Below are 101608 nucleotides of genomic sequence, written 5' to 3'. Positions count from 1 at the left end.
TTTCACATTCCTTATTGCACTAGACCTACTTAATTCACTCATTTTTACAATAAAACACAATATAAAACAGTAATAGTCAACTACAACACCAAAGGTATGATGCAAACAACGACGGAACAGCAATAAACAGAACGACCGAACCGTATGACTTGGAAATAAACATACGCTTAGAAACAGCTGTCGTATAGCGCCGGTCTTTGAGCAAAGACGTGCTCCATAGAGTATAACGAGTTCCGCATTTCTTCTAGTTTAATACTATATAAAATAGTTCGTGATATTCCGTAATATATAGCCACTAGCGTGGTTTAAAGAGATCGCGTTTCTGACATCGCGCTCCGCGAGGTCAGCACTGGAAACAGGTACGCTAACATCGCGCTACGCGATGTCAGCACCTGGAGGGTTAAGACAAGCTAAATTTTCAACTAAACCTACCAAACAGTTAGAATCAACTAGTAGGTATTCAGGAGCTATCTCTTGCTAAGCTTAGTTCTACCTCTTCGTCGATTGTAGAATCAGAAAATTGGAGATCACATTTTTTAATATTGGCATATTTATTTAAATCTCTTGAGCAACCTGGTCTGCTAGGAGAAAAGTTTTTAACTTGAGAGTTGTTGGATGTAGAAGTTGTAGTAGTTCTAGATTCACTTATGTTTTCTGCTAATATTTCCCAATGATTCTGGATTACAGATTGAGCTTTCCTTCTTCTTGATTGTTTCAGTGATTTAGCTTTTAGCTTAACTGGAGGTATGATAATGTGAAGATTTAAAATAAAAACAATTACTTTAGGCTAGGCTTATAGTAATAACACATAAGCTATGAATAACACTGCCTAAAATGTTTCAATACCATGAACAACACTACATTCTTACAAAGTTTTGATATTGACACAACTTTAACAAGTGATTCAAACTGCACAACTTTAACAAGTGATTCAAACTGCACATAAACTGTAAACAATTATTGTGAACATGAATTTGTAATAATTGTTGTGTGGTAGAAACACATATGTAAACATAATCTACAATCTACTGCTGACAGATAATACTGAATACAAGTTTATGTTCTGAATATTAGAATAGAAAGAGCTGTTAGAATACTTCAAATAGTTCTCAGAGATTTTCTTATTCACATTTCATATTGATACTATATTCTTGTAAAGTATTATTTTAGAAATAATATTATTGAAAAATAACATGTTTAAGACCCAATTACCTAAAATATAATATGAAAACAAAACAAAAATATTATTACACATACTTTTTAAATTGCGCCAAAAAATCAATTGCAGTACTGCTTTTACTTTTTTTCTTTAAGAAAATAACTTAGTAGGACCATGTTTTTGACATTTTTGTGTGTACAGTTACAGAACATAAAAAATATAAATTTAGGAAAAAAACATTTTTTGGCTGTTTTGAGCATGGCTCCCCCTTAGTGTTTTGTAAAAATCTCTGTCTCTTTTTTTAACATCAGTATACTGTTTCCAGGAAGTATGATCATTAGACATTCCAAGGGCATCAATTCCGCAGACAAAATAATGAAATGTCGCTCAAAATAGACCATGAGCTCATTCTAGCATTAGAATGAGTCATTACATATTCTGGTTCTTCATTATCAAAGTCGTTTTCACCATTCTTTATTACCGTTGAAGAATAAACTGCTGATACAGTTTCTATGTTGGTCATTGTACCAAATGCTATTGTTGGTTTAAAGCCAATCATTTAAATCTTCCAAATTTAACAATTATCAATCTCTCATATGGACTTATTACAACATTGATTATTTGCTATCTTATTGTACACATTATTCTGAATGCCAACCAAATGTGTGGTACCAGATAAGCAAATTACATTTAAAATTGAACAAAAATTGTTTATGTTTATTTTTTGTTTATGTTCAAAGAAATTTGACTACCTCAAATGTATAAAACCAATATCCGGACACCCAGAAATCTGATTGATGAGGTCTGGATAAACAAGGTTGTACTGTACATTAAAGGTTGAAAATTACTGTTTGATAAATTTACTAAAATCATAGTTTTTTTTTAAGTAATTGGTTTTTTGTCAAAAGTGTCCTTAACGTATTTGCATAACTAGTAATTATGGGAATGTGACTTGGATTATAATTTATTATTTATGTGGAATCAAAATAAACCAATGAATGTAACAATTTTTTAATGAAATGATTTCCCCCAAAATTATATACACATTTTTTCAGTTGTGTTAACTTGTTTATGGCTCCAGCCCAAACAATATTGGGATTTTGACAAAATTCCAGATATATTTTTAATTATTTGTGTTATTAAATAACTCAATCCATATGATGACATTGGTGGAAGCAGCCAAACCACCTTAACACGTTCGCTGCGGACAGTAACTGTGGTTACCACAGAGCCTTAGTTCTGAAATGAGGTCAGTGTGCGGCCAGCACTCGAGCTATCACAACAATGTATTTCTCGCTCCTCGGGAGGTACTTTTCCCGCATTTTTATGCACTTCGTTTTCACATTAGACATTTTCATTATTTTTAACGATTTTTTAAGTTTTTATAGTAGTAAGTGGTTGTGCAATGCATCTTCCCCCGGGACCAAGTGGTGTACAATAACCAAGTTCAAAGTGTACTTTCAATAGAGCCCAGTATTGAGTTTAAACGACGAGGATGACAACATAGACTATGTGGAGTACCAGACGGACTCGGAAGTTGAGGATCCTGATTACAAGACTAACCCACGCCAATGGAGCGCTCACAACTGGATTAGAGTACATTTTTATAGGCTTATGTACTACAATATTTTTTGTATCATTTCAAGTAAACATTTAAATATATTTTGTTATAAGTACTCACCACATAATTGTAAGTACAGTGGAGTCCCGCTAATCCGAACACGTGTAATCCGAACGTCGGTTAATCCGAACAGGTCCAGGAGGAATTATTTATAACAATAATGAACAGTTATAGGAACTAATTACATAAAAAATGAAAATGGGTGCATCATTTCGTACATAAACAAAGAAAACTTTAATTAAATAGACATACAGCATTTTATTAAGACAAATTGTGTACGGTACAGTACATAAATAATGAAGTTAAATACAGTACCAAATTGAAACTTATAGGTTAAGTATGAGTTAAATTACTGTATTAAGAAGTGAAATCAAACAAAAATTGGACGTACAGTACTGATATTATTATTGAGTACAATATTAATTGTTAAAAGACATAAATTCAGTTATTGTCTTCTGTCGCATTGAAGAGAGTCTATTGGATGACGTGTAGTTTTGTATAACTATTGAACGCGTGGACCCGTACAATATCCAGTACGCTCACATTGCTTAACAATAGAACTCTCACACTAAATACGGTAAATGTGCTTAGTATTCGCAAACACGTATATTTGTCAAGAAATACAATGCAACAGTCAGAAAACATGTTTTAATAAACAATGTTGATAATTCTATAACAAAATAGACCCATCTCAAGTTTAAAACCGTATTTTTCTGTAATTCTGGCTAATCCGAACAATCATATAATCCGAATAGGGCTCGGTCCCAATTAGGTCGGATTAACGGGACTCTACTGTAATAACTGAATTTGAGTGATTTAGCGAAGATTTATATAAACTTTTCACATTTTTATAAACTTTTACATTAATTTTGGTTTTCACATTTACGTATAAACATTGTTTATGTGCGTCTAAAATGAATAAAATACAATTTATGTAGCTACAATGTATTCATCTGGAATATTGCCACTGCCATAAAAGGGTGTTCCCTAGTGCAAGCGGTAACTAGAGTTACCAGCTGGCAAGGAAGACAGTCCTCAGGAGCTAGTGGTAACCACAGTTACCGCACTCCCAAAATGGTAGAGAGTGATAACTTTTGTGATTTATGAGTAATTTTCATATACAGGGCGTTTCAAAAAGGACTTTACAACTTTGAAAATTCATATAAAATTTATTAAACAAGGTACAGAGCTGGTTTTGGTGTTGTTTTAAAGGAAAACAGTTCAAGTTTTGACTCGCGTAGTCCGCTAGTACCTAATCGCGCTGCACAAGCGCTAGTGACAGTTACGTTAAACATGGCTGCCTTCACTGGACCGGACCGTGCTAGTTGTGTGTTTTAGTTTGAAGAATCGAAGTCTGCGACAACAGTTCAGCGTAATTTTCGTACCAAGTACGCTAAAGATCCTCCTAGTAGGCCTACAATTTATGAGTTGCATAGTTGTTTTGTAGAAACAGAGTGCTCAGTGAAACATAAAAAATCCTCAGGTCGTCCAAGCACATCTGACGAAGACGTTGAGCAAGTGATAGACATTGTTTTGTAAATAGCCCTACGAAATCGACCCGGCGTGCATCTTGTGAGCTGCAAGTACCACATACAATGGTTTGGCGTGTGTTAAGAAAACATTTTTGTGCATTGAACAAGAGGAAAGTGTACGGCCCCTTTTTTTTTCAAGAGAGAACCATCAATGGGATGGTGTACCTTGATATGTTGCAACAATTTTTAATACCACAGATCGATGAGGATGACCGAGAACGAAATGTTTTATTTATGCAAGATGGCGCACCACCACACTATCTGACTGACGTCCAGGATTTTCTAAATGACCGCTTCCCAGGTCAATGGATTGGCCGTGATGCGCCCCGCTAGATTTTTTCTTCTGGGGTTTCATAAAAGATATGGTGTACATACCTCCTTTGCTGGCCACTCTACCTGAACTTAGAGCAAGAATATACGCTGCTGCTGAGCAAGTTACACCTGAAATGCTAGTGCGAGACTGGGAAGAAATCGACTACCGATGGGATGTCTGCAGAATAACCAACGGAAGCCACATAGAACATCTTTAGTTCAAGGTAAAAAAACTTGAAGATTTTTCCTTTAAAATAACACCAAGACCAGCTCTGTACCTTGTTTAATAAAATTTATATGAATTTTCAAAGTTGTAAAGTCCTTTTTGAAACGCCCTGTATTTCTATCATATTTCATCCAAAAATAAGTTAAAATATATCTAAAAAATTTCAGCATATAGGGAACTCTATATAGGGATTTTTAGCAGCGAACGTGTTAAATAAAAAACTGAACATAGTAACTGACATAAGAATGCACTCCTAAACAACCTCTTTATTTAGACAATGGAACATTCGCAAAGGGAAAAACCTATAACGTGCGACCACAAACCGCTCTTCTCCTCTAACAATATTTCACCAAAATATTAATAGAATTAACAATAAAATTTAAATAATTAATCATTTTTTACATAGCTACAAACATTTAACTATGTAGTGCTTAGTAGTGCTCACAGAACATGGACTCAAGAGTGATTCTATAATGTGTGCACAACTTGCTAATTACACACTAGTCAGTGTATTCGGCAGGGAAAGACATCTTAAAGGATGCGTTGCCATCTACAAACGAAGTGAGTTACCGACTGAGGTACTAAGTCTAGACATAGAAAGTCTCAGTACAGAAGTGATATGTGAAGTCTCTCCAGTAAAAATAACACTTGACAAAAGAGAAAACCAGGTGGTTGGTAGATGAATGCAGACGTATTGTGACCTGTATTCTGTAGTTTATTTTTAATGATTAGTGTTGTGTATGGTTTTTTTTAGTAAGTGCATGTTTGAGAGTTAGTGAAGTTGACGCACAACATGGTGGTTGTGATTCCTGACTTAGGCGTAGCACAACGCTTTGGTATGATTTGTTTATTTTAACCTAGTTTGTAATTATGTATTAGGTTAGTTATTTACCTGAAGAAGAGATCAGATTGCAGATCTGGAAATGTAGTGTTACTGATTTTTTGTTTCACTAACCGATGGCAAGTGTCCAGAAAAATCCTGTCTCCTTCACAATCCTTCCATCGTCAAAAATAAACTTCAAATAAAGAACATGTATTTTATCAGGCAAAGATGAAGACAAGTAGAAAAGAAAGCTTTTTCACTTAAAAAACAATATGATCAGAAGTTAAAAACACTTAGATATAAATGCAGATCATGTAAATAAGTCTGACAACAAAACCAAAGCAATATGGGATGTAATAAATGGCGAGAGAAAATCAACCAACAAACATTGTACAGAGATACCTTCTATCAAAGTAAGAGAAGAAAAGATAAAGGAATCTATTCAAATTGCTACACTATTTAATAACTTTTTTCAACAATAGCTGAAGAAACTTTAAAAAGCACTCAGACTTTTACACAAGTGAGACTTTTATTCAACCAACAAATACCATGATGGTTCTGAATTTTTTTCCTTGGTCAACATCAAAAGATATAAAACAATGGTTCTATTAAATCCAAAACCTCAACTGGTCTAGATGAGATTCCTTCAAAATTGATAAAACATTGTAAAAATGTGCGAATACTTCACTCCAAAAAGGCCAATTTCCATAAAAAATTAATATTGCCAAAGTCATTCCTCTCTATAAAAAGGGTAAAAAAGACGACCTAAAAAATGACAGGCCAATTTCTTTCTTGTCATCCGTTTCTAAAATCATCGAGAAACTAGTGCTGTTTTCGCTCTTGAAACATGTAGAAACAAATAATCTATTTACAGAAAGCCACCATGGTTTTAGAAAGGAAAAGTCAACCACTACAGCAATTGTTGAATTGGTGGAATATATTTTAGACAACTTGCGGGAGAGCAATATCACTATAAGCATCTTAATAGACCTTAGTAAGGCCTTCGATTATCTCAGCCATGACCTTATATTAGCCAAACTGGAGTCACTTGGTATTCAAGTTTAAAATTATTCTAAGCAAATGGCTAAAAGAAAAGTGTTTTTACAGCATTGATGAGTACCTGGTCTGTGATATTAGTGACTTAAGATTTTAATTAATATTAAGTATTTATTATTCTATTTATTATTTTGTTATTTGTGTTTAGTTGTTGTTTTTTAATTAATATTAAGTATTTATTATTCTATTTATTACCTTGTTATTTGTGTGTATTTGTTGATCTTTTGTTTTAATCTTGTTATGTTGATGTTGTTGATTTATCTTTGTTAAATAATTGTTGTAGTGTATATCTGCTTGTTGACAGTTTTTTATGAGTCCATGTTATAAGATAGAGAGTTGTTGTAAGAGTATGAAAGATTTTTAAGTTGTAATAATTGTAAAAATTTGACAATGTCTATTGCACCATTGTTGCCTAATGACAATAAAGATCTGAATCTGAAGGCACAGTATTAAAATAGTTCAATAGTCACTTCAATAGCCGAAGTCAACTGGTTGAAATAAAACAATCTGATAGAGGGATGTCAAGTAACACGAGTTCTGACCTCCTACCGGTGACAAGGGGTGTACCTCAGGGGTCTGTTCTGGGGCCGGTTTTATTTGCTTTATTTACAAATGAACTTTCAACTTTTATTAATCAATTCAGTCATGCAATATTGTATGCTGATAACACAGTACTTCTCTCTGCAAATAAATGCTTGGAACTGTTAAAAATTAATGCTTACATTGGCATCAATGTAGCCCTTGAGTACTGCAACAACAAACTTGTTTTCAATAAACAAAAAAAACCAAACAGATGTCATTTGGTAGGAAGAAAAAGGATGTATCTGACATTCCTGAACTACAGTCGGTGACAGAATTTAAGTATCTGGTAGTTATTATTGATGAAGATCTTTCTTGGCAAAGTCATTAATACACTTTGCAACAAGTTAAGCAGTGCTTCGTTTGCAATTAGAAGAACAAAAGCAATCAGTACTGTAGAAACAACTAGAACAGTATATTATGCCCTTTTTGGAAGCCATATCAGGGATGGATTACTGTTTGGGGTGCCTCAGCAAATAAGAATTTAGAATGTGTTCTGATACTTCAGAAGAAAGCAATAAGAATAATGGCTAACTTAAATGGGACACAAACCTGCAGAGAGGTTTTCAAGGAATGGAGACTAATGACAGTTATGATTTATATGTACTAGAAGCCACAGTCTTAGCCACCTCAAAAGACCTTTAGTGAAATGTTGATCAACATACCTACAACACAAGATATGCAGAGAGAACTTCAGCCTCCCAACTCACACAAAGAAGCTGTTTGAGAAGAAACCTTATGCTGGTGCCAAGTTTTTCAATCAACTACCAGAAGACATCAAGAGTAACGACCCGAAGGTGCTGAAACATAGACTGCTGAACTGTTTCCTGGACAGACCATCCTACGCCATCAATGAGTTCCTCTGGGAAACACTGGAACGTTAATTTAATTTAATGTTTGTAATCATGACTATTTTTTATTGATTATTTTAACACCATTTCAAATCTTCATGATTTCGAAATAAAGATTTTCTCTCTCTCATCCCAGATTGTCAAAAATCATGTGTCCATTAAGTTTCCTAGTTTTTCAAATAGTATAAATTAGAATCAAAATCAAAATGGTAACCCATATCAAGAATTACGTGCATTGGTAAATAAAAACAATTTATTGATCAAAATTAATATTTAGCATTGAGTATAAAGACAATTAGTGTCACAATTAGAGTTGTTTACACACAAATAGAATATCAGCTAATTAGATCATTCTTGCAAGGAATGCTGTTGTTTCTTCAGAAACTGAAAGTCACCATATAGGGTTAGCTGACACGGGGTTAAAATTGATTGACATGTCTAATGGTTGGTTTTAATGAGTGTGAAGCTAAGAAAAATATAATTTGAGGAAAAAGTATTTGATAGATTTAACTCTTATGATACCCTCCTATTTCGAGCTCCAGCAAAACTAGTGTGGCTGATAATCGAACCAGGTTGTGTACTTATACAGAGCAAATTGGCTCCCTGCTCCTCGACTACCATTTTATGTGCAGACATATTCCATTATTAACACACACGTCTAGGTAAACTGACTGTCCCTTGAGTAAATAACATTTCCAAAAGATAAAATAAACACAGAAGTAAAAAGAAAAAATATAAAGGATTAGTGCTTGGTATGGGAATGTGAGGTTAATCCATAAATTTTATTGAAATTAAAATAGGCTAGAGAATTGACAGGAATGTTTATGCACAATTTTCTGAATATTTTGTCTTGGAATAACAAGAGACCCTTTCATTGGAGGAATGATCAAAGCGGAAGAGGAAATTTCCTTTGTTATCATTCTGTCAAAGTAATGGATACCAATTATAAGGGAGTAAGGGGAGCGTTGAGATCTGACTAAGCTAGTTTAACCCTCCAAGCCAGGTCACAAGTTTGGGTTACTCTAAAACCATGTTAATCAGATTTTTTTATGAACTCTTTATTTGGTGATTTCAACCACTCAATGATATTGTTTTGTTTTTACAGCTGTGACCGTACCTCCACTCACTCATCATTTTTACATATTTCTGAATAATCATATCCAATATGTCCTGTCCTCCTTACAAAAATGTCTCAACTGAAATAATTATGACAACACTAGCACTAACTTTTCTTTCTGCACTTCTGTGTTACTTGGCACATAGTTTCATAAGCATTCTTAGTGCTTCAGTTATATGTACAGTAGACTCCGTCTGGTTAGGTCCCAGTTGGTTCGGCTGCCAGATAAACCGGTCGTCTTCTTGGAAATAATAAACCGCCCACAGGACAGTTTCCCATGGCAGAAATCAAGAGCATTCTACTTGTCAAGATGTAAACAAATCACCTCTGTTCAGTTGAGGATTGATTTTGTTTGTTACGTGTCTAATATGTTTCGTGTTAAGTGACCGCAGGAAAACATGTATTTGAAAATGAGTAATAAACGTAAACATACAACAGAGAGAATGCAGGATAGACTTAATATTTTACAGCGCCTAGATAAGAGTGAATAAGTACAAAGCATTTGTAGGGAGTTCAATGTGGGTTAAAATACTGTTAATGACTGGCGTCATAACAGACAATCAATTGAGCCATCAATCCATGTTCAATGTTCTACAGATCTGGTTGAGAATGATATTGTGGAATTGGTTTCACACAATGATGATAAGCTTGAGAATGAGATTCTCAATGACGATAACATACTCAAAGAGTCTAGACTCAAGAAAAAGAATCTGAAGAGGAAGACGATGTTAGCAAAGAAGGAAACGGCCAGAAAGCCATGAAGAGGGAATGGTAGTGCTGGAGTTCGCAATGACCTATATTGAGCAACAGGCCGTTGCATCAGCTGTCGAAGTAATGTTTATGAAAAAGTGACATGATTATGCCTTTAAAAAACCAGGGGATAAGAAGCGGAAGAAAATAACAAATTGCTTAAGTATTGGTTGATTTACTTACCCTGTTAAGTTAACTGGCCATGTTAATTATTCATTTATACCAGTTTTAAGAGCCAACAATGTGTGTTGATATATTTCATAAATTAATTTCTTAAGTTCAAGATTCATGATGAGTTTTATTTATTACATATTTAATTTATTCTTGTTGTCTTGGAATGCCATGACAGTACAACAACACTACTGTTTGGGTGAGTCTGCTGTACTTGAGTATTAAAGACATCTTAGAGTTCATATTTGGTTCTGATTTAACTCTATAGATTATTAAAAAATACTGCCAGTTTGTCCGGCTTTTTAAAATCTGGTTGAGGATCTGGCTAGAGTGAGTCTACTGTGTGGGGATGCAAGTTATATGGAATATCTCCCTTTTCCCAAACAAGTGAGCAATTTGAAAATCCTTAAATGTTTGAATTTAAACATAAACCTGTTTTTTTGTTAATTTTAACTAAATATTCTTTCATAATCTCTAATCAAAATATTTGTAATTGTTTTATTAAATTTTAGACATTTTCATAAAATACTCAAACTTATGTTATAACATACTCTAACATAAGCCATTAAGAAAATTAAATTCAATAAACCAAACATTTCATTTCATTATTATTTAAATAGCTACACAATATTATGATATATTATATTTATTATTTTAGAACTTTCATTTCAGTTTCTAGGAATAATATTTAAAAATACTGAGTTATGTGAAAAGCTATGGTCTAAACTTGGAAATTTGGAACAAGAACAAAGAAACCATAATGAAAAGGCATGGATTTGGATTTTGCTAAAAGTTGTAAAGTTTGTGAAATGAAGTACAGTTCTTACTTTAGCTCTGTCTTGTGCAGGTAGTACAAACATGGTTTAATAATTCCATGAAAAATAAAATGTATGTGTTTTCTTTAGATGAATATTATTTTTTTCACATAACCTCCTCTTGAATTTATATACTTCTTCCAACACTGTGCCAGTTTGTTAATCCCATCCAAGAAGTAGGATTGGCCAATTCTGTAAAATAGGCACTGATTTCTACATCTTCATTTGAATAAAATCTCTTCCCATCTAGCCACTTTTCCATGTCAGGAACAGATAGTAATCTGAGGAAGTGAAATCCCAAGACTACAGGGGATGTAGAAGAGTTGTAAACTTACACTACATTATATATTATTATTATAGAAAAGAACCTTTTTGTGGATCAGTCTTTTTTTTATTTAATTTTCAATTAGTTCTACTAAGATTATTCCTTGACAATCTCAACAAACCGTTTCCATAACCCTACATTCTGAAGAACGGTCTGTATGTTTTTTGGTGGACATTCTCCTCTGAAAAGGACAACCAACAATCGGCCAATATAAAAACTAGTAGTCTTTTAGAATAACAAAATGTAACAACAATAATAAATCTATATGTTGTGATGTATAACACAAAATAACCTAGACTAGACATCAAAATAAATTATGTGAGCTCATATAAGTGTGTACTAGCATATATATGATGTAAGCTATTGAATTATGAATATGTGTTGTAATAAATGAGTTTGAAGTTGTAATCTATAGATACAATCAGTCAGGACCTCTACATATCAGTTAAATTTGGATTATGAAAAATAAATATTATCATTATATTTTTGAATTCTAAATTATTCAGAGAAACTTTTCCAATTTTTCTCTTCATTTAAATTTCCTTATACTTCAACGAATATTTTACATAAAGAATTAGCCGAATTGGTCCAGCCATTATTGAGATAAGTGCTTAGCAATAACACATTTTGCAATTCATTTTTATTTATAAGATAAAATTTGTAAATACGTACAGTTTCGTATAAACACTTATAAATCATGTAATTATTCCTCGTAAAAAGTATATAGGCAATAAATATAATGTTATCTTATAGCTGAGAATCTAAGCTTTTGATAAATAAAATTTTTTTGACCGATCAGTTTTACCTAATTCTATGAAAGTTGAGATACTGAATGAAGTACTGGATCAATATGATGATTAGCACCAATTTACACCTAAAGTTTGTATGGTTTATTAAAGTTGATCACTAACATAATTATATTTGAATTATAAGTACTTGTTTTTGATAGTATAATATAGAATAAATATATTAGTTCATATTTAAATTGATGAAGGTTTAATATACCACTTTAAGTAGATTCTATTCTATACTTAGCAGAGGGAATCAAAGATACTTTAAAAATTTCTAAAAAAAGACTGAAGAGATCGAAATTTATCTTGGCAAAAACCTCTGATAGAAGTCACACAAAAGTAGTGGGTGAAATAAGTTACAACTCAGCAGATAAAAACTAACACTAAAACCATTTAATACATAATAATATAAAGATCATGGTTGGCAGTCAATAAATAAAATATCTTACATAGACTTTTGTTATATAAACAATAAAATTAGTCATATACAGTATATTACAAGAGCCGGCCAACATTTGCGTGGTTTGACTGCACCCACTGAGTCAACACTGTGCAAACATCAACCGACTGAACATGGTGTAAACCATAACATACTATATTATAATCTTTGGTTTTAAATTCTAATGTCATGTAATATAATCTTTGACTAAAACAAATATCAATCGTAAAATATGAAGTTGGGATGAAAAGCTCATTGTTTAAAACACTTGTAAATATGTCATTAGGCACTGAAATTTCAAGTTCTCAAAACATTTATCTGTCACATCACAGACGGTCACTTCTGAAGTGGTTGTGGTCTGTGTCGTTACGGGTTCGAGTCGGAGCTGGGCCGAGCAGTTGTGACGAGATCTGCCTGGTGATATTCTGGGAAACTGCAGCATAGAAAAGGAATTTATGTAAAAACTATTTCTAATATACACAACTGAGCATAGAACAGATGTCAATGAGGTGAAATTACAAGTTTACATAAATTGGAAGATTCTTATGAAAAATGTTGAACCAAATAATGGAACATTTTTGTGTTTGAATATTTTACTAACGTTGGGAAACTGCAGCATAGAAAAGGAATTTATGTAAAAACTATTTCTAATATACACAAATGAGCATAGAACAGATGTCAATGAGGTGAAATTACAAGTTTACATAAATTAGAAGATTCTTATGAAAAATGTTGAACCAAATAATGGAACATTTTTGTGTTTGAATATTTTACTAACGTTGAATTTGGAGTAACACTGCTAACATCCCATTAATTATAGATAGTATTAAGACCTACTTTCTCAGGAGGTATTCTTAGAGCTTTGCTAAACGCTGTAAAATAATTTCAGTATAACTTTAACCTAGCTTGAGTGCCAACATATGAAACACTCCACGTAGATTCCTCACGGACCTTATGAAATTATGATTTTAGTAATATGTGTGTGCTTGCTGTGCTCATGTCTGATGGTCGTGTCGCATTGGTCGTGCGTCTGCAGATCAAGTGGTTACTAAGTACATCAGGCACACCACTGATAAAAGAACCATCCCTCAATCTTATGGCTCAACAAGACTCGGTATACTGGAAAACTAAAAGGGCTGGTGATATGGTAGTCATGGACCAATATCAACGACTTTGGAACAGAGTAAAGCAAAGTCTTTACAACTCCAGACTTAGATACATAAACAAATTATTTGCCGACAAAACACATCGGTCTTTGAACAATATTGTGGCGCAATATAAGTAAATTGGATTTTGGTAAGTAGTATTTATCCCCACCAATTAGCATCCCTTTAAATGAATTGAATTATTATTTTCTGAGCCATCATCACAAAAACAAAAGCGAAGCAATGCAAAATTATTTATTTCACCTCACAGAACAGTTTCGTACAGAGCATATCCCACAATTTCAGTTTAAGTCAGTATTACAGATAGACACTTTTGAAGCTATTCACTGAATACGATCAAATGATTCAATCAATCTGGTTTCCGTCTTAATCACAGTACAGAGACCATGTCCTATTATTAGCCAAACTAAAACTTTTGGGTTTTTCTGAGTTTGTTACTTCTTAGGTGAGATCTTATCTTGTTGGTAGACGGCAGTGTGTCCAGGCTGAGGGTGCCATATCTGATTAGAAAACTGTTCTCTGTGGTGTACCACAAGGATCTTTTCCTGAACTATTACTAATTTGCTTTATATGTGAACAACATAAGTATTGTACTGACTTTTACTAGGTTTTACTTATATGCAGACGACTTTTAAATCTACGCTCATTGTAAGGCAAGTGAATTGAACGTAACCATTGATAGTATCAATGAAGACATCAAGCAAGTAATGAAATGGGCAGAAACTCATGAACTTCAACTTAACTCAGACAAAACAAAACCTATAATATTTGCTCACTTCTACTACTGAACACAATAATTGACATTAACAACATACAGAAAATAACAGTGAATGGAATATCGATACCGTACTGCAGTAGTGTTAGAAGTTTGGGACTTACTATTAACTCCACATTGGACTGGTTTAAGCATGTAACAGGTACGTGTAAAAGTCTTTTTCGCAATAAACTCATTGAATAAAATGCAATGTTTTTTACCGTTACATATTAAATTGTTACTTGTGTTGTGAAGATACTTGTATTTTCATACTTTAACTACTGCAACTCCATAATTAATTACATGACTGTGACTTGAGCAACAAACTCTAGAGAATCCAAATTATTGCATTTGATTTTTTTTTTTATTTGCGAAAATGACCATATTACCTCTTACTTCATTCGCATATCAATATTAAAATTAAATGATTTGAGAAGCATTCTAATTTTGAATGTGTTATATTTTATTCTTAAAATTGGGTCTCCATAATATTTCATCAACGATTTCAAATTTATTTGTAACGATGGAAGCGCAATACCCGCAATGGATGTCTATGCTGCGGATTCCATGGCATAGAACAGCAATATTTAATAAATCCTTCACTGTTACCACATGCAGAACTTGGAATTCCCTTCCAGAGAGCATTAAAGAACTGGAAATCCTGCTCAGTTCAATTCAGCTTTGAAAAACTCTTCTTGGACTGGGTGTAAGCGGGCGGAATGAATGACTGAGTATATGTTATTATGCAAAGTAATATTAGTTATAATTTTTATTTTTATTTTTAAATAATTTTAAAATATTATAAACAGATTTAAGTTCATAAAGTTTTGTACTGGAGTTATCTATTTGTCTAATAGTTTTATTTTGTGGAGGTTAAATGTAAGAAAGGGCTGTGTGGCCCTAATTTCACCTCTGTACTCATGTACCTGTATAAATAAAGAAACGGTGACTTATGATGAATTATGACACAGTAAAGATTAAAAAATTTCAAAATATTTACCTTTATCTTGGGTATCAGAGAGATAATTTTTAAATGTGGACTAAAATAGAATTGTAAGTTTTTAAACTAAAGTAACCAGCATTCATAGATCACAAGAATTTGTCATGTCTCATGTAGTAAGAATTATCTAGAAAATCAAAATCACTTGATTTGGAAAATAAATTTCACGTATAGTAAACCAAGAGGCCAATGTATGAATAGAACTGGATCAGAAGGCATATCATAGAACAGGTGTTTTATTCCCCCAAACAATCCTCAGTATCCTTTATATATAGAAAACAGAGAACTCTATTGAAGAAACTTCATTCAAATCTCAAAAGATTAAATCGGTACTGCCTGATTCTTGGCTCAAACAAGATGTTAGAAGTCTTGTCTTTGAAACACAGTTTGAGAGGATCCCAGGAAAATGGGGAACGTATCTCTATAAGTAAATTGATAAATTTGAGTCACTTCACATAATAATTTATGTGAGAATGCTAATTTCAACCAAAATTTAAGTAGTTAGCCAAGAACTGTGTAGAAAGTGTAATGTTATAATTAATGGGTGGAATAGGAATGAAGTGATACAAGTATTTTTTATATTTTATGAATGAGAGAATTCCCTGAGTGTTGGGTAAACTAAAATTAACTTCTTATATTAATTATTCAAGAAGTCTAGTAAAAGTAAAATATAGTAATGTAAAATAAAACAGGTAGGTATAATCTGAGAAAAAGGATACAGTTATATGTATTGTGATTCAAAAGAATGAACGTTTCATCCTAAGAAATAAATTTGACTTGGCAAGGCAGAGCCAAGGGCAGCAATTCTCCTAAGGCTGAAAATGAACTTTCCTCCCATGATACTCATACAATTTTTCTTCAACCTATAATTTAGTTCAAGCTGTTCCATTTTACTTCTATGGATTAATCTTTGTCTAGAGGAAAAAATACCTTTTATCCGTCTCAGACAGTGGAAAGTACAATTTCATGCTGTATAATTTGTAAATAAAGATAAGAATACCACTTCATACACCGGCTATATACTTTTAAAAAACACACACAGTACGATGAAGATAACTAGCTTTACAGAACCCACAAAAATAAAAAAGATTAAACCTTGCTTAACATCATCAAGACTTAATACAAGGTGGTTTTCATGTTAAAGTTAATGTTATGACTAAATAAAAAATAAGGCATATTTTCACTAGAGACTATCTGACTAACTAACTACCTAACTATCTTTTCTTAGTAAATCTGAATAAAAAAATTACATGAAAATGTTCCATTGAATGTATTTTTAAGATTAATGATTTTTTAATGTTAACTGTTAAAATACTCACACATATTGACTGTTTATATTTAGTCTTTTTTCTTGGCATCGGCCTTCTCCTCCTTGGCACCGCCACGACCCAGAACCTTGGCCAGGGAGTCCCAGATCCCACCCATGAACAGAGCACAAAACAGGTTCTCAAACGGAACAAATGGATCATGGATGCCCAACAGGATTGAGGACAACTGAAACATGGGATTATCATTAATACTTGAGGAATATAACCAAAGTTTTTTTTGTGAGTAAAGTAGTAGTTACTAACAAGAATTAAAATAATGAATCAAGAACATGACAATTAGTTATCAAACAATTTTTTAAAACGCATCTATCTATTAATTGATATGAACTAATAATTTAGGGCTCAAACAAAATAGTGAGTTATTCTATCAAGTTAAATTGTCTAAACATAAATTTTCCTTAAGGTAAAAATGGTAACTGACAATTAACACAGAATGAATTCAGAAATTTGATTATAACTAAAAAAATATTCAAGTTATTTATTCCAAGTTCATTGTCATCATTGGCTTCATAAGGAAGATTGTATTCAATTACAGTGGGTGTTTTTGTGATAGCAGTTTTGCCTGCTACTCTTTCTTTTTTTAATGACAGATTTAACTGAACTAGTTTCTTTTTTTCATACAAAGAATAGACACAAACTGCTTTCTTTAACCTTATTCTGTCCATTTCCTAAAGACTACTAATCTTCATGGGGAACTTAAGAAGAAGTAAGTTCGTAACAATAATGCACCACCATTTAACTCGATGTTCCTTGTATAAAAATGAAGTTTATGCAAAATGTGATGACTTAGACAGATAGGCAGATAAAAATTAATGAGGATAGACCATTAAGCTCAGGTTAACTTTTCAATTAATAACCCTCTTTGAGAAGTGATCTAGTTAAACGTGTTTACGATCTCTTTACAGGAATTATATTTAAATTAGAAAATTTAGGCAATTGTGTAGTCAGGCTCAATGTGAGTTTAAACCATTGATTAATGAATATGTTGTGTAATGAATACAATAAACTATTATACCTTCAGGAATTGATACTTTTTTAATTATATTTATGACTGGAGGAAATCATATTTTTATAATCATAATTTTAGAAAACAACATATTTGTTAATAAAGTTATTATATAAGAAATTAGTTGTTTAAAAATAAAACACATGTGCATTCCTTGTCTTTGCATACATCTCGTAAAACATCGTATGCTTATCTTCAACCATTTTACTTTGTACCAAATTATAAGATAATAATACATTCTGCGACAAATGCTTAGCTTCATCGTTTGATCCATTTATATAGATTTTTTCTAATTTTCCTGCCTTTACATTTATAGATAGATAATTTATTCTAACCTGACTGATTTCAATTGAGGTAGTGTAGTTTTCTTTTATGTTATCACAGAAAACATATTTTCATTATTATTTTACATTATCAAAAAAAGAATGCAAACTTTAAAGTATGTAGCTCAGGTCATGTAAATCGCCCTTGTTGTCAAACGTTAAAGTTCATTCAATTCACTGTAATTTTCTATTTAACGATGTTTTTAGTGGTTGAGTTATTTGAAACATATTAGTATAATAACATTGTATACATATATCTTCATCAGAATGTAACTAAATAAGTGTACTCAGCTTAACACAAGCAAGACTCAGTGAGATTAGCCTTGTTGAAAAACTATTTTTTGGTTATGATGGTGTTGAGAATGGAGACATCGTGCATCCACGTGCATGTGATGTCTTTTTTTAGAATAAACAAAAATCTCTTATGAATGTGTTTCTTTTTAATTTAAAAACAATAAATGTTATATATTAATCTCCCAGAGGGAGTAACAAATTTTTAATTCCAAAATATAAAAAATTAATATTTCTTTTGTAACATTTTAAACATAGTGGAAATGTTAAGTCGTATTTTTCAAAATAAAAAGTATGTCACACCCTTCGATCATATTTCATATACTTACTGTAAAAATTTGAAATCCTAATCATCAGATGTTTTCCATTGGGTCTGACTATAAAATGACCCAAAATGACTACTTCAAATGTCTATAATTTCTCGTGAAGTGACCCAAAAACTGTTTTGTTCTTTTTCTGGCTTCAGGAAGGGTATCTTGAAGTATTGTGAATCTTATATTTTTACAATTTTACTCAACCCAAAGTATTAAGTATTTGTAAACTTCACTGTATCAGTCAAATTTATTTAAAAAGTAAATTTTTAACAATCACATTGAGATTTCAGTATAGTTGTTGACACTGTGCTTTATGTTCCTTTACTGACATGAATGCATATGGTGTAATAATCATAACAATGGTTATTTGTGTAATTAAGGCTTCAAATCAGGTTATTTTCAAAAGCTAATAGTCTAAAAAAATCATGCAACTTGAAATTGAATTTACTTATAAAATGATTCCTATATTAAGTTCTAAGTATAACTAACTAAAAAATAACAGCTTTACCAAAATTAAATCCACTAAGGCAGAATGAAGTGGCAATTAAGTGACAGTTTGGATTGTTAGTTATCTAGTATTTATAGTAATTAATGTCAAGAGAAGTGAGGGATTACCTTGAAGTAAACAAAGAAGATAACAATGCCAAAGTAGACCAAAGCGTGTGGTGCAGAAATGAAGTCTGTCTTCTTATCAAGCACAAAGATTATAGAGGCCACAATGCAGGCTTTTGTTGGACTGAAAACATATTTGATCTTAAAAAGTAGTAAAATCATGTCTAAGGTTAATCTACATAACCAAAATGTATCTAAATATATATATATATATATATATATATATATATATATATATATATATATATATATATATATATATATATATACAGTATCATACATATAAAATAAAATAATTCTAGGCCAAGCCCAATTTGAATCATGGAATTTTTGATTATTGTCAACATTTTTAACATTTACTTATTTCTAGCATTTTAATTTTTTAAATTTAGATGGACAAAATGATTTAAATTTTTTATTGTAAGATTTGTTTGTTTAATATTTCATTGAGAATAAAAATGTGTAATATATGAATCAATGTCAAATATATTAAATATATTGCTCATTATTGTATATTACTATTATTTAATAATATGTTACTGTAGTATGTTCATTAACTGATTGAATAGATAGCTAACAAGACACTCCATTATTCACCAAGAGGCATTTTAAATTAATTGTTCGATGATGTATTTTATCAAAACACAATATAATCATTATTTACAATAACAGTTGAGTTAACTTACAAGCTTGGTTGCATAAACTCCATAGCAGTCGGAGTCCAAACGCCTCTGATGAGCCTCTCTATGAGTTTTGTGAATCCGGCACCGTTACCTGCAAAAGAGGAATGGAACTTTTTACTGTTTTTTATATTCACTAATGATTGTTGAGTATATTTCTATGTTTATTAACAATATAAACAACACATAGTCACCAACATACTCTTGCCACAAAAAACATGACTTAGAGACCGTCACTTAATTACGTAATGTTAAAAACGGACTTTACAGAACACCCCTCCTTGTAATGGTAACAACAGCCTCCCCCTCCCACCCCTCTGATTAATTATATAATGCTGCCACCAACACCCCACCTAATTTATATTATTCTAAAAATTGTAATATAATAAGGACTACTTTAAACTCCTAAAACTTGATTTATTAATATAAATCTAGCATTTCACAACTGTAGAACATAAGATATTTGAACATAGAACATAGACTGTTAACAGAAGGTTAGGCCACTTTGGGTACCAATATTCGTAAAAAATCCCACTAGGAAACTTAAAAAGATTTTAACAATCAAACAAAACAAACAAAATTCATACACATACCATGAAATAAGATCTAGGAGCAAAACATAGAGCCACAATTGGCTGTCTTTAACCTTCTCTCTCCTGACTATTGCCTTCCTGTCTCATTGTTTCAGATGACACTCAATGATACCACAGGAAGTGCCAAAATTGTTTTTCTTGTTAGTGTTCCACTTTTTCCTGTATTGATGAGATGTGTGTCTGGGCTTTTGACTTCTGTGTAGTGACAATGCTGAGTCATTCTTTTTTACCAAGTTGCATATTTGGATTTATGTTAGAGACAATGTTTTGCAAAGGTTTTATTTTTGCTAGTGAGTGAGTGAGTCAGTGAAGGAGACAGTTTCTCCTAAGTTTTTATCAAACACTGTCAATGTTACTCAAATATCAATAATGCCTACTCAGTAAAAAATGCTTGACACAAATATATTTACAAACTGCTTTACCATTTAAGGAGGTGTCTAGATGAATAAACGACTTCTTTCTGTTTGCTTTTACGGGAGGAAAATATAATTCAAACTTTAAAATTTTTGAGAAGCAGGCATATTTTGTAAGCGAATTCAAGTAATTAACTGTTAAGGTTTAATAGTTACGTAATGATATGTCAAAACCCCATACCCTCACTCATAACAGTATGTAACACTGCCGAATATTCCCCTCCCCCTGGAGCATTAGTAATTTAGGGGTAGCTCCTTATTAACATCTTTATTGCAGCTTTACTAGGTGACCTTGACTACTCGTCAGTACGATATACAGCAGAACGAGGTGCACACACTAGTGCATCTGCCTCAGTCATTGTGTTAGTGGATAAACTGAGTAAACTGTGTTCTGTTTCCACTTAGCTGTAAATAAATCTTACATTTTCATTTCAGATCTACCCAAATCAATTATCTTGTAGATATTCAGCGACATTACATTTCAGCACCGTGCAATTTCCAGTACAGAAGTGCAGAAGTAACGTACAGAGTTTAAAAATTTATATATATATATATACTGCAATGGAACAATAATGTTCCATTGCATGCCAACGAAAATATAAATAGGTTTAATTTGAGAAGGAGTGGAATTGCTCATTATCTTGTTTTAAAATCAACATTTCCTTTAGGTTTGAACATTCGTTTATTTCTAAAATTATTTTTTCACTCTTTAGTATTTCTGATGAAACATCAGCTGTGAGGTATTTTCTACTGTTTATTATTCTATTTCAGTTCTCTTTCTTGTTTATATTTAGTTAGTTCAATTATTTAATTTTGTAAATATTTATACACTATTTATTGTTATCTGAAGAAGTATGCTAAAGACATACAAACATTCATAAAGAGTTTACCAATATTATTTAATTTTTGAATCCCATAGAGTGCGCTGAAATCAATCCGGCGGCTGTCTATTTGATGCCGTAGAAATACATTGATTTAATTTTAAATACTTTGAATCTGACTCGGTGCATAAGTTTAAAGAACTCTATCGCTGCACTCTGTGCCATTGCAGTATGGACGTAATTGGAGTTAACGTGAGTACAAGTGATTAACGATGAGTACAGTTCTAACCTCATTGTGCGACATGTCCATGACATCTGAACTGGATCACGTTTCTCTCGCCTTCACAAATTCGGGGATACTTCTGCAACAGACCTTGACAATATCTCATGACGCGTTGTGGCGCAATCGGTTCGTTAGGGAGTGGGAGTGATGAGTTGAAGGTTACGAGTTCGAATCCAACCTCAGTACATACACTTTTTGCAGAACTTAAATGAGATCTATATTTATTTTAAATCGTTTGTTTTAGTTATTTATTTTCCTGGAGGGGAGAAACATTTTTTATGAGTAATTGCGGTTATTGCATATATAGTAATCATACATTTATAATATTTAATAACTCTTGTACTATTCATTATTCTTCATAATTAAAGTTATAATGAATTTCACAGTCACTCAAACTAGACAAGGCAAGCAGTGTATAGTTTACGGTGACAACAAATTAGGGAGAAGAGAACCTTAAAGGATGGAAGTATTACATGGCAATGTTTGGGAAAAACATGCGGAGCAGCAGTTAAAACTGATGCCGACAAATTAAATCTAATTGTGACGAATGATAAACATTCAGGAAGCCACCCTGTAACTTACCGTACATTTCAAACGCCTTCACCATCATCAAAAGTAGTAGGTGTTAGATCACAAGTATCAAACACCTGTCAGAATGATAATTTTCCTGTATCACCCTTACTCTCTCAATCTTTGTTTAAACCAAAAATGATCGACGGAGCCTCCCAAACGGATGATGATCATTTAAAATCAAAGGATGAGCTATTGGCACGAATAAGGCAGCTTGAATACCAGCAAAGTTGCCTCGTTGATCATGTTCAATCACTCAACAAAGAGCTTGAGGACAGAGTGTCTGCACGTGCCTTAAGAAATCTGAGAAAATCTCAACTTCGGTTCAGACTGCTGTAGTAGCAACAACTTCAGCAGCTGTTCAAACTGATGCAACCGAGGACGAGGAGGAACAAATGGATCATATGAGCATGTATTTGAACAATAAGATAGAAACAGATTTAAAAGCAATTTCAGCTAATGACAGTTACCAAATATATACCGAGGACAAAATTAGTCTTTACTAAGAAAGTGAAAGCGAAAAGGAAAAATAAAAAGATAAAACGTGGTAAACAGACTTCATTATTGAACCCAGACGATGACAAATCGCCCCCCAAAAAAATACTTTCAACTTGAAGATAGTGACATACAGTTGTATTTTGAGAACATACTCTCCCTCCACCTGGTGTTCTCCTCCTGAGCCCGGCTCATAGTCACCTAACCAGGCTAACGGAAACCGACAATCTGTCACAATTAAAAAGTGACCTGAAAATTCAAGACTATGAATGGGTGGTTTCTCCGGTGAATAATGGATGCGGTTATGAAACGGGTTACACATTGGACTTTGCTTCTGTACCAGCGTAGTGTGAACACCTTTTATCACCTGGACTCTATCGCGGGAATGAATGCGGCTCACGCAGTGGAGCTTGCCAACAGGCTAAGTTCCTCGGGCAGCCCTGTCCCTGCTGTAGAGAAATCGGGTGTCTGCAACAGAAGTTCAGCGTGGAATGTGGTGTATTTGTTCTACAAAACATTAAGACTTTATTTTCCTCGATTGAGCAAAATGTTCCTTTCTCTGGTACGCTGTTTCAGAAAAGCTTTTCTGTTATGCAAATATATAATGAAATTCTCAACCTTAAATCAAATCTAAAATCTGTTTTAAATAACACAAACTCTGAAATTATTGTAAATAGTAGTTTAAGTAATCGTGGAATACTCAATGATAAGAATGTTCACTCAATATCACATGTTAACAATAATAGTAACGTAGATAAGGAAGTAATTAATGATAAGAGTAAAACTGATAGTCATCGGAGATAGCCACTGTAAAGAGCTACAACCTACTTTGCAAAAACTTTTACCCGAGTTAATGGTACAGGAGTACTGTTATCCTGGTAGGAGTATATTTTATGTGTTAAGCCAACTACAAACTGTTTTACTAAATTTAAATTGACAGAGACACGTTGTAATTGTAGGTGGCACAAATGACACTAGTCATAATCATTGTGTATCTGTAACAAATCTGTTGTCTGTTATAAAAAACCTATGTAAAGCAACAGTGATTGTGACAGAGGTCCCAACTTTTGTACAACATTTCCTATCCATAGATTAAACGAAATTATGCTTACCAATAAGTTTTTACTAAATTTCTGTATGTATTCTGACACTAAGTATTTTCTTTTAAATCACTCTTTGAACAGAAGCCATTTTGTAAGGAATGGTATGCATATGAATAGTCAGGGAAAGAGTGTGATCTGTTCAAAGATTGCGGGGGTGGTTGCAAAACAGTGGTAAATGTAACAAATTTTTACAGATTACACCCACGCCTCAGCCTACAGGGTATTACAATAATGTCTCTAAACTTAGTGTCTCACATTTAAACTAAAGGTTAACGACAAAGAAGCGATATCTGCTTGTAAATATGACGTTGATACAAATTTAGGCAACTGTTATAGTAGTAAAGGTGATGATAACTCCATATGTCAGACTGCTACTTCCAACAATTTTGACTGATGATATACAAATCATCCATCTCAATGCTCAAAGTGTTAATAACAAAGTTGACATCATTAATGTATTTTTTAAACCAACATCAACCTGATTTCTTTTGCATATCTGAAACTTGGCAAAATGAACTCAATAGTCATTGTGTTTATTTTAATGGCTATTTCTCAATCATCTGCAACTACTCGGAAGTCCCATATACATGGCGGTGTTGCGATATTTTCTAAGAATTTTTACGACACAAAAACACTACAAAACATAAATGAGCTCTCATCTGAAATGGACATTGAGTGTACAGGAAATCTCCATTTCGAAAATTAAAATGAATTTAATAGTAATTTACAGGCCACCTAATGGAAATTTTTGATGTCTTCTTAACCATTCTAAATGAATATTTTTTCTTTCGCTCATAAGACATCGTAACACACACCGCAATATGTGGGGACTTCAATATAAATTTTTTAGATAAGACTTGTAACAAAAGACAAAACTTAGTTGACTTACTAGATTTAAACTATTATAACACTGTTATAAAGGAACCCACTAGAATAACTTCTCATAGTGCTACACTAATTGACAATATAATTACCAACTTGCCAGTACAAAATATTATTAAGTCACATGTTATAAGGACAGTTTTTTTCTGACCATGATGCTCAAGTTATACATTTTGGTTAACTCCAGTAAAAAATTAGTACCCGAAACCGCAACAATAAGTAAGCGATAATTTTTCTGACAACAACTGGAAATATTTTGAAAACACTTTTAAACTCAGAAAACTTGGAATGATGTATATAACTGTAGTTTAACGAACGAAAAATTTGAAATGTTTACTAATACATTTAATTATTTCTATAACTTAGCCTTTCCAGTGGTTAGTAAAAAGGTTAATCTTAGGAAAAAAAACTAGCTTGAACTGGATAACTAGAGAAGTAAGAGAGGCTAATCTTAATCTTAAACTATCTTAAGTCACTTCCTAGGGAATTTAGTACCTGAGAATGTTGTTGAGGATGCTAGGAGTAAGTATAATGGTCTTGTAAAGAATACAAAAGCTAAGTTTTACGATGAACAAATTATGACCTCAGACAATAAGTCTAAAGCTATGTGGAATGTTGTTAATGACACAGTACCTATGAGATGTAAAGCAAAAAAATAAATTTAAATATGAACTTTTTGTAAATGGATCGAAAATAATTGATGGCAGCTTGTTAGCGAGCACTTTTAATAGTTATTTTTCAGTAGTAGCCGCGGACATGGTGACCAGCATTCCACACCCATCCGAGCCTGCGGTGCTTGTACCCCCCAGCCCGGTTGGGCAGCATGTTCATCAGTGAGGTGTCAGTCTCTGAGGTGTGGGGATGTTGTGAGGCGGCTGAGGAGCACGCGTTCAACTGGGATGGATGGTATCCGTGTTGGTATTATAAAAAGGTGTTTTTCCGTTCATTTCTATTGTTTTCCACTCATTTGGTAAACTCCAGCTTAAACCCATGGCATTTTTCCATCTGTATATAAAATAAGCAAACTCATACCGATATTTAAATCAGGCTCTAAATATCAGATAGAAAATTACAGACCAATCAGTATCCTATCGGCATTTTAAAAAATCATTGAAACTATTATGTGTAATAAACTTATCCAATTCTTTCAGCAACAAAATATGTTTAGTCCGCACCAACACGGTTTCCTCAAAGGTAAATCTACGTCTTCTGCAATTTTTAATTTCATTAATTCCATTATAACTTCTCTTGACCACAAGCTGTACTCGATAGGCATCTTCTGCGATCTCAGCAGGGCGTTTGACTGTGTCAGGCATGACGTTCTGCTGAGTAAACTTGAGGCATATGGCATTCGAGGTGTTGCGCTTCAATTATTTGCCTCCTATTTAAAAAGACAGAAAACAAGTCGTAGAAATATCCACAAATACAGGTATTCACCATTCAAATGAGGGAGTCATTAAGTGCGGCGTACCACAGGGCTCTATTTTTGGGACCAATACTGTTTGTCATCTACATAAATGATCTTCCCAAAAACATCAACCATAGTAAGAATTATCATGTACGCCGACGACTGGCACTTTACAAACATCAGAGTCTACTGCGTCAGCAGCAGTTGATGCTGCCAACAATAGCCTCGCTCAAGCTTCTGAATGGTTTTTCAAAAAATGGGCTTGTTCTCAATCCAATCAAGACAGGCTTTATACGTTTCACACAATACTTAAAGCACCCAATAGTCACATATTCACCAGGCAGTGGACTCACCTACAACAACAAACTCATTGCAACATTTTTCTGCCACAAAATTTCTTGGGTTGCATTTGGACGCCCATCTCAACTGGGAATCTCATGTAGATGTCATCTGCAAAAGGCTCCGCCCAGTCTGCTATGCTCTCGGCCGCCTTGCCTCAGGTATGCAGCATCCGAGTCCTTCTCGCTGTATATTTCTCCTATGTTGAATCTATTTTAAGGTATAGAATTATTTTTTGGGGTATGTCAAGTAACAAAAATTTTCAAAGAGTTTTCAAAATTCAAAAATGGTGTATAAGAGCAATGTTGAAAATGACCAGAAGGGAGTCTTGTCAGTTGGTGTTTAGAGAATTAAAACATAATGACGTTGGCTGGTCTGGTGGGGTATGAGTGCTGCATGTTTGTTAGAAATAATCCCACTCTGTTTTACTGCTGCACGGCTTTGCCACTCGTATTCAACGAGGGGGGCGCGCAGCGACTGACAGTGCGGCAACATTCGACTGCATTTTTTCAAAAAGGGCCACAGTACATATGTACTGTAGTATATAACAGGCTGCCATCAAACATAAAAAAAGAAACAGGTGCTTATACTTTTAAAAGACTTTTAAGAGAGTACTTTGTAACAAAAGGCTTTTATAAGAAGGACTTTATACAAGACATGTAAACTGTATTTTCCTTGTTATATATTTATTCTTACTTTGATGTGTTCAATTGTATTGCAATTTGAACGAATAAAATATTATTATTATTATTATTATTATTATTATTTGGTTTTTTATTTTTATTTCTGCATGAAGAGAATACACATGTGCTACCATTACACCACGGGCTCTGTGGTGTAATGGTAGCACATTCAACCGGCAAGTGAGAGATCCAGGTTCGAGTCCTGGCGGAGCAAGTACTTTTTGTGATTCAATGTTTATTGAAATTAAATTAGGCTATTGCCACTTATACAAATGGCAAATGGCATGTTTATTGTGTTTTGGCAGTGTGTGTGTGTGTGTGTGTGTGTGTGTGTGTGTGCGCGCGCGTGCGCGCAGCGCGTTTGTGTATGTGTGTGTGTGCAATTTATATTATTGTTTACATTTATAACAAATATATCAATATTTTGATACAGTATTGGTTTGACAAAAACATTGATTTAAAAAAATCAATTGATCAGAAAAGTATGTCTTGATTTTATATTTTTATACATGATCTTTAGGCTTATCAAGTCAGTTAGTTATAACATCAGGAAAATTATCTTGTGTACCTACCCTTCAGAGTTCCGATGAGGATCATAATGATGTAAGCGTTAGGATAGAGTTTGGCTGCATGAGTAACTCCGTCATATACTTTCTTACACCTGCAATGAGGAACATTTTAGTTTTTTTAGTTCCAAAGGTGATATATATAAGTTTAAGTAAAAATGAAGTAGGTATTAATTTCCTTCATCTTAGAATAAATCACACAAATTTTGTTCTTGAGCAGCAGGAACATCGTATTTCTGTAAATAGTGAGTAAATAAACTATTGATCCAGTATTTAAGGGTAGAAAAATTCAAAGGTCAGAAGCTTCCTAAAATTTGTTAAAAGAAAATTGTTCAAAAATCTTCTATATATTATTGAATAAAACTGTTTGAACCCCCCAAAAATAAAGTTCAAATGATAATTTATAACACCTTTTTTGCAACATTCTAAAATTACATATTCTAAACAGGATACTTAAACCTATTCTATAAACATTTAGTCTTAATTAAGTCACAATTTTCTGAGTTATTAGTTTTCAAAGTTGCAGTTTGGTTGAAAGTGCCAAAAACCTGTACCTTTTTCATTCTCACCAACACAAAAACTGAACGTTATTGTTTTTTTAAATAATTTGCTTTGTATGCTAACTCAGAAATAAATATGCTAAATTTTAATATAGTTCTCATTATTGTAGCCCTAGTTTTTTAACATTCAAACTTGGGTATCTATATATTTTGATCGAAGAGTAGTGTAAAACTTACCTTTTCAGCCCTACACACACGCACGCACGCACGCACGCACGCACGCACGCACGCACGCACGCACGCACACACACACACACACACACACACACACACACACACACACACACATACACTTAACACACACACATCCATTAACTATAAATTTGATTTCATATATTCCTTTTGGTCGAGTCATTAAAAAAACTGACTGATCTTAGATCTAAGCTGCTATGTTTCAAAATATTAGTTTGAGTAACTCAATTAAGAACAGCAAAGATCACTCTACCAGCTATTTTCATTTGCCTTGGCTAAAATATTGACTGGTGTAGCCAAACCTATAGTTTGTTTTTCTAAAGAAGATCCCTGATGGAACCGAGTCCCGGCGGCCTCTCTCACACACTAAACATTTCACTTCATATGTCTACCACCTATATTACCTAGAAAATAAGTTTTTACTAATTGGGTAGTATTCACCCAAAGATAAGAAGAACAAAGATAAAAAAAGAGAGTACAGAAATATAATTTTATTTGAAAACAATTTACCGGCGAGATCTCATATTGAAAACAGTGACAACACCGGTAGAGCCGTTTGGCACCGTTACTGATTATTCAGGTTGGAATAAGAGTAATAAAAGTACCAAAGGATTGGACTACAATGGTTTGGTTGTTTCTGAACCAGATTATATAGTTTCAAGGTTTAATGAACATTTTATAAATGTATGCAACGATGTGAACACCCAGGGTATAATGCCATCTGTGCCTTCTCTCTCTGGAATTACTACATGTTTCTCTAGTATTTTTCTCACCCCAGTATCCTTTGAGGCTAGGAGTGTAATCGCAGGTCTAAAAGCTAGTTCCGCTTGTGATGTATTTTAAATTTCCCCATCAGTCGTCAGGACAGTTGCTGATCCGCTCTCTTATCCTTTATCACTTCTTTTCAATAACTCAATCCCCCAAGGTATATTTCCTTCAAATTTAAAATGTGCCACAGTTATTCCAATCTTTAAAAAAGTGATAGATCTTCAATTAAACAGTATAGATCAATTTCAATAATTCCTACGCTAAGCAAAATATTTTAGCATTTAATTCACAATAGACTTACTGAACTTTTCCAGGAAAACCTTTCATTATTACCTATCCAATTGGTTTTCTTAAAAACAGTTCAACCACTCATGCAATCAATGAATTTTTAAGACTACACTCTCATCTCTTGATGCAGGCAGAAGCACTGCTGGAATTTTTTGTGATCTTGCCCGTGCTTTTGATACTGTCAATCATCAGTATCTTTTGGAGAGAATGGAGCTTCATGGTGTCTGAGGTATGCTTCTTGAGTGGCTTCATTCTTATCTTTCAGGTCGTTCTCAATATGTTGAAATTGCCAATAAAATCGGTAAGGGTAAATCTAGTTGTTTGCTTGTAACGGTAGGTGTTCCCCAATGTTCTATACTTGACCCTCTTTTATTTATTGTGTACGTAAATGACCTGAACAAATCGATCAAGGGCCACTTAGTTAAATACGCTGACGACACTAGTGTCATCATCCAAGCAGAATCAACTGATATCCTCGCAACCAATCTCTCTTTAACTTTAAAAAGTCTCAGCTCATGATTTTCTTCAAATGATTTATTTTTAAACACTGAAACCAGAATCATACATTTCAGACCCAAAAGTAATAGGAGTGGTAAGACGATCTTTGTGGATAGTAATCCTGTTCAGGAATCTACATCTGTGTTTTTTAGGAATTTATATGAACTCTAACTTGGATTGGTCAAAACATATTAATCATGTATGTCAAAAAGTAAGTGCCTGTATATATTCATTGAGGTATTTGTCCACATTTGTAAGTAGGAAGACGCTTAGATTATTTCATTTTGGATATTTTGTGCCTATTCTGACGTATGGGCTGATCTTTTGGGGAACGGCCCCAGTTAACTCTGTTGGGAGAGTTTTTAAATTGAAAAAAAAAAAAACTGTTCGAGTGATGTGTGGCCTGGGTTGTTGTGACAGTTGTCGGGCAGTGTTCAGTAATGAAAACCTTTTGACTTTGCCTTCACAGTTTATATTTTATGTCTCAATTTATACATTCAAAAACCTGCAATATTTCTCTACAAATAACCATCTGTATTCCACCAGAAACAGAGATACACTCATCATTCCACACCACCACAGCAACATCTTCACACGATCCATGTCATATGTTGGTGCCAAAATATTCAATGCTCTGTCTGGCGCATAGGGTGAAAACTTCTTCAACTGAGGCAACCTTTAAAAAGGATTTAAAGCAGTGCTTGATAAAACATGCATTTTACTCTGTGGACCTCCTTAGCCTGGGCCATTAACAGATGCGTGATTGTCTATCACTTTTAGTTTTAATGACATTGTTTGTATACTAGCAATTAATATTTTAGGTTATGGTATTTATAACCTGGACAGTGGCTGCTAAACAGGCCTTTTTACAATATAAACGAATTTTTAAATTGGACAAACATTTCCCCTTAGATTATAAAAAGTTATTAATATGATAGTAATTTACTGACAATATTGTTGTTGCTGTTTACAAATGTTATACATTTGTTTTTAAAATTTGGTTTTGTTTGGTTTGTTTATTTGTTTTGTATCTGTATGTTTTGTTACTGTATGTATACCATTTCTATTCTTTATGACTGTGAAATAAAGATTCTCTCCCTCCCCCCTCTCACCCCTCACCACTTTCTCTTTTCCCCCCTCTCTCTACCTCCCTCTCTCTCCCCCCCTCCCCCATCACTCTCTCTCTTTCTCTCTCTCTCTCATAACATATAATACTACTATATAATACATAGTTCTGATATTATATGGTAAAAACTATCAATGACTATGTTCTATGCATGTATATGTCTTTGAACAATAAATATTTTGATTTGATTCGCCCCTGAATTTGAGTAAAAGAAAAATATTGTTTGTGTTATTGTGAATTATGGTAACCAAACATGAAGAAAAACACGGTTTTCTGTTCAAAATTTAAATTTTCTCCACTTTAACTCATCATTATTCCAAAAGTGATGACAGTAACCATTTTAGGATCCAATATTTCAAAGATTTCCCAGGGGAGTGTAGGTATAATACAGTTTTTTTATCTCAAAATAACAACTAATAGCCAAATTCGTAAGGGTTTACAAAAAAATTTATTAAGCCTTTAATTATTAACTTAGAACTCTCAATTTTTGATATGTCGTTCTTCAAGAGACATACAAGTGCTGTATAAGAATGTTTTTACGTCATTACTTTTGGTTACAATAATTCACAATAACACAAAATAATATTTTTACTAAAATACAACAGTGAATACTACCCAATCAGTAAAAAATTATTTTCGAGGTAATATAGGTACATATTTTAGAATGGTAGACGTTTGAAGTGATATGTTTAGTGTATGAGAGAGATCGCCGGGGCCCGGCTCCATCGGGGATCTTCTTTAAAAAAAAGTAACAAAGGTGTTTTTTTCCGAGATTGATAATAAATTATGAGAACCCAGTCACAACTACAACAATCCATTGCTTTAAGAAACAGGGAAAATGCCATTAGACCAAAAACATACGATAAAACCCCATTAATTCAACAAAAATTAAATCTTAAAGTTGACATATTTACCTATAAATTTCTTTCATGGCTGAGAATGCAAGTTTCACTGGTAGAAATTTTGCAGCTTTATATCCAATGTCAAAAGGTGTGTAGAAGACTATGTACCTGAAACAAGAAAGCACAGTGTTATTGTGAGTTTATAAGCTTCATGCGTTTATAAATTGAGTGATTAAGCTCCTTAAAATTTCTACTCTAAACCATTCATTGTATGCTTGTCCATGTATAGTTTCTATATACATATATAGTTTCTGTATTTATCAATTATATTTTATAGTACAACATTAAAATAATAATTATAATGGGTAGACTTACATCGCTAATGTAGTCCTTCATAAATGGTACACTGTTTACATTGCGTAAAAACTAGAGACGAGTCGCGCATCTGTCACGAAGAGGGACGGAAGTACTGAAGCGAGTTTTTTATGGTATGAACGTTATCGTCTTTGACTAGTATTGGTAGACGGAAACATTGGCTCGGTAGTTAATAACAGGAAATGTCGTGACAAATGTGATATTTAACTTAAAATTTGTACAGTCTATGTGTATTGTAGCAAGTATATTTGGTGATGAGAGCTGATCGGTAATAACTTGCAAATTAGCTGTCACTAGACCCCGTTATTGTGTTCGAAACCCCACAGATAGATAACAAACACAATTAAAAAGTACCTTAGTTTTGTAAACAATATTTGCTTGTTGTTTAAATGTTTTATATTTGTGTACATGCATCGCCACGACGAGTCAGCTGCGTATACTCACTTGCCAAGGCATATATAATAACCAAATCAACGCAGTGATAGCGACATTGAGTATGACCAACAAAAATTTCTGAAAGGCTATACAAAAATTACATTATAAAGTGAATGTGTGTATAAAAAAAAAAACATTTTCTCGTCAATCAACACCAAGAATAAATAATACTAAGTTCATAATACTTAATTAACGTTATACACTTCGTTTTATGCAATTTTTGCCTATTTTCGACTTAAAAACCATTGAAAATATTAAATCCTGGAATCCACTGAACAGGGTCACTTTTCAGTCCTAAATGGACTACTACATCTAAGTCCCCTTTCAGATAGATTTTTGCATGTAAAATCAGCATATTTTTGCAAGTTAACAACAGTTAAAAAATCAAGAAATACAATTCTTATTGTGATTAAATTTTAGTATTGTAAACAAAATAAGATTACTATACCATGCTTTCTTGCATGTAACGTATTTAATATTAGCGTACCGTGGGGGGGGGGGGGGTGGGGGGGGGGGGGGGTGGGGGGGGGGGGGGGTGGGGGGGGGGGGGGGTGGGGGGGGGGGGGGGTGGGGGGGGGGGGGGGTGGGGGCACTTGTTTTGTGCCAAAATCCGGAACAGTCGACTGATTATAATTTTCCAATACATTGTTACATGTTTTATTGGAAGGAAGGGGGTTTGCCACGGCACAGAAATAGAAACTAACCAAGGATTAACTCTACTACATCTAGTGGAGGAAAAACCCTCAGATGAAGACTTTGCAACTTATGAGAATCTTCATTCACAATTTCATGATCACACGTCACGTATAATACGATGTTTGGAGACTAATAAGAATTCTTGATTTCTAGAAGCTGTCAAACTATGTATTGATTTTGACACTCCTTGGAGAACCTGATATAAAAGGCAAAACAGAATTCATTAAACATACAAAAGGGAAATCGGCTTAAGATAAGAGACAAATCAACGTTAATAATAATTAATAAAATAATTATACTAAAAACTTGTTGTAAAAGAGTGGTGATCCAGTGGAAATAATCAGCCTAGTATCTTCAATAATAAGGACCCGGGCACGATACGAGGCGGGAGTACGGTGAGGTCGTTCAGAAGCAGTCACTCAAAGCGTCACAAGAGCGGCGAGGGTGGTCACGATACAAGCGGCCGCGAGTGTGTTGCAATATGCCTTTCGAGTTACCCTAGTAAACCTAGTTACTATCTTCTGTGTTTGTTATCGGGAAAATTCAATGTTTGAAAAGGCGTGTATCTCGGGCTTGACAAAGCGTGGGTATACAAACGGATGGAGAGCGGAGTTCATCACCAAATTAACAGGTAGAAGAAGGGTTTATGTGAGTAGTACCACCATCTCATGAGAAAACAGTTGAAAAGAAACCGAAAACCAGAACAGTTTGTTTTTCCAGTACACTCGGGATGAATGGGCGTTATCGGATCGTTTGCGACTTTTACATTCTACAAATAGACTGAAGGGCAGACTGGAGTAAAGAAAAAGAATCAGGTTAATAAAAAAAAAAAATTGAGTAATCACTAAGCTTTCTTCAAAGGCAACAATGGTCCTTTATTCTTAAGTTTTGCCGGAGGGCTCACGTGGTTTCTTAGCGCGCTCCTCTGCCATCCTGAATAGAACCTGAAAACCCGTGGAAAGAAGCGTGGACTCATCTGAGCGGTGATATGTCGAGGCGTCGGTACAAAAAGTAATCGGGCTATAATGGGGTTTGGTGGTGCCATTCGACGCTACAAGCGGCGCCGCGTTCACATGTAGCGCTCACCGCTCAAGTCTAATCTTGACACCCCTCTTCCACATTTGCACGACAAACATATGGGGCCTGGACTTGCGCAAAGCGTTGGCAGAGCGGGTGTGCCGCTCTGACGCTCGGCGCTCACCGCATCGTATCGTGCCCGGGGCCTTGAATCATAATACAGATCTAGTTACTAGATGTAGTGAAGCTTTCCGTGTTACCTGATCTGCTCTTCCTCTGCATCAAAGGAAGTTCATTGAATTGATCACTGCGCCTTCAGGATTACTGTATTTATATTAAGAACCTGATATTTCCTTAGAAATCATGTTCGTTAACCCTGAGACCGTTCCTGTGTGATACCTCTTGATAGAAATATCCTACCTATATACTTGAAACATAGTACAAGAAAACACTATTGATTTTGGTTATTTTGGAATAAAACAAAATCAAAGGACAGTAAATTTGTTACTAAAATAATTTTTTATTCTATTGCAGTTTTTATTTCCCACTTCCGAAATATTAAATTCCACTTATTGGGTTAGAGTAATCCTTATCAGACCTATCGATTTTTTTATTTATCATTACGTTGAAGTTTTTATTTTCCACTTGTAAAATAGTTGAATCTCCAGACAGTTTTCTGTATATTTTTGCACTAGCCTTAATACCAGGGCTTGTATTCAGACGTCTGAGTTATACTACCATCCGACTCGATCTGACGACATGCTCCAGTCGCGGTCAATCACAAAGCCTCAGCCTTTGTTCTCGTTGTAGTAGAAATGTCACCCCGAGTCCTGATGCCCTTTGTGGAATGCGGTTGCCAAAGTAGTGCTGCACTAAACCCCCATTATGTGCGATGGACAAATGGTTTCTCTCCAAGCCTGTGCCCTACCTTGATGCCAGCAACAATGTAAAGGTGTTACAAGTAACCCGTTCTTCCATGAATCCTATTGTAGAGCTGGAAGTTCTCCCCTCAGATGAGGCAAAGCTAGAAGCTATATCAACATTGGTGAGTTGGCATCTATCTAGTCTCATTAAGTTCACCCTTTCTATTTCACGTTTCACCTGTCCTTTCAATCTTAGGTGTAACTGTTTTCCATTATAATTTATTTCCGCTCTCAATACACTAACACTCTTACATATCTAAATAGTTTTTGATACTCTCCCTTTTTGCCTTCGCCAAAATCTGCACAAATGGTGATAAATTTCTTTTTCAGGGAAAATTTCTACATTGATTTGAGGAAAAAACCAGGTTGTGTGTTGATACAGTTACTGCCTCTACCATTTTGTAGACGGTTACAAATTCCACAAACAGCATAGTTTTTTTGACAATTTTCTATGAATTGATCAACAATATCTTGGATTGGAGCTAGTTTATCCAATATCTTTCTATCATCATTTGTGTTAATGTCATTGAATCTCAAAGCAACAGAACATATTAGAAGATTTTTGATGTTTGAAGCAGAAATTTAAACTCCCAAAAAAAGTGTTGTAGTCAGTATATATATATTTATTTTTTTTATATTGAATGTCAAATCATTAATGCAAATTAAAACCATAAAGAGCCCATACAGAGCCTTGGGGAATGCCAAACTCTATTTCAACTTCCAATGACCACCAACCCTAAACACAAACCCTCTGCCTACGATTTTCAAAGGTTCAATTTAATTTAGTTTCAAAGTGATGCCTTATACTTTGAAATAAGCAACTGCGGTTCATACAATCAAAGACCTTGCTGAGATCACAAAATATGCAAAATAATGGCCACAGCAATCACTCTTAAGAACATCCAACAACATTTTGACAATTTTATCTATAACATCCACAGTACTTTTACACTTTAAAAAAAATGTAACATATTCATTAATGATATGTAATATCTAACACCACTTACCACACCTGAAAGTCCTGTGCATCCTGATTGCTCTGAGCTGGCTTGCGGCTACTCAACAGTCCAGAAAGATCAACAAGAAATGCTTCATCATAAATAGATCTCTCATCCCAGATTTTAAACAATCTCAAGATCTTATTCTTGACTTTATCATCTCTGCAACAAATTAACATGTGATATTTTTATTACTTTGATGACTAACAATTTGAGAATGGGAACACTTTTAAGCTTGAAAATCATTAATATTCACCCCACAACATTTATGGTTGTTTAAAAAGTAACATTTCATTTATTTTTTTTCTTTTAACAATATTTTATGAACCCTGCCATATCTATAATGTAGCTTTCATTACCTTAAATTATTTGTTATAATACAATTTTTTAGTAAGAAACACACACATATATATATATATATAATATAAAATAATAATTTTTACATGAAAATTTGTAACTACCAATTTTATTGACATGGGCATTGTATGTATATGAGAATTATCAACCATCAATTTCATTGTCAGTTTATATATTTACTTTTCAGTCATACCTTAATAATGTTATAATACAAATTAAAGTAAAATATGCACCAAATAATTGAAATTAACTTTAGCATAATGCGCACCTGAATGTAAATTATCAACTACATCTATGCTCACCATGCATTTCTTCGGTACTGGGCTGACCATGCTCTACTTTGTAAGCAAAGGTAATTTTTACTTCATATTGAAGTATCTTTTGAGTTCCATTATTTGAGGAAAAGCACCTAATCATATATCTATTTTTATTTTGTAAAGTGTACACTAAACATAATATCAACAAAATCTTGCAGTTGGTTTCCACTATTTATTTCCGCAATTAGTCATAGATAAAGAGCTGTGGATGCCACTGGTAGTATTTTCTAAATGAATAATATGGATAGCAATCATGAGTTGTACAGTGAACACTACATAGACTTTTCAGATAAGTTAATGTGCAGAACCTCTGTTAGTGTTATTTACGTGAATAAATCGATACAGTGGAGTATCGAAGGACTCGACACAACATAATGAAAGCAGTAGTGTACAGACAGACTGATTGCACTTTTAATTTTTGAAGCTAAAATCAATAGAGTTCTTCCTTGAAACAATAGAAACCTCTCTACCAAGTTTTCAGAATCTAAGACCTTTACATCTAAGACAAAAAATTAAAAAATTTAATCAAAAACAAAAGAAATTCAACAAACCAAAATCAAAATTCAACAATAGTGGAGTATACAAATAAAATTGCAATGATTGTCAATCCCACTATATTGGACAAACCGGCCGATCCTTCAAAATTAGAAAAACAATTTCAATTTTGGTAAAAACGGGATGGTCTCTTTGGCATGGAAAATCTGAAAAGCCTTGTATCTAAAAGAATGACAGGTGAATTAAACGTATAATATTTTAAAAACCGAAAAGAAATTACAATTATCCCTTACCTGACCATGGTGGTGGCTTTCTGCAAAGCGGTGCCCCAACTCTCCACAAAGTCAAAGCCTTTCCTCTTGGAATACTGAATGGACATCATTAGCCAAGTGGAAATAGCGTCAGTCGTTGTTCAATCTTAACTGTAAGTAAAAAGTTATTGTTTGACTCCAACTATTCATGATTATTTTTTCAATAGATTCAGTTTGGTTACTCCATATTTTTTAACACATTCCTAAAAGTTTATACCGTTATAGAAAGATGTATTCATAGCCTCCCAAAAAATTTTAAGTGAACTGATGTATTACTAACGAGATAAATATTAGTCCTAAGACTAGCAATGAGATTGACTCTGCTGTAGTAAAAATTAAACAAGCCATACAAGTTTGTTTTATTTAATTGGCTTTTATGTTTTGTTTTTAACATTATATGCACTATTGCACACTTAGGTATTTTGCTCCATCTAATAGATAATCCATAACTTGATGAAACTTGTTAAAAAGGACAAGGCAAATATGTTTATGTAGTAACAATCCTGTTCATTATTATTCAAAATTAAATACAGTTGTTTTAGTGGCTGCATTGTATCTAGCAACAGGATTATTTATAATCAAAATAGTATAAAGATGCTGATTTAACTATCGATTGTAGTTGCATACAAGAAAATGTTTATTATTTTATAAGAAATTTTGGTCTCATATATAATCTATATATTTACAGTGACCTGATAAACGGAACTAAGAGTATATAGGTTTAAGTTAAACAAATTATTTCCTAAACTTATGAATTTGAGAAAACTGCACAATTTATTTTTATCATCAGTTTGGAATAAAGTTAACTACCATGTAAATTTCTGAACTTGAAATTAATAGATCAAACAATAGATGTCAAAATTTACCTTCCTACAAGAATGTTTACAAGAGTAAAAATGCAGCCCAGTTCATCAATTTCAAATATTCAGCTCAAAATTCAGAACAAATTGATCACTGACACATCAGAAGTGACAATGGAATCCAATGAATTTTTCTCATCTATTGTGTTACCTAATCCGAATTTCAAAGGCCCTACCCGAAGCGAAGTATCATCGATGGGACCGGTCTCATCATGGTACTGTCTCCTGTGGGTGAGGACAGGTGGTCTGTGTGGTACACGGAATCAAACCAAAACTATCATGTAACATTGCCGCCATCTCTGTGTGGCTGCTCAAACTTTACTTTAAGCAAATTTTGATTCCACTCACAAATTTTGATCAACCTGTCTTTCGCACAAGGCACTTTTTTTCCTTCCCTATTGAAAATAGCAAAAAGCCATGCCCAGTTAAAAAAAAACTATCCTTGCCTCACATGCAACTATCCTGCCATTTCAATCCTTTCAGTCATGAGCACAGTATTTGAAAAGATATTTCTGACAAGAACAGTTTCCTTGACCGTTTTGAAATCCTTTGTTCTGAACAATTTGATTTCAGAAAAAAACAAATCAATTATAACTGATAGTAATAATAATTGCAGTTGTTATGTTTAAAAATATCCAAGACCTGCAACCAACTTTCAATTTTAGGAGGTTAGTGTAGAAAAATATTTGTGAAAATTAATAAATTAAAGAATATTAAGTGTTTAGATATGTATGGTATCACTTCTCTTATTACAAAAGTTTCTGTCCTGTTATATAAGTGAGGTTTAAACACATCTTTTTAAAGATTGTTACATAATATACAAAATTACAAAATTGATACAAAATTGGAGATTAACCATAGATCTATATCTACATATATAGAACAAATATCTCAACATTTTTAAAGTCTTTCTATATTTTCAGATAATCAATATGGTTTTTGGCCTAAAATGAATACATGTGATGCTGTGGTTAATTTAGTAGATAATACTGTTTATGATTTGGAAAAAGGTTTATGAGTTAGTTTTAGATCGTATGACATGTCAAAGGCATAATGTTCATATGACATGTTTTAAAAATGAAACTTTCTTACTATGGGTTTGAACCTGGTTCTGTAAAACTTGTTGATTCATATATTTTCAGATTGCATTCTTGGACCCATTCTTTTTAACATTTATATTAATGACTTGCCAGTAAACATTGAGAATATGGGTGTCAAGGGTTTTCTCTTTGCTGATGACTTTGGGCTTAAAGTTAGTGGTAGTAGTAAGGATTTCACTAACTAGAGATTATACGTTGGTTCAAAATTATTAAGCGACCGGTGCTGCCAATAATTTATTTCTAAATGACAATAAAATTTGTTATTTACCTTTCAGTTATAATAGAAATTCCCACAACTCTAAGAGCAATTATGAATCAAAGTTTTTGAGTATGTGGTTGGATTCTAGGCTGGCATGGTGTACACATGTTGAATCAGTTACAAAGAGGTTAACTAAAGGACTATATATGTTGAGGGAGACTTGAAGCTGTTGTAAGCAGGAGTGCATTGCTCATTGTATATTATGCTCAGATCCAAAGTTTGCTGACTTATAGTATCGTTCTCTAGGGTTCAAGTTCTTCTTGCCCACAAATTTTTATCTCACAAAAAAAGCTATTATAATTATTTATGGTGAAAGAAGTCAAACATCTTGCAAACTACTGTTTGTACAGCTTTAGTGTATTAACTTTGTATTCCCTGTGTCTACTGCATTTGAATTTCTATGTTCATAAAAATGCTGAACAATTTTAGAATTAATGCTGATTTTCACTGTTATAATACAAGAAATAAAATCTCACTGAGAATAAAACAATATAGTTATACTACTTCAAAAAATTTTTTTACATATATTGCAACTAAACTTTATATTTCAGAGCCTAATGATATTAAACTTGAAGAATTGAAACTCATCGGTAGCCTAATAAAATAAATCACAGTGCATAAAGCCAAGATGTATTGTACATAAATATGTAGTGTACATTGTATACTTTCTAATGGTATATGAATCTTGCTTGAGCCGTTATTTTGTCCATTCATTGTAACATTGTTTAATATGTCAATAAAATTCTGATTTTGAACTCATCAATCCTGATGGGGAAAATGGTTCAGTATGCTGATACAACTCTGCTCATTAGAGCCAAAACAAAACATGAGTTATAAATCAAATTCATTTTTAGCCCTGAATTCATGTATTCAGCATTTTTCAGAATTAATCCCGAGGGTCAACAGTTTAAAATAAACTTTTGCCTCCCGCAACAAGAACCCAAGAACCTTGTAGCCGTAATGGTGGATGATATTCCACTAAAGTAAACTGATTCCACCAAGTTCCTAGAGATATATTTGTTCTAAGGTTTCTTCAGACATTTAAGACTTACGAAACCTTTCAAAATTCTGCTCTATGGATATACTAAGAAGGCCTAATTTGTCCTTGTATATCCTAATCTGACATACGGCTTGAGGTTATGGGGCAGCTGTTCTAAATACTAATTCAAAAGGGTATTTAAAAGTCAAACGAAAGCTATAGGAATCATTTCAAAATTGAATTTCAGAAATTCTTGTAATGATGCCTTCAGGGAGCTTAGATTGCTGACTTTGCCCTGCCTGTATATCTTTGAGGTGGAAATTGTACTGCCGATTAAAGTGTGACATAGCCCAAGGCGGGAATGTTCACCAATACGGGACTAGAGGCAGGGACAATTTTTCACTTAAACCAACACAAAATAGCAAAATTTGAATGTTTTTCCAATCTGATCAATAGACTCCCTGAGGCAATAAATAATTGAATGACCCTAAACATGTCAAAGCTCGGCTATGACACCTCTTGGTGTCTAGGATGTTTTAATCTGTTGAAGAGTTTATAATGAGCCACTGGGATGAAATTTAAAACTATTATGGTCAATGATCTGTTTCTGATATAAAGTGTATTAGGAATTACTGACAAGAATGAATGCCATTTGAGTGAATGAAACAAAATGTTCTGTGAGTGGAATGGGCAGTAATTCTTAAAAATTTTATGCAATGACTTCTGTATACAAAAACACAAAATACCATGCAGAAAGCTATGGTTAGTTAACAACAAAAGGAGATGATTACGTTCATTGTTGCACCGCATACATTTCTAGAAATTTTGATTACCAAGAACAATTATGGAATGATGAACATAATGTAGGATTATGCCAAAAACAAAATTTGAATTTAAACATTGATATGTTATACGGAACCAGGAATTGCATCTGGAAACAGTTTCACTTCTAGCCCACTTCTTTTTTCGATACTCCATCCATGTTCTCATAGGAAACAGGTTTAACTAGATGTGAAAAAAATAGCTTTGATTCTGTAAGCGGAAATTTTTTACGTCCCCCCCCCCGATTGTTCTAACAATAGGACCTAAAAAAAATATAAGGTTGTTCCCAACTTCCTGTCTCAGGATACTCATGCGACGGCAAAAAAAAAGTAGTGATATTAACATTGAGTATGTGATCTGGTATGTTGCTTAGTTTAATGTCTCGTTTTGACAATTTGGCGACAAATACAACAAGTTGGTTGAAACTTGTACATTTTTGGATCCCCGTTAACAAACTTTTAGCATTCACAAAGGAATAAACCTAAAGACTTTTTAAAAAACACACATAATACAATTCAATAACAGAGGAAAATCAATGTACAGAATCATAACTTTTTAAGAAGATTCAGGAAAGACAAATGTTTCTATTCATACCCCAACACCCATACCTCATGAAGGCGACCCCTTTTCAATTGATAAATATGCACATGATCCCTTTATAATCCAAATCAAAGTGAATTGGTCAGGGAGTAATTTTAAATTTAAGTACCACCAAAGCATACCTTGTGAAAGAATTTTTTTCTAAAGCGGGAAGTGGTCCAGTGAACAACGAAGAATAAAACTGAAACCTTCAGGGTAAAGGACCTCATTTATTTAAATTTGAATATAGCCAATTTTTGTAATTTACTAGTTGGGGGGGGGGGTGGGGGGGGGGGGGGGTGGGGGGGGGGGGGGGTGGGGGGGGGGGGGGGTGGGGGGGGGGGGGGGTGGGGGGGGGGGGGGGTGGGGGGGAAACAGGCGATTGCTCATTTTTATTTTAAGTATATGTTGTGTTTTGTGTTGTTGTACATAAATAGATTCTCTATATATCTATACATCTTTTACTTACATGGAATATATTCTGGAAGCTCATTTTATTACTATTTCTATACTTAAAAGGAGAATCTTTGCAAATTACTTTGAAGTAGCTTGGTATTCTTAGGCTTGCTCTCCCCCCCCCCCTCCAAAATAAAGGATAAATCAATTAAGTAGAGTTCAGATGAAAGTGTTTGATAAAGTATCAGGTGGACTGGCCCTGCATATCGGCGAAATCATTTTCTCGTACCGAAAGTTCGTCCACCACAGACCTCTGACCAGCAGTGCTAGACTACAGTCTGTCCCAAAGTAGCGCAGTGTTGGTATTTATTTGTTACCTATGTTTATTCCTTATTGGATATATGTGTTTTCCAAACATCACAGAAAGGAAAGTTATTAGGTATACACGATGTTTCACCGACACATCGAAAGGCACAGAGATAAAAACTAAGAAGCTTAAAATAGGTGATAGCTTTAAATTGTCACAGAATTTTTCACTTATCGCTAGCGACAAAATGCTAGAGCACCACAGATTTGTGGCATTTCTTGCAAATACAGCTGATAACGATAAACCTTCACGATTGAACTCGGGTTAAATATAGTATTACAGTTGTTTATTTGGTTTGAAAATAGACAAGAGAATCAGAATTTTTTTACGAGGAAAAAACCTGGAATTTGAAAAGAGATTTGTGTTGGCCACCCTGTATATTTCACTCTTGTTTTGTAAAAAACTGATGTAAGATTCTTTAATTTTTTTCTCTCAGTGGAACTATACTAATTAATGTTGTACAAATATGTTGCAGCCTGCCTCTCTTATTTCAAAGATAAGAAACTGTAAAAGCCTAGAGGATGACACAGATTATAAACGCAAGATTGTAAATGACAGTCACCTCTCTTTGAATGACGCGGATGCTCTTCATTCTTTCTTGAAAGGTACGTAATTACAAATAAATATGTTCTGAAATTTTAGGACATAATCTGCTTCCCAATTTCTGACAACATAATCAGTCAAATAAAATTGACATATGTGCTATCTAATGGGACATGAGTAACTAAAATTATGAACTCGTCTAAGTAATTTTTCTTGTGGTCATGACAAAGAAATTCATCTTGCTAAAACATCATTAATAAAACTTATATCACATCTCATTAACTCCTCTTTTATTTCACATTATTACATGAAAATTTAAAATATCAAAATTTGTCTAACATTTCAAAAAAGAAATTACTGTAATGTGAATATTTTGTTATCTTTTTTTTTCTCTAGAGAGAAAGAGGCATTTTTGCCTAATTTTACATATAGCAGGACAGTTTAGCCAAATATATGTTCTGCTGATTCTTCTGCTTCTCTGCAGAGTCTGCATTCATCAGCCTGACTTAGACCCACCTTCATTAGATGTTTCCTAAGAGGACCATGTCCTGATAACATAACAGTCATATTTCCTCCTTACTTTGTTCTAGGAGAGCTTACCAACCTTTACCATAAGGGGAGAACATTTTAGATTGTCTTAGTCCAGAGGCCCTTCTTCAGTTCAAGGATCTAATCCTCTTTTCCCAATTTTTTACTGGAGCTTTACTCTTGGAGAAAGCTACTCCACAGCCTGGTCCTGGTCCTACCATAAGGGTTTCTGTACCTATTTTGGTGAAGGAATCTGTTTTTTCGTTTCGCTTAATACCTTTGTGACCTGGCACCCAATGGAGTGTAACTTTGTTCCTCTTTGCCAGTTCTGCTAGTTCATTCTTATGTTTCCCATAGTGCTTAGAGTCAAAGGAGCAGGCATCAAATACCTTTGATGCTACCTGACTATCTGAAAGTATTAAGTATTCTGCTCCTTTTGGCCTCATTTGTATGAGTCTTCTGGTGCATGCTATGACTTCCCCTTGGAAGACCGTGGCATGTTTTCCCAGGGACACTCCTAAATTTATTCCTGGTCCATATATACCAATACATGCATGATCTATCTGTTTAATTCTTTTGGACACCTTTAGTAGGGTGGGCCTCCTTATTACTCAATTTCTCCCATATCTTCAATATAGACTAGAAATGGTTTTTCGAAGGAATATTTCTTAACAATACTCTCTGATTGTTATCACTATGTAGGTTATCATTTCAGCCTCAGGATATTCCTGCATTGTTATCATGTGTCTTTCTGAGGAAGTTGGCTTAATCGCTTGTTTACTCAGAAACTTCATTGCACTTAATGTGGCTGTCTTCTTCACCTCCTGCCCCAAACGAGTGTACCCCAGGACCGCTTCAAGTGCCAAAGTTGGACAGGAGCTCATTGCCCCAGTGATGCTTACACAAGCTAACCTTTGAAGACTCTGTAGCCTCCTGGCAGCTGTTTTTTTTGTTCTACTTTCAGCCTTCTAAAGTGGAGCCATCAGAGTATGTTCTTTAAGCATGCCTTTCTTTGTTTTTTGAGCCACGAGTGTTGCTTCTTTAGGATTGGATTCAAGGCCAATTCCCTGGCTTTTTTTGGAAATGCCCATGTCTGTGAAACCATGCCATTCTTAACTGGCAGTGCCACACAGTTTTGGGACTTCCGGGACTGGCCTTCCATTTTGTGTTCCCTAACCTTTGAGTGGTCATCTTTCAGTATGGCATCCTCTTCAGGAGTATTGACTCCTTACTGAGTTGGGGATCTAGGACTTCTACTAGGAGACTGTTTCATTAGTTTATTCTGATTGTTGATGATAGCAAGAGTGTTGATGATAGCAAGAGTGAGGTACACCCATTACTAGTCCCTTTGTTTTTCATGGACTTTCATCCTCATTTTGAGGGCTGCTACATTGCTCTGGTTTGGTTTTTTTGTTTTTCATTGTTTTTACTTTTTGTGTTCCCACAAGTAGCAGAGATCTAAAAGTCACCCCAAGCATTGGCCGGTTCTACCTGGAGAGGGCTATTTTAAACTGAAGGTTGCCAGGTATCCAGAGTTCGCATATTATATATCAACTCTCTCTTTACCATGCAGTCCTCGGCATACGCTGATCCACCTTGGTTTGGAAAGCAAAGAAAATTAAATTAGTTTAAGAAAAGAATAATATAAGTCAGTTTTTTGGGAGAAGATTTTCCCAAAAAGTTGAGGGTAGACAGAAACGAACACGAGTGCATGATATATGATAGAAAAAAGTCAGTCTATTCAGCTCAGCCTGATCGGAAATTGCTAGAAGACAAGAAGTAGATCAGGCAGTTCCCAGCTGCATGCACACGGAAGTACAGCACTAGATAATGAGAGAAGGTGGCTGTGATTGTGTGGATGCATGGACATGTATTGGCACTTTACCACTTTGCACCCCTTTGTTGTTGTTACTCTCTATCTTAACCCTCTCATTCCAATGTCTGGGTAACTGGCCGTTTTAAAGAACATGTATGAAATATTCCACCTTGGTTTGGAAAGCAAAGAAAATTAAATTAGTTTAAGAAAAGAATAATATAAGTCAGTTTTTTGGGAGAAGATTTTCCCAAAAAGTTGAGGGTAGACAGAAACGAACACGAGTGCATGATATATGATAGAAAAAAGTCAGTCTATTCAGCTCAGCCTGATCGGAAATTGCTAGAAGACAAGAAGTAGATCAGGCAGTTCCCAGCTGCATGCACACGGAAGTACAGCACTAGATAATGAGAGAAGGTGGCTGTGATTGTGTGGATGCATGGACATGTATTGGCACTTTACCACTTTGCACCCCTTTGTTGTTGTTACTCTCTATCTTAACCCTCTCATTCCAATGTCTGGGTAACTGGCCGTTTTAAAGAACATGTATGAAATAGAAACCAATATTAAGAAGTATAAATGTTGTGACCAATAAGTTACAGCAGATCTAACATAAACATCATAATGTCTAAGTATAGAATATATTAAGAAGATAATACTACTAAGGAATCGTTTTTCCTAAATTCAGGGTGGCCACCTTACTGTGAAAATAAAGAATTTAATGTATTGGAAACAATTGGGATTAAGCTGGAAATCACCATGTACAACCTTGAAAATCTAAAAAATAATATTTCTGCCTATAGGAATAGGAACTTATTAAATTGAGGAATAATTTGAACAGCTTCTCTAATTGGGAGTTGATTACTCCCAAACATCATAGTTTACGCCACGTGATCCGTGAAACTGCAAATGAAGATGGACGACGTTTTGGTAATGATATTGCCAAATTGTTTACTGAATACAACAACACATGTTTGTTACAATTTTTGGTGTAATTGACAATGTATTAAAACTATACAGATTAATCCTATATTGTCTCTACTACTGGAGTTTGTCTTCATTTATCTACCCTTAAGTTACAAAAGTCTGTTGAATGATTGTTTGGGTTTAATGTGTAATTGGTAGATCCTCACACATGTTCCGATTGATTTTCAGATTACACCAGTATAAACAATCAAAGAATGAAGTTATATTTGAATAACCCTGCTATGTCAAAATCTCGATTGAACTAATATTGGTACCAGTTTTATAGACGTAACTTTTATTTAGAGTACTAATCAATGAGGTAGTCGAGTCACAAGCCAGGACTCTGTGATTCTAACCCTTTTTGTTTTCAACAAAGGCCCAGTGTCTCATTTGACTGTAGCAAACTGTCTTTTGGGTAGGTGGTTGAAAAGGGATGCAAGAGAGTGACAGTGATAGAGGAAGTAGACAGAGAAATAGAGCAGTTATGCAAAGTTGGTGAATACTGCCTGTAGCAAACATGGAGGTGTTACGGTTAGAGCTTGTGTCTATCATACTATATCTTGATAATGTATTATTATATTTTCAGTTTTAATTTTCTACATTATTTTATAGATTTATAATAGGAATTATATAAGATTTGTAATTGAGTTTTAATTTTACATTTGTAATAACAACTTAGTTTGCATGTTTTCCTCCTGTAAACTAAATACATTTAGATGAACATGAGTACGCTTTTAATGTTATAGCTAGCATTCGTGAGTACTGATTTCAGAAAGAGTGTACTTTCAAATTATTTTTCGTCTTTCAATCTGCAAAGAGGGTGTTGTAAAAATATTAAGTTTCATAACTTTCTTAGTTGCTACATTAAAACTTTATTCCAAACATTTCATAAAAATTGTGCAAACCTTTTATTTTTCAGTTTTTTTTTTAGTTTGTATATATTGATACTTTCTTAGTGCTCTATTCTGCAACCTAGTGTTAACCATCTCATTTTTCCGGGTCAAACAAGTAGCCAAAGTTGTTAAAAAATGTATCAAACAAACGATTTCAGACTTTGCAAATAGTAGTAATAGTTTAACTGATCTATAAAGTGTTTTCAGCTCTATTGTAATGATTTTACTTATAGATTTAACATGACTAGAAAAAGTGGTAAAAAAAAAACTGCCCATAACAAGGGGCCTGCCATCTAGAGAGACAAACACAACAAACACATATTCTCTCTCTGAATCAAAGTTGGACACAACTCTGCACAACTTCGGCTCTTTCCAAAGAGTTGTTAACATAACAACTGCAAATCATCTGCATTTGAGTGAAGAGAACAGAACTTCTTGTAATCTTTCAAATTTTCACTGCCAGGAAACTGCCTTGAGCCTTGAGAAATGCAAACATATCTAGGTAACGTTGGGGACAGATGCTTGTCCACCTTTTTTTGACGAATCCTCCCAATCAAATACAATGAAAAATGTTTTTTAACTATCAAAATAATAGGTGTACTTTAGTTATAAAGAGAATACTTCCTGCTATTGTAATTTATTTTGGTATATGGTATTCCAATCCAGTAGGATGTTAAGAGCATACATAATACACATGTGTAAAATTTCAACTTTTAGAGACAGTGGGAAATTTTAAAATCTAATATAGTTCTTCTAAGAATTGCACTCTATTTCATCTCTGAGGGGTTATACATAATGGAAAATGTTTATTTTGTCTCTTTAGAGCAAAAGCGACGTGATTTTCTAATTTCATTGTTCCAGGCCATCAAGGTGGTTGTTAGTAGCTTTTAGTTATTGTTGTGTTTCTTTCTACATTCATATCGCGCACGTGTGTGAGTGTATGTGTGTTTATAAGATTTTAAAGTGGAAGTTGCAAGTTGGGATATTTACGCTACAGGACACAAGTGCTGAAATGTCATTATCTGTGTATATATATATGTGTATATAAATACTGTTTTATAGTTTATTGTTTTAAAGTTTTATTCTTCTGGTTGTTTGTTTGTATATAGTAAAGAGGTTAAGTTATAAGGCTAAAATTACTGAAGTGGGGACTATTACATTTTAAGGTACTTTTAATTCAGATAAGCATGACATTTTGAACTGTGGAATACAAGGCATTTGAAGAAAAGAGAAATGTAATATATTTCTACAAATTTAGTTTTTATAACCATTTCAGATTCATGTAAAACAAAAATAAAAAACTGTTAACAATTGACTTACTTATTGGGCTTAAGATCGCCATCAATACACTGTTCTAAAGAACTAGGCTACAAGCATCATATAATTATATAGAAGGGAGTAGCACTTATTAGGTCTATAACCAATTTGGGTTTATTTAATTTTTTAAGTATAATTGCATTATATTACATCCAAAATGTCTTTTTTAAATCTAAAATATGCCTAAGGGCTCATATAAAATGGAAAATTCAAATGTGAGACACCATGTACTTAAGAGACGAAAGTAAATCATAATGTTACAAATTTCATTTTCTTCTTGTACAAAGAATAATAGTTTACATAGTTACATGGTCCTCACAATCCCCTGAAAATAAAAAAATTCCTAAACTTGATGTGGAACTTAACCCTTTCAACGCCGATATAAATTTAGTAATTTTTTAGATTACGCTCATTTAATGTGGAAAAATAAAAATAAAAATTCCTTAAAGCTAACTTTTTTATTCATTCCTAATGACTAATAGTCACACAAAAAAAAATAAATTTTACAATAATGTAATACTTGCATTAAAATAATCACATTTTTTCATAATAATGGAATATTTCAATCAAAATCAAATTTAGGTTACAGAGTAATCAAATGTATGTGATGAAAAATATGAAAACTATGTACAAGGATAAGAAAACAAATAAAGTGTAATATGCTGATCTTGATTAGTTTTATAAGTTCTGATAATAATAGATTTAGGCAGTTGTACGGTAAACTTCAAAACAAAAATCGGGATGAAGCCATGGGGTTTCGGAAGATGACTTGCAGCCATAATTGCACAACAGAAAAGAAACAATAAAAACTATTATAACACCTAAAACATGGTAACAATAACTTTTTACAACTGTTTGTATAAAGAATGACAACGCAAGAACACTTCCCAAAGGCACAATGCGTGCTCCACTGACAGTCGATAATGGCGGATAGTATCGTCATCGGCGTACAGACGGGAGTGGGAGAACAGCTGCCAGCAACAAAACAATTTACTGTTTACCTACTGCGGCCAGCTGACAGCTGCAACTGGATTATTTGGTCAAGCCAGTACATTAATTTGTATTGTGGCTTATGTATTGAACTTATAAACTTCAAAAACAGTCATAAAATGTATTTTAATCGATCGGCGGATTATTTCGTCTTTGGCGTTATAAGACCAACAAACATCGCGGATTATTCCGTCTACGGCGTGCTAAGGGTTAATGATCAAAAGGGATTTAAGGTTCTTGAAATTGATAGAATAAGATATGTTAACACTCATTTTGTTTATTTTTAAAACTTTAACATGATATTATTATGTAATCGGAAAAATAATAAAAAAAGTACAATGGCCCAAACATTAGAACAGAATTACAAAATGCTTCAATATGAATCTCTTGATTAAAAACATCAACTGTAGATAAATTGATTAATGCCTAGAGGTTAAACATTAGCTTTGGTCCACGAATTTATGTAGCAGAAAACAGATTTTTATGTATTTTAGCAACTATTGCAAAGCAGAAAAGCAATTTTAGTAAAAGACTTTAAATGAACTAACATTGAAAGTATTGAATATAAAAGCTTGAAAGTATTGGGAATTGAATTGCTAAAGTCCATGACACCAATAGTGTTAATTAATATCCTTAACAGTTTAACTAATTAGGTATTGTTGCAGACCGGAGGCATGGGGCAGACTTAGAACAAGAACTGGATGAAGGAGTGGACAAAATGATGGCTTACATATCAGCCCTACAGGCAGAAATCAAAGATAGGACTTCTCTCATAGAGATGCTGGACCTCAGTGATGCCTTCTATGAAAATCAGCGTGGGGAGGCCAAGATTGTGTGTAATGTGAGTCAAACATTCTCAATAAATTCCCTCAACCTACCAGGGTCAGTTATTTCACTATTTTATCTATATTGTTGGATTGATTTCAAAGGATCTTATTTGAATAATTAGGCAAGTACATAAAAAATATGTACCCTCATAGCTTTCTGGCTATATAGGGGATACCCTATAGAGGGACATGTACTATCATTGAATTCAATCTGGGCTATATAGAAATTAAGTTTCATGCAACATTTCAAATCTGTATATATAATTATACATATTTATCAAACACTTTTCGAGGCTACATCTCTAATATTTCAAATCTGTTACTTTATTCATTCTTGAAGTATCCTTATGAATAATGCTCATGGTTTTGCTAATGCTCAGCCCAATCCCATGGATGAATATTGGTATCATTGAACTCGATCTTGACCTTAGTAGTCAGAGACAGTTAGAGTGATTTTGAGTTCTATTCCCAAACAGTTGTTTATGCTTAATACTTTGGAATCATAATTCCTGGTCACTATTTTATGTCTACGATATTTTAGTAGAAAGGTAAATTCAACCTTTTGATGTGCAAGCTCTTTCGATATATCTATCACTCTGTCATGTTTTCAAGGAACATAACTCCCTCCAGAAAAGAACCCATGGTAACCTTACTCCTTTTCCCTGAGAACTTCTCTGGCATTTCCAGATTATCTTCTGGGTGAATTAAACCTCCTGATGTAACTTGTTCTGCTGTTAAATATTACTGTCTGTGGTCCCGTACTCTTCATGTAATCAAAACATCTTTTTCCAACCCCTTGTTAATTTATTCTCCTTGTCTCTTTATTTTCCTGATATGCAGTCTCTCTATAATAAAGTAAACTTCTAACTCTTGCATAAACCAGTTAGTTTAATCCCCAAATACACCAAAACTCCTCAGTTAACCTTACCCACTGATTATCTCTTCTCATGGTTATCTTGTAATCAAACACGTAAAAAACTAAAACAGGTCCAAGGGTACTGAAAATGTGAAACATTGACAATTGAGTAATTTGTAGTCAAACCCATGGAAACATTTAGAAAAGTTAATACACACTGTAGTGTACTTAACTCACTCTGGCTAGCCTTATCTCCGGATTCAACCTATCACATAATTCCTATTATTCCAGAATTTGACTCACACCTAAATACCTCCAGTGCGCTGTGAATGCAAGTTAAATGTATAACTGACTTAACTGGCTGGTCCTAAATTCTGCTTATACTGTACTATTCAAATTTTAAAATTTTTTTACAGTTTTAATTTTTCAATGTATTTTTATTAATACGTTTTTTTCTATCTCGTGCTGTTTTTTAAATGTACTCATAATTGTGTTAAATAACTACTTTTATGTACATAGGCTATAAATTAAATAACATACAGGCTTGTGCACCTTATAGTGTTAAAAATTCCACTATATATTATTCTTTTTTCTTCTGAGATATTCTTAGTATTTGCGTGATGATTTCTGTACACATGGTAACATGAGCATGAAGTAAAATATTGATTATGATTATGTTTTTAAGATGATAAATCAAAGAATAAATTATTGTAAAAATAAAGTGAACCACATTACTTCTTAAAGGACATTTTAAAAATGTAGTCTTTTTGAGCTTAGTGATTGCATTGATCTTTTTGGATTACAGTTTTATTTGCATTAAGTTTACTTATACACTGCCAATCATCATATTTTAAATCATTAAATTTATAACAAAAATATCATTGTTACAGGCTTACAGAAATTTTAGTAAGCGAGTAGAGAACCTCAAAAAGAAGCTAGATGAGCTGACCAATGATCTGCCGAGCCCTGTCCCCTCACCGGATATAAACGCACCTTCGCCATCTCCGGAGTCTGATATAGATCTCCCTGATGACAACTTGGCTGGTGAGTAACCTTTTAAACTGTGGTGTATTTTTTTGGTGATGTTTGCTGAGAGTACTAGGGTATTTATAATGGAATTTATACCGTATCCAGGGTATCCATAAACTACTCTATCAAACTTCACCATTTGATTTGTCTGGTGAAACTAAGTACGAAATCTCATATAAATCTTGCTTACTTTACCGTCTGTCTGTTTGTGGATTTTAGGAAAAAGTTATATATCTTTAAATTGAGTCAATGTCTAAAGTTCGAACTTTGCAGATTGTTTAGTATAAATAACACTTATTTGAAAAAAAGTTTCAGAAAAATGTCATATCAGCTTTCAAAATGGTGACCATACAACATTCTCAAACTGTACAAATTAAAAATGAGAGATCTAATGACAAAATCTTAAAATAATACAATATAGATTAGTTTTAGATGAAAATTTTTATACAAACTTTTTTTACCACGACAAATAATAAACGGATAGTAAAGGTTTTACTGAGCATCATCCACCTCCCTCTTTATCCTTTAAGGTCTCATTAAAAATCTCACCAATTGTCCCAAGGTCGTATTTATTTTTTGCTATGTTACTGCTTTTTTGCATTATACAAATTAAATGTTTTAAAGGTGTTGTAATATTATTTATTTTTTGTTTTTACAAAGAAAAGTTAATAATTCCAAAAGAGCCTATACATTCGTTTTTATTTACAGTATTTGTTTACTCAATTTCTACATTATTTTACCACTTTAATCATATTCAATTCTAAACACATTTCATATTGCTGCACTAGCTTCTTTAACCCACTGGCCTACTTTGACAAAATGTTTCCGTCACACAATGATATGTACCACAAATCCTCAACAGAGCACATGTGATGGAATCAGTTTAATGTAATCATAAATGATAAGAGATTCATACAGCCATCATAATCAGGATAGCTGCATGGTCTAACTCGCTAGTCGTGGATGTGTGGGTAGACCTTGGAGTCACGGGTTCATTTCCCCCACCTCATTGTAAAGACTTGTCTGGTGTACACTTTGAGTGGTCTGTTGGCTTGGGTGGATCATTGTATTCTTGTATAAATGTAACAGACCCATATCACTCGTTGTGGTTTTTTGTCTTCACTACTAACACATTTGATTTGTGTTGTTTTGTTTGCAAGGCATTTTATTGAATGATGACCATACTAATCTCTTTTAAGAGTACAAAAATGATTTAAAGCATAATATCACCAAATTAAAAACCCCCTGCTAAAACTAGCGCATCAGAAGGTTAAACCCTATTCATAGAGTCCACTGCTAGGGGATTGAACCAAAATGAAAACAGCAGTCTTTAATTCCTCACTATTTTCAAACTATTAAATGCAATACAGATTTGACGGAGAGTTGTCAAAAAGTTATCATTGAAAATATTAAATCTTCTTGGTTAAGGCAGATGTATTTTTGTATTACCCATGTCGTCAAATTCGGGTTGCACCTCTAATATTTATGAGTATTTCACAGTTCACATTAGCTGTAATTGGTGACCTAAACTTCATGAAATCATCTAGTAGTGCCCTTTTCTCCCAAAAAAACTGTAGGTATAATTTTTTACTCAAGTACGAAGATAGCTTAAATTTGATTTGTTTGATTTGACAAGTCAAATTGAAACACTATATCGTGTTTCAATTCTGCGTTCTTGTACGATATCTAAGTCTTATCGCCTGTAATAATGTGGGGGAAATTATATATATCTTGTCAATAGCAATCCTAAACATTTATCCACTGGTGGTGGAAACTCTTGTTAGGAATAATGTAACTTACATTCATCATCTGGCAATCAACTACTGAACTAAAACAATAATTGTAGTAGCTCCATGAATAGCCAGTAGATAATCAGAAGTAATATTGAAATATAAAACTGCCCTTACTTTAGGAACATATTTCTTATATTTAGTTATGTTTTAGTGTTATTTTCTATTTAATCAGGTAAATTTGTAAGAAAGCACCTTTACTTTTGTTAATGATAAGGTGAAGGATTTCATTTTTTAGTTAAAGAGTGTATGAGATGTAAATGTGAGGCTAGAACTCCTTGAAAAAGACCCAATGAATGTGTCTGATCCAGATTGACGCCAGGGGCCCGGTGGTAGGGATGAGAGAGAATATCCACGGTTCTGCATGAGTCCACCGAGTGAGTTAAATGAGAGAAACAATAATGATTCAAGAACATATTTACTTTAATGATGTAATAAAATACAGGTTAACGATGCAGCAATATAGTCTGTAAGAGATCTTATTTAGTTTTTAAGTCAATAATTGGTGGATAAGATTTTAACTTTAAGTATTATGATAAAAAAACTAGAATCAGAAAAAAGAAGCTGACATTATTTTTCAGAAAGGCAAGAAACCTCCTCCCTTTCTTCCAAATACAGTATAAACATATTTTTGTTCCATATAATTCAGTTAGTATTTGAAACATGAAATTGGCTTCTTATCTCATCATGTTATATAAAGCATACTGAAAGAAAAGAAAATAGTGTTTTTTTTTAATAACGAATTTAATATTTATTACAATTACGATATGATAGGAACATAGTAATTGTATTTTGTAATTAATTGTTTCATAATTATATACATTTTAACTACAGAGGTATTTTGTTTCACTATTGTACATTTACTTTTTTCTCTTTTAATTGACGATGTTCGTTACGCTATTAGTTTCACCACTATAAATCTAATTTATCCCTAGCGAACAATAGCTAAAGCGTTGTATTACAAAACCATCATCAGAAGTTCAAGATCAAAGGTTAATTTATTCTACAACAGGTCAAGGATATACTATATCCATTGTCAGATTTGATCACCTTCAGTCTGACCAGTGTCAAAACAAAGTCAAAGTCAATTAACAATTGATTACAAGTGAGGCATATTAAAAAAAAACCAAATGTTTGGTTGTATATGATTTAAAATATTCTATAAGATTCATAGTCACCGTTTTTTTACAAAACTTGCAGTAATTTTTATCTTAAGATTTTTCTAAACCTTCATATAAACACAAAATTGCAACAATTAATCTAAGCAAAACAAGGGAGACCAATCTTTAAGCTAAGTCCATGGAAAATATAATAAACAACCAGGACAAAAAAGGTGGACATCAACCAAGAAATAAACTTTTATATCATTGTGGATCAAAACATAAAACAAAACGCAACCTTCATGTTGGATCACAACATATAAAAATTTGAAGATTTGAGTAATCTTCAAGATGGACAGTAGGATCTAGTGTTGTATACGAGGTGTTGCTAGAAAATAACCAGATTAGTATTGGCGGAGCCACAGAATGAACACAATAATAAGGTTGAATATCCTATAGCCGGTCACATGACTCCCCTCCCAACACTCCTCGTTTTTCATCTTGCTTCTGTACTTATTCTGCCAGTAGCGTCAGATATAAGAAGTTGAACCTTTTGTCTCTGTATCAGAAAAATGTTGAGTATCCAGAAAGAACAGAATGTAAACATCAAATTCTGTATCAGACTTGAAAAATTTGTAATATTACAATAATTGTACGATGAAGACTGTTTATCATAAACACAAGTGTCTCATGCTTCTCCACACAAAAAAAGCACTAAAGACAAAATCCTTATATTACTTTGAATGATTCAATATACAGTGTGCGAAACCTAATTCCCAATTAACCCTTTCATATTCATAATACTTGAATATTGAGATGCATCATTGCCACTCTAGATAAAATGAAAGATGGATTTGATATACTTTATAGATTTGAGTGGTAAAGTCTTGGAACTGCTCTAGACCGTCCACTCTTAGGAGCCTTATTAAACGTTATTTAATCCTGTGGAAATTAACCTTGTACATATCTAGCGTATAATTTCAGTAACCCACTAAAATAGTAGTTTTTCTTTTTTTCCTGATAAACAGCTATTTACAGCAGCTTTAATTTTGTCTTTGTTTGGAGAATGTCTCACCTTGAAGTCTTTCTTAAAGGTTCTGAATAAAAAGAAACCACTTGGGGCAAGATCCAATTTGTAAGGTGGATTACACAGTTCTTGGAATCCTATTTTATGAACTGCAATGTGTGAAACAATTTTCATAGGATAAGACTCATGTAGCATTCCCCAACAATTATTTCTATAATCATACCTGTAAGTTCCAGAAGATGGTGGTCATTAGTCTTAAGCTTTGTTGAAGGGTTTTTTGCCATTCCTTATCCTCTGCATAAAAAAATAGTATCACCTTCTTCTGCTATTAATTTCAATAAGACATTTCAGACTTCGCATTCACTCTTGCATGTGAATGCGGGGCAGTCATCTTTTTCGGACCCCAATGGGCAGAGAACTTTCTCATCTGTAAAATGGTCAAGGAGGATGTTGTCCACTCTTCCCTTGTTAATATATATATCTAGAGCAGCTGCAATCGTTAAGCATAAAATCCTCTGCTGTAGCCACATTTTCAGACATGATTGAAGTTTCTGATGCTTGTGGTATTAGGTTGTCTTCTTAGGACTCCTGCTCTGATGAAACAACTTACACCAAAACTTAATAGGAAGACATTTCATTACCATATACAACGGTCATAGAAGAAAGAAATTTCTAGTGTTATTTGTCTTATTTAGTTAAGAATTTGATGATAGATAGCTCTATATTCAATTTTTCACAAGTTGTGGCTATAATTAATGACAGCAAATTTTTTCATATTCAGTAGTCAGGTCTCTTAAATTGATTCTCAAATCCTAATCTTTTCTGAAAATACAGTGGATTCGAGATTCAGCTTTGACACATCACTAACTATAATGTTGTCTCATTTACATGTAGGAATCACATCTTGTAAATTATATATGATAAACCTAAACATTTTGAATTATTCAAAAATATTTGAATTAACCATACTTTTAACATAAAATTTAATACAAATATCAAGGAACAGAAAAATAATGTGAACTATCCTAGTTCCACTATGTATCCTCTTAAGAATACATGTAGGTTTATAACTCAGTATGTTTTTTTTTAATCGTAATTACAGGTTATTTAAATATTATTTTAAAAAACCACAATTTTTCAATATCTCTCAGTATAATAAATATACAGTGTGAGTTTAAAATATGAATACTTCCTATTTAGTTTTTGCTGGATAAAGATGAAGGGATGGAACTCAGGACACCTTTCTAGGAAATAGAAGTAAACTTTTTAGTCACTGTTACAACTTTGCCTATTTCCCCAAAATGGGATTTTGGGGGTTCGGCTCAAAATTTTTGAATGTGTTTTGGATGGACCCATTAAGTGACGCCTTATTTGTAAGGTCTTGATAAAAGAAGAAAAACAGTGGAAAATAGAGCTTTCTATATCAACCCAGTACAAAGTGGCAGCTCATTGAAATTAATTAAGTAAAATAAAACTTTATTTGTCTGTCACATTATTTTAACAATATATGGCAAAGGTTAAAAGATTTTATATTAGGCTACATTAGATATTGTTAGAAAAAGTCATTTAACCCTAAAAATTCTTCTATACTGTAAATACAATTAAAAAAAAAAGTAAAGAATGTCTTATTTTACCAGGCGAAGTTAGGGCTAAGAAGCCCTCTCTAACACTTAACCTGGGGACCAACGGCTTAAAGGTGACTTCCGAACCACCGCCAATGGCCGGGCAGGCGGGCCGCTTGCAAGGACAGGATCGCTCAGCGGTCACCTGTCCAAGCAGCAGCCACGCTCGGCGTTGCTTGATCTGTTTATCTTGCGATAACCGCCAACAACAACAATGAACAATTCTTTAATTATATTTTTTTTACATGCTGGAATGAATAAGTTCATAGGTAGAACCTGAATATTATATTGTAAAACATTATAAAATTAAATACCCAGATACTGAAAGCTCTTCTGGGTTAAGCTGTATGTACACCTATCTATTTATTAGCCTATGTTTATTCCAAGTGTCATTATTATGTACAGCAGTATGGTCCTGAAAACTATGTAGATTACTTTTCACAAACAACAAAACAGATCAAATATACATAATATCGTCGACAAATATATAACTGCTGATCCCCTGGCCAATGAGGTTGGTCAGTAGGTCATTAACGTACACTATGAAAAGAATAGGTCCCAGGATGGAGCCTTGGGGTACACCTTGTGACACTAATAGAGTTTCTGAAAAACATACATTTAGATTGGTGGCGATCAGCAAGATAGGATATAAAAAAGATAGAGCATTATCAAAATCATACTGAGATAGCTTTGAGACTAGTATGTTGTGGTCAACAGTGTTGAAAACTTTTTATAAATCAAAGGCTCTAAAAATAACATTTCAATATTATTTAAGTAATTATTCACAAACTGTTGGACAGCATTGATAGTACATTGATTTTTTTCTAAAACCAAACTGCCTTTCTGAGAATAAATTATTGTCCTCCCAAAAAGTAACAACTTGTTTATGTAACAGAATTTTAAAATCTTTGGCTATCACAGGTATTATAGATATAGGCCTATAATTTACTTTTAAGATTTATAGGACCTTTATTAAGTACAGGTACTACTTTGTTAACTTTCAAGAATTTTGGGAAGTAGTTATTTCAGATGCACAAGTTAAACAAGTATGCAAGTACTACAGCAAAATCATTGGAGGCTAACTTAATTATAAGAGCATTCAGACCATACAGATCTAAGCATATACTATTTTTTAAACTAGTGATAGCTTTGTACATATCATCAACAGAGAATTCTTTAACATTAAAATTGTTTAATATTACAATTCTACGAATTGAATTGAATTGAATAATAATTTATTTCAATTTCGGTACATGAAATAGTGTACAAACTAAAACTCAAACTCCTTAAAACATAAACAAAGAGTAACAATGTAAAAATTAAGCAGTAATTATAAGTTATTTAATAACATACAATTAAGGAATCTATTTATATAACTAGTTGTACATTCGTTAGTAGTAGCAGTTAATTTCTTTTAAGAAGTTGAACTCATTAATAAAAAATATTAGTGACCTAGGAAATAAGCCTACATGGGGCCTGTAAAAAAGCCTGTGCGTAGGATCGAGTTGCTGCCATGAAACCGTGGACGGATTGTAATTTGCTGTCTTTATTCAATATAAATCATGTGAACTACGTGGTGCATTCGTCGCACGCGCGCGCCCACACACACACACACTTCATGAAATATTGTACTAATGTCAATCTTAGCGAATAATTAAAAAAGTATTAAAACATTTAGGATGGTTTATTTCCAGAATCAAGAAGAAACGATAGAGTATTAACTTATATACAGTAGTTGGTTGAGAGGATTAAAGTGAAGCAGTAAAAGTTAAATAGATAAATTATTACTACAAGCTACCATGAATCCCATTCATAATTGTCGGTAGTTGAGTAACAGGTTAGGTAAGGAGGGGGGGGGCAATGTTAGAAGTAGTCCCGTCTGTATGAGAAACATGTTTTGTCAAACAACAAGTTACTGTCGGTTTTCCAGTAAGAATACTGGAACTCAGGTCGTCAACACTACTAATAAAATATTTGTTGAACTGTTTGGCATTGAAATCTCGGTTCAGTTTATTCTGTACAGGTTTACTGTTTGGTTTTATTTATAAAACTCCTTGTCACCTTGGTTTTTATTAGATGACTTATTTGTTACGTCGTTGTTGTACCTTGGTTTGGCTAAGCGAATCTTTGCTTTGTATTCTTTTTTGAGTAATTTATTTATACTTGTTGTTGAATTTTGTGGTAAGGCTACACAACTATTTTGCAATATTAAATACAATTTATTAAGTTCAGATTTAAGTTTAGCAAGACCACTATGTTACTACTTATTATTAGCTTTCACATTTCTACATGCAACTGTTTTCATTGGCATAGAGGTATTTAAAGTCCAAAGTAAAAGATTTTTAAAAATGTTTTTGAAATTGTGTTCTATTTCAAGAGAAATATTTATACTATTTACTGAAAATATATATTATACCTATTTGACTAAGGTTAGTAATAAACAAGGACTCTGTATCATTATTTATAGGCCTAACTATACGTTTAGCAGTTTTTAGCATTGGCACAGATGAAATACAGTTTATGGGCAGTTTGAAAAACAATTGCGTTGTAGTCAGACGATGCAGTGTGTTATTACAAACATATTCCATCTTTCAGGTTGAAAATAAGTAAAATGTTATCCACACAGGTTCCACCAGCACTAGTGTAACCAGGCCTAGTGATTTCATTTGTAGCAATATGAAGCTCAAAACTCAATTAGATCAGAGAGTTCCTTGGGTCTTACTGAAAGTTGACAAAAAATTGATATTGAAGTCTGCAGCCAGGACCACTTTAATGTAAACCCCATGAAACTATATAACATCTTTTTAACCCATTCAAGACATTGGACAGGCAGTTTCCGTCTTTCACTTCGCGCGGGCCCCAACGACTAAAGACGGGCCCATCCGCTAGACACGACATCGACGTAGTTGAATATATTGCCGATAGATCGCAGAGGCATTCACATTTGCTGCATATTTTGTTCTCAATATTCTAGTCTATGTTTTTCTTCTTCTTCGTTGCTGAAAATCATCTGATATTGCCTCAAATCATCTTGGCAAAACATCTTTTCTTTCGTTTGTAAACAGTCAAGATGGCGTCTCGCGACCGGAATGATGTGTTCGTAAATCGGATGATTTTGCAGCTTACGTTGTTAATGTTTTAGATGAAGTGGTGATGAAGAATGTGACAGTGAACAAGATGGACATGATACATGAAAAATCACTGGCTAGGCCTTGTGATTTTGCGTGAAGTGTTGGACCAAATACTGTTAGTACAATGCGTTTTACCGGCAATGATGGACTAAATCCTATCATTTCGAGGTAGTTAAGAGAAAACTGCACTGAGTCAGATGTGTTCAATCACTTCTGTGACGAAACTGTTGGGCTCAGGTAACACTTTGGTAGGCTTCCCGCTTGTGGAGAATCACCTTCAAGGAAAGTTTTGGGGGCATTTTATTGAAAAGATACCTCCAACCACCAAAGCCAGGCCCTCAAGAAAATGTAAAGTTTGTGCCTCACAGGGGAAAAGAAGTGAAACAGTGTACCAATGTAAAAAGTGTCATGTTCCACTTTATCTGGGAAAATGTTTTGAGGTGTTTCACACCAGAACCAGCTTCTAAAGATGTATATTAAAAATTTGTAAATGGTGTAAATATATTTATATAAAAAAAACTTAACATTTTGTGTTCATACAATAACAAGGAATAACTAGAGTAAATGTATAATATTCATAGCATGTTATACATTAAGTGTTATGCAATGTGCACCTGTTCTTACACGAAAGCATGGAAAATATCCAGTTCTGTAGTCCAAAAATTATAGTAATTTATTCAGTCACGAATGGGTTAAGTTTGTTGATTTACAGAGGTTCTCAAAGTGTGGGGCGTGACCCCCAAGGGGGGCGCAATGAAGGTTCAGGGGGGCCAATGCTTCCTTGAAAAGTTAATTTAATTTACTTACTAAGCTATAAAGCAAACTTATTATTTTTTAAATTACAACAAGTGTATGTATATTTTTTATCATCGTCGTAATAGTGCTAAATATTTTCTTTTTGTTTATTTATCGGCAGTAAAATACTGTTAGTTTACACCAACATATTTTTAGTACAGCGCTGGAGGTAACTCGTGGTAGCGCCTTGTTGTTGTGGTTTCCCAATGACTCGTGAAGTATGACCCTGACCGATTAGCCCCTGACTTTTCCGAAACCTCCACCACTCCTACCCCTACCACCAATGCAAGTGAAGTTAATGCAGTTCCATGTTATGAACGTAGGATATCTCCATGTTTTGTGGTTATTTTCATATATACTTTGGTTTGTGTAAGCTTTTTGAGTACAAGTGTATATATTTACATCGAAATGAAAAGATTTCTTGTAACTATAACAAGTTGTGGAAGTGGAAACGCATCAGTGAAGGCAAGTATGAGTAGTGGCGTCAGTGACACTCAAGGTCAAAATGAGTACCCAATCGACAAAGCAAGTGTAACCACTTGTTCTCCACATCCAAAAGGACCAGGCGTAGCCAAAGTCCGCAAGTATGACGACAGTTATTTGTCACTAGGTTTTACAAAAATAATCATAAATGGCCAAGAACGGCCTTAGTGTGATTTGTCTAGCCGTCCTGGCCTCTGACAGCATGAAACCTAAAAAACTAAAAAGACATCTTGACACTAGCATGGAAATATCGCAGTCAAACCTAGAGAGTTTTTTTTTTTTTTAACAAAAACTTAATAGTGTTAAATCTACAAAAAATGTTTTTTTCCAACATTACAAGTGTACATTCAAAGGCTGTGATGGCATTTATCAGATTTCTCACAGAATCGCTCAAAAGAAATAACCGAACACTATTGGAGAAGACCTGATATTACCAGCAGCAATTGATTTTGTTTCACTATGTTTGGAGAATCCATGGGTCAACAGTTGAAGGCAATACCAATCTCAAATTATACGGTACCAAGATGTATACCTGACATTTCGAAAGATATTCACGTGCCATTGATGGAAAAGGTGCAAAATCCTCATTTTGCCATACAAGTTGATGAAGCTACCGATCTTCATAGAGTTGCTTATTTAATATGCTATGTAAGATTCGTTGATGGTGATGCGATGCGGGAAGAGTTACTTTTTTGTGAGACATTTTCAGCCGTCACTCACTCACTCATTCAACACCACTGTGTCTTGAAACTGGGTTTTCTGCTCTAGCTACCATGAAGAGTAAATATAGCTCAAGACTGAATATGTCCTAGAAACTCAGAACTGACAACTTTTCGACAAACTATGCGCAAAGAGAAAACAAGCACATCCTTCACATTGAAGCTCTTTTTATTATTATTACTTTGAGTTATAAATAAAAGTTATGTAGAAGCTAAAAGAAATAAATAATAAATTGTAATAGTTTGTATAGAATTTGTTGTTTGATTACGATTAAACCTTTTGCCCCATTAGGCTCCAATGCAGTATGCATAAAATGTGCAAAACTAAGCAAATAAAAGTTGACTGTAAAGTTTCAAAATCGACTCACTCATAAAATATAGTAAGTTTACATGAAGGGGGACCCGGCACCAGTTGGATTATGCGGGGGGGGGGGGGGGGGGCTCGAAATAAAAAGGTTGAGAACCGCTGTATTAGAGCATTAAAATTGCCTGATGGTGCTCTATAGAAGCATACCTGTACAGTTCCCAATTTTCAAAGTAAAACAGCAGGAGCCTCAAACACAATCTCTTCGCCTAAGCAGGTTATTTTATCTTACACTTAGATCTCTATGCCATTTTTTACATAAATTGCAGAACCCCCATGTGACTTGATAGTTCTTTCAAAACTAGAACCTAATGTGTACCCTGGGATGTTAAGGTTATCAATCTCATTGTGAGACAACCAAGCACAAAACATTGTAGTTATGCAAAAAGGCAACGTAGTTAAGTAGGTCAAGTTTATTAGCTACACTTTGGGTATTCCATAACAGCAATTTCAGATTATAATTGCTCAATTTTTAGGGCATATCAAAACCCAAACCTGCACTAAGCTGTACTAGGTATTTCCTCCTAGTGAACTCCGTTTGTCCAAAAAAAACATTTTTGAGCTTGGTGTTTTGATGGAAATTAAATCTAGAAACATAAACCCTAGTACACCAAAACCAAAAATTTAGAGTGTACACTTTGTCCCATATTGAGAAAGGTATACCTACCTTGGAAGATTTATAATTAGAGTACTTAGTTTTAATATCTGTCACATCAAAATCTGCCTTAATACTATCACTCATGTACTCCTTAACTGCTGTACAGTCAGTATTTTCGGCCCAATAATAAAAGGATCCTGCTCAACTTTCAATGGACAAAGATAGAAAAAATGAAACTCAAGACACCCCTGTAGGAAACAAAAGTAAACCAAAATGGGCTTTTTGGTGTGTAGTTTAAAATTTTTAAATGTAAAGCTACAGTAGCACCAGTAATTACAATTATGTTAAACAATAAAACTGCTAAAACTTACTAACCTGTGATTTTGTTATATCAGATGTTCAAATTTTGTTGTCCCAGGACAGTTTGACAATGTCCAAGCCTGTTGTAGAGACTTGAAACAGCACACGCTGTACGGATTCACACAGGACTTTTTTTAATTTCCACTGCTATTCTATCCCAAAGAACACACTGGGGTTTCATTTTATAGACATTGTTATCACAAAGTAGTCAAGTGGCGATCTTGGTGGCCACTTGATACCTCCTCTTCTGCCTATCCAGCGATTTGGAAAAATATTGTTTAAATACTATGCAATATACAATATCTGCATCATAGTGTGGAGGTGCTCCATCCTGCTGCAACCAAACTTCATTACAGTTGTTGGTTGCTCCTTGGATAGCTGGGTAAACCTGATTTTGTAACATTTCCTGGTATACCTACAGTAGCACCAACTCTTGATAACTCTTGATACTAAAAACTTGATAATCTAAATATTTTAAATAGTACAAAGTAATTATATATTTTAGAATATATTTATATTAGTTAACTTTTTTTAAATTATAAACCTACAATGTATATTTAATTAAATACCATGTGTAAGAAGGTTTTATTATTTTGTATTTTTAGATTAATGTGTGCAACTGTTCCGTTGAACTCTCCCCGCTCACAGACCTACAGTCTTTGCGGGGATTATTCCTGTATTATAATTTGTATTTCTAAAGTGTGCATTTTGTTTAAGGAATAAATGTTGATTTGATTTGACCTCGGCATTAAGGTTTCCATCAATAAAAAAAATGGCCCAACAAACTGATCCCTCACAATGCCAAGCCAAATATTTAATTTTTCAGGGTGCTGGGTATGTTGCTCTCTCATCCAATGATGGTTAACATCAGCCCAATAACGAGCACAGAGTCTGTTAACATTACCATAGTACAGATGATATCCAACACTCAGTACGGCCCAGGAGCTGTGTTTGATGGTGATTTTAATAACTTAATCACAGTATGATTGATATTGAGATTAGTGGTAATACTGATGATAACTTAGTACTCAATATGGCCCAGGTGCTGTGTTTGGTGGAGATTTCGACAACTTAATACAGTAAGGTTGATATGGATATTAGAGGTAGAATTGGTGATATCCCAATACTCAGTACAGGCCAGGTGCTTTTGGTGGTGATTAAAATGTTTGTTTAAATTTGTTGTAACAATATCTAGATAAGTGGCCTTAGAGTTGTGGTAAAAGGACTGTAGGTCCACGTCGTAAAACTGTTGAAGCATTTCTTACCTACTTCTTAAGGGGTGGACAGTGGGTCCACGGTCCAGGCCTGGGATCCACTGTCCGACTCACGGGTTTCTTTTGACGAGGGATTGACAAGGGATCGTCATACTCACTCTACAGCACTTGAACGGATGTTCGAGATGTATACTCTATATCTGTTAAATATTTTTCAGTGGATACATAAGACAGCTACAGAAAGAATTAAACAAAATTATATATACAAATACAAAGTCAGGTTAGTTACACCATTTCTAACTTAAGAATGGCTGTAACAATTAATTGTAAAGGTCTTTGCATTATTGGATACGTTTTCGCCCCGACTAGCAGAACAATGATTAAAGTATCCTAAAAGTCCATTGAAAAAATCAGGCGAAGAGAACAAGTCTTTAATATAATAGTATAGTATTTATAGTATAGTATAGTACAGTAATAACTTGTCAACTGTTCTGTGTAAACATTGTTTTATGTTAGCAAAACCATATGTGAAATTAATTTAACCACTATTTTAAATTTGTTTACAAAGGTCGTGAAAGCATAGAGTAAGTTTGATATTAACAACACTTCTTATTTCAGACTTTTCTGCAACTACTGTTGAGCACAACTAAAAATATTTAGATAAGAAAACTAAAAATTTTAGTAAAAGTCTATTTTTAACTGTACACTTTAGTAAATATTAAGTATGCATTTCTTGGTGAGTACTGTAATGCATATATCAAGGGAATTTACTATATAACTTTTACTAGATATGTAAAGACTGTTATAAAACGCATAGTTTATTTGACTTTTGACAGAAGGCTTCACAATATGTACCTTGATCAAGGAAACAAAGTAACATTAACTAGGGCACAAAATATATTAAGTCTGGTATAAATTACGATTGCCGTAATTATACACTTTAAGACATATTTTCTTTATCGTAGAAATAAGGAAACCTCAACATTGGTGTCGGATATATAATTCACTCAAACCAGAAGTGCCCATACGAAAGCCTACAAAATTGCTTGTGAAACTGCGGGGAACTGCTAGTTTTAACATGAATTGTAATTGTGTATCTTTCAAAACCCTAACAGCATTTGTATTTTTTTACTAACTAAACTCCAAATTTCAAAACGTTTAACGGGTAACGGTTCATTTTAAAGGGGAATAAAACTAATAGGATTGAAGAATATATTTAAGAATTTGTTGCATTCAAAGTCACTAGTAATTAAATATATTATCTCTTGTCGCTCTTGGCTCACTGTTTGAATTAATGTTACACTTTGTCGCAGCGGGATATAGCAGTTTGAATGAAACTAGACACATTTTTTTATCCGTTCTTCATCGAATTGCTGTTTGAGTGACATTTACAACCTATCGTAAGCGGCATACTGTCGCTATTATGTAAGTGAGTATGTCCCTGTAGGCAGATAAGTTTTGTTTACTGCTTGGTTTATATGCCAAGGGCCACTATTTAAATTAATAATATATTTTGTCTTTGTATTGGTATCTATTTAACGTAATTTGATACAACTATAAATATGATATATTAGGTATGAACTAAATGGTCGTTTTAATTATTAACAGTATTAATAAAACAATAAACCATCCATTTCAATTAACGTGTACTATGAGTAACGTGTCTACTGGCATATATAATATTATACTAACGATGGACCAAGATAAGGAATAAGTAATACAAACTTACTGTAGATGTTTATGGTTAATTAGGATAATGCTGAATTAATCAGATAGTAATATAGTGGTGCTGTGTGGAATTCGTTTAGCTATAATCCCAATAAGTAACCCACTTCATACGTGATAGCTTGAGTAACCTGTTATTAATATTTACTGCTTTAGCAGTACGCTGTGTGAATGTAATGGAAGCAACACCAGAACGAAGAATAAGTGCAGGTAGAAAAATTAATGCACGGCCAGGTCAGTTTTGAAAAGTAGGACAGTTAGTCCATGGGTGTTGGCGTGGACTAACTGTCCTATCCTACCAAAAAGTGACGTCAGCCACCCTCGTCAAAACTAGGCGTGGACCTACAGTCCTTCAATCTAGAGTTGTAGTCCTTCAAAGTGTTCACTGTGTGACTATTCATTGTTTTATTGAGTCTGTAAAAGTCTGTGGACACATTATTATTTCTAGTATTATACATATTTCTTTCACTATATGTCTTCAGAGGTTCAGGATTTTTAAGGATGACATCTGTTGGTTTCAGTTGTTCAGCAGGTACATGAAGTTCTCACTGCCCTCACGATTAGGCATAATTCCATGAGCTTAGGACTACTCTAAACTAAAAGATTATAGAGATAACACGTATCTGCCAAATAGGAGATGGTCTATTAATTAAACATTACATCCACTGCTGCTTGATGCACAGTGCTGCCTTATCAACCTTCCTCATTTCCTTGATTTTCGTTTGTCATAGCCTGTACGATTCTTCATCTGTCAAGTTTTCATTGGTAATTTCACCATCAGCTGTAAAAACCCATTTTTGAACATCCTGCAGTTGAATATCATTGTAGTCAGGAAGATTTTGCAAGTTGCAAACTCTATAGTAGCTAGAATATTTTTCTGTAGCACCTGTTAAGATATTCAACAATTCCTTGATCTCTTAATGGATTATACTTGTTATATGGGGTGGAAAAAGACACTATTCCAGGCTCCTCTGCACATTTAATGTTATCAGATTGTGTTGGTACATTTTCTAACACCAAATACACCTTAACTGGCAACTTCAAGATTTAAAAATTTTTTAATGGACAAAACTCATTGATAAACATGTACTCATCCATCCACGCTGATCTTTGAATTTTAACACATCATAAGGGATTAAGTACATACATTTTTAAAGGCTCACGGTTTCTGAAACTATGATATGATGAGCAAAAAGAATTTGTGAGGCATTAGTACAAACTGTAACATTAATTCTCTTCTTCTTAAATGTAAATCCAGAGGCTAAACTTTTTAATAAAATATTTGAGTTTATTTTATGACTCATCGGCTGCAGCTGGGTTAGCTCATAGCTCTTCACCACACACAGTTAAAAAATAAAAATGGGATGTTTCTTACAGTGCATCAAACAGCCCTCAAAGAAACTCTCCTCCATTTTCAGACTCGGCATTTAGAATTACTGCTTTTACTTGCAAAATTGGCCACTTATAGGCATAACCTATGTGCCACTCTTGCATCCATCTGTTATTTATCTTTTTTTTTTGTAAATAAATCTACTTGAAAGTACTTTAACAGCAAATTTGATTGGAAAGTAAAATATTGGATAGCTTTCTTGTTCTTGTCCTTAACCATAGTCACATTAACACTGAATTCACTACTGATTAATTTTACTGATTGACCTTTCACAAGTCACTCAATATCATTTAACCCAACAACAGGTGTGGCCACACATTTATGTGATCCCAATCATCTTAGAAATCTGGTGTGCCCACATGACATTTGTGAGCAAGTTCAGTCGCTAAAAAAGGCAAAGTTTATGAATAAATTGTGTAACTTTTTTTAGTACCAATAAAAAGAGGAGATTCCATTGTCACACTGATTCTACAATCAGTATGTTTTGCACTCCAATCAACGTTTGAATGAACAGAGTAAATAAAATAAAACGGCAACTAGTGCAGTCATTGAAGCATTATTGCTCTGAATTTTTTTACTGTGAACCGAATTGCATACAATTTTGGAATTAGGTTCATTTTACCCTTAACTTCAAAAGTGAAAATGATTTGAACTCCGCAACCACCCTGGGGGTGGTTGCCACCCCTTCTCGGGGGTGAATTTGTTTTTTCAAAATAACCTCGGATATCGATAGAAGGCCTAATTTTAAGCAAAAAATCGTCTATAAAGTTTTTTGAAAGATCTAATACTTTTCAAGTTATTGGCAATTGGAAATTCGCAATTTTTTCACGTTTTTCATCAGTTTTTTGCAAATATCTCCAAAAATATACGTTTTATCGAAAATTTTATAAAAAACAAAATTGTAGCAGGTACAATGAACAATTTAGTTTTTTATAAAGTATTCTAAGTGCAATATTAAGCTAGATATTAAAGATCAAAGCCGTTTTTTATTTTGTCTGAAATTTAATCGATGTGGTCAATGCCATCTAGCGGCGAGCAGATGCATTTTAGGAATTCTAATAAAAAAAGGGTTTTGTAGTGCTCGAAATAAGCTTTAAAATGAGCACTATTAAAAGACTTTTGCACGTAAAATAAGTGAGCTGTATTGCAAATAAGAAGAGCATCTAATGTTTTTTCTTTTAAATAATGCCATTTCCACCAAAATTACAATTTATCGTATTCCGCCTAGAACTAACTTTATTATGAAGAGTTTGATAGATTGTATCAGTTTGGCTGCTTCAAGACACATATTTTTCAAAAAAGTCACGATTAAAAAAAATTTCAAATAAAAAAAAATCACTTTTTTTCATAATATCTTAAAAATTTCGACAGATACGTATAAAAGTGTAGGGATACAAAATTTAGGTATTTTAGTGACAACAAATTTTGTTTTTTTGTTTTTTCTGTCAAACAAAAATTGACGGATATATGATTGTTTAGAGAGCGCGTGGCAGCGCAATCACAGCCTCTCTTACGCTCTTTAACCCTTCACCGTTTTAGAAAAAGGTTTTTTACTATATATTGCAATAAAGGATGTTATAGCTCTCTTAATTACCTTTACAGTCGTTTTTATAAATTGTGATAGCATGGAAATTGAAGGAGTTATGGTCCAAAAACTTATCATATTTTTTTCTACTTAGTAACTGAAAATTTCGGAGTGTGAATATTTGGAGCAATGTGAAAGTACGCAGTATAATAGAGACCCAAAACTAGTTTAATGTGTATATATACATATACATAATATGGCTCATATATTTTGGAAACTTAGGCATGAATACATACCAACGTTCTTATATGTATATATAACACATTTGAGTGAATTTTATATAATTTGTAAATATTTTATACAATAAATGTCAATTTTTTACTCTAAATAAAATTATTTTTAAATATGTAATCATATATATTTACTGTTTTAATTTAGGGGTAGTTTTAAGGGTAGAAAAGCTTAAGAATATGATAATAATTTTCGAGAGTGTGGAATAAAATTTAAATCCTTTTCATTTTATAAAAAAAATTTTTAACAATTTTTTATCAAGGGGTAGTTTTCAAGGGTTGAAAGGGGGTTAAAAATTTGATAATTATTATAGAGAATATAAAATATTACTTACTCTATACTTACATCTTTTTATGTCATACCAAAGTATTTTTTGTGATTTTTTCAATTTAGGGGTTGTTTGCAAGGGTTGTAAGATTTTCAAGGGGTTGAAAATTATTTTAATATGAGGTAATTATGTTAGAAAACACTTTACAATTTCACCACTTACTATTAGACATGTTTTCTAGCGATAAAATGGTTCAATGTCAATTTTTCCATTAAGGGGTTGTTTACACCCCTTAAAAATAATAGGCGGAGTTAAGATCATTTTCACTTTTGAAGTTAAGGGTAAGATGAGCGTAATTCCAAAATTTCATGCAAATCGGTTCACAGTAAACAAATTCGGAGGTAAGACCGTATTTTTCGCTTCAATGACTGCACTAAAGGGCATTTTACCTGAAGTTGCACTAGCCTAGAAAGCTAAAACAGTGGTTGGTTTGTTTTCAAAATAATGACATACTAAATCACCTATACCAACACAAAACAGAGAATTTCATTATCTTTTTACTGCACGAAACTTATTACTTCTTCAGTGAACATATTTTATTTTATAACCTCTTTTTGAAAATCCTTACAATCAATATTTCTGTACTGGTATGCCCATATGTTTTTGATATAAACCAATCAATGTTCACTTCAGAATTATTTATTGAGCAAAAATTGTTAAATTATCGTTTAAAAAAAAATTACCAGTTGGCTATTGAGACACTAGATGTATGATATACAGCAGAGTTTTTTTGGTTTGCAAGTTGGCAGTAAGAAAGAGTCTGTATTAGGGTAGGGGTGGTCATGAAACCAAGCCATTTTCTTGTTCAATTTGGTTGCATTTCTAATTGTGTTCTCACTACTAAAAACTAAATACAGACATTTTGATAATTTTGTAAACCTTGGGTTTTCAAAAATGTTAATTTTACTAACCCTCTAAAGGGTGTCGGAGTTATAAATTTGGTATTCTACTACTACAGGATGACTATTTTAAACTTTTACTCTAGTACTAGATGTTGCATTATCTTGTCTTTCATTGTTGACACAACACGTTTAAACTTAGATCTACTAATTTTGGAAAGTTTTGGTTGCAACATCTATTTAATATAACTGCAATGCGGCACATAAACAACAGCCCACAAAGCACACTGCTGGCAAGACAATGCACTACTGATCCGTTTCGCTAGGAAACTGAAAAGACATGGTCATCAACTGCAAAGGTGTAGTGGCTTGTCTAATATTTTCGATGAACCGTTGTTACGATGGAATTTAAATCTAATGATAGATATCTTCCTGGAAGGGGTTGGTTAAGAGGGAGCCGACTTAATTAGAAATTTTTCTGTGATGTATTTTTTAATCATATCTAATTTAAATCATAAATAAATAATGCTTTAGACCCAGAAGTTTAAATGAAAATATTTGTTTGTATAACATCAAAAAATGAACACTCTTATAACATATTAGTGGTTATAAGCTATGTTTTGTATTCATATTTTTCATTAACTATTTTGTTGATTGTGGTAGCATAACTGTAATATTTTCCTGTTTTTTTTTTTCTTTTTCTTTGCAAGTTAAATATCTGATGTCGCTACTACCTGTTTGTGATGAATGAATGGGACTATACTGTACGTACTTACTGCTACGTGTTTTAATGTTTTAGGAAAGTATTCGACAGCTAGTTCCTTCATCGGAACTTTAGTTGTACCAGAGCACATCCAACTCTCCAATCATTCAGATGACTTATACACACGGGCCAAGGATAGTCCACCTCGCAAGATCTCTTATAAACCACCGACCCCACCTCGCAGTTACAAACGGAAATCCTCCCCAAAATCTTACCATTCACCTCCCCCCACCACTTACATCTCCAGTACAACTCCTACTCTATCATCAAGTTCCCCTTCAAACTATTCCTCTTCCTCTCCCTACCAGCCAGTCACCAAGAGCAACTCCTACACTTCCAACACTACCAGTTACTCTATCCCATCCGTAGCGTTCTCCCATAATGAAGGACTCACCTACCCTCCCACAACTACTTATTCGGCAACTAATGAGCCTTACTCGGATATGTATAATCCAGAGGATAATGAACAAATGGCTTTTAACGATCCTCCAGATTCTTACCACATACCAGGGGCCAACCCACCTCCTCCACCCCCGATGTCATATACTAACCCACCACCATCATCTAACACTTATTCAAGTACTGGAAGGAATCCTTCTCCTGAAATCACTTACGATCTTACCTCCAGTAGCTCACCTGCTTATCAGTCTTCAACTCCTTACAACTCGAGGAAGTTCCAATCTTCAAGGTCATACGATAACCCACCACCTGTGGTTGCTCCTCCCCCTGACTACTCAGTGCCTCCTCCTCCCGTTAATGAGTACAACCCTACTCTGAGGCCCTTTTACTCCTCTTCTAACAATCTGACCATGCCTCCTCTCCTTGGAGAAGACTGCCCCCCTTCTGCCATCAACGGGTTGGATTCTTTCCTCCAAGGAGACTCTGTCAATGATGATTCTCCAAATGCTCCTCCTCTATTGGGCTCCGGGTTCAGCAGCTTCATGGGAAATATCAATTTACCTTTTGATTTTCAGGTAATTCTCAGTAAAGACTAAGTTTCTTGGTTAGTATTATGACTAGTAGTTAAATTTCCAAGAAAATTAAGTAAAATACTAAATAAATTATGGTATTGAAATTTTAATTCTTACATTTTCAAAATATTTGTTGTAAAATACATTCACTGTAATTAACTTGAAACATTATTAAGAGAATAAATGTTGCTTTTCAAAACTTTAATAATAAATTAATAACTAAACATGGAATTGTTTCTCCATGTAAAATTTAATATGATAATCGTTTCTTAACTTTGGAAGAAAGCTTCAAATCCATTTGCAGCACACAGAACAATGTACTGAAATGGCTGACAATATAGTAATTCTTGCAGTATTTTTTCCATTAAAAAGTCTGAATGTATTCATGACAAAAATTAAATATGATTTTATTAAATGCGAAGTTAAAATCCTCTCTACCACTTAACCTCATAAATACATTAAATTAACATATTTACATATAATTTAATTTTACACATATTTCAACCATTATTATGAGACACGCTCGCTTTCATTCAACTTGCTCTCCAATGCCGGGCAAGTACCATAGAGTAAAAATGAAATATGAAACAAGTTCTCAAAACAAGAACACAGCAATAGTCTGCTTCAAATAATAAAAGACGACTAAATTTAGCAACAATCATTGTCGTATGTTGACAAGTTTAATGGACAATGTCTCTCGGGAGTACTAGGTGTCATCTGTGGTAAATTGAAATGCTGGACTGGAGTGCGTGGCAACCAATGCTTGCACTATGGTCGAGGATTCTGATATATCATGGGTGGAACAAATGACATTGGTAATAGTGGATGTAATAAAATAAAACTACTAAATAAATTTACCCGAAGATAGGTTTTAATAAACGTTGAAGTCTGATGCATTTGATCAAACGTAAACAAATGTTAAGTTACAGGTGAGAGCGTTATTAACGGTTTACTATATTATTTTAAACAACACATGTTATCGGAGAATCCCTCTTGTGTGGGTTTAAAACTGTGGAACCGCTATATTATGGAAAAAAAAACATAAGTACTGATGGTCAGAATGGCAACTTGCCATTTAATGTAAAAATGTCAAGGTCCACTTTTGATTGTTTAGTAACACATGTTCATGACCACTGAACACTATTAGTAATACCCATAAATAGGGAAAAAATATCTTTATCAATAACAACAGCTGTGTGAGCCATTTGACTCAAAGCAGGTGCACTATAAAGGAATATAAAGAAATAATTACGATACATATAGAAACGTTACAGAACATTAAAATAAAATGGTCTAAAATTTGATCATTTACATAAATTGATTTTTTTTTTTGTATCAATACTTATACTTTTTAAACACATTTTAAAGACATAATAATAAAATTATGTGCTGTGTTGAAAGATCCTATACAAGGCAATGCCATCAAGAGTACCACTAAAATACCCGATATCAGGTATTTCCGAGTTCCAGGGTTAATACAATGTTGGATAATTTTTGTTATATCGAGTAGGCAATTCCACTATTTTGCCCTTGAATTCAACCGAATTTTTCCTTTTACCTGCTAATAAGAAATAGCACTACTCAATGAACTTTTTGTTTTAATTAAAATAAATGTTTCTATATTTCGTACAGTACATTTTATTCTCATATGTTGATACTTATAGTATAGCCATACACTGTTTTGATTGATCACAATTTTACCATGTGGTGTTAATCTTACATATAAACATTCTAAATTATTGAGAGGTTGTTTTCTGAAATCAATTTCTTTTTTCAAGTAGGAACTGAGAATGGGAGTCGGTACTAAAAATCAACAACTACAAGGAATATAAGAAAAAACAAAAAACAAGTTGTTTTTGCTGTACGTTAGTTCTGTGTAAATTTGTCCTGGAAAGCTATGGTTTTATTTTGCTGGAAAATGTTAAAAACTAATACAAAAGTAAAACATAATTTTAAATTAAATCAACTATTGTAATTCATTGATTTTTGTTCAACGTATTCCTTCATTTGTTCTCTTTTTTTGTGGCAGTTCACCTTCTCTGTTCGCACATTTGTGCTCCAATAATTTTGTCTGTGACAAACTATGCTCATCCTTTAAAATAAATGCATCATGCTGTATTAGTTTAGCGCATTAGTCAATCATACTGTGATCAGATGAATTAATTGTTGTCGAAGTGGTGCCTAGTATTATAAAATTTACTAGTCTCATATGGCATACCTCATTAATATTTAAATCCCTGACATGGTCATATTAATATAGCATGGTAATCTCTATTTATTGCATATTCACTATAAAACACTGACAAGCAGTCATGAACAGCCTCAATTGGATTCACTTACTGTCATCTTTAAATCAAAACTACTCTTCTATGTACTGTACAGGTTTTGTAGAATTAAGAATAATCCATCTCTATAAATAATTTAAAATCACAATTAATGAGGAAAGAAGTCATGGAATTTACCATTGTCAGTGAATGGAGGGATTCATTTAATTTTTATGAATGGAGGGATTCTCAATTCAAGAAATAAATCCGCTCACTCTTGTTTTATATGTTAATTTCCTATTTGGACCCAAATCACTAATATTTGTCAAGCTAATGGTGATGTGTGTAAACTGCAGAAGGGACTATTCTCTGAGGTGAGCTGTGACGACACTCCTGCCTCCCCTCCTGGAAATGTCTTGGACGACAGCACTTCGCAGATTGAATACTTTTCAGATTCTAACCATGATGTTGAGGTATGAATAATATGCAATAGGCCTTTAAAAATGCTAAGGTATTGAATTACCTCTTAAAAGTTTTACTGACAATAGATTATGTTATGACATAATCATGATTATTAGATTATGTCTCTTTATGAGTGAATATTGAATTATGTAACAAAAGAGACGTTTTCTTGTCCAAGAAGATGTATAGTGAAATCTGTCTTCAATGTTTTACAGATCTGTTTGTATCGAGTAAGAATGTTAGTTGATGAAATTCATTTAAAAATCAAGTTCACCACTGAACACTAATTTATTAAGATTAGCAGTTACCTGCGGCTTCGCACACAATTTCGTACTTTTGCACCTGTATGAGCACTTCTGGTTTGAGCGAATTATATTTCCGACGCCAATATTAATTTTCCCTTGTTGCCACAATCAAGAAAATATGTTAAAAAGTGTATATTTATGGTCATTGTAATGTACTTTGATAATATTTTTTGTCCAAATGTGTATTTTGCCTCTTTTCTAATCAAGAAAAAATATATATACATACACAGCTCTGAGAACCCTACCTTTGTCAAAAAACAACTAATAATTTAGGTTTGATAACATACCATAGGCTTGCACGCAGTTTAGTACTTTTGCACTTGAATTACCATTGCTGGTTCAAATGAATTATATTTCCGACGCCAATGTTGAGTTTGCATTGTTACCACAACCAAGAAAATACATCAAAAGTTTGTATTTATGGCCATTCTAATTTACTTTGATAGATAGTAATATTGTCTTTTATATGTAATATTTGATAAAAATGTACAGCTAAAAGTACAGTAACAATGACACTATGCGTTTGTTTCTTTATAAACAAAAACAATATTGATAATACTTTAGAATATTTAGAGCTGGATTTAGTACATTAGATATAAAACACAGTTTAGCGAACTTTCATCGTAGCGTAGTCTTGCTGACTGCTTCGAAGGGAGTCTTCGGTATCAAATTCTGGCCATCTTATGTTTTATGGCATCTTCTAAGATAGATGAGTACTTACCTAATCGCTGAAATCTAAACCGGTGTTAAAAATATTTGTACTCACAATAAATGTAAACAAATGCTCTGTTAATTAATATTTCACAACTTTAAATACCATTGGGGTGTAGCCCAAACGGATTATCAAAATAAGATAGGCCTATATTCATCCCAGGGACACTAAGAATGTCCATGTACAATTTCAGTGCAATCGGTTGAATAATTTGCGCGTGAAAGCGTAACAAGCAAACTTACTTTCACATTTATAGTATTATTAGGATATAAAAAGTTTAAAAGTAAAGATTATTTAAAATTAAAATATTGGTTAGAAATTTAATGAAACTTGGTTAGGCAAGTTATATTTAAATATACTTGTTGCTTTTTAGAAATTAATGTGACGAGTGTTAACTAATGCAAGTAAAAGTAACGTAATAATCTTTGACTATGTAGTTGTACTGTTATTTAGTAGATAGCAGCACTGAACAGAGTGTAAACTCTTCATAATCTTATATACATTTTACATTGGCTTATATAGCATGTATGTATTTATATATGAACATATTTATGTAATACTATTATAAACTACATATTTTTAATTTTTATAATGAATTTGAAAACATTAAAGTGTAATTTAGTGAAGTTTCATGACTATCTCGTATAGAACTCAAACCATTGCAATTGATTATTATTGATTAGTGATGAACATTTCTTAATAAACAATAAAACTGTAGACAACCCAGTGGAAGTAGCTGAATATCTAAATACATACTTTGCCCAGATAGCAGAAATTACTGTACAGAAGAACAATCAACAACAGAGAGATAACGGACTACAAGAGGAACAAGCTCTCACAGTTTCTCCTATAACACAACCATTTCATTTGACTCCCACAACTATAAATGAGGTAAAATCTATAATCTGCAGTCTAATAAATAAATCATCCAGTGGCATAGACGAGTACTCTCCGAAAATAGTTAAACATTGTGCTGAAGAATTAGTCACACCTCTCACAGCAATTATAAACCAGTCATTTGCTCAAGGTCATTTTCCATCTGGACTGAAGGTTTCTAAAGTATACCCTAAATATAAAAAAGGATCACCATCAGAACTGGAAATTACAGACCCATATCACTGATTTCTACATTTTCCAAAATCATTGAGAAATTAGTTCTGACAAGACTAATGAAACATCTCAAACACCATAGCCTACTCACAGACTGCCAACACGGATTTCAGAAACAGAGATCAACAACCTCTGCTACCATTAGCCTTGTTGAGACCATCATAGATAACATCGATGATGAAAAATATATTACAGCTCTATTTTTGGATTATAGCAAGGCTTTTGACTGCTTGGGGCACAGTCTGATCTCAAAAAAACTTATAACCCTGGGAATTAGAGACATTTCAAACAAATGGTTTGTAAGTTATCTAAATGGAAGATCTCAAGTTGTGGAGTTACAATCTACCACATCCGGTGTCACAAGCACAGTCAGATCTAATCTGCAACCAATTACCAGAGGAGTTCCTCAGGGATCTGTGCTAGGCCCTATATTGTTCATCCTGTTTACTAACGACTTTCCGTCATTTCTCCATAACAACAGCACTCACTGTCTAATGTATGCGGATGACACAACCCTTTTAATAAAAGATGACTCAGCAGAAAAACTTTATGTTAACTCTTTAACATCACTGCAAAATGCTCTCATGTATAGCAAACTCAATGACCTAGCACTAAACCCCGACAAAACAACTCAAGTGCATTTCAGTAGGAAAAAAGACCAAACACCAAGTCTACCCAATACATCAGTAGGTAATCAGGTCAAGTTTTTGATTATCACAATAGATAACAAGCTTTCATTGACAGAACAAGTAAATAACACCTGCAAAAAAATGAGCACAGGACTCTATGTAGTAAAACGAATCAAATGGATTGGAACTTTAGAAGCTGCAAAAACTGCCTATTACACATTAGTGGAATCACATATTAGATATGGACTGGTTGTCTGGGGCAGCTCTGCTGGAAACCTTAATAGAGTACTCATTTTACAAAAGAAAGCAGTTAGGACTCTAGCTGGACTGGAACCACTTCAAAGCTGCCGACAAGCCTTCCAGTCTCTGGGTATACTAACAGTAACGGCTCTCTACATATTTGAAACAATCATGCATGTTGACAGACTCCAGACCAACAGTGACGTCCACACCTACCATACCCGTAATGCTTCCAGATACATATTGCCTCAACACCGCACTGCTCTTTTTGGTAAAAAACCATCATACATTGGTAGAAAACTCAAAAATATGCTCCCAGAAAACATCAGAAACCTATCAGGAAATCGACTCAAGAAAGGACTTCAAGACTACCTAGTGAAAAGACCAATATACACCTTGCAGAGTTCCTGACAACGCCAAGCTGAGAAAGAACTGCATTAATATTGAATGACACAAAATATGTGACCATTTTTACTTGTATGACATTTAGAATTTTGTATGACACTATTACTGTACTTCATGTTCATGTAATAAAGGAGAGAAAAAAAAAGTGGCCAGCAAGGTTTGCCATTGTGTGTATAATTTAAAATATATTCTGAAACAAGTAACTCTTCTTAAATAGATAAGTATGTTTAATTTTTTTTTTTTTTTTTGTCAAAAGGAGAGGTCAGTCCCCTTTTGTGCCTTATTCTGTCTGTCCTCATGGGCCACTGGCCTGTGCGAGGATCTTATTGACAATAAGGAGGAGAGTCGATACAGTACAAGGTCGATGGTACTGATAAAAAGTGCAATGTCACAGGATTTGAACCCACGCTATCTCTAACTCAGACCCAAAGTCCAACGACTTAGACGCTCGGCCATCGGCACTCCCAATATATTGTGTACTGGTATACTTTGGATAAAAACCTAAATAAGTTTTTTTGTTTTTTTATTCTACACTTTTAGATGTTCTACTATAGTTGTTCAGTATCTTAAATTTCACCTTGAGTCCAAATTTAAATAGATTTTTTAATACTGATCATATTTACTGGTGGAATTTTAACAAATAGAAAGAAATATATTATTTAAAGTTTACTATGCAACAAATCATCAACGCACATTAACATTTCTATAAGCATATAGTTTGTAACCAGTTCTGATAACTAGTTCTTCTCAGGGAAAACCAATAGAGGTGATCAACAGAACCAAGCAGCCCGATCTGAGTGAGCTCCTCAAGGTTATCAGCATGCAGGGTGTGGCCAAGGGTGGAGTGGAGCTGCCCCCACCATCTCCCTCAGTCCCACCACCACCTCTCCCACCTACAGTGCTTGATGACTACCCCAGTGAGCCCGAGGACCATGACAAGCCGTGGAGTCAACCCCCCTTGCTGCCACCCAAGTTTCCGACGTGGGGACATGATGACTGGTCAGACACACCAGCTTCACCCCCACTCTACGAGAAGTCTGGGTATGTGCATTTAAAACACTTTACTAATTTTAGATTTAAGAATTTTTTAAGTATACAAGTTATATAAGATGAGTTTTATAACAGACTTTTAGTATATAGTAAAAGTTAGATAGTATCTTTGTCTTTTTTTAACTAAAAAGGGGTTGTAGAAAAGGTTGATATAAGAAGTGATGTTAGCATCAAACTTAGTCTATGCTTTCAAGACTATAAATGTAAACAAATTGAAAATTTTGGTTAAATTAATTAAACACATGGTTGTTCTGTCATAAAACTATGTTTACACAGAACAGTTGACTATATTTAACAGGCTCTAGAAGTGAATTGTACTCTTTACCCATAAAAAACCTTAAATTCACAATAAAAAATTGACATTTTTGTTAACTCTCCATCTGTTAGGTGACTAGTGACTAGTTGCTAAAAAATATTCCTCCAGTGTTGAACAACTAGTCACTAGTTGATTTTGCAGTCATCTATTTAATCAAACTTTCGCTATCGGAAATATAACTTAAGTAGGACAAATATTATACCAAAATAATTGTGATGTTTCACTGATTAATTTGATATATAGTTTATTGAATAAGTATGCACCAAAATTATAAAGTTGCAATACTGTTCAAATGTTGGTTTGCCATGTTTGGTTACACACTTCGAGAGAGCATGAAAAAACAGGACTTTTTCCCTATACGTTTGCTGTGGGAAACTTCGCTTAGGAATGAGTTTGACTGTGTTCAGAATTTATTTCTCAACCAGATCATCTGTTTCAAACATCTGTTCGTTGATATATGTTGCAAAGTAAGACCTTCGACACAACCATTGTTTGCAACATTTCTGTAATGTTAGACGACTAGTTTCACTAGTCACTAGTATTATATTGTTTCTTGTAATAGTATTAGAGTTGTGTTAGTATAAAATGACATCAAACTTTTCCTTGTAAAATTTTCCATTAAGTACTATATATATATATATATATATATACATATATCCTCCAGAAATAAGTAAATTATAAGTGTTTATTTTATGATCAAACTTTATAATTTCGAGAGGACTATAGCCGCCATATTGAATGATGCGTCGGCATTACTCATTGTGTATTCTAAACTTTTTATTTGTGAATTCTAAGCTTGTACCTACAAACTATACCGTGATCAATGGTTTATTTTTCATTAATTTATTGTATAATAATTTAGTAACATTCACAGGTTTGTACGTTAAATTGTTATATAAAACTTGTTATACCTAGGCCTACATCTAGATTACATATAATGTTTATTTCATTAATTTTTATTTATTGAATGCTATGAGTGACCTAGTAAATAAGTTAGATGAACTTAGACAATTATTATTACACAATGAATTTTTATTATAATAAATTTACTTCATTTTAACCCTTTGAGGTCTCAATAAAAATTGCTTCGACTGTCCTCAGGTCGTATTTAATTTCTGTTAGTTTACAGTTCTTTGACAATACACAAATGCAAGTTTTAAATTCCTTTTTCTGCAACTTTTGTATTTTTTTCTTTTTATATATCAATGTAAATAACCTAAAAAGAATGTTTACATTATTTTATAGTATTTTTTTATAACTTTAAGTAACATTTAAAAAATATAAAAAAGAAGTATAAAAATATAAAAACATAATTTTTATTTTTTTTATACATATGTAATAAACCAAAATTACATGAATACAGGTGAAAAGGCACTAGGATCTCATCAGATACATGTTATTCATTATATAATATTATATATAATACATTATATATATTATAATTTTGCCTTAGTCCAGCCCTAGGCCTACTTTGGGCAACATGTCTAGCTCTTCCTCTTAGTCTACTAGTTTGTAGCCTAGGCCTAACTCTATTATTTGCATCTCCTTGTCCTACTTCTATCACATTATCCACTAATTGATCAAATTCTTCCCCATCATTACCTAGTTTCCAATCTAAACACATCACTTTCGTCGTCTAGGTTACCGGCGACTAGGTTACCGTCATTTACCACAATGTTTTCAGAAGAATTTTCACTATGATTCAACTAACAATCACTATCACGGTCTTCTTCAATAATCTGTTTTTCATTTTGGATACTAATTTCACTGAAAATACTATCACAATCTAATATTTCGTCATCGTCAGTAAAACTTGTACTTGGACCAGCCATATTTGTAAACACGGCGCAAGTGCAGACGTCAGTTGTCTTCTATTTTCACTTCCAATGCCTCCTATATCGTGAATAAAGATCGTCGTAGCATTCACGTAACCAAAATAGAAGTCCAAAGTACCGAATAACTCAAATACCAAACAGCAATAGGTTAGAAATGGACAAACAAGCAGTGACATTATCCGGTCGACCTATTGTCGACATGCGAGCGTTCAGCGAAACTGCCGCGGTCGACTTATAGTCGACGACCGACCGCAAAGGGTTAAGCATTTTCTGACGGTATATTATGTGTTTTTTTACAACTTATATTTCTTTATAAAACACTTCTTAAGATTTGTAACAAACATTTTTAGACATAAAAGTATACAAACTACAACAACAACAAAATATTTTTATTCTCATAACTTTTATCTTTACAACATACAACAGGTCTCAAAATATAATAAGCATACAGAAAATATCTAAAAAAGATATAAAAATGGTCACTTTTTGTAAAAACACAACATTTTACTATTTACCAAAAACAATTTACAAATTTTGGGGAAAGGGAAAATTTTTGATGTTTTGCAAGACATTTTGTATATTTTAAAAAGTAATAAAAATATTATTTATTATAAGGTTTTAATTTTGGATATTTTTGTTTTACTTTTAGTTTTTTAACTTATAGTGAAAACAAAAACCTACATTTAAAAAAAAGAAATTAATCCAACTGCATATAAATGTTCCTTGTTTCGTACTGAAAAATTAAATATATAACCGTCTTTACTTTACCTCAATGACATGATAAACATTTTACATAGGTTTGAATGAAGGTGTGTACAACTAGCAAAATAGTGCCTGCCATTATAGAAATTACAACTGCCAGATGCAGGGTTAATTGAGATACAAACTATCCTATCTTTTAAGTTTTATCAAACGACTCATATCCATAAAATTTCATTGAAATTAGTTTAATTGTTTCGGAAATTAGCGTAAACAAACATTGTGACACTAGGTTATTATATATAAAGATTTCATAACAAAATTGTGGCCTCACCTTTTTCAGGCTATTTGGAGTATATTTTTACAGGTAAATATTTTTCCACAATCCAAACCTTTTCTGAAGGTGAAAACCTTTTATGAAACATTTTTTCAATATGTATATTGTACAAAATAATTTATTTTCCTATTTATTTTTTTATTTATTTTTTTCCTATTGGTGAGATCTTAGAAACAAATAAATCGTTAGTTACAGACTATTAAATCAGTAATACATGGTAATGGCTCCATCAGCACTACTGAATATTGCTCATGATTGGTACTGTTGTCAACTAAGAAATCGGTCCTAGCATCACTCCCTCTCAACTGCTTTCTGTGTTACACCGTAAGGACCCTGTGGGGAAAGTTATTTATTCAACTTCTAACTTCCAACTTCAACATTTATTTTAATTTTATTTTATTCTTTACTAAGAAAAGTAAAAAAAGTCATGCAATTTCTTTTTGATTGAAACAAACATTTTTGAACAAGAAACTTGTATGTGGTTTTAGCTGCAGAATTATGAAAACTTGGTATATGTGTTTATTTATTTTTGTTTTTTATTTGAATTATGTTTAGTTGGTTTGGTTTATAATATGTAGTATGGGATTGTAAAGAACAGTCAATAACACGTTTGATGACCAACTTGAAGAAGTTCATGTAATATATCTCTCAATAGCTTGTTTTTCCAGCTATGTTCCATAACACATGTGAGTTTCTATGTGACTCTCTGGCTTTGGGTGACACAGCTAATGACATGAGATCGCTGAAACTGCAAAGTGACATTGACCACCGTAATCTTATCAGCTTATTATATTTTCAAATTTAGTGAGCCGATAGAGATCGAGGAAGGTAACTTTTTGGCTTTGGGTGACATAGATAATGAGTTGAGATCACTGGAACTGCAGGGGAACATAGACTACCGTAATCTCATCAGCTTATCATCCTTTCAGGTTCAGTGAGCCGATAGAGTTTAAGGAGGGTGACTCTCTGGCATTGGGTGACACAGATACTGATTTGAGATCGCTGGGACTGCAGGGGGACATTGACCATCGTAATCTCATCAGCTTATCATCCTTGCAGGTTCAGTGAGCCGATAGAGTTTGAGGAGGGTGACTCTCTGGCATTGGGTGACACAGATACTGATTTGAGATCGCTGGGACTGCAGGGGGACATTGACCATCGTAATCTCATCAGCCTGACTTCCTCTCCACGTGATGAGGCGGTCTGGTCCTCTACCACTGACACAGATTACAGGTATGACATAATACTACAGCTTCATTTGCATTTTACTCAAAATCATATTAACATTATTTAACCCTCTTCAATACCATTACATAAAAATCTATATTAATTGTCATATATTAATAAATATATGACAGAATAAAAATAAAATTTCTTTAAATGTATAACCTTAAATACTAACAACATTGAAAAGAAAGGATTACAACTAATACAAACAACTTGTCTGACAAACAAAAGCAGGCCTACGTATGAAAATCAATTGAGAGAGAGAGAGAGAGAGAGAGAGAGCTTTATTTCAAAATCACATAGACCTGAAATGGCGTTACAAATTAATACAATTAATTACAACAATTTTCTTGCTTCACAAATCAATTTCGGTTTTGAATCCATGATTAGTGATGAAAGTGTTGCCAGTTCAAAAACTCATTCACACTGTAGAAAGGGTTTTCAAGAAGCCACCTGGTGAGATGAAGCTTTAGCGTTCTGGGGTTCTCACTCTTGATGACTTGAGGCAGGATGTTGTAGAATTTTGCCCCTGCATATGATGGTTTTTTTTCAAAAAGTGTCCGATGATGAGCAGGAAGGCTAAAGTTTTTGGGCATTTCTGGTATTATACCCATGCAGGTCTTGATGTCGAGTCTGCTGATTTGAGGTCGCCAGGACGATGACTTCGTAGATGTAGAAAACCCACAACTGTCATCAACTTCAGCTCCTTGAAATGTCCTCTGCAGCTGTCTCTCCATCCCAGCCCAGATAACAGCCTCACTGCTTTCTTCTGAAGAACGAGCACACGTTCTAAGTTGTGTTGGGAAGATGCACCCCACGCCATTATACCATACCTCATATTGCTCTCAAAAAGGGCATGGTAGGCAGTTAAAACTGCTTCAGGCGTGCTAACTGCTTGCGTTCTTCTGAGGGCGAATAGGGCACTGCTGAGTTTCTTGCAGAGAGAATCTATGTGGTCCTGCCAGTTCAGCGAGTCATCAATGATTACTCCAAGATGTTTTGTCGCTCTTACCGCCTGGAAGTCAGGCAAAGCTGAGACTTCTTGTTTCTTGCTTCCAAAGATGATTTGGGTAGTCTTTGATTCATTGAAGACTAAGTCATTGCTCTGGCAGTATTCAATGGCAAGGTTTACAGCTATAAAAGAATTTACTTCAAGGGTTTCTAAAGATTTGTGCGCTGTTAACAAAACCGAATCGTCAGCATACATAACTGTGTGGCTTAAAGGCTCAACGTACTGAGGCAGGTCATTCGTATATAAAATGAAAAGAATCGGGCCAAGGACCGACCCTTGTGGAACACCTCTTTTCACTGGTAGGAGGCTAGACCTAGTCTTAGTCTCAAGACCATTCACCATCTGTCTGATCTCCACAAGCTGCTCACGATCACTGAGGTAACTCTTAAACCACTTCATTGGATCATCCCGAAAACCAAGAAATCTCAGTTTTATCAAGTATTAGGTCATGGCCGAGACAATCAAAGGCCTTACTCAAGTCCATAAACATACCAATGACATTTTTGCCTTCATCCATGCTATCCACTATGTGTTCTACCATGTCAACAAGAGCTGTCTGAGTTGATTTCTTGTGAAGGAAGCCATGTTGACTCGTTGTCAAGATATTGTTGTTGTTAAGGTGCTCAAAGATTCTTATCAGGACAATTTTGCTATATAATTGACAGTGGTGCCAAATAATTAAAAGGAAAACCAAGGTTAATTAAACGAGGTTGCAACTCCAATGATGATTGCAAAAATGGGGTATAAAACTATGTGTACAAAACATGTTACAGTAATACTCAAAGATACTAAAAATGAACAGCAGGAGCCAGTGGCCAGTTTTGAGTGGGATGTGCGTCTAAGTTGCATGACTTAGTCCTTCAAGGTCAGATTATGGTCCCTAGTCATATGGCAGGCAGGTATCAGCCAGGAAACAGGTTGAATCCCTAGCTTGATTCGATCTGAGAACACTGCCAAGTGGGGGTTTTGACTTGGTCTTTGTAATGAAAAAATTACATCTACAACATAAAATAATCCGATATATTTAATCAGTTTAAAAAAAAAAAATTGTCATCTGATGGCTGGCAGGCAAATGGAAAGGTTTAATGAGAAATTTTCTAGCCGCATACAAAGATATTACAGTAAGTATTGCATATTCTATACTACTATTATTCTTTGCTTTTTGAACATAAGTGTTTATAAATGTAAGTTTGCCATACCTCGATAATTTTACTCTTAGTATCTAGAATAACTTGATAATTTGAATTTATATTGTTTTACAAGAGATTGATATACTGAGTGTCTGCTCAGCTATAATGGTAAATGTTGAAAATTCCTTAAATAACAGGCATTATTCCATTTTAAAATTATTTGAATCCGATGAATACATATTTCAATACATATCTATCATAAACCTTCCTGTATAATGAATCATTTTCTTTATGGAAATTTATTGCTTATTATTGTGTGCAAGATTACACACAGCAGTGTTAGTTTTTAAGGAGAAACATATTTTGATGAAATAATTTAGTTTTTATATGACAAACATTCCAAGATATCTGAAAGGTATCACATTTTATCTAGTTCCAGAAAATTTATATAATTGTGTATGTTATGTGGACTAAATATCTTAAATAACTCTTAACTGCACATAGTATATTTAAATCTAAACTTTTTACCTGGAAAAATAATACATGTAACAAATTTTATATAATATAGTTTTTTACACATATATCTTGAGGCGTGCTAGCAGTATACATCTTTAATAATATTTTAAAATATTATTGTGGTTGTAAGTAATAAAAATAAACATGTTTGCCAACAAATACCTTAATTTCACAAATTTCTAATAAACTGAAAGTGTAAAACTAATAACAATAATACAAGAAGTGTAATTCTCACAGATAAAACCTTGATGGTTTTGTAATCACCCAATACTAAAATGTTGAATGTACTAATAAACATAGCTAACCAGTTGTTTCACTTAAGAGCTGATATTTATTATTGTACAGTTGTGCTATGTCAATGTAAAGGTTTTACACTAATAACCACAATTACACTGATATTTCACCATTACTGATGACTTCCATATAACAAGTGAAAAAAAATCATTCACAACTCAAGATATTTCGCTGTTGTCCAGCATCATACGTAAGTATGATACTACATATATTACATAATAAAAACATAAAACAAGAATATCTTTTGTATGAAAATGAGTTTTCTGGCTTGGATGTTTTGCTGGATCTCTTTATACATTATGCGTACAAACTAGTATAAACTCAGTAAAAGTGTATAAATTGTGTATATCATATTTATTCACTTGTACACATATTATCATAGTATTGTATTTGTAATTCTCTAAGGATTTTGTCAGCCGAGGTGTTTTGGAAAAAATTGTTACTGTAGGTACGCAATTTTTTAAATGCAATACATTACATAATCAAAACAAACCTTTAAATTGTAGTAAATATTGTGGCCTTGCAAAAGATTCCAAACAGAGTTTAGCTCTATTTTACCTTCTGCTTTGTGCAGTGTCTGAAATCTGACACGGTTCAGAAATCTGGAATCAATGTTCACCTGAAGAGATCTAAAGATGGTCAGTGATGAAGATATTTGAAAAGAACTTTTGCATTGTTCCTAAATCAGAGACACCTACTGCAAATGTTGAGTTTAGCTCTATTTTACCTTCTGATTTGTGCAGTGTCTGAAATCTGACACGGTTCAGAAATCTGGAATCAATGTTCACCTGAAGAGATCTAAAGATGGTCAGTGATGAAGATATTTGAAAAGAACTTTTGCATTGTTCCTAAATCAGAGACACCTAGACTACAAAAGAAGTCTGTCTGGTTTTTCAACAGCCATCCAGTGTAATCTAGATGAAGAGGTGTTCTCATGTCTCTTCAGGTGCACCATTGAGAAACCTCTTTTGTAGTTTAAAGGTCTCTGATGTTGAAACGATACAAAGAATTTGTTTTGAACATCTTCATCACCGACTTTCTTTGGATCTGTTCAGACGGACATAAGATTTCAGATTCCAGAAGTTAAAGTCTGTGAGAATGTTTATTTTCATATGCTGTACTAAGCAGAAGGTGAAATGGAGATAAACTCAACATTCGTGTTGAATCAACCCTTCCCACCATAGTTACGTTAAGTGTTAACAGTATTTATGGTTTTCGGTAGTTTATAAAATATACAAATATTAAAACAATCTACAGTTGGTTACATGCAAAGGCTACAATGCATTTTTGAAGGTATTTCCCAAATTGTGTTAATATCATTTGTTTGGTTTGACTGCAGATCTGACTCACTTTATTTAAAAATAATTTTTATTTGAATTAATAATATATTGTAGATGTGAAATGTAATCCTTTGCCAAGGATGCAAAATATTAGTTTTATCTGATTAATGGTACAATGTGATGTATTTTTCAACTGAACAGACAATATTGAGGTAAAAGGTACAAAAGCACTAATTTATTGTTTTCTCAGAAACTTTAAAACAAATAGTAATTTTTTCGATGTATTTGATATTGCTAACTATAAATTTTGTAGGAAACTGGTGCTGGCGCCTAAGCGTGGGGCACAAGATGATAATGTAGAGAGTGTGGACATGGAGATGAGCTCTGAAGAGGAGACAGAGGCAGAAGTGTTAAAGCCTGCTGTGTCATTCTCCCTGACCCCACAGATCAAACCCCTCGCCGAGTCACCGTTGGTAGAGAAAGAGGAGCCGAAAGTGAAAAAATTGTTGAATATAGCAATAAGCCCCCCACCACGGTTGCCAGAGCCTCCACCACTCCCTAATGTGAACGACATATTTCCTGAACTGGACAGTGGTGGGGAGGCTGACGAAATTATGGATAAGATCCCTTCCCCTCCAGTACCTCCCCTTCCTCCACCCATGCCCATTCCCCCACTCCAGACGGGCCAGGAGGTCCCAGTGATCAACCCTTCTGGAGGGTATCACCCTCAGCGTCCCCCAAGAGGTTTCTTCAGCCCCCGCTTCAACAATCAGAGACAGAGGTACCCTCAGTGGCAAGCTAACCCGAACAATAACATGAGGCCGAGACCACCACCTATGTCAGGCCCCAGGTTCCGACCTGACAACAATTTCCGAGGGCGTCCCCCATGGTACCGAGGCAACAACCGACCCCCTCGTTTTGGAGGATGGTAAGTTGGTCACCTTGTTTCCTTTACACAAAGTTTTAATGTTGGATAAATATTGTAAATAAAAGCAGTTTTATTTTAGTGTAAATTTTTGAGACTGCCTAGTGTTTAAGTCAAAATTGTAAAAAAATCTGTATAAAGGGTTTATTATTGCACTACTAAAAGTTCTTTATAAATTTAGAGAATTAATTGAGCAACTTTTTATTGTTTTTCATTTTATATTACTTCAAAAGCGTCAAAACATTTTTTTAAACATACAACAAAATTTATAGTAAAGAGCATGCTATATTTTAATTATATTATTAAGTAGAAACAGACTAACCATTGTGCTACAAGTATTTTTGTTAAATTAATTTTTAACCAAGCATATGGTGGTTTATTTACAAAGTGATTCAATAAGGATTTTACATTTAAAGTGTATGCATATTGCTTATATAACTTGCAAAGTCAGCTAATATACACAATGTTTTTGTAAAATTGTAATTCATGCAACATTAATTTTGGTTTTATGTACTATTTAGACTTACATTTTTCCAGTGCTAGATTTCATTTTTGCTTTGATTAATGTGGTATTACTTCAGCAATTACAGTAAAAATTTATGATCCCATATCTCAGACATTAGCTATGGTTAGCTTAGATAAAAATCTTCACTTTCATTATTATTTACCTTGCACATTGTCATCTCTTTTCCTTTTCTTTTGGATAAAATTCTCATGCAAGCTTGGAGCCCATCAAGGCCAAATAGAAGAAGGTTAAAATGAGCATAACGAACTTGCCAACTGTCAAGTAAATCAGATATATGTAAATCTTAAACTTTGACATGACAGTGGGTTTGTGACTGATTTTGCTCATATTTAATATATCTAACTTGCTATCCTTATCTAATAGAGAAAAAGGAAATTGTCTTCCTTTTAACACAGTTACAACAATTTATAACCAACTTTTCCTAAGGATGCAAAACGGCCTATTATGAAATGCTGTAAAGGTTCATCATAACTAACTGTGTCATATTTTGTTATTTGGTTGTAAATTCTCCCAGTGAAATGTTCACTTATCACAAAAAATTATTTATTCCAGAAATACTAAAATATGCCATGTGTGAAATTTTATTCAGATCTTCCTTCCCTAGAAATTTCTTGGATGTATATAAATAGCTGACGTGATCTGCATTTGTATTCTAGAACTAAGTTCATTGTGCTTGGCTTCAAATCTTAAGCAGAGATGATGAACACCTCTTTTATTCTTGGATAACAAGTTGGGATCATACATGAAAATATTTTTCAACTAGAAATATTTCTAGATAGCTTATGAAAATTAAACAATTGGTTTAATGTCTCTAAATTAAATGTGTATTATTACTGGACTTTATAGATTGTTAATTCTTACCAGAAGTATATTAGAATTTAAATTTGATTGGCAAAAGGTGACTCTCATTGGTTGGTTAGATTTTTGGTGATGAGCAAGATGTTCTTACTGTACCCATACATTAATGCAGTACATAGTAGGAAAGAACAATAGCAGCACAAGTAAAGTTGCAACCTAATACATTACAAAAGCAACTTTAAGCGTACCAAACCACCGCACAAACAAATACAGAACTTAGGTATTTGTTACATAAATATTCAACTTCAAGAATCTTGAATGCTTTCGGCACAAACAATAACCATAATGTCTCAATAACTTTCGTACTAAGAGAAAGTTGTAGGTGTACTGAGAAACTCATCAACATATTTTGTATATTTCTATTAGACTGACACTAATACCTTGTTAGTAAACACTGAGTTTTTTTAAATTTTGTTTTAAACCAATTGTTTCAGTTGTCAATTGAGATAATTAAGTTTACAAGTAATTACAATTTCCAAAGTCCTAATTGAATCACTTTGTATGCTTTGACCAATCCATGAATACATTTGCCACCATTGTGTAATCACTCGTAATAGCATACAACTAATTTTGTGGTTACATCATAATTTTTATTGTAATTAAATTAATTTTTCTACACATTATTGCATAGTATTGTTAATTTTGTTGTAAACTGACTGTGAAGTCTGAAAATAAATTTTACTTAGTACAATATGTAGATTTTAATAAAGAACAAGTACAATCATTGTTCAGTTCTGAAATTTTTGTTGATGTTAACAGTTTTTATTTTGAGTAACAAATTACTGCATTTTTTAGTTTTATTTTATTTATAAAATACTTCACTTTTAATAATTTATGTTGTACATTTGATAATTTTAAAGTAATGAATACCAAATGAGAAATCATCATTGTTAATTTGAATTTAAATATAAGAATGAAAAATTGTATGAACAATGAAAAGCAAGTCAACATAAATTGAAAATGAATGTATTTATTGTTTAACATTTGTTTTTATATCATAAAATAATACTTACTTGGTTTCTGTGAGTGACACTTGTTGAACTTTAAATGTAGATCTTGATTTAAATTTTATGTTTTAGCAACTGATCTTAATTTAATATATTTAGTATTGTTTTGCTGATAAATAAAAAAATTAAATATTATTACAATATTGCTTCAACATAAGTTTACAAAAAAATTTCAGTTACTTAAATTAAGTGTATAAAATCAAGACCATTTTTATATGTAATTAATTATATTCATGTGTGTACTCATAATTTTATTTCTTTATCATTTTAGTAAAATTCTTTGAATTAAATAGTTTATTAAAAATAATATCATTATATTTTCCCATTTAATACTTATTGATTCTTTGTTGTATTTTTAAGAGTAATTTTGCAACTATATATAGCATAAAGATTAAACCAATTCTGGTGTTTAGCTTATTTTCAATTTTTATGACTTTTTCATTGTCAATTTACATAGCTCCAAATGTAAGAATTAAATTCATAAATATTTTTATTGTAAATTATTGAATAAAGAGAAGTAAGAGATTCGTTAAATTCAATACCCTGTAAAATCAAAATAATAAACTATTTTAAAGATATAATTTTCATTCTTTAAAATCATACTTAGTTTTCAAACACACTTCCTTATAAGTTAATGCTGCTCGAATATGTAACTCCAACTCAACTCATGTAAACCAGGCATCTCACATGGACACACATAAAACCAATACATACCCTTGTGACTGTTTTAATTGTACAGTTAACTACTATAAGTATTATTGATATAAAGTGTATCAAATATATTAAGAGTTGCACCTCAGTTAAAATTTATTTGTATGTTATGTTAAAGTATCTTTATAAATGTTTGTTTTTTTTAAGAGTATAAAAATATGTTTCCATTTTCTTTTAAGTTGATTATAATTATTTAGAACTTTGTTTATTTATTTAGCTTTGTCATGTATTAATGATCTCTGTAACAGATTTTGTTTTTGAATATTAACAAATTGTAAAACAATTGTCTTTAAACTTAAGACTAAGTTTAGGCTAGTAATAACATTCTTTAATATATATTTTAGAACATCTGTTTCACTATTTGCAGTGTCTTGTTTGAAACTCTTGAAAGGTGATAAGAATTTTATATTTTGACTTAACCATTGGTGTATAATAAAAAGAGTACATACTGGAATGCACTATTATATTCTGTGGATTGTAGAAAATTATCTTTGTTGCTTATCGATCCTACTCCTGGTTTACAGCTGATGTGAGTGATAATGATTAGTAGATTAATGCTATATGAGTAGTGAATTTCCCACATTCAAGAAAGCTGAATAAATGTCTGTTGGGTTCTACCCACTGTTGTTTTATTTTAATGCCACCTTTGATCTGGCTGTATACCGGAATGAGATGGATAGGAACATACTGCATGATAGTCATATAGCTTGGTTTAGTTTGACGTCTCCAAGATTTTTCAAAAAATATCAAATATCTAAAACTTTTAGTGTTTTTTGTATTTTAAATGAAAGCTTTTTTAAAGATGAGTACAGATAGAAATTTACAAAAAGAATTATTGAAGTAATAGAACTCAAAATATTTATTTATAATTTATGAATCAAGTAGTGGCAAAAAACTTGTATGTTACAAATGTTCTGTTTATTCTTAATACATGAAGAAAAATTTACTATTGTAAGTTTGAAATAATATGCTCTTTATTAAGTAATTTTTTGTAAATAGTTTTGTTGATCCTAGGCAATACAAAAATGTTAACTTTATTTTGATATAGTTTTGAAGTGTGGGAATTATGCTTTATGGTTTTTAAGGAACCAGTATTATAAATATTTTGTTTTAAGTTTACAGTGTATTGTATTTTTCATTGTTTTTTAGGCTGTATGTTAGTCTAGCTTTTCAATATGTACCTTTCTAACCAATATATCCAAGCTTAAAATTGAAAATAGAAAACACAGTACTATAATCTTGCATTTGTTATATTTTGCTTGTTTAGCATCAATATTTCAGTATGTAAAATGTAAAGTTTTATTTTTTAGTTCTTAAATTGTAAAATGTTTGATCTGTTTGTTTTGGCACTATTAATAGTAATTGAACAATTAGTTGTCTTTAAGAATGATTCATGTAACTTTCCTCTACAGTGGTTTATGTAAAAAAAGAAATGACTGGGTAGTGTTGTGTTTTATTATAATTACTGTTGAATGCCTCTACTCCGTTAGATGGTTTGACAGAAAACTTTTGGTTATAATGTGTTCCCGGTGCCACGTTGTGTTTGTCTTAAATCAATAAAATTTTACTATGTACTAGTCAGTCAGATATTTACTGCCAAAATTTACACTGCCTTGTATACGAATTATACATGGGCCAATTCCGATTCTTGACTAACATTGCTAGATTTGCAGTGCTACGATGTATCTTGACCTCAATCTTAGATACTTCAGGCTCGGTTATAAAACCAGTTGTAAATCTGTATCAATGACCAAGGATACAACTGATGTAGCCATGATCCTGTTGTTTTCTTAATACTTTCAGTGCCATATCCGTTAATAGTAGAGAGTAATCAGACTCACCTGACTGGGCATAGGTACTATAAAGGTTAAATCAACACTACGAGGGGGTACCCAAAAGAAACCGGAATTATTTTATAAAAGCTATAGATTTTCAAAGTTTTTACAAAAAAATTCTATCCACTTCAAAATACTCTCCATTACAACTAATACATTTGTCCCGCCTTGTTTCCACTGTCCAAAACATTTTTTGTACTCATCGTAAAAATGGCTTACAGCTCCTCCCTCGTTTTTTTTTTTTCTTGACCTCTTCGTTTTAAAATCGGTATCCTTTCATGCCCCTTTTCATGCGTAGAAATAAGAAAAAGTTGCACAGTGCCAAATCAGGTGAGTAAGGTGTGTGGGGCGAACCATGCCATTTTTAGCCAAAACAGTTTTGAACTGGTTGTGTGCTGCAGGTACGTTGTCGTGGTGGATGAACCAGGCTCTTGTCTGCCACAAATCAGGTCTTTTTTGACAAACACTGATACGCAATCTTCTTAAAACTTCCAAATAAAAGGTTTGATTGTCGGTCTGACCTGGGAAAACAACTTTGAATGAACTATGACCTTGGTATTAGCTGTTGTTTCAAAACACTACATGTTTCAACTCGATGTTCCTTTTAATTGCGAGTCAGAACTCGAGGAACTAACTTGGCAGCAACCTTTTTCATTTCCAAATCTTCTGTTAAAATTTGCTGATCCGAGCTCCAATATAACCCATTAATCTCTGACAGTTGATCAATTGTTTGTTGTTGACGGTTTGTGAGCACAAACTGTCGAATTTTTTTCAATATTTTTGTTGATTTGGCAGTTGATGGACGTCCAGATCAAGGTTTGTTATCAATCAACATGTCGCCATTTTTAAATCAAGTAAACCACTCATAAATACACTTGAGTTTTACCCATAGGGTCATTTTGTTAAGCTGTTTTCAACATTAAAACAGTTTCAGTAGCATTTTTACCAAGTACAACACAAGCTGCATACTGCACAGCTGTTTACTGAAACTTGCCATCATAAAAAACAAAACAGCATTAGCAAAAACAATCACTGCAGATGAACGGAACAAGCCAGATTGACAATATAGGCACTGGACTGGCTATGAGTTGCGTTATACACACCTAGTGGCAGAAATATATACTACACAAGCTCCATCCACGGCAATGCTATTCCAGTTTCTTTTGTATACCCTCTTGTATGAGTCAGTTTTTATAATTTCAGATGTTAAAAAAATTTGAATTTTATATCAATTGTGTCAAGATACATCTTGCAAAATTATCCTGCTTAAACCTATTGTTGTAAGGTGAGCATGTGAAGATTTTCAAAGTGAAACGAGAATATTTGTCTTGATGGCAACAAACACAAACCAGTGAGTGCTATTGTGTTTGAAAACCAGCAAAACAAACATGCAAACATTGGTTTATTCAACTTTGACTCATTTTCACTGTGAATATAGTATTTTTTTATAAATGCATGGACAATGCCTTGAATAAACATTGTATGGTTAACCAAGATTGTATAGCATTTATCTACAGACAGAATCCTAACTGAATCCGGAAAATTAAAACAATATTGGAATTGGCTCATTAGTATAAACATTTTATATAAAGAAATTGCAGCATTTTAACAAAGTTATTTTTTGTCACTTGAATTTAGTGGTCTATTTTCATCCTGCTGTACCTACATGGAAAGGCAAATTTGCCATTTCCTTGTATACATAGAGTAAAAATGTTCATATAAAATTATTAACATATTTTACATTTCTCAGTATTTCTTCAAACAAGGCAATGAATTAGTTTACCGTATAACAGTTAAGTTTTATTGTCTTTGACTCATTAAATTATAAATTAAAGTCCAACTTTTCTTTGTAGGAATTTTACAACTCAAACATATTTTTAAAAGCCGTCAGTTTGTGGAGAAATTAAACTTGCAGTTGTGAGTATGTAAAGTTCAATGTGCAGTTGTAGTTTTAAAATCAAATCATTCTTGATGTTTTTTATAAGTAGGTCTCATCAGTTATAATTTATCGTATTTGTGTTGTTAACTATAGAAAGTTATAATAAGGCTTTGTCAAAAAACTCATTGCAAGTTATACTAAATAATTTTTGATGCAAAAAGGTAGTAAAAAACAAAAATGATAGCAATAATAAACAGTACATAGTTAACAGTAAATACAGGCCAGAAAGCTATTGATAATTTTGAAGCAATATCACAATTTCGTTTCAAACTCAAGGTGATATTAGCATTCAACATTTTTTTTTTAAATTGTAAAGGCCATATTTCTCTTATCTTCTCTTAAAATATTCAAATTTTATCACTCTTGATCCCAGCATTTTAGGCTATTATAAATAATTTAAAGATTTACCTGTATTCAAAAAGATTTGAATACCTGTAGTCTTAAAAATATTTACTTCAAGATATTTCATATTTAATGCTGTGGATAATTTGAAGAGTCAAGTGGTAAACATTTCTGGTAAAAATTTGCTCATCAAAAAATACACATAATATACAAATTTATTAAATTATCTTTAATTCTTTAATGACATCTTCATTTGCTTTAAAATTATTATAGTTAAAATTATTTTAGGCATATTTTATTTTTTATATGCAGATTTTGAAATAATTGGATCTTCTCCCAAAGTAACACACATTAAAAAGAGATTTTTTTTTTCTTTTACCATCACAGTTATTGTGATGGGATTCCATTTCTTCGTTCATAGAAGCGATTTTCAAGATGGTTGCTTGGATTATGTAAGTATATTTTAGTGTTGATATATACATTTAAAATTCCAATAAAACAAATAGTTTAAAAACCGGAATGCTGATATATGTGTTAACCAAATATAATACAGTGTATTGTGGCATGTTTTGTGGTGTTAAAGTTCAGTTTATGTTTGTCTATTGCTGATAAACATTGTCGTACAACTAAGCATCTTACGAGGGGTATTAGAAAAATAAGGTTCCCTATGCCGCTGAGACAGAATGCGATGTGTTGGGAGAAATCTGGCAACACTGTCTTACTCATCAGCTGTCCCTCTCTCTATCCATACCACTCACGCCTCACTACGTCCAACAGTGCTGGCCTAGCTGCCTTCGAAGATGGAGCTCCTTATCGTTGTTACCGCCAGATGCGAAATTCATGCTGTGATATGTTTTTTAAATGCAAAACAGATTCCACCTATTGAAATTTCATCGTCAGTTAATCGAAGTTTATGGGGAAAACTGCATATCTGTTCGGAAATGGTGTAGAGAAATCAGTGAAGGCCGCATGGAAATTCACGATGAAACCAAAGTGGACGGCCTTCAGTTTCAGATGGAGTTGTTGAAAAAGTTGAGACAATATTGCTTGAAGATCGGCCATCCCCCCTGCAGCCCAGACCTAGCCCCAAGTGATTATCACTTATTCCCAAAATTAAAGGAACACTTGGGTGGCTAACGCTTCAGTACCAATGATGAAGTCAAGGAAGAGGTTACTCGATTCCTCAAAGGATTAGTGGCAGAATTCTACAACATGGGGATATAAAAGTCAGAGCATCGTCTACAAAAGTGTTTGGACAGAAACGGTGATTATGTGGAAAAATAGCTTAACTTTTAAGTTTTAAACTGATGTATAACACTAAGTAAAAATATAGAGCTGTCTATTTTAAAAAATCATGGGAACCTTATTTTTCTAATACCCCTCGTATATGCCTTTCAACTGTTAGATTGTTACATGGATTGAAGGGTAATTTAAAAGTGATGAATGATCAAAGTGGCTGCATAAGTCAATAGCAATAAAAAACAACTAGTCACATAAAACAACAATGTGACTCAATGTTGTAAAACCAACTAAGAATTTATTATGACTAGTTTTTCATGCAATGCGCAACATACTCGTGTTTACACAAAGACACAATGGAAACACTAGTATTACATTTTATGAAAGTTATGGACTACACTTCTGGAGGCACAATCTGGAGGGCACAATCCAAGTGACAATAAAATCATGATGAAGTGACAATCAAGTCATGATTATTCTATTATATATTGGAAAAATTCCCAATTCACCACACATGGGATGGATGGACTGACACACTGGAAAAAGCTTCCTCAACTATTAAGTCTTGATAACGACACACTTTTGCTAGTCAACTGTAATCTGAACTAGTTGCATTGTTTGCTTTTTGATGTGACATCAGCACATTCGTTAAAAAAAGTATCCGACATAGAAGATTTCATTGATATGAATCAAGTAAGTTTGCATTCAGACCTTGAACATTCGTACTCATGCTTGCACCCACCTGTGGATAGCGCCAGCCGCTGGTTGGCAGCATTTGAGTGAATTGGTATGTAGTGCTCTTGGTGGTTCTTTTATTACAAGGAAAATGATATAATGATTAGAGCAGTGATACTGCACTGAATTTGCTAGAAACTAGGTGAAAGCTATTTGGGGACCTTCGAGAATGCTCTTGCACAAAGATTCAAACATCTTTTGACGATGATGCCATATGCTCCAGTTCGTGATCAAAATGCCGAAATGATCAACATCAAAAAGGATGCTGACTGCTTTCTTTAATTCCTTCTGTGTGGCACACCACAGGGTCAGACAATCACGAAATAGTACATACCTCCATGACCGAAATAGTATTACCTCTGTGGTGCTATGGGACGCAAGAGACCAGAGTTGTAGTCAACAGGAAATTGATGCCTCCATCATTACAGTACTCCAACACATTCCTCGCATTTGATTCAGGCTGTTTTGGTGAACAACTCATGTGGTTTAACAAGTTCCTTATTCTCCTGATATGGCTCCCTGTGACTTCTGGCTGTACTCAAAACTCAAGAGGCCACTGAAAGAAACAGTATTTCAGACAAGAGAAGACATATGGTTGCAACAGTGATCTAAATTCCATTCCAAAAGAGGCTTTCTTAGATTGCTTTCAACAATGGCTAAGAAAAGACTCCCAAGGAGACTTACATTGAGGTAAAAAATTTAACCCTACAGGTATGCCAGTAATTTTCCTGGCCAAAGGTCTGATAGTTTTTTTAACAGATCTCGTTCATGGACGTCTTTTAAATCAGGTTATAGATACTACAACTATCTACATTTCTTATTATATCCACAAAATTGTTTCTGTTAATTGACAAATTAGTGTCACTCTGGAGTACATTTATAATTAAAATTATGCAAAACATGTGATTGCAATTAATTGATACCCTGTAGATTTTTTAATTATTTGTTCATTGATATAATCAGACATGTTGCGTGCATATTACGAGTCTTGTATGATATTAGTTACTGCCATCTGAGCCTGTCCAGTTTAATTCTTTACATATACAGCATAAGAATTCCATAACTTATGCTAATTTTCCTGTTTATGGCTGTTTTAGTTTAATCTCAATTTTCC

At 33.4% G+C, this 101608-nt stretch overlaps 3 protein-coding genes across 4 annotated transcripts; 1 reads left to right on the top strand and 2 right to left on the bottom strand.

Annotated features, from left to right (window-relative positions):
- Positions 1 to 12499: 12499 nt before the first annotated feature.
- LOC124354714 (trimeric intracellular cation channel type 1B.1-like) lies at positions 12500 to 32670 on the bottom strand. Its single transcript, XM_046805372.1, has 6 exons — positions 32544 to 32670; positions 28204 to 28292; positions 20048 to 20135; positions 19365 to 19485; positions 16807 to 16981; positions 12500 to 13000 (listed from the first exon to the last, which is right to left on the bottom strand). Exons 1-5 carry the CDS (start codon positions 32558 to 32560, stop codon positions 16826 to 16828), a joined length of 471 nt encoding a protein of 156 aa, XP_046661328.1. The 5' UTR covers positions 32561 to 32670; the 3' UTR covers positions 12500 to 13000; positions 16807 to 16825.
- Positions 32671 to 35046: 2376 nt separating this feature from the next.
- On the bottom strand, positions 35047 to 38508 carry LOC124355802. Its single transcript, XM_046806956.1, has 3 exons — positions 38378 to 38508; positions 36925 to 37077; positions 35047 to 35200 (listed from the first exon to the last, which is right to left on the bottom strand). The coding sequence occupies exons 1-3, from the start codon at positions 38464 to 38466 to the stop codon at positions 35047 to 35049; spliced, it is 396 nt and encodes a 131-aa protein (XP_046662912.1). The 5' UTR covers positions 38467 to 38508.
- A 5699-nt stretch (positions 38509 to 44207) lies between these two features.
- On the top strand, positions 44208 to 95981 carry LOC124354713 (extensin-2-like). 2 transcript variants are annotated; one of them, XM_046805370.1, is made up of 8 exons: positions 44208 to 44362; positions 51473 to 51648; positions 53381 to 53534; positions 73620 to 74557; positions 77175 to 77291; positions 81433 to 81722; positions 85978 to 86151; positions 90691 to 95981. In XM_046805370.1, exons 1-8 carry the CDS (start codon positions 44224 to 44226, stop codon positions 91307 to 91309), a joined length of 2607 nt encoding a protein of 868 aa, XP_046661326.1. In that variant the 5' UTR covers positions 44208 to 44223; the 3' UTR covers positions 91310 to 95981. The 2 variants fall into 2 exon arrangements, with proteins under 2 accessions (XP_046661326.1, XP_046661327.1); XM_046805371.1 differs by lacking the exons at positions 44208 to 44362; positions 51473 to 51648 and adding an exon at positions 55621 to 55686 and having other exon boundaries at positions 53397 to 53534.
- The last annotated feature ends 5627 nt before the right edge of the window (positions 95982 to 101608 follow it).

The sequence above is a fragment of the Homalodisca vitripennis genome, chromosome 2, assembly GCF_021130785.1.
Source record: "Homalodisca vitripennis isolate AUS2020 chromosome 2, UT_GWSS_2.1, whole genome shotgun sequence".
NCBI classification, from domain to species: Eukaryota; Metazoa; Arthropoda; class Insecta; order Hemiptera; family Cicadellidae; genus Homalodisca; species Homalodisca vitripennis.
The sequence above is the reverse complement of the archived record's forward strand: the minus strand, read 5'-3'. Positions and strand labels throughout refer to the sequence as shown.

Excerpts from the sequence above, each read along its gene's own strand:
- LOC124354714 (XM_046805372.1), bottom strand. Across the intron at positions 20,136-28,203 it reads CCTCATCGGAACTCTGAAGG|GTAACGGTGCCGGATTCACA; the intron begins GTAGGTACACAA and ends CCTCTTTTGCAG. Across the intron at positions 16,982-19,364 it reads TCTTCTTTGTTTACTTCAAG|TTGTCCTCAATCCTGTTGGG; the intron begins GTAATCCCTCAC and ends CCCATGTTTCAG.
- LOC124355802 (XM_046806956.1), bottom strand. The coding sequence starts at position 38,466 with ATGATGTCCATTCAGTATTCCAAGAGGAAAGGCTTTGACTTTGTGGAG. Across the intron at positions 37,078-38,377 it reads AAAGCCACCACCATGGTCAG|AGATGATAAAGTCAAGAATA; the intron begins GTAAGGGATAAT and ends AATTTGTTGCAG. Across the intron at positions 35,201-36,924 it reads GCACAGGACTTTCAGGTGTG|GCCCCGGGCACGATACGATG; the intron begins GTAAGTGGTGTT and ends TTATGATTCAAG.
- LOC124354713 (XM_046805370.1), top strand. The coding sequence starts at position 44,224 with ATGTTGCAGCCTGCCTCTCTTATTTCAAAGATAAGAAACTGTAAAAGC. Across the intron at positions 44,363-51,472 it reads TCTTCATTCTTTCTTGAAAG|ACCGGAGGCATGGGGCAGAC; the intron begins GTACGTAATTAC and ends GTATTGTTGCAG. Across the intron at positions 86,152-90,690 it reads ACCACTGACACAGATTACAG|GAAACTGGTGCTGGCGCCTA; the intron begins GTATGACATAAT and ends TAAATTTTGTAG.